Here is a 144179-nt window from a genome sequence, read left to right on the forward strand (position 1 = left end):
CAAAAGAAAGGCCTATAAATAAGCCTGTCGAAACAAAAAAGGAAAAAATGACAGTTACAGGGAGAAATTGATAAAATTAGGATGAACTACTTTACTAAAGACAAGAATAAGAATTGATTTAATTGAAACTTTCTAAATAATAACATCTTAAATAAAATAATATTTTGATATTTAACACTTATCTAGTTTACGAACCAATCTCCAGCAACTTTGCATCAACATCTTCCAACAGATTACATAATCAACTGAAAGATGCCGAAGCAATTATCCAATTAGCTGTCAGAAGACAACAAGTTTCAACAAAAGTATGAAATTCGTTAAATCAATAAAAAAAATTTTAACCGAAAATAACTTCAAACATTCTATGTCAATGTGAAATTCCTTCCCCTTTCCGCATGTTAAAAATGGTTTTCTCAATAGAAATCCATTCTTAACGTAAGAAAAAGGTGAATGTTGCATTTTGAATTCATCGTCTGACAGTCTATGTTTCAGCATCTTCTATCTGCTTACATAACCTACCAGAAGCTGCCAATGCAAAATTGCGAGAGTTTGAGTCGTAAACTTGCTATGTACATAATATTTGTCATTGATCTGGAAAGGTGTTGCCAAAAATTTCAAAAACTAGATCTATGAACCAATTGAATCTTTTTTTTTTTCTTTTTGCTAATGGTGTTATATTTTTAGAAAAAGTATGCATAAAGAGTAGTGGTTGATGGGCAGAAATCAGAGGCCCACAGTATTAATGCTGGAGTCCCTCAGGGGTCCATACTGGGCCCAACTCTCTTCCTGATCTACATCAATGATCTCCCAAAACACATACTAAAATCTTTCGTTGACATCTATGCTGATGACACGACTATCTATGGCAACACATCAAAGGCCGTAAATGATGATGTTCTCTCTGATTCTCTCTCCTCTGATCTTGAGCATGTGGTACAGTGGGGGAAGAGGTGGCTGGTTACCTTTAATGCATCTAAGACCAAGCTCCTATCTCTACATCATCAATGCTCTGATCCTCATCTGGCATCAATTGAAATGGATGGCTCTCGTCTAGGGGAGGGCCCATGTTTTGATAAGCTTCTGGGTTTGACTTTATTCCTGATCTTAAATGGAACATATACATCAACTCTGTGGCCAAGGTCACTGGGAAAATTGTGGGATCCTTCTACCGCTCCAGAAGATATCTCACTAATGATGCAATTCTCTATATATATAAAAGCTAAGTACGTCCAAGGATGGAGTACTGCAGCCACATCTGGGCAGGAGCTTCTAAAAACAGCCTATCCTGCCTTGACAGAGTACAAAATAGACTTCATAGCTTGGTGGGGGATGCCCTTTTCTCTTCCCTGCAACCTCTTTCCCACAGAAGAGACGTAGCGAGCCTGTCTTTGTTCTATCATTATTTCCATGGCAAGTGCTCGTCTGAGCTCCATTCTCTGGTCCCCCATCACCGATCTTTTTAAAAAAAACACCCAACTAGCTGAAACCACTGTCAATAATTTTCCCCACTCCTTATCTGTGTCTAAATCAAAACGTAGATTCCATGAACAAAGCTTTTTTCTTAGAAGTGCACGCCTGTGGAACTCTGTTCCGCTTGCCTGTTTCCCTCTTGACTTCAACCTGGATGTCTTCAAGTCCAACACAAACAAATTCCTGGTGAACCGCCCCCTTAAGTAATGACACTTTATCAATTCTCCAATACTATTACTACACTATCCCATTGATTACTGTACACACAATAACCCTTATCCATTGGGCCTTGATAAGTGGTGAACTCCATGTAAAAAAAAAGAAAAAAAAAAGCCCTACGTCCCATGTAAGATACTTGTTCTTCATACACAATGCATTAATCACTCGTACTGTAAAAAATAAATAATGCTTTAATCACTCATACTGTAAAAAATATACAATGTGTTAATCACTCATACTGTAAAAAATAAACAATGCGTTAATTACTCATACTGTAAAAAATATACAATGTGTTAATCATGCATACTGTAAAAAATATACCATGCATTAATCACTCATACCGTAAAAAATAAACAATGCGTTAATCACTCATACTGTAAAATATACAATGCGTAAATCACTCATAACTGTAAAAATATACAATGCATTAATCACTCATACTGTAAAAAATAGACAATGCATTAATCACTCATGCTGTAAAAAATAAACGCTGCGATAATCACTCATACTGTAAAAAGTATACAATGCATTAATCACTCGTACTGTAAAAAATAAACTATGCGTTAATCACTCATACTGTAAAAAATAGACAATGCATTAATCACTCATACTGTAAAAAATATACAATGCATTAATCACTCATACTGTAAAAAATAGACAATGCATTAATCACTCATACTGTAAAAAATAGACAATGCATTAATCACTCATACTGTAAAAAATATACAATGCATTAATCACTAAAACTGTAAAAAATAGACAATGCATTAATCACTCATACTGTAAAAAATATACAATGCATTAATCACTCATACTGTAAAAAATAGACAATGCATTAATCACTCATGCTGTAAAAAATAAACACTGCGTTAATCACTCATATTGTAAAATGTATACAATGCATTAATCACTCGTACTGTAAAAAATATACAATGCATTAATCACTCATACTGTAAGAAATAAACTATGCGTTAATCACTCATGCTGTAAAAATAAACGCTGCGTTAATCACTCATACTGTAAAATGTATACAATGCATTAATCACTCGTACTGTAAAAATATACAATGCATTAATCACTCATACTGTATGAAATAAACTATGCGTTAATCACTCATACTGTAAAAAATATACAATGCGTTAATAACTCATGCTGTAAAAAATAAACTGATATCTTTTGTTGCATCGTACATCGTAAAGTCTATCTTCATTGTTTGGCCAAGATGAAACCGTAAAAATATGAATATTGACGTCCAATTAGCCTTGTGGATAAAAAGAAAGATCTATTAAATTCCATTCTTCATGTTCCACCTGTGTCACTTGACTCTTAAATTAAATTTTTTATTTCGTTTTTATATACTGTGACTTTTATGTTCATATTCTATTTTAAGGGCCAATCTTATATTGTTTTAATTTTTTGTTTGCACCTGCACCAGTCTAATAGATAACCAGCTTCAGTGATCTATTTAAAATGCAGTGTGTCAGCGTGAGTTATTTGCTGGATAACATTAAATGCATGCATGCAGCAGCCGTGCTGTTATAAGAGCGTCAGTGACCATGGCTCTCCAAATAGTAGAGCCATATAATCTCGTGAAAACAAGTAAAGATGATAGCTTACCATTGCTTTCGGTCTTGATTCAGGTTGTATCGAGAGCTGTGAATTAAACATGTCCCTAGATACCAGCCTGGAAATTCTTACGACTCTTTGCAGTACATACAGCGCCTAGCCTTCCCAAATGGTCACCCATTTGGTACTGGCCAGGCTCATCGTTGCATAACTTCAGTGATCTGGCAAGAACCGGTGTGTCAACGTGATTGTGCTGTATAACATTAAATCACTACTCACTAAAAGGTCAATATGCCATAAAAACAGGCAAACAAACCAAATCAAACCGTTATTTGAGAAGCATCTATATATTAATAATGTAGTGCCTTTAACGTATGTACATAGGGGAAGTCGGGGTAAGTTGAGCATAGGGGTAAGTTGAGCCACCCCCTTTTAACCACAATTGACTAAGCCAATCCAAGTTTGTATGCAATCTATAAACAACTGATCACGTGACTTTAACCTCCACCATTTTGTTTTGCTGAACCAATATCGGAGGTTGATGCAGTAAAAGAAAATCATATTTCGTGCCAAAAAAGTAAAATAAAGCGTTACAGAGGTGAATGCATGTTTCTTGTGTGTAGTAATAGTTTGATTAGATATAATATGTGGTAGTTGTTTGTTCAATTACTTGCCTTCATACCTGTAAAAGATTTTTACATTCACCACACATGAGATGCATGCATTTGAACAGACAATTCAATGAGGTCAGACTGGGTTAAGTTGAGCCAATGCTAATGGGGTAAGTTGTGCCACTGGCTCAACTTGCCCCATATGTCTTTTTACACGTTTTCAAGAAACAGATGAATGTGCAACCACATCAGTAGGCCTGTTATAGAGTGAATTCAAAATGCATGTTGTATAAGTTACATGCTCTACTTGTATAAGAATTAGATCTATGGGTTACCTGGTAAATGTTTAAGATGTGTAAGCCGTGCTTGGATAGGAATTTGCATGCTGTACAGGCGCTTTGTTATTCTAATAATAATAATTATTTTTATTATTACTATTATCATTATTATTTTTAACATTATTATTATTATTATCATTGTAGAATCAAGAATGCACTTACCTCCCCTCTCCACCATTATGGACTAGCCTACAATTAGTCAGGCATGGTGGGTTATTCCATTTGGAGGCGCCTGATTGGCTAAACATGCCAGGAGAGGCAGGTGCCTCTCTACAAATGCCAGCTGTTCTGGCATTCATTATTCAATGTTCCAGACTTATGCCAGGAACTCCACTGAATCAACTTGTTCACTCTAGTAATATTCTACATCATTATCGGATTTATTGTGTTAACTTCATTTTTCTTTTTTGTGTGTTTCACAGAAAAAAAACCCACCAGACATGTGCCACTACGTGCGAAAGACAAATCGTGGGCAAACTCCTACATACGTTATGGAACGGGCTGCTGCCGCTGTTACTGGAGGTCAGAGTGTGATGATTGCTGCAAAGGACTTTAACATTGATCGAATGACACTGAAGCGGTACATGGACAAACAAGACAGTCAACCAGCAGGGACTGCTTACACACCTGTTTCCTTACGGCAATTGGTTTTTAGTCCTGAAATGGAAAGAGATTTGGCTGACCACGTGAAACAATTGTCAGACATGTTTCATGGTTTGTCATTGAGAAGATGTCGCACACTGGCATATGAGTTTGCTAAAGAAAACTGTCTCAATCTGCCACCAAGTTGGGATCGTGAGAAAAAAGCAGGACATGATTGGTGGTTAGGCTTCAAGAAGTGCCGGAACCTGGCAATTAGAGTGACAGAAGCAACATCTTTTAGGCGTGCCACAGCCTTCAACCGCCCAGTTGTTGATAAATTTTTCAACAACTTGAGTCAGATAATGGACAATTACAAGTTCTCACCAAATGACATTTACAACGCTGATGAGACTGGGTGCACCACCGTTCAAAACCCTGGAGTCGTTGTCACAGAAAAAGGAAAGAAACAAGTTGGTTCAATCACCTCCGCTGAACGCGGAGAATTGGTAACGGTGGTGTACACTGTGAGTGCAATTGGATCAGTCGTGCCTCCTATGTTCATCCAGAGTCCACTACAGAGATCACTTCATCAGAGGTGGACCAACACAGTGCATAGGGAGGGCAATACGAAGTGGCTGGATGAATGAAGAGGTGTTTGTGGAATATTTAAATCACATCATCAAGCACACCAGATGCTCACCAGGAAAGAAAATCCTCTTAATCCTAGACAACCATGACACACACATTTCTTTGAATGTTGTGAACACAGCAAGATCTCATGGCGTTGTCTTACTGACCATTCCACCACACACTTCCCATCATCTCCAGCCGCTCAACCGGTCAGTGTATGGACCCTTCAAAACAGCGTACAACATAGTCATGGATGGGTGGCTACGATACAATCCAGGGAAAACAGTAACAATATATGAAATCCCAGCTCTAGTGAACCAAGCCCAGATGATTGCCATGACACCATTGAACATTGCTGCTGGATTCCAAGCCTCGGGCATTCATCCATTTAACCGGGACATCTTTAGTGAAATTGACTTTTCCCCTTCTCTTCCAACTGACCGTGAGCAAAATGTGGCTGCAGAAAGCCTTGAGGCAAATTCTACTGTGGAAGATGTAGGACCATCAGGTGAGGTTCCTGGAGCAGTCTTGCCCGTGCACAGTGATGATGTCCGACCACAAAAAGAGCAAGAAGATGATCTTATGCAACCATCCGCATCTGGGTCTTGTGTTTCATCTAGCTCACATGATGTCATGCATCGTCCATACATTTCACCATCTGTAATTCAGCCATTTCCGAAAGCAGCACCAAGAAAGGCAAGGAGAGGTGGTCACAAAAAGGGCAGCTCAAAGATTTTGACTGACAGCCCTGAACGACAGAAGCTGATAGCCCTTTCTGAAAATAGAAAGAGGAGCCTATTAACAAAAACAAAGCAGTGTTTGTTCAATGCTGGTGGGAAAAAGTCATGTCCCCTGAGATCTAAAACCCCATGTTCAAGTGACACTGATGATTCAGATTTTGAATTTGATGATGTGTCATCAGATAGTGATGGTGATATTGATCTTGATAGCCCAATAATCGAAGGTGACCTTGTGGTTGTCAAATGTGCTGGCAAATCACGAACTGTGAACTATATTGCCCGGGTTGACACTCTCAACGGGGAGGACTTTGAGTTTGAAGGTGTTTTCCTTCAAAAAGTTGCTGAGAAGGTAGGAACGGACAAGCCTGTGTTTGTTCCAAACCCAAAGGACGAAGTGGGTTTCAATGCAGAAGATGTTGTTTACAAGCTGCCACAGCCAAATAGTGTTGGCAGTTCTGTCCGTTGTTCTAGCCAGCTCGTTTTCAGCTGTGACTTCTTCATTAACTTACTTTCAGATATATGTTTCAAATTTTGTGCTGGTTCATTCGCTGTAATTAACATTTCTACTTCATTATTATAATTTGTTTTATAACCACAGCAACAATTTTGGGCTTGTTCTTTCTTTATTTGCAACATATTTTTGCGTGGCACAACTTACCCCTGTGTGGCACAACTTACCCCAGAGGTTGGATCAACTTGCCCCATGGTCGGGGCAAGTTGAGCCATTTGATATGCATTTTTGTAAAGCACATGGTCGGTTTAGGTGTACTAGCAGAAAACTGCAACTTGTTTCAAAATATTCCCAAATAAAAGAATTTTATAATAATACACTCATTTTTGCAAAATAATTAGTCGTTTGGGTTCTGAAGAGCCAAAATGGAAAATTGGCTCAACTTACTCCGACTTCCCCTACATGTGTCACGGTTTCCAGATTATAAATTAAACAATTGGGAGATCTTATTTATTAAAAAGAGGATAGAAGATTATAACATACTATGAACATTAAATTAGCGTATTTTGACACTAATAATTGAATGTATACAATCACCTTCTATCCTTCTTTTTAATAAATAGAATCTCCTGATCACCGAGATGCAATGTAAAAAAAAATTTTTTATTAAAAATATTGTTGTTTTTGGATCATACATGCATGCAACCTTACCTTCTTGGTCTTCTGTTTAGGATCCAAGGATAGTATATGTTCTGTCTAAAGATGGTATAATGATATCATGGTGTTTCCATTCACGCTGGATGTCCATACAATGGAAATATGTTACAGATTCCTCTAAGGATATTGGAGATAAATCGTAATAACCAGATATATTCTGACACTACCTTAATCGGATTACTTGGATAAATACTTTTACAATTTTAACCAAAGGGCTACAATAATATTGCAGGGTCTTCATTCACGATGAACATACACAGAATGCTAAGCAGAAATATATTACATACTAGCAGGACTTGTTAACTGGCGTTGCCCGGTTGAAGCCTGCCCCCCTCCGTTCACAAAACAGTAAACTACGGTTGTTGTTGGTGACACTGTCAGCCATGGCCGAAATGAAATAATCTGGCTTTCACTGGCGATTAGTGATGGTTTAGGGCAATAACCTGCAGGTACTGTTTAAATCTATAAAAGCAATTAAGGGAATGCATAAATCAGTATGAATTAATAAAATTACAAAAAATGGTCCATTGTAATAATAATGGAAAGTAAAAACAGAAGTTTTAGAAGTTAGGGATTCTCACTGTATATGAACTGTTTAGAGTAATCGAAATTAGTGGTAGCAGTCCTAGCTGTTTCTGTTTGTTGTTCAAGTCTTCATCTTCTTTTCAACATGTAAAACAAAACAATTGCGACTTTTTTTCACTTCACTTCTGTTAAGAATGACGTTTGGAATAGACATCTGAAACTCCCCATCTTAAGAACAGCATTCAGAATAGATACCACCAACATGTAAAGAACGGTTTTTGGAGTAGAGAACCCACCCTTTTTAGGGGGGGGGGCGGAATAATTCCTCCAAATTTAACAGTGATAATCGTTGTCAGCATACCCACTTCCAAATGCTAAAAAATGTGGGGTGGCAGTGATGGTAAGAGAGAAGTAGATTTGTTTATCATGTGCGCATACAAACTGCGCAGCCAGTGAATTACAGTGCATAATGCAGGTCTTTATATCTCTATAAGTACCTGCCTCCACAAAATTTGGATGAGATTTTCTTAATCAGCATAGTCAAAAACCTGCTAGAGTCGTCATTCTAAAGAAAATTGTGCAGGTGGACCTTATATACAAATTTACCTCCACCCCAAAGTGAACATGCGTGCAATTCCTAAAATTAGTCTGGAAAAGAAAATTAAATAAAATACTCCACATAATTCAAAATTGGTGAAGACACAAGTATATAATAAATAAACGTTTCTGTATGCAATGAAATTTACATTAAAATTGTAGTATAGGTAATCGGTGTAAAAAATCTAATCATCAACAGGAATAGTAAATGCCAAAATACAAAAAAGAAAAAAACATGCTTTTTTTTTTCGGGGCATGTTTTTATTTGAAAGAGGTGAGGATAGTGCCGTGTTGGTATTTACATTCTCAAACCATTGCCATGTGTACATTTTTTTAGTGTTCCGGACATGCAAGCATAGATAAAGAAGACGTTCTGTATATAAAGTTTTTACTTGTGCACATTGATTCCAGTAAATAAGGTTATCATTATGAGTCGTTAATATGTTTGTATTTCCTTCTTTTTTTTAGCACTATTGTCTCATGGGGGAGAGCAACACCATTTTTGTAAACTTTTAGAAGTGTTCGTTTATTTAGGAATTAGTCTCTTTCTAGAATATGAGAATGGCAGGTCTCAGCCAATCAGAAAGGACGGAACATGGATAGGGAGCCGTTATTATTTAGGATTCAGAAATCAGAAAGAATATGTTATGTCTATGTATGTCTTAGCCAGTTATGGAGAGTGTAATCACACTATAGTTGAAAATGTAGAATTGGACCTGGTGACAACTGGTAGGGGTGAAAGCACTAAATATTGAGAGAGAAAAATAGGAACTTCTTCCTCTGTAGATATGGTGATTGTAATGGTTTTGTTCATCAGATGTAATGTAGCATTTTATTATCACAAGTGAATATGGCAGAAATGGTGGTCATCAGCTACATAAGATAGTGGTTATCAGGGTAGATGTGTTGAATTTGTATGTGACATCTGCTGTTGCAAACCTATAGTACTTTGATCCAGAGGGGAATTTCTGCAATTAAAATATTATACATGGAGATAATAGATGCCACTATGGAATTTCCACAGGTCTCGCTAGTTACTTTAATCAAGTAAGCAAAATTTTTTTTTTGGGGGGGGAGGGGGTCTATGAATTTGGTAATGGTTGTTAACAATATAGATAAGGTCCAAATTAGGTCAAATCCACCAACATCATCATCATCTTTGGTTTAACATCTATTTTACATGCTGAGATGCATTGGACAGCTTTAAGAAATTGACTTCCAAACCAACCTATTTCGATTAGATCTTTATCTATACCGTTTTTTCCTCCAGTCGATTTGTATCACTTTTTCTTGGTTGACACCTGTGTCACCTGTGAACTGAACCTGCTACCTCAACTGTTCTACCTCTACTAAGCCAAGAACTCTCATCAATTCTTTCAATGCTGCCATACCATCAAAATCATCTGCACACATCTCCCTCTACTATCTTAATTCAATCTTTTGAGGTCATCACATTGCACATCCATTGTATCATTCTCATATCCTTTTTCTCCATGCAACACATGTCTTCAACTCTCACTGGCCAGGTTTCACTTCCATACATTATACTACTGCATACACATGTATGACCGACTCTCTCCTGGATCAACAGTAGTTATGCTCTGCTGGTTAGTAATAGCAGAAGTTCTCTAAACTTACTTCATCCATTTTTAATTCTCACAATCACACTTGTGCCTGGTTCACACTGTGCTCCAGTGGTATCACCAAAGTAACAAGACTTCTCAACAACCTCAATAGGTTTGCCGTCGAGATATACTTTCTCCACATTTGTTTTATCATCCATCTTTATTATCTTACACTTATTACACACAAATCGGTTATCATATCTTTATTATAATTACTAGAAATAAAATGTGATCCATTGGGGTCGCTGATTGAGCTCGAGTTAAATTGCTTAAATCAGGGAAAAAGTGAGTTTCTTGAACCAGTTTAATATGAGAAAATAAAATCATTTGTAGACATTTATGCTGATGACACTACCATTTATGGTAGCACATCTAAGACAGTAAACGACCAAGTTCTCTCCAATTCTCTCTCCTCTGATCTTGAGCACGTAGTACAATGGGGAAAGGAGTGGCTGGTTACTTTTAATGCATCTAAAACCAAGCTTCTCTCTTTACATCATCAACATTCTGATCCACATCTGGCATGAATTGAATTGAATGGCTCTCGTCTTCAGGAGGCGTCAAGTTTTGACAAGCTTCTGGGCTTGACCATTACTCCTGATCTTAAATGGAACATGTACATCAAATCTGTTGCCAAGGCCGCTGGAAATATGGTGGGATCTTTCTATCGATCCGGTAAATATCTCACTGCTGATGCTATTCTCTATCTATATAAGAGCCAGGTACGATAGATAGAGTTCAAAATAGACTTCGTAGCTTCGTAGGAGATGTCCTTTTCTCTTCCTTGCAACCTCTATCTCACAGAAGAGATGTTGCAAGTTTGTCTCTGATGTATCGTTATTTTCATGGAAAGTGTTCGACTGAGCTTCAATCTATGGTCCCCCCTCGCCAAACTTTCACAAGAAACACTCGTCTAGCTGTAAACACTATCAATAATTCCCCCCACTCTTTATCTGTGTCTAAACCTAAACGTAGATTCCATGAACAAAGCTTCTTTCTTAGAACTGCACGCCTGTGGAATTGTCTTCCGTTTTCCTGCTTTCCGGCTGACTACAATATGGTTGTGTTCAAGTCTAACGTAAATAAGTTCTTGATGAGCCGTTCCATATAAGTTATCAAATTTACCAAATTTTCATTACTAATGATTACTATATTGTCTAATTTCTACTGTACACTCTTTAACCCTTATCCTTGAGTGGCCTCTGGGCCTTGATAATGTGGTGATGCCTATGTAAAAAAAAAAGACAAAACTCAAAATTAGCTTCTCTCTCCCCCCCCTCTCTCTCTCTATCTCTTTCTCCATCTATGAGTTAAATGAAATTACCGTCTAATGATACCCCCCCCCACTTTTTTATAATGGACCATTCCAATTTTTTTACATTTTCTTTTCTTTATTACTTTCAGCTATTAATAAACAGCAAGACAACAAATAAAAAGAGAGAAAGAGTTACAGAAGCGAATATAGACTCAAACAACATACATTGAGAGAGGGTGAAAGTGATAGAGAGAAAGCTAGGAAAGGATGAGTCACTTGGTGAGTTATTTGCAAACGTGTATATGTTTATATATTTGTATGTATAGGATATGCCCCTAAAGTAATTAACCGATCATTATGAATTTTAGAACACAGTGACTAGGTGCAAGCATAGAAAATGTGGGCTATATTTAGTTTCATTTAATTTTATAGAAATGATATAAAGAAGAGGTATAAACCGTTCATGAAAATTCATATACCTCCAATTTGTGTGAAATTCTAACACTAGATATTAGACATTAATTGATGAATGTTCTCCAAATTTCAGTTTATTTGAAATGTTTTAAGTTGGCGGGGGGGGGGAGTAATATTGAAGATTCAAATATATTACATTTGCATTAAATTTAATCCATACGCATTAGATTTCTGAATTTCAATTTCTTCTTAAGATCCCTTATGCTTAAGCCTTCAAATTTCAGACATTTTCTCGAATCAAAAATGTGATTAATTTTGATCAAAATTGAAATAATGAATCTAGAATTAGATTTAGAAGCATTGTATCTTGATTTTAAGTTTTGTAAGGTGACATGAAGTGATGTGAAGGGGTTTTCTTCTGCGAATCCATTTTACCCGTCTTGGGGCGGGTATTTGTCTAGTTTTATATAAAAACAGATAACACGCTCTGTTTCAAATGTTATGAATCAATATCAAATAAGTAAATAAAAAAATAGTTCATATGCCATAAAAAATAAAATAAAATAAAAAAAGACGTTACATTTTTCTTAGCACTAATATATGCGTTGAATATTAAATGTAGATATGGTTTGCCAAATGAAAAATGTATTACGGTTTAATGAACATGATTTGGCCTCAGGATCAACTATGATCTGATATACGGTTAATGGCGTGTAAGATGTTGTTAATCAGTGGGGTACCCAATCCATAATCGGGATTTATCAATTTATAGGACCGAAGTTGCATGTTGCTATGTTTACCGAAGTCGAGAGTCAGCAATTGTGGAAGTGTATTCGCGGGACTATTCAGAGTAAATTTAACGGGATCGCTGAGTGATAGAAAGGTTTCGCCAATCCACATTAAGAAATAAAAATAAAATCCGGAAAATAACGACACTCGACAAAGAACACGAAATCGCAGTATTAACATGAAATGAACAAAATTTATTTACGTGTTAAGAATATTAGTTTAAATTATCCCAACATAAGTGTTTTCTTGTGTGGAATGTTCGTAATGAAGGATTAGTGAAGTGAGGATTTTATGAGTATAGCACGAAGCTTGAAATTACGGATTTTTGTAAATGAGCTTAAAGTCCATGTGGTTAATTTTGAGAAGAATAGTCCATAAATTATATAAGCAGATGCGTGTGTGTGTGTGTGTGTGTGTGTGTGTGTGTGTGTGTGTGTGTGTGTGTGTGTGTGTGTGTGTGTGTGTGTGTGTGTGTACGTTCATATCATAAGAACAGTAGTTCAAAATAAATAAGATTGTTCAAAAGGAGATTTAAATCCTCGCTTGATGTATTCGTAAATTTCCATGCTAGGTATTAAAGTTTATGCCTGTCGCGCATAAAACCATGATGGTGGTTTTAACATCACCCACAGGTGGAATTTCTTCGACGTGTTGAATTGAATAAATTAAAGAGAAAACTGATTTGATTTTGGTGGGGAAACCTTTATATACAGGTTTTCTCGAAAATTCCAGTCTGTTTACGGTACTCATATGTGAGGGGGCATAACATAGTTCCTTTTGTTTTATGTGTGCAGTGCTTGCATCACAATGTCATGTTTCTACGCGTTCTTCATGCGCGTGGGTGTTTCAAAGCATTGATCGCTGCAAAATGTTCCTGTCGGGCATTTATTCCGGTCGGGCATAGCGGTTGCTACAATGGATCTGATTGGTTAATTTAATCATGTTTACATAGAAAGAATTTGAAGTTGAATAATTAGTTGTTGAGAAATCTTTAAGAGGAAAATATGTAATATAAATTCCAGATAGATTTAGGTATTTAAACAGCTTTGTTGAAGTTGAACCCCATGACACTCCTTATTAATGCTTCCCTTATTTTGTTCTTTAACTCTCACGTCCCTTGAGCGATGTTTCTAACAAAGGAAAAAGAATTGCTATTTTCTGTGTTAGGATTTATTCATATTGTTAGCTAGTTTTTGACCTTGAAGTACAGTTTTTTTTTAGCTCTTTCCATTAAATGGCTTCATACATTGTCTGGGGCGTTTCCATTAAAAAAAAATGAAAATAAAGTTGTTTTTTATTTTATTTTATTTTGTTTTGTTTTTAGTTTAAAAAACACTACCCCTGTTTTTCCATAGGTATATAAACCTACCCTGCGAAAATTATAATGAGAAATTATCATTCTCGACTCCCGCCCCGCGAGGAGGGAGAAACTACAACATGCCCCCTCCTTCATCAAGGGCAATCTTTCACTGTTATTGAGTGCAACTTTCTTCATATTGAGTTGATCTGTCTTTGAAAGAAACGTTAAGAATAAAGATGCATGTGTTAGCCATGAATGAATGAGGCTATTGATTTTGGTAAATTAAATATTCACGCCAAATGCTCTAATCTGTGAGTTAATCTATGCAAAGAAAATATGCTTAAGGTTGAATGTTGTTTTTGGCAATGGAAGAGGGGGGCAGCGGATTTTGAAAAAGTAAAAATCTAAATTAAAATAAATAACTAAAAACAGAGACATATATTAATCTTTATTTTTCTTGATTGAAAGACATCGAAATTAGAAAAGGCTATTTCTTCTTCTTCTTCTTCTTCTTCTTCTTCTTCTTCTTCTTCTACTACTACTACTACTACTACTACTACTACTCTCTTTTTCTCCTCATACTCTTCTTCTTCTTCTTCTTCTTCTTCTTTGTCTTCTGATACTCTTCTTCTTTTTCTCATCTTCTTATTTATCTTCTCTTTCACATACTCTTCTTCTTCTTTTCCTTTTCAAACTCTTTTTCTCCCCTACTTATACTCTTCTTCTTCTTCTTCTTCTTCTTCTTCTTCTTCTTCTTCTTCTTCTTTCTCCATCTGTTGAAATTAGTCCGATCAATAAACTAACACTTGTCCACTTCCTTCCTTTTTTGATGCACTTGAAGTAAAGTTCAAACAAACCTTACCAGTTGTCATCAATTTGACTATGCATAAAAGTATATTTAGCCTTCACTTCTAACCTGAAAAGATCAGACTAACAGTACGTCTACTCATACATTTATTCATATGATGTGCTACTCAAAAGTTTAGCGAATTTGAACAGCTGATACCGAAACAAATAACGCATTGTGCTGGCCCACAATGGAGTCCTTTTAAAGGGTTAAAACTCATTTATTTTCAAAGTTCCTGTTGGTCACTTATAGGCTACAAAATTACTCAACATATTTGCACCAAATTTGGCATGTAGTACCTTTCGATACATACATTCTGCTACTAGTAGTATAGCATGGAAAACCTTTGTAGTTATTATAGCAGAGTAAAGATTCTAAAATACCGTTACAACTACTACTACTACTACTACTACTACTACTACTAATAATAATAATAATAATAATAATAATAATAATAATAATAACTGGCGCCACACCAAATAAGTGAGGAGGGTCGAGGAGGATGGAAAGACCGAGGAGAGAAAGACTAGATGAATGCAGGACTAGGATCTTGGGGAGGCTTATTGCCATCCAAATGCCACTGAGAAATTAATGGTAAGCAGCTGTTTTGATAATATAAATTCATCTACAAAGGTTATCGCATAAGGTGAAGAGTACTGGAAATCTGGGAAGACTTGTTGTCACTCAGACTCCAGTGAACATCACAAATTGTTCTCAAAGAGAAATCTTTGATGATGGCCTGTGTAACTACTCATAGTGAGTAAATAATAATAAATAAAAAAAAATGAACGATATATACGAGCATGCATATGTGACACCACGTGTCTCTACTCGACAACTCATCACCCAATGTTGGATGCTATGGATTTCTCCTTTCCTATTCTCTCGCTCTGGTTGCTGGGAGGGTACACATGGGTTCACAAGTATAAAAATAAGATAAAATACAACTAGAAACGAAAACACAGACTCTGATACTTTCTGTCCGTATTTGTTGAACTCCGGGTGCGTGTTTGACAACTCCAACCCTCTTAACACCAAAGTCCACATCTTCACCTACTGTTGAGATTGTGTTCGTTAGTCGTTTGATCAATTCATTTCACCATTTGCTCTGATCCATTTCCTTGGAATCAAGCTCATGACTGATGTCAAGTGTCCAACTGCCCTCCTAACTGTCGTCAACTGGACTGTCATAAAAACATCACAAAATACTAGACACTGCAAACCGTTCCCCACCATCATAAAACCCTTTGTCAATTCTAAATCGAGTCCTTTTGTCCTCGTCTTTAATTGCAACCGCACCACCATTGACCGCCCACTCCCACTTGTTAATTCCTTTGTTCTAAAATAACTACGCCACCATAACTCTCTTTTGTCTGCATTAAGGAACAAATTCTGCTCCATTGTCTACTGATAAACCTTATTTTCTATTTATTTTATGTTTCTTTCTTCTTTTTTTTTCTAACACTTGGGGGCGAAGGGGGGGGGTACATGTCAATAGTATCACACATATTAAAATTAAACATGTGAGAATAAAAGGGTCACCAGTTAGTAAGTTCTGCCTAAAACATAACAGAATTTCGTAATAAAAAATTGAAAAAAAACGGAATTTTATAATAAAACATTTTCATACAAGAGATAAGAATAAAAAAGTTATTTTCAGTCACTTATGCAAATTCGTGTTTGGCAAAAAATAGTCAGAAGACCAAATGTTCGTAGTGTGAATAATATAATATGTGAGTATTTGGCAGCGTTGCATTTTATATATGTGTGCATTAGTTTACTTTGTTCTGTTAGTGCATGTGTATAGGTAGCAATTCGTTTTTTTTTGTCTGACTGTAGCTAATGTGTAAGAATATGTGCACAAGATGAAGAAGCGAATCCTGGAGACCTTTTTACCAGCACCCCTCCCCGCTGCAAAAGGTACGGGAGGGGGTATGGTTCTAGGGATCCTTAACCGCTCCCTCCTAACTGTTTTCTCGCTTTATAGGAGTTTCTAAGTTCGTGTCATGTCGATTTATTGTTTTTACATAGACTTGTTACTTTTTGTGGTTTAGAACGATTTTTATTGGTTGAAAATACTTTGAGTTAACATGTTCCTGTTAAAATCGACTTGCTTTCCAAGTGAGAAGGAAAGCATATTGAAATGAACCGGATAAAGAAAGTAGGTAACTTATTCGAGCCATTTGATTTTTATTGAAGCGATTCCGCTACGTGCAAGCAACCAACATTTGATTATTCTCAAAGATAAATTCTTTCTCGTCAGTTTAAACCAGACCATTTTTCTCCGCATGTAATTTTCTTTATTTTTAAAAAATTTTTCTCACCGTTTTCTTACTAGAAAAAAAAAGGGTGGGTTACATTGCTAGCTCAAATTTATCTGAAGACCGGATCAATTAAAGGCAACATTTTGCTTTTTATTGCATTTTTCTCTTCACACAAGTTTTAATGGTTGACAGCTTGATAATTTGTAATACTTTTCTCTTCGCCCCCAGCTCTTTTATTTATTTTACTTTTTCTTTTTCTTTTGTTTTGCTGTTCTTCGTAGTGCCTGCATATTTCTGATGAAATTGCTTTTATGAGAGATTCAGTAACCATTATTATTTCCCTTAAATTAGTCGCACATTGCCATAAAAAAAAACAAAAAAAAAAACTAGCATTCTTGATTATTAACTGTACAAACAAGCTTAGTGTATCTTTCGGAATTAGTGAGCTTAAAAAAAAAAAGAGGTGACTGAGTGTAGATATTCAAATGTAGGTCATTAAGTACAATAGCTCTCTTTTCTTGAGAGAGTACAAATTAAATTCATCACAGCACATTTCATGGGAGTGTTTGTAAAACAAGCACAGGGATGCATACCGTGGCAATGCAATAGGAGCTGGAACTTGACAGATAGTGGGGGCCTATTAGGTTAGACATTTCTTTTTTTTTTTTTTTTTCACCTTGTCGAAGAGGGAGAGATTGTTAGATGGTGTGCCAGCTCAAATGTGACAACAATACTCCATGCACAGGCAAATGGTGGCTTTATAAATATATTGGATACTATGGGTTGGGCCAGATTCGTCCATCCTTGTTACTACATCCTTCATGAAGGCCGACCAAACCTGATAATTTGAAAATGATTCATCGATCTCTAGCCACTCGTTTCAATAAGGAACTCTGTAGATACAGGGTCCAAGGTTGGATTCCATATTAGCTTTAATGGGTGATCAGCTAGTTTTTTTTTTTTTTGTTTTGTTTTTTTTTGTGTCCATTGCATCACTTTTTCCAACCCCACAGGGCAGCTGGAGCAATTGCTTCCTGGATGAACTTTTTTGGTTGATGAACGTCATGATTTAGCCAGAGCAGATGTCTTGCAAGGATGATTTGTCAGAGGGAGTTAATTTTGCAGCAGAAATTTACTGTATTGTTGGAGATGAAGTGCTGCTATGAGACACAGGATGCAGCGGAGGAAGTAGTGATAGAAGGTGTCCAGGAGATTTGTGCTAATGTTCATAAAAGGTACGTGTTGATTTGCTATTTCTGATACCATGTAATATATTAAGACAATGGCTGAAGTTATGAATTAAGATAACACACATGCTGTTCACTATAAGAGGGCATGTCCAAAACCTAAATTACAATACGATTTGTAAAAAATTTTCCAATTAGACAATTGTCTCAAAAGTTATAAAAAAATGCCGATGGATCAAAGCAACTAGTCTTAATGCAATCTTGATATTAATATATTTTCACACAAGGTAGATTCATGGTCCTGGATATGACCTTAAACTATATCCAGTGGTGAGGCCGAGCTTGCGAGCTTTGGGGAGTGTGGAGCCACCCTTTAATTGCCATTGCTCCCAGGTCCACTCTGACCCGGAGTGGTAGTACCTGTTAGGGTCCCAACTATGGGTTAAATAGAAACCGACTTGAAAACAACAAATATATTCTATTAAAAAATTTTTCTTCAAAATCTTTGGATTCGGCATTAAATAACCTGAAAAAGGTTGATATGTGTAGAGGACGGATATATAAATCCTAACCCCGTTACAAAAGAAAATAATGAAATGAATGGAATGAAGGAAACAAAAACTCAATTGCTGGATAAGATGAACGTGTTGCTTATTTACTGTTGAAAGAATGAATGTTTTAGGTATAACACGTGTTCATGTCCGTGCGGGTGTAACCATCGTTTGTTGTGGGACTGGTGGTGTAGAAAGAAAAGGAAATGTGTGTTCATCTCACGTTCAGGTCACTATCGTTTTTTCACGCGTGGGAAGAGAAGTGAGTAATGTAGTGGAAATGGGAATGATAGTCCAGCGTGTAGACAAAGACATGTTAGCAGTCAGCTACGCGGAGGTGTTCTCCGGCACAAGTTGTAGATAGAGGGAGAGAGAAAGAGTGAGAATGTCAATTCAGTTCATGGAGAGAGAAAGCCTATAAAGTGTACGTATGGTCTGTTAGCTTTTTGTCCCACATAGTAGCAAGTGGCGCCGACCACTCACCTCGGAAGCTGGTCCAAAAAAAAAGGAAAATGCTGCTTATTGCTCTTGCTTTTATAATTGTTTCCGGTGGTCTTTTGCGTATGTGTGGATTTCCTTTGAAAAGGAAGTGATGTTGTCCATGTGTGCATACATGTGCGTATGTTAGCATGTGTGTGTATACACGTGAATGTGAGTGTATGTACGCGAACGTGAATATATGTGCGTGTGTGGACGTGCGCGCATATGTTTGTGTGCGCATATGTATATGACAAGTAATATGGCTTGAGATGTGAACGCATGTTTTTGTGTGAGACTAGAAAAGGCTCGCGCTTATGCCGTAAAATAAAAACAACCAACCAACAAGGTAAATTCTCAGGGCTTGGTGAAGGTCAACATTGATCAGATAGACAAACAGAGTCGACATTATAGAATTGACTCATCAATGTCTGTTTCTTAGGTGAATGGGTGAGGAGACACTTATAACATCTTGAGAATCTATTCCTTTGACAATCAGTTGATTGATCTGAAAGCTATTGTAAAATTTCTCAATATTTTTATTAATAAAACTACCAAGCAATATATCGTGTGTCTGCAATTCTCACCTAAACGTAACTTTGATAAATACACATCGATTTATTTTTTGCTTACTTTAATATTACTTCATTGTTACTTTAATATCTGCCGTGTCTGCGTGGTGTTTACATTCATCTTATATAATGAGAATGTTATAAAGAAGGCAATTCATGCGTGAGTTATTTCCCTTGGGCTGTAAAAACAGAAAACGAAACATATGCACACACATTGTGAAAGAAAATAAATAAATAAATAACAGAATAAAACGTAAAAACAAGTTTTATTTGTTGTATTTGCCCAGAAAATCTCAAAAGACGCTGGGTACAGTTTCAAGTATTTACATGGAGGAAAAAAAGGCTAATCGTGAAGAAAGAGAGAGAGAGAGAGAGCCTGTTTCGTCCGTTTGAGGATAGGTGGCGTTACTGTCTGTCCACCCAGTTACGGAAGCACAAATGTATATAATGGCACCCTTGAAATAAAAATAAATGTTTTTGTTATATTTTAATTTTAAACATGTTTTTTTTTGTTTCTGTTTTTTTGCAAACATATTTAAGTTTTTTGGGGTGTTTTCAAACATATTTACGTTTTGTTTTTTGTTTTTGGCAAACATATTTAAGTTTTATTTTTCCAAACATTTACGTTTTGTTGCTTTTTATTTTCAAACATTTACGTTTTATTTTTTTTTATCTTTTTTTTTTTTTTTGCAAGCATAAACTAAACATTTTTGAAATATTTTTCTTTTTGAAAAGTTTGCTTATGCCCTTATTGTACCGCGCTATTTTTAAATAGTAGTTTCAAGTAAGATTCAAGTTTTTTTTTTTTTTTTTTTTTTTTTTACATGGGTGTCACCACTTATCAAGGCCTAGAGGCCACTCGAGGATAAGGGTTAATAGGTATACATTAGTCACTGTGATTTTAGCATAGTAAACAGTGGGAATTTTGTAACTTGGATTACTTAGGGGGACGATTCAATTAGAACTTGTTCACATTGGACTTTTTCTTTTTTTTTTTTCATAGGTATCAACACATTATCAAGGCCAAGAGGCCACTCGAGGATAAGGGTTAAAGAGTGTACAGTAGAAATTGGACAATATAATAATCATTAGTAATGAAAATTTGTTAAATTTGATAACTTATATGGAACGGCTCATCAAGAACTTATTTACGTTAGACTTGAAGACAACCATATTGTAGTCAGCCGGAAAGCAGGAAAACGGAAGACAATTCCACAGGCGTGCAGTTCTAAGAAAAAAACTTTGTTCATGGAATCTACGTTTAGGTTTAGACACAGATAAAGAGTGGGGGGAATTATTGATAGTGTTTACAGCTAGACGAGTGTTTCTTGTGAAAGTTTTGCGAGGGGGGACCATAGATTGAAGCTCAGTCGAACACTTTCCATGAAAATAACGATACATCAGAGACAAACTCGCAACATCTCTTCTGTGAGATAGAGGTTGCAAGGAAAAGAAAAGGACATCTCCTACGAGACTACGAAGTCTATTTTGAACTCTATCAAGGCAAGACAAGTCCTTTCTAGCAGCTCCTGCCCAGATGTGGCAACAGTATTCCATCCTTGGACGTACCTGGCTCTTATATAGATAGAGAATTGCATGAGCAGTGAGATATCTACTGGATCGATAGAAAGATCCCACCATTTTTCCAGCGGCCTTGGCAACAGATTTGATGTACGTGTTCCATTTAAGATCAGGAGTAATGGTCAAGCCCAGAAGCTTGTCAAAACTTGAGGCCTCCTGAAGACGAGAGCCATTCATTTCAATTGATGCCAGATGGGGATCAGAATGTTGATGATGTAAAGAGAGAAGCTTGGTTTTAGATGCATTAAAAGTAACCAGCCAATCCTTTCCCCATTGTACTACATGCTCAAGATCAGAGGAGAGAGAATTGGAGAGAACTTGGTCGTTTACTGTCTTAGATGTGCTACCATAAATGGTAGTGTCGTCAGCATAAATGTCTACAAATGATGTAAGGATGTGATTTGGAAGATCATTAATGTAGATCAGGAAAAGAGTTGGGCCCAGGATGGACCCCTGAGGGACACCGGCATTAATACTGTGGGCTTCTGATTTTTGCCCCTCAACTACTACTCTTATGAACCTATCAGAAAGAAATGATTTAATAATTGAGAAGACATTTCCAGCTATACCATAGCTAGAGATCTTATGAAGTAAACCTTTATGCCATACCCTATCAAAGGCCTTAGATATGTCAAGAGCAATTGCCCTAGAAAGGTTGCCTCCGTCGAGAGATTTGCTTATCCTATGAGATATAACTGTAAGCACATCTGCTGTAGATCTAGCAGAACGGAAACCATATTGAGTGTCACTAAGAAGGTTATTTTTGTTGAGATGGTTGATTACTTCTGTATTTAACACAGATTCCAGCAACTTACTCATGACGCACAGGAGACTTATTGGCCTGTACTGAGAGGGGGATGAGCGAACATCCTTTTTCAAATATATATATAAATACTCGCGGAAAAGGTAAAATAAGTGCTGAAAAATTAAGAAAAAAGTGGGGGGTCCATAAAAAAAGATAAAAGAAAAAACGTTGATTTTTTTTTATCATAGGAGCGTAAAAATTACTCGCGGAAAAACGGTTGTACCCATAAATATATTTAAAAGAAAAATATAGCAAAAGCATTTAGTTTATGCTTACAAAAACAAGCCTTGACTAAGGGGGGGACTAAGGGAACGACCATTGAATAATTCTGCGTGCGAGTTGCCATGGAACTCAACACCCAAGGAGTACCAAAAATAGTTTTCATTATATGAAGAAATTACTTTTTTGAAAAGTGGGTCATCACTTTTCCATGTAAATTTAATTTAAAATGAGCACCCCCTTTCTGGCCACTTGAGGGAGGGGCATTTATTTTCGTGTTTATTGGCTTAAAAGGTTTTTTGACAAGGCAGTTTGGTACGCAGCAATCGACATCTCGATTTCCATTTTTTTTTTTTTTTTTGTCTTAAAGCTTTCTTGACGAAGCCTACCTAAAATAAATTTGTCTAATTCTTAATTTCTTATGTTATTGAACAACAACAAAAAAAAAAAGTAACATTCCGGAATTTTGATAAAATTTTTCATTAAGGCCCGTCTCACGTTTTTATATAACAAAGTACTTTTTGGGTGGGCGTTGAGTTCCATGGCGACCAGCAGACTTATCCGCTCATGTAAATTAAAAATGTTTGTAAGTGAGAAATTATCAATAAACGGTTTAGCTACTTTTTTTTTATAATTCATGAAAAGAGTTAAGCCAACGTAAGTATATGATAACTTATTAATAAATGTTTAGTAACTTTTTCCTTTTATTATTCTTAAAGAGTAAAACTTTTTTTTTTTATTCCTGAAAAGAGTTAAGCCAACGTAAATAAATAAATAAATAAATAAATGTTTGTACACGTGACAAATTATGGTTTAGTTACATTTTTGTTTTATCATTTATGAAAAGAGTTAAACCAGCATAAATAATATTTGTAAATGTGCGAAAGGCAACGTAAGTTAATAAATAAAAAGAATATTACGTGCGCATGCGTTAACCTTGACTGAGGGCGGGGAACTAAGGGAATGACCATTAAATAATTCTGCGGGTCGCTATGGAACTCAACGCTCAAGAAGTACCAAAATTGTTTGCATGATATGAAGAATTTTTTTTCAAAAAGTGGCTGATCAATTTTCCATGTAAAGTTAACTTAAAATGAGCACCCTCTTTCTGGCCACCTGAGGAAGGGGCATTTATTTTCATGTTTATTGGCTTAAAGGTTTTTTGACCAGTTTGGTATGCGAGTGCATATTTAACAGTCTTCATTTATGCTTGGACATAGCGTAAACAAAGGCTACGTCTGTGAAATGGAAAATAGTCCCAGAGTTCAGGGATTATTACCATGCAAAAGAAATCAAGCAAAAAACTTTTTAGCCAAGAAACACACAGAAAAAAAAAAAAAATAGCATCCGTTTTTTTCTAATTCATTTGCTGTTTTTATTGAAAACTATTTTCCCCCGGATTTTTGATAAAATTTTCCATCTCACGTTCGTATGTAACACATTTTTTTTGTAGATTTCGGTGTGCTAAAAACGAATCTGCAAACCGTTTCCGTCGCAAAAAAATAGTTTTATGATATGAAGAAATTACTTTTTCGAAAAGTGGGCGATCACTTTTCCATGTAAATTTAACTTAAAATCAGTCACCTGAAAGAGGGGGGATTTTTTCCCATGTTTATTGGCTAAGCAGCTTTCGTTTATGCTCGCGCATAGCGTAAACAATGGAAATGAAATGGAAAATAGTCCCAGAGTTCATGAGTTATTACTATGCAAAAGAAATCAAACAAAAAACTTTTTAGCCAAGAAACACACAGAAAAATGCCCCTCTCTCAGGTGGCCAGAAAGTGGGTGCTCATTCTGTTAAATTTACATTCATGTCATGAAAACTTTTCTTTTGCGACGGAAACGAGTTGCAGATTTGTTTTAGCACACCGAAATCTACAATAAAATATTTTGTTATATACGAACGTGAAACCGGCCTTAAAGTAAAATAATACCGGATTTTTTGGGGACAGATTTGGCTTTTAGTTGTACAAATATCCTCAAACCAGGTAATCACTAAAAGGGACTCTTAAAAGTCGTCACCTGTATCGAGCAAAAGTTTAAAACCATCGATTATATGCCAGCCTACGTCACGGTAACATATATTGAGTGAGTTCCTAACAGTATTTTGTATAGTTTTTTAGTTTAAACTCATTTTCCCAAAATTTCCCCAAACTTAACGTGGTTGATACAGTCTGCCGCCATTTGTATTTTTCAAATATACTGATAAACATCGAATGTTTTTGAACCGATTAAACATTACATAAAAACACTAAAATCTTATCCAGTTAGATAGAACATTTACTTTTCTTGCCTTTGATAATATTTATTTGTTATATATTTATTTTTTGACAACTTCTTTGTATCTGTGTTTAGTAATACAAACCCTTTTCATTTAATATAACATTTAGTCGGCTCAAAAAACAGTGTTTATCGGCATATTTGAAAGCTACAAATAGTGGCGGACACTGTTGATTACGTTAAGTTTGAGAAAGTGAGTTAAAATTAAAAAAAACTATGCAAAATACTGTGAGAAACCCACCGATTATGCCAGCCTATGGCATGGTAATATATATTCGGTGGGTTTCTGACACTGTTTTGTATAGTTTTTAGTTTTCAACTTACTTTCCCAAACTTAACGTATTCAACAGAGTCCGCGACCATTTCTGTTTTTCGAGCCAATTAAACATTTTACATAACAAAAACACTAAACAATTATCCAGTTAGGTAGAAACGCAACTTACCTTACCTTTGCTTTCATTTATTTGTTTTTGGACAACTTTTTCGAATCTGTGTATAGTAACCCCACCCCTCCTATCACCCAAATATTAATTACTAACTCACATTTTTGTATACAGAAAACAACAACAACAAAAAATTTAGCGTTTCAACATTTTTGCTACGTTCGGCTTCATCCACTGATTGTTGGTCGAGCCCAAACCATGATTGACGGAAACTCCCGAGGATCCAGATCAAATTCTGCAAGAGTACCATTTTTTTTTCATTTTCGCCTTCTTTTTCACTTTTTGGAGTGGATTGCTGTACTAAGAATATAAGAAACATGCATTTTATTAAATTTTTCCATTACACCAAATTGAGCCACTGCAACGCGTGGCAGGGTACAGCTAGTATATATGTGTGTGTGTGTGTGTGTGTGTGAAAGAAGTTGTTTAAGGTTATGACAAGGCAGTCTTATGTGGGAACACTGTAAATGAAGTAGAAGAATAATGACAACTAGCGGGACCTGTGGAAATTCCACAGCAGCATTTTTCCTATGCAATATATTGTTGCTGGGCATGCTGTGAGCGTTCTATTCAGCATGAAGGAAGGCACAATCATATTCTAGTTTTTTTTATTAAAACTGTACTGCACCTTTACTAAAATAATAACTTTGATATATTTCATGGGCTGATTATTTCATTACAAACACACCGGTCAATTAACTCACATTTTATCATTTTTCATAATCATTGAATATGTTACTATGTTCGACAATAATTTTGTATAATTTCAACCCACATTATCGCCTCTCCCTTTACTAAAATAGTAAATTTGATGTATTGTATCGGCTGATTATTTTATAAAAAACACAACTATTAATTAATTCACATTTCATCATTTTTATTTTTAATAATTCTTGGATATAGTACTAATTTTGACAATAATTTTTCATCATTTAAACTCACCATATCGCACACCTTACTAAAATAATAACTTTGATATATTTTCTAGGCTGATTATTTCATTACAAACACATACATAAATCAACTCACATTTCATCATTTTTTGTAATTCTTGGATATGTTACTAATTTCGACAATATTTTTTTATAATTTAAACCAATGTTGTCGCTCAACCTTACTAAAATAATAACTTTGATACATTTGCTGGGCTGATTATTTCATTACACACACACACTAGTCAATTAACCTCCGTTTCATCATCATTTTTCATAATTCTTGGATATGTTACTAATTTCGACAATCATTTTTCATAATTTATACTCACATTATCGCCCTCTCTTAATAAAATAATAACTTTGAAATATTGTCTGGGCTTATTATTTTATTACAAACACACTAATGCATGAAATCACATTTAATCATTTTTCATAATTCTTGGATATGTTACTTATTTCGACAATCATTTTTCATAATTTTAACCCACATTTTCGCCCTTTCTCTCTTTACTAAATAATAACTTTGATATATTGTCTAGGCTGATTATTTCCTTACAAACACACCAATCAATTAACTAACATTTCATCATTTTTTCGTAATTCTTGGATATGTTACTAATTTCGACAATAATTTTTCATAATTTAAGCCCTCCTTATCTTCTTCCCCTTTACTTATATAATAACTTTGATATATTGTCTATGCTGATTATTTTATTATAAACACACCAATCAATTAAATCACATTTCGTCATTTTTCGTAATTATTGGATATCTTACTAATTTCGACAATAATTTTTTATAATTTAAACCATCCTCGTCGCCCTCTCTTACTAAAAAAATACTTTGATATATTTTCTGGGCTGATTATTTCATAAAAAAACATAACTATCAATTAACTCACACTTCATCATTTTTCTTAATTCTTTGATATGTTACACATTTCGATAATTATTTTTAATATTTTTAACCCACATTATCAACCACCCACTACAAAGATAATAACTGATATATTATCTGGGATGATTATTTCATTTTAAACACACCAAACAATTAACTCACATTTCGTCATTTTTCATAATTATTGGATATGTTACTTATGTCGACAATCATTTTTCATCATTTTAACCCACATCATCGCCCCACTTACTAAAATAATAACTTTGATATATTGTCTGGTCTAATTATTTCATTGCAAACACACTAATGCATTAAATAACATAATATCATTTTTCATAATTCTTGGATATGTTACTAATTTTGACAATTATTTTTCATAATTTAAACCATCCTTATCGCCCTCTCTTACTTACATAATTACTTTACTGGGCTGATTATTTTATTATAAACACACACTCGATTAACTCACATTTAATCTTTGTTCATAATTCTGGATATGTTACTAATTTCGACAATAATTTTTATAATTAAAAACCCACATTATGCCTCTCCCTCCTACTTATATAATATATTTGATATATTGTCTGGGCTTATTATATCATTACAAACACACGAATCAAGTAATTCACATTTCATCATTTTTCATAATTCTTGGATATGTTACTAATTTCGACAATAATTTTCATAACTTTAACCCACTATGTCGCTCCCCCTTACTTAAATAATAACTTCGATATATTGCCTGGGCTGATTATTTCATTACAAACAAATAAATAAATTCTGGGTATTCTCATAGTATATATGTTTCACCTATCTTATCCAATCCCAGGTGACATCGCATATTCTGCTAATATATATCTTCCACCTATCTCATTCGATCCCGCTTTCTGATAGTATATATTTGCACATCTCATTCACTTCCTGGACTGACTTCATGTCCGCAACCACACTGTTGCAAATATACATTAAATAAAGTAATGTTTTAATCATAAACTGTTTCAGCCATTTCCGGGACTGACTTTATATCCCCAACCCACTGATAAAAATATACATAATATAATGTAATGTCTAAATAGTAAACTGTTTCAGCCATTTCTGGAACTGACTTTATATCCCCAACCCATTGCTAAAAATATATATGTAATAATGTAATGTCTAAATAGTAAACTGTTTCAGCCATTTCTGGAACTGACTTATAATCCCTATCCCACTGTTGAAAATATACATGAAATAAAGTAATGTATAAATCGTAAACTTTTTCAGCCATTTCCGGGACCGACTTCTGATCTCCCATCCTACTGTTAAAAATATACATTAAATAAAGTAATGTCCAAGACGTAAATGGTTGCAGCCATTTCCGGAACCGACTTCATATTTCCCACCCCAATGTTAAAAATATACATTAAATAAAGCAATGTGTAATGCGTAAACTGTTTCACCCATTTTTGGGACTGATTTAATATCCCCCCACCCTCTGTTAAAAATATACATGAAATAAAGTAATGTTTAAATCGTAAACGGTTTGAGTAATTTCAGGGACTGACTTCATATCCCGTAACCCACTGCTTAAAATATACTTGAAATAAAGTAATGTTTAAATCATAAACTGTTTCAGCAGCTTTTCAAAAGTAATACATAAAAACATTAACACGGTTAGGGGTTAGGTAACCATTGCTTCAACATGAATGTCTGAGTGTACAATCAGTTTCAGCATTCCAGTGACTTAAATCCCCCCATTTTTTGGTCTTTGTTAATGGAGGAGAAATCCTTCGTTACTGATACAATTTTTATTTTTGTTATTGACCAGAGAGCCCCTTTTGTGGAGCTGGTTTCCCCCTAAATTTTTAACCAACCTCATGTTCAATTCCGCCCTTGTGGGGAGGCAAGTAAAAAAAAAAAAATCAGAACGGACATTTTCCAGGGCATTTTATAATTAATCAGGAGTAACACTTCCAGGGCATTTTGTAATTAAATCAGAAATAACTTTTTCCAGTTACTTTTTTAATATTAAAGTTACATTAAACATAGTACCTATTCACAATGCCTGCCCACGGGACAGATTTAGACACCAGGGTCATTTTTTTAACGTGGAGAAAAAATTGTCTTAATCGTAAAGGATTTCTCCTCCACTGAGAGAGGAGAAATTGAAATGTAGCACCTGAAGAACAGATACTACACTTTGATCTTAGCCAAAAGGCCAAGAAAGACAAATCATTTTTATTAGCTTTGCCTCAACAGCGACACCAATTTTTTTTTTATATTTTCTTTTCAAGGGTGACAAGATTTATTTGGAAATATTCCACTTTCCCTTTTTAGGGATGCACAGCATGATAACGGACGGAGCGATAAACGTATTTTTTTTTTTTAATATTTCAATTTCCTTTTCAAGGGTGACAAGGTTTATTTGGAATATTCCACTTTCCTTTTTTAGGGATGCACAGCATGATGACGGACGGAGCGATATAATGATATTGAAACGTGATACAAGTTGAAACTTGATACAAGTTACAGAACCATGTATTTTAATTTTTTATAAGAGGCAATAATATAAACTTATAATAGAACTAAATTGTTCTGTATACTTTCCTTTTGAGGAAAATGAAGGTTTAATTTGCTCGCACGATGACTTTGTAATAATGTGTCTATGTCTTGCTTCCTGCCCATATACAACTTTTTGAGAAAATCAATCAAATTTGACCAGCGTGTGGCTGCAAAATTGATAGCAGTAATATTTTGCATTTTTTTTTTTCTTGGAGTTGTTCACTATTTCTGGAAAAAACAACACAAAAGAAAACAAGACAATTATTTGAAGACACTTATTTGTTTTATATTTTTGTGATGAAATATGAATAAAACTGACTATTTTATGGGTAAATTGAGAAAACTAATAAAATTTAAGGGATAAATATTTATTTACCTAATAGACAAAATCGTTTGAATTCCCTCTTCTCTCACATCCAATTCATCTGAGTTTATCATCGATATTATGATATTTTCCGGATGTAGTGCAAAAGCACTATATTTTGAACTGTTTAAAACAGTAATTTGGATTTCAGTTAACTGTTTTGTTCTCTTAATCATATTAAAATATACTGTTGTTGGTTAAAAAAAAAATATTGTCACTTTTGATCTCAAACCAACTAACTGCATACACTTGGATGATAAATTTGACCAAAATGTTTAATTTATCATAGTGTTTGAGGATAGACAACTCATAAACACATTAATCTTGTGGCTTATATTAGCCATCTTCCTTGATTCAAGGGCCTAATTTTTTAAGTTAACTTCTCCACAAGAAATGCCAACAGCATACTCAAAAAGTAACTTCTGGTCTTCACACTTAAATTATTTGTTTCTTCTGCTATCAGATAATGATGATTGGGAGGGACACCAATTGTTTAGAATTCTACTTGAGGCAAATCTTGATAATTATTGATACAGAGTTTCCCCAAAGGACCAGTAAATGTTGTTAGGCTTTTTGTTGTTCCATCAATTAATTTAAAAATTGCTGTAAATGGCAGTTCTAGTGGAACCTGAAAATGGGAAAATTTGCATGTTTAATAATAGAGCCGGATTACATAATAAATACCAATATATTTTATTTTCCACAAAGACAAGGAACATAATTGCAGATGAATCTATAAAATTAATTTTACCTTCTTGTTAGGAGGACAAGTGCAGATTATGTGCCTGGTTTGACGATTTTTTTGTCTTGCACTTTACTGCAAAGTCATCACATCTCAAGACAGAAAGTTTACAGCTACAAGAAGATATATCAAATAGTCTGTCTAGCTGTTCCTTCATTCTTTTCACTTTGATTGCTGCAAGAGATTTCCTGTCAATCTGTTCGGCCCTCTTATAGCAAAATATATTGACCTTCTGTCCTATATAATGTTACCTTAACAAGGGCAATTATGGATTGACTGCTTGCCAAATACTAATTAATTCCTTGGCCATTAACTTAGAAATCTCACTATTTTTTAAGTGGGATAACTGTTTTCGAGGAAATAACTAAACTGGATGACTCATTGTGAAGTTGGGGGTGCTGTTTCATCCAAATGACAAGGTGGACCAGCAAATTTTGTGAACCACAGGTTAAAACTGAATGTTGTGCTTTTACTGACATTCTGATCTGAAAAGTAAAATAAATAAATGAAGGAAACTGTATTAGGCTATCTTCCAGTTTCATACGTAAAAAATAAGTGCTAGTTATGATAAGTAATGAAAAACTTTGTAGAGTTGAATTAGATGTATTGAGGAGAAGACAAAACCAAATCAGAGGTATAGTAGTGTTTAGTTTAGACATTTTTAGCAGATTTTAGCTCCTCCTTCGATAACATGAATTTATCCATAAAGAGATTCATTCTTACTGTGGCTGTGTCATTTTAAATGAGTGTTTATTAAATTTTTAGGTAAAAGTACAGAATAGTTACAATAAAGCCTCCTTCCCATATTAAGAATGGCTTTCTAAATAAAATTATTTTAGCACAATAACATAGATGCATAAATAACAAAAAAATCTTTAAAGGAGTTTCCTTATTTACTCGTATTAATCTTTATGGGTTATCTGATTTTAAAACTATAATTTTAGAAGAAAAACACCGCTTGAAAACAATTACTCCCTAAAAATAAAAGAAATTAAAATTTGACACAAATTTTCTGCAAATTATTTTTTATTAAGTAGAAAAACTTGAAAATTTATGTGGTTAAAATTTACGTTGTAAAGAATGTGTAAAATTTATGTGGTTAAAATTTACGTTGTAAAGAATGTGTAGAATAAAATTGTACAAACTTTTTTTTTTTAATATAAAACTGGAGTATTATCATATTTTAATAAAAATTTCAAATAGAATTTGATGTGAAATATTAGGTTGGTGCAAAAATAATGTTTTTGACGTTCATTTGAACATCAAAAAATGCCATTATTTTTGCACTAAACTAATAGAAAAACACATTAAAAAAGATAAAACAAATATGTTTAAATTCACTGCAGACACTTGAAATATAATAATATATTTTTTAAACAAGTCTTTTTCGTTTTTCCTTTCGAAATAATTAAGCCTAAATCGTAATGTTTTCAAATTAAATAATAAACAAACATTAATTTTCAATATCAATAACGAGCGTGTTTTGTGACGGTGAAATCTAAAATATTTCCACCCAAAAAAAGTTCCTGAAATGAAAAAGCAAATTTTGGTCGCTATTATTTAAAAAAACATAATTTTGCCTTTACAGTAAATATTTATTTTATTAATTCATTATTCTCACTCATTTTATTTAAAAATGTACTTTAAAACATATTTTAAATAATGATTCCATTTTCTTAACAGTACGGACTGTTTTGATGATGGGGCGTTCTTGACAATTCACTGAAAAACTTTTAATCGCTTCAATTTTTCAACTTTTAAAGTCATTTCCTCAAGCAAAGATAACGATTTTGAGGAAAATATTTTGTGTAGGTCTTTTCTATGTCAAACCCCAACTATCATCACCATTGCCTTACCGGGGTTCCAAAATCGACCTGCCCTAATGTGACAACTGCCACCAGAAAGGGCATAAAGCATCGCATTGTAGAAAAAAATCTGGTAGAAAGACATCCATTAAATAATAATTATTATTATTATATATTATAATTATTTAATTTCTGCCGTGTGTTTGCATGATGTGTTATAAGGGAGGTAACTCATGAGTGAGTTATTCCCCTTGGGCAGTAAAAACAGAAAAAGAAACATTTACACACTCATTGTGTTTAATAATTTAATGAACATTCAAAAAAATAAATAAATAAACAACACAATAAAATGTAAAAACAAGTTTTATTTGTTGTATTTGCCCAGAAAATCTCAAAAGACACTGGGTACAGTTCCAAGTATTTACATGTAAAACAGTGTAAAAAATTATATCATTTTCTAACAATAACGTTGTAGACATCAACCAAACCCTTCATCACTGTCGTTTGGAGAATCCTGAAAGAAAGGCAAAAGAGAAAATGTTTAGTTTTACAAAGACAAAAACAAAGCACAAACAAATTATAGTGTTTTATTTGTTTTACAAAATATAAACCCTTTTTAATAGCACAATAATTATTCTTAACAAATCATTGTATACAATTGTGACAGCGTTGTCAGATCGAGTTACAGCCAGGTTTGGGTGAAGGAGAACTTTTTTTTCAAATTAATCACCAATCATCATGTATCATTGAGAAATAGGAATCACCAATGTTATGATAAAAGCACAATAGCATTTATCAAGACATGTTGTATCAACAGTTTCCACAATGTCTGGTCATAAGTGATTGGGCCAGCTGCCTTGCCTAGGCCACAAAACAAATTTCAACTATTGTGATGATAATTGAATGAAAGAAAAAGAATTTCAGCAAAAATATTGATAACGTGATGCTTACTCTGGGTTCTTTTGGTTCAAGGTCCTCTCCATATTGAATAGCCATATCTACTTGTAGTAGGATATCATTTAGGCTATCATTATCTTCTTCACTGATGTCTAAAGGCATAAACGTAACCAGACCATAATCATCAACCTGTAAATCCAAATAAATATTTCATTATCTGTTTTAAACTCATCAAATTTAGGTTGAAATAAAAAAATAAATTATATAACTGACAGAATACTAGCATGATTGCTTAGCAATGTTGCAAATATTTTGGCGATGATCATTACATATTTGTTTTGCTAAGATATTTTTCTAATATACGTTAATAACATAAAAAATACATTGAATTGAGGATCATAAATCCTATGTGAGGTCTTTTGTTTTACTCCAAGAGGAAAATGATTCACCCTCTCATTCACTCCTAACTGACTATTCATCTTATTGCTTTTGTGTAGCTTGATGAATCATTGCTAACCATTTTCCTAGGTCATTTACTTCCAACAAAATTTCCTCTTTTCTTTTTTAGGAATCGTCCATAGTATCACGTTATTTTGTTATAAAAACATTGCTCATAATGCAAAATTTTATATATTATTAGTGCTAAGTATTGTAAGAAATTATTACAACCATTTTTCATTAATAATTAATGTTGTATGTTTTGCTTATAAATTGTTACTTAATATCTGCCATGTGTCTGCATGGTGTTTTATAAGGGAGGCAATTCATGAGTGACTTATTTCCCTTGGGTAGAAAAGAAACATACACATACATTGTGTTTAATAATTTAATGAACATTCATTTATATTATTTTTAATATTATTATATTATTTATATCATAAATTTATATCATTTGCTTAATATTATCAATCATTTATTGCTATTTAAAAAGTTAGGCTTAAAATTGATTATAATAAGTAACTTATATTTTTATCTCGCTTTTTACAGATCAAAATACATGTTTATTTAAAAATAAATAATTTATTTCTAACAAAAAAAATCAGAAAAAAAGTTTTAATAAATTTTAATGGACAAGACCATTAAAATATCTATAATTTTTTTTTCTACTTACCATTTGTGCCATTAAAACATTCAACTTATGGAATTTAGATCCATGTTTCAAATCAATGAATTCTTCAGCAAGTAATGTCGACATATTTGGTTCTAAATATCTAAAGAGGGAGAGAAAGTAAGCGATTTTAAAAGGAAGTCAAAATTCTTATTAAAAGAAATTAGTCAAAAAGAGAAAGTTCTTAGTTTAGCTTCCGCAGAGGGATGTTCAGGTTTTATTTAAACTTCATATACATTTTTTTTTTGTAATTTACTAATGAGTCACCACTTATTAAAGCCACTCAAGGATAAGGACTAATGAGATGGAGATTGTCGGTTAGATAATGAAGAATATTATGACATCTCTACACTCAATGTTTAATGGCTGCCACCTATAGATCTTGGTCCGCATTAAAAGACAGAATTTTATAGACGAAAAAGTGGTGCAAATCCATAACCCTTTTTCCCATGAAAAAACAAAAAATATAAAGAAAAATTGTTATGCTGTATGAGGGGTGTGCAATAAGTAATACCCCTGACCCACTTCCCATAGCAATAGAGCAACGAAACTTGGCACAGTTATTAGTCTTTCTCTACATAGGAACCACCCACAGTTATGCATTTCTCCCATTGTTTGATGCAGCTCTGGAGACCGTTTTTGTAGAACACCCCAGGTTGGTCCTCCAACTATGACGTGACTTCAGAAATCAAGGCTGCATCATCTAGGAAACGCTTTCCTTTCAAAAACAACTGGGAAGAGGTGAAAGTCAGAGGGTGCAAAGTCAGGAGAGTAGGGAGGATGGGAAAGGATTTCATAACCACACGCCTGTGTTTCTGATCTGGCGACATGCGAGTTGTGGACCGGAGCGTTGTCCTGCAGGAGGAGGGTACCTTTGCTGATCTTGCCCCGCCTTTTGATTTTGATAGCTTTCCTTAATTTCCTCAAAAGTGAAGCATAATAGGCTCCTATAATTGTGGTACCCTTTGCCAGGAAATCTGTCATCACTACTCCATCCTGGTCCCAGAAGACTGTGAGCATGACCTTGGCAGTGGAGGGCTGCACCCTTGCCTTCTTTGGAGGTGGTGAGTCCAAGTGCTTCCACTGCATTGACTGGGCTTTGGTCTCTGGATCATAGTGATGGACCCAGGTTTCATCCTGTGTAATCAGTCTTTTGAAAGTCTTTGACTCATCTTCTTGGCATATCTTCAAATTCATCCTCGAGCACTCGACGCGTTCTCGCTTCTGGAATGGTGTGAGCAACCTGGGAATCCATCTGGCAGACACCTTATGCATATGCAAATGATCATTAATGATAGTTTCCACAGACCCTGTACTAATCTTAACATTTTGGGCTATTTGGCGAATAGTAATGTGCCGATCTTCCAAAATGGCAGCCTCAACTTGATGGACAGATGCCTCATCAATGGCAGAAGAGGGGGCGACCAGGTCTGGGAGCTCTTTCCACAGACTTTGGGCCATGTTTGAATTCACGATCCCAGCGTTTTACAAAGTCATATGATGGGGCATTATCATCATAAGTTTGTTTCATTTCATCAAAAGTCTCCTGTGGTGTGCGTCCTTTCAAATACAAAAACCGGATCACTGCTCGACATTCAACAGGCTCCATTTCACACCTGACTCAGTTCAAACACCTGTAAAACAGAAACCACAATTAGTTCAGAGCTGTAATTTGCCACATAACCCATAGAGATATAACTCATTGCACATGCAAAATTTCAGCTAGATCAGACAACTGGAAGTGGGTCAGGAGCATTGCTTATTGCACACCCCTCGTACATACATGTGACAGAAAGAAAATATTGTACACCAAAAATCACATAAATTGATCAAATAGTTTTACTTAAAAAAAAATTATGGCTAAATGATGATCCACAATATACAACACCATTTTTGCAGGACAAGGGAGATAGTTCAAAATAATTCAAACGTTTGCAAGATTTTAGAAAGCCATTCTTAACACGAGATTCAAATTCACTTAAAAAATAAAAATTAAAAACTATTTGATCTATTTACATGATTTTTCATGTACAATATTTTCTTTCCGCCATGTGTACATAACTCAAAGATTTGTCTTCATTTTTGTTTTGTTATATAGTGGAATATAAAGTGTCATAAATGTAAACACTTGACTAGTTGGATATAGAATGTAATTCTAATGCATTTGCTATAAATTATTTTTTTTATTTGTTGTTTACAAGTTCTCAACTATTAACTATTCTGGACTTTTACCATATGATTATTTTGTGTTGTAAATGAATGCTGCATACACCAATCAAGCATACATCCTCAGCAATCTGTCTGATAGCAACAGAGCTATGGTCTACTTCAGTCCTGACTTTACCTTCTTTCATTAAGGAATTAGTTTATTGTTAATCACTTGAGGCAGCTATACTAGGGAATGTTAATTAAATTGCTCAAGCATTTCTTGTATGCCAAAGTGCATTTCCTTCAGCACACTGATTTTTTTTTTCTTATGTTGTGTTTAACCTACTGATAAGGAGTGAAATAAATACAAAAACATGATACGAGTTTTATTCAAAAATACCCACACATTTCTATGCAGAAAGTTGAAAGAATTATTCAAACTCTGTATTATGAAAATAAAACTGATTTTTTTTCATTGCCTTCTTAAAGTCTATCTTAACTAGTATGTAATGGAGCTCTGCTAATCCATTGGAAAAAGGAAAACACAGGGAGTTGTCCATGAACTCAAAATCAAAAAGTGCTTTATGATTGGCCCATTAGATATCATCATAGACTTGATTGATCATTTCAAGTTTAAATCCTACAAAATCTGTGTTCAATTATATACTAACACCATTGATAAAGGTATTAATCCACAATTCCTTTTCATGTTGAACAAATCATATGGGATAGAGTGAAGTTATTTTTATTTTTTAATTTCTTTAAATATTTTTAAGCTTATACAGAAGAAGAAAAGAAAATTTAGTTATAAGGTAGACAATAACTATTATATTCTTCACTTTAAAATAAGAGTTATCCTCCTTGTCGATTTTTATTATTGGGTGATTATTTAAAAACATTTCATATTAGTAATCTGGGCCAGATTAAATGCTATATAGGCAGTTTTAGAAATAGAAAGTTATGTAAGCATATTTTGTTTCCCATCAGCGATTTAGCGGGGTCAGAAAAGGTTGGGTTTGACAGGCGTCAGACGAAGTCACCTTTGACGACCTAGATAGAATGCACCGGAAATTAGGGGTGACATGGGAATTGTGGGTAGGCTCTTCCAGTTGACGACCACATGGTTTTGGGCAGCAGAGAAAGCAGATCGGAGATTTTGGGTCTCCCGACAACCAGGGTCCGAGATATTAGGCTTGCCTTGAATAAAAGATTGGAGCTTCAAATCCCATTTTGTGTTCATTAATGAATCTGTCTGCAGTAGTACCACTCCCCACAAGATGGCATACTAGCAGCGACAAGAAAGCCTCATCCGCTGGCCACGGCAAGCAGGTATGTTTACATTATTGTTGCACATATACATCTCGGAGACTTTCAAGGCAAGTAACGGTGTAAGATAAGAACACACACCCATACACACATATAACAGTGAACTGCAGGTAACATACGTAAGAGCATACACACCCACACCCGTATATGTAAGAACATTGATAAACGTAAACGAAACGTAAAAGTACTCGTAACAAGAAAACGTAAAAGTAAACGATTAGTAATAAGCGATTAAGAACCAATAGAGAGTAATAAATAAGTAATAATAAATAAGGACGCAAAAACACTTTTACATAAGTAATTTTTAGAAATTAATTGTAGTGAAATATGTTATGTTGTCAATAATATGGTACAACAATAACAAATGAAAACTGGCTAGTCAGAAGCAAAGTTTGATTTGTCAGCTATTTGGGCCTGACTTTGAAAATCCACTAAGATAACTTTATATTTTGGATTATATATTAGATTATCTTTTCTTTTAGTTAATATATTTGGTATGAAAATAGAATATTTGACAAAAAGGTAAATAATGTTATTACACTGTGAAAATTTAGAGAAAATATTTTTGATTCTAAATTTTTTCTAAAGAAAAGTTGTTTGTTATTTTAGTAATAAAAAGTATAAATTATGATTTAATGTTTATTCATTATATAGCCTTGGAAAATTATTAATAGAAATTACTTTTAAACACAAGGCTAATAATAAAAAGTTTGCAACACATTTTAAAAATAAAATACAGCAAGTATTATCTTCTTTATTTCTCTCTCTCTTTTATATATATATATATATATATATATATATATATATATATACATATATATATATGTGGGGGGGATGTCTTAGTTATGTATAAATAGAACATTTCTAATAAAAATTATGCTGATGTGTTCAGGAAGTGACTTCACAGACAGGAAGTGGAAATCGAGGATGTCGTATATAACCTAGTCTAATCTACTTAGTTTTTGACAATGTTATTTTTTTTTATTTATTTTTTTTTTTTTACAAAGGCGTCACCACATTATCAAGGCCCAGAGGCCACTCAAGGATAAGGGTTAAAGAGTGTACAGTAGAAATTGGTCAATATAGTAATCATTAGTAATGAAAATTTGGTAAATTTAATAACTTATATGGAACGGCTCATCAAGAACTTATTTACTTTAGACTTGAACACAACCATATTGTAGTCAGCTGGAAAGCAGGAAAACGGAAGACAATTCCACAGGCGTGCAGTTCTAAGAAAGAAGCTTTGTTCATGGAATCTACGTTTAGGTTTAGGCACAGATAAAGAGTGGGGGAAATTATTGATAGTGTTTACAGCTAGACGAGTGTTTCTTGTGAAAGTTTGGCGAGGGGGGACCATAGATTGAAGCTCAGTTGAACACTTTCCATGAAAATAACGATACATCAGAGACAAACTCGCAACATCTCTTCTGTGAGATAGAGGTTGCAAGGAGGAGAAAAGGACATCTCCTACGAGGCTACAAAGTCTATTTTGAACTCTATCAAGGCAGGACAAGTCCTTTCTAGCAGCTCCTGCCCAGATGTGGCAACAGTATTCCATCCTTGGACGTACCTGGCTCTTATATAGGTAGAGAATAGCATCAGCAGTGAGATATCTACTGGATCGATAGAAAGATCCCACCATTTTTCCAGCGGCCTTGGCAACAGATTTGATATACGTGTTCCATTTAAGATCAGGAGTAATGGTCAAGCCCAGAAGCTTGTCAAAACTTGAGGCCTCCTGAAGACGAGAGCCATTCATTTCAATTGATGACAAATGTGAATTAGAATGTTGATGATGTAAAGAGAGAAGCTTGGTTTTAGATGCTTTAAAAGTAACCAGCCACTCCTTTCCCCATTGTACTACGTGCTCAAGATCAGAGGAGAGAGAATTGGAGAGAACTTGGTCGTTTACTGTCTTAGATGTGCTACCATAAATGGTAGTGTCGTCAGCATAAATGTCTACAAATGATGTAAGGATATGATTTGGAAGATCATTAATGTAGATCAGGAAAAGAGTTGGGCCCAGGATGGATCCCTGAGGGACACCGGCATTAATACTGTGAGCTTCTGATTTTTGCCCCTCAACTACTACTCTTATGAACCTATCAGAAAGAAATGATTTAATAATTGAGAAGACTTTTCCAGCTATACCATAGCTAGCGATCTTATGAAGTAAACCTTTATGCCATACCCTATCAAAGGCTTTAGATATGTCAAGAGCAATTGCCCTAGAAAGATTGCCACCGTCGAGAGATTTGCTAATCCTATGCGATATAACTGTAAGGACATCTGCTGTAGATCTAGCAGAACGGAAACCATATTGAGTGTCACTAAGAAGGTTATTTTTGTTGAGATGTTTGATTACTTCTGTATTTAACACAGATTCTAGCAACTTACTCATGACGCACAGGAGACTTATTGGCCTGTACTGAGAGGGGGATGAGCGATCACCTGAATTCTTAAATACAGGGCATACTGATGAGATTTTCCAGGGAGATGGGAAACTATTCTCCTTAAGACAACGTTTAAACAGTTTTGTAAGTATGGGCGCTAATTCAGGTTGAAGTTTTTTGAGTACTATAATTGGAATACCGTCAGGGCCAGTTGCTTTACTCGAATCAAGGTTTTTGATTAGCTTCGCAACATCACATACAGATATACGTATATCACATAGCGTGTTTTCTGATACAGGAGGAAATATTGGGGGTTGGCGGTCTTGGTCGCAAAGGGTAGAATTAGCTGCAAAGTTCTTGACAAAGAGTTTGGCTTTGTCTGATGCTGACGAGATTACCTCAGGTCCATTGATAATAGTTGGGATGGAGCACACGCTTCTGTTCAGGATTCTGTTTGCTATTTGCCAAAACTGGTGGGAACCAAGCCGCTGCTCAGCTACTTTGGACTTAACAGATTGAGCATACAACACTCTTGCGTTCCTTATTACTTTCTTACAATGGTTGCTGGCAGTCCTGAAAACGGCTTTAGTTTCCATACATCTATTACGTTTGAAGCAGTGGAAAAAGTGATTTCTGTGCGCAATGGCAGCAGCACATTCTGGAGAGAACCATGGCTGGCTGTTAGGTTTTTGCTGAAACTTTTTAGAGGGTATGAAATGGTCAATACCTACAATTAACCATTCAGTTAGGTCTAATACTATAGAGGACCCATCCTTTTTAAACATGGAATGCAGAGGTAGATCAGATATAAATGTACGGAAGCTATCCCAGTCAGCCTTAGTGTATCGATATACTGTACGATGAAGAGGTACGTCTGGGGACTTATTACATTTCATTTTTATCTTGATTGATACAACAGAGTGGTCGGAAGATCCAAGAGGCGACAGAACAGAAACTGAACATAGTTCAGGGCAAGTTGTGAGAAAAAGGTCTAGTAGGCTCGCATACTGGCCGTCATTATCGGGCACACGGGTAGGTTCCTGAACAATCTGAGTGAGGTCATAGGCAATGGAGAAATCATGACAGAACCTCCCCTCATCATCGGTCTTGTTTGAGTGGGTCAACCATTCGACGTTGTGAACATTGAAGTCTCCACATATGTGAATGTTAGCTGAAGGATAAGTAGAAAGGACTTGGTCAATTTTCTCAGATATGCTTTGAAAGATAGTAACTCCGCTGTTGTGGGGGCGATAGAGAGTAAATATAAATGCAGTAGTGTGAGCTAAAGCAACCCGGAAGCACATATAGGGTAAGTTAGGATCTTCCCTGGAGATGTCCCTCCCACATGGAAAGCTATCTTTAATATAGGCACATATTCCATGCCCATGGCGATCTTGGGGGTCAGTTTTAGAAGTTAAGTTAGAGTATCCTGAAATTGCAAACTCATCTAGGGAAATAGCCTGTCCAATGCCAGTTTCACTTAAAAATAAAAGGTCTGGTTTAGTCTCCTGTAATTGGGTTTCAACCTCTGGAAGGTTAGAACGAAGACCCCTGATGTTGGAGAAGGAGACATGGTAGTAGGGGTCTACGTTGGAAGTTGGAGAACCGGGTTTAATCGTGTATTTTTTCTTGAAACTTGTCATGATGAAATTTTGGAATTTGTGGACTAGGTCGACAGATTTACTTAGAGCAGGACAGAGAGGGGAAATTAAGAGAGAAAAAGAAACGAAGAATTTTTTTTTATTTGTAGCTAATGATAAGGTAAAGCCGTAACAATTACCCACTAGTATGGCATCGAGAGGCCCCACCAGAAGCTACTGCATGGTCCAGAATCCATTCACCAAATGGCAATACAGCAGCCCCAGTACTTTGCACCTGCTGATAGGACAGCCTCCTTAGTGGTTAATCCAAGGTTCGGGTCCCTGACTATCAGACGGATAACGTCAGCCCAGACAAAACGTTTACCTCCAGCACCCTTACTAGTGACATGGCTACAAGGATAGACATAGAAACAGAAAATTTCCGCCATCTCAGCAAACTGTTCGCAAAAATACTGCCAACCTAGAAAACAGCTTTTTCTTCTCCCTTTGTCCGAAAAATCACTCATTTAAAAAATGAAGACTGAGGGACAAATAAGAAGAAGCGAGAGTAACAGGAGCTGCCGATAACGCATCCACAATGCGTTTTCTACTCTCCATTAAAAAAAAAAAAAAAAAAAAAACTATTAAGTATTGTACTTATAAAAGTCCAACAGACGTGTTTAAGGGAAAGTATGGTGATAGATTCCCCTCACACGAACTAAAAATGAGTATAATTCGTAATTTTTGCTATCAACTCGGTAGATAAATAAACATATGTACGAGGAAAAAAAAAAAAAAAAAAAAGCTAGCATTTAATAAAACAGAAATACACAAATTAAATACTGAAATAAAATGGAGTTGTTATTGAACAGACATTTTAGAATGTCTTCCATTCTTTTCCATTGCAGATGGGCAGTAGAAAGATGGTGATTATGATGCTAAAAGCAATACACGTATACTATAAAAAATAATGCATACTGTACAGAAACATAAAACCCTAAAAAAAAATATTACGCCAAAATGAATGTGTGCTGTTGACATTAACAACTTTTATCTCTGTTGTTAAGAAGAAAAAAAACTTTAAAGAAAAGAGAAGAGAAAGAATGATTCTTGCTGCAATCAACACAAATCATAACTATTGCTGCAACAACAACAACAACAAGACTATTGTTATGAGATACTGCTGGATATTTATTGGGGAAGAAATCATGAAACTATGTAAAATATGAAGAAAAGTATCAATTGCGTTTATGTATATATTTGAAGTGAATTTCAATGCCATTACATTAATTCTTCTGAAATTTGAAAAGAGAATATACAGATAAAAGTGACTAATGGTGCTTCTATGAAAAGATGTCTTGATTTTTTAACAGTCCAATTTTTCACAGTGAACGTTATAATAGCTATAAGCATTTAGAATTTGGGTGGTATATTTCCTCAAACACACCAATAACACTATGGTATGTTTTCTATTGATGGATTTTCTTTTCTAAGAGCAATCATGCATTTCAAAATCCAGATGATAAAATCTTGCCTGCTAATGTTTGCATCTTTGATTCCTTTGGAGAGCTTTCATCAGCTGACTGCCGATTTGACTCTAATGTGAAATTGTGGATCAATGTTTCATCCTATGTAACAGATTGATAACAAAACAAACCAAAAAGTAAACAATTCTTTGAATCATCAACATGTTGTTGTTTTTAATTGACTGTGAGCAAATACGGCACCCACTTTAAATACAGTTTTCTCATTGAAAAATGTTCATTCAAAATAATGAATACACTGCCTTCTAATATCTTCAAATTCTCTGCTATCTCACACAATTTAAATATTTGATGAGTCAAAATGAGTGTAAAATTTTTTAGTATTTTTCAAGACAATTTGGATGACCTGAACATTCAGTATCGTTTGTGTTTGTACGACCGCATTTAAAGTCAGCAGACCACGTCTTAGCTGTTGTTTTCGAAGGATCAAAGTTTGACAGCAACACTTCCTTGTAAAGATTAAGGTTGTCAAAATCATCTCCCCCTGACCAGGATATATATACGATAGGTGGTCACTTGTGAATTTCATATTACCTAGAAACTTTCTCCTTTAAGGAGAAAATTAGCTCAACCAGCCTTGAGTGAATTGCCGAACCAGAACAGGAGGAAATATGTATATGCATAGATGTAAACATTTAAGTGCAAATACAGAAGATTTGTATATATTATACAAGTTTACAATAGAAGTTATACAAGTTCACAATAGAAATAAAGTGTCCATGTTACCTGTCTAAATCTCTTTTGGCTTTCTTACTAAGAAGATCAACCTTTGTCATGACGTTGACATGTGCTATCTCAAGAGTGATCATTGTAGACAGGGCCGACAAAACTCCACTCACAAACTTAGAAGCCTCGATCATGAATTGTGAGTCAATTGTAAATATAGCACACAGGTTGAAGTTCCAACTACGGAGTGTATCAACAATCTGACGCATCACAGGAATATGAGTGTAAAGTTCAATTTGTCCTAAAAGTAAATAGAAAAAAGAAGTTTTTTTTTTAATGGGCATGATTGTCAACTAATCTATTACATTTCTCTAAATTTGTCTGTCCATTCTACTTTTTCTCAGAAACTACTGAGCCAATCTGGCTGAAATTTTTTATGGACATTTGTTATGATTAGGTGCAACAAACTAAGTATTATTGTACCTGTTTGATGCACAGTTAGGGATCAATAGGATTACAAATTTAACAATATTACACCATCAATTTGACATAAAGTATTCATTCTAAATCAACACTAGTTTATAATGGGCTAAAAAGTCTTCTATATTATATCTGTCTGCCTTTCTCTGTCTGTCCCACTTTTTAACCTATTTAAAACAGGCTAAAATGTGTAGTATATATATATATATATATATATATATATATATATATATATATATACACACACACACCAAATTTCATAATGTTAACCATCTTATAATTTATTCCTTATATTAAATACATTGACATTCACAATTCTTGACAGTACCTGTTTAGTAGCACAAAATCATTCATTTAATTATTATATCAATCAATGAATCTATTCTGTAATAACTCTTCAGAACAAATAGCAACTATCGATTCATTAAAAGAAAATAAAATGTATTTGAGCATGATTACAAAATCCAAAAATTGGAAGAGAATTTGCAATTACCTTTTATTTTATCTTTTATTATGCCAAAAAAAATGATAGCAACTGATTTAACATGTCAGACCTATGGGCTTCTCATACACCAAAAGGATTTTACAAAAAAACTTTCTTAAAAAAAAACAGTTTTTTTCTTAAACATTTTGAAAAAAAAAAAGGTTTTTTTAATAAACAAAAAAATGTTTTCCTACCAATTTCTGTTAAAAAAAAAAAGACGTTTAAAAAAATGTTTTTTTACTTACAAATTTTCTGGAAAAAAAAAATTGTAAAACTTAGTTTTTAATTTATTTACAAGAAAAAAATAAATATTTCTACATTAAACTTAAATGTTTTATTTGTATTTATTGTACTTCCAACTTTTTTTTTTTTTACCATTGTAATTCATATTCGATAAATGTTTGTTATCTTTTTTCATAGCATTTTAAAAATTGAGGAAGAATGCTTGGACTTTTCTGGTTATTTCTATCAGCTGCTAAGTAAGCCCGAGCCAACTTTGTGCAAATCATGGGTCATACAATGCATAAGTACCATAAAAATACAACACTTCAAATACTTCAATGAAATATTTATTTATTTATTTATATTTTTTTTAGAAAAATAAAATAAATTTTAATCTACCACTGTTTACTGCAGACTTCAAGTCGTCTATTCTTCTGCCCCCCCCCCAAATAAATACATAAATAATAGATTTTGTTAAGAGAGACTCTCACCAGGGCAATCAAACAATATATAATCATCTTCAATGTCATCCAATTGTTCATGAAGCCAGTCCATGTTTTGTGCCAAGTACCTAGTTAATAATAAAAAATAAAATCATTTACAACTTAATATTTACTAGCAAGACTAATCCTAATGCCAATAATAAAATTGATATGATTAGTAAAAGATTTAGTTAATCTCTTTACACAAAACCAACCTTATGTTTATTTAAATCAAATATGATAATCTCTTTGGAGGCTGGTTTCAATAGGACAATCAAAAAAATAAAATGTGAATTTTAGGCGCTTCTACAGAATTGGGACGGGATTAATTATGTTAAGTATTCTACCAGTGATACCGTATGATCTAATCTTCCTGAGGAGACCCTCATGCCATACTCTGTCAAAAGCCTTGGATATATCTAGAGCTACCGCTCTGCCCTCTCCCGCTTTGTCGAGTGAATGACAAAGTGTAGTTGATGAATGGAGTTTTTTGATGAAAAACAATGGTTTTAACTGATTTTTTTGTCAAATCTAGTAAGTTACAATGGTAGCTTCCAAATTATGCAGTCGAAATTACCTGAATATTACTGAATTATTAAACAAGACTTTAATCATGTTAGCAGGTGAAAAATTACTGCCATCTTGTTTAAATCAAAACGGAAAATTACCTCCCTTTTGAACTCTCCTGTGTTTTACGATCATTTTCATCAAACTCTATTTTGTATTTTCTTTAATAAATAATGTTCTACCTTATCGATTTTCGTAATTTTTGGATATAATCATCTTAAAAACATGATAAATATGTAGATATCATTATTGTATCAAATGTCTGTTTATATGTTCAGCTAATACATGAAAAATACACAAAAACATCCACAAAGTTGGTATTTTTTTGTAATTGCTACAATGCAAGACGTATAATAATAATAAAAAAAAGATTCATTAAAGGTCAAATGGTTATTTATATAATTTAATGTTATCAAGATCATGCACACATCTTTTAATGTTATCATATAAAAGGAATTAACTTTGATTTGTTTCCCTTATACCGGTTCAAGTTATATGTGTGTTCAGAGAAAGGAATGTGCTAGGTGAAGAAGAAAGAAAGGAGTGGGGAGGAATAGAGGGAAAATGGGGGGAGGGGAAAAGAGAGAAGGATAGAAGTTGTTATAGATTTGTTCTGCAATGCTGAGTAACCCTTCTAGACTGTTATATCAAGGAAAATAGTGTTTGTAATGTAATTATCTTTGTATGTCTAACTAAAAAATCAGAAACTACACAAGATACATTTGCAAACTTCAGATATTCTTATTCAGTAAAAATTATGACTATGGTAAAAAATAAAAATACTGTAACATTAATCCTGTTGGGTTCACCAAGAAGTAAATTACTGCGGATGGAGGGGGTGGGGCTTAATTGGTACTTGTTTAAAAAACAACACAAAGTCAATTAGTCAGTTTTATTTCGATTTTTCTTTCTATTATATTAAACTAGTTACCAGAGAGAGAGAGGGGGGGGATATAAATAGTAAAAGAAGAGCAGTCAGAGAAAGAGGTAAAGAAAAAGAAAGAAGTTAGAAAAAGTAGAAAGAGAGGAAGAGGTAAAAAGAGACAGGGGTGGCAATTAGAGGAAGAGTTAAAGAGAAGTTTTAAAAGAAAAATATTACACCTTTTTTGAAAGCCTTCTATTATTAATGCCCCTAGACAATGCCAGGTAGCTATGTTATTATCTAATCCAGTCCAGCACCTTACAGATGCTAAACTTCTGACTGACCAACAATATGGATTTAGACAAGCCCGTTCCACGGCAGACATCTTCACTGTAATCTCTGAACGCATATACCATTCACTGGACAAAGCGGGAGAGGGCAGAGCGGTAGCTCTAGATATATCCAAGGCTTTTGACAGGGTATGACATGAGGGTCTCCTCAGGAAGATTAGATCATACGGTATCACTGGTAGAATACTTAACATAATTAAATCCTTCTTAGATAAGAGAAAAATCCAGGTTGTCCTCGACGGTTGTACATCTAAACAATATGATATAAATGCGGGAGTGCCCCAGGGATCTATCCTTGGACCTCTGCTGTTCCTGATATTCATAAATGACCTCCCCGACAAAATTGCCTCTGAGATGGGTATATATGCTGATGACACCACACTCTATAGCAGGCACGACAGGAAAACAAATGAACATATATCTAAAGTAATGGCAGAAACACTAGAGGATGACCTCCAATCAGTAGTGGAATGGGGACAAAAATGGATGGTCACGTTCAATGCCACCAAGACAAAACTGATTTCATTCAATAATTACAAGAAACCTTCTCTACCACCTATAGCAACGGCCAACGACTCTATCTGAGAGTACGTCTCTCAAGCTCCTTGGCCTAACGTTCACAGGAAACATGAGCTGGAACAATTACATCGAGAGCATTGCCAGGGCCGCTGCGAGGAAGGTGGGCTCTCTCTACCGTGCTAGAAAACTTCTAACACCCGAAAGTATCCTATACCTCTACAAGGCCACTATTCGCCCATGTATGGAGTATTGCTGTCATATTTGGGCTGGTGCATCGGCTACTAGTCTCTCGCTCCTTGACAGGGTTCAAAACCGAGTCGCAAATCTGATAGGCCCTAAACTGTCATCTAAGCTTCAGCCTCTGTCCCATCGTCGAAACGTTGCATCCCTCTGCCTGTTCTACAAGTATTATAATGGTGAATGCTCTGATGAACTGCAAGCACTTGTGCCCCCACGACGTAAACACCCTCGACAGACCCGACAAGCTGCAAAATCCCACCCCCACACTGTAGAGATCCCTAGATGTAAAAGATCTTTCAACTCCAGTAGTTTCTTCCCCAGAACTGCTAGACTTTGGAATTCCATTCCAGGTCACTGCTTCCCCAACTGTACTGACATACATAAGTTCAAGTGCAACGTGAACCAACATCTCGCTGCCCAAATCCCTATATAGTACCCCAGTAGATGTTTCCCCTGATAGTAGCCCCCTACACCAAAGTGGCAATGTGCCTTGTTTGGGGTGAAAATGTAATTAAAAAAAAAAATAAAAATAAAAAAATAATGCACTTACAAGATATTGGTATTTGAATTGAAGTTTGCAATTAAATAGAGAAAGTAAATACTAAAACAATTGACTTCAATAGAAATACACTATTTGAAATAATAACTATGAATGGGTCTTATTTTATTACGTGATGAAAATAAAGCAAATAGAATCACTTGCACATGTTTGAAACAAAAAAAATTTTTACATTTTTTTTTTTTTTTTTTTTTTAATTTTTAAAAATCTTTTTCTTTTTGCTGGGGAAAGGCATCCTACCAGATGCTGGGCATTTAACTGTTATTCAGAGACACCAACCGAGAGATCTTTTTCGGATTCTAACCATCCCTTTAAGAGCAATTGTTGCATTTGTTTCATCAAGTTTATTCACCATGTACTTTTTAAAATTCTTTTTAATGAGCCTGATAGCTCCGATGAGTATTGTAATAATTGGAATCTTCCTAAGATTCCAATTTCTTTTCATGTCATACATAAAACCTTTGTATGTAATTATCTTCTCCCTCTCAGCTCTGTTAAAGCCAGCATCATTAGTGACACTGACTTCAATTAGGGCTGCTACTCCATCCCTCTTATTCCATATCACTACATCAGGTCTAACAGCTTTTGTACACAAGATGGTATTTACAGAGGAAGGAAGAGGAGATAGTCAAAAGAGGTTGCAAATAAAAAGGGGCAGAGGGTTATATAGATCTTAGGATAAAGTAGTTGCCAGAGAGAAACAATCATGTTACAGGTAGATCTTTTATGAACCAACCCTGGTCAACAGGGGAAGTGGAAGATGGGGTTCAATGAAAGGGCATAGAGTATGCAAAATTGAGGATGAGGAGAGGAATATATGTTGCAATATTTTTGGCATAATTTACTGGATATGGTTACATTTTTAGCCAGGGTGATAAGAAGGAACCAATCGGGTACCTTCTGGTTGCCATATAAAACATTGAATTTTTCAGTCATGGCTTTTTGTCTTGATACAAGAGGAGGACCACAGCTGACTGATTGAATTAATATTACTATTCTTTACCTGGAATTCTTTACAATTTAAAGTTTTCTAACTGGATTGATACTGTTAATTTTTGCTTGGGGCAACTACATTTAATATTTACAACTGGATAATTTTCTTTTCTCTACAATAGAGTTATTTCTTTTGTCATTTTTGGGGAATCATTTTTCTATATGATTCAAATCTTGTTTATCTAAATTGTGAGAAGGGGGAATAAAGAATTTATGAAGTTCTTATATTTAAAATGTGAGTAAGGGGCAACAGGTAAAAGGTTTAGTCTCTACTGTGTGGGGAATATGTATGCAGCTTATATTAATTTTTCCATTTATTTTTTCTCTCTGCTTATCATTATTGTATGTATTCTTGTATTCAGAAGGAGACTAATTTACAGGTTAATAGAAAGAAGAAAACTTTTCTATGTATATTTAAAAGTGACCATGTCTGTCTGTGTGCGGAACGGTCTCTAGCAAACTACTTTGTCAATTTTTGGTCTACAGACTTGAAACTTGATGTATAGTGGATTTGAGCCTGTGGGAAAAATTCAATTTGGATCTTAGATGGTAAAAATAACTTAAGGGGTAAAAATTGGAACTTGGCAGGCATAAGTCACCTAAACATATTATTTCTACGCATGCGCAAATATACATTTATACCTTTAACAATGTTATTTTTTAAGTTTTTATATGTGTATGGATTTAGATCAGAAGGTAACAAATGCTGGAAAGCTATGTGTTTTGATTTTGATTCTAGCTTGGTGGCACACAAGTCATATTTTTTAAAACTTTTGTAATCACTATTATATATTGGGTACAATATAATAATTAATAAACTATTGGCTCTATAATAATAAATATGAAATCTGCATAAATTAAAATATCATATTTAAGCATTTTTTTTTTTACAACCGTGCCACACCAGACGGCCACTATTATATATTGGGTACAATATAATAATAAATGGCGAATTGGCTCTATAATAATAAATACGGAATCTGCATGAATTAAAATATCATACTTAAGCATATTTTACGACTGGGCTATGCCGGGTGGCCTGCTAGTAGAGTATAAAACTTACAAAAACATGACATTGATAGAAATAATGAAGCTTATTTCAAGTACAAAATATTTTAAAGAAAAGCTAACAGTAGCAAGCGAGTAGGGCTAACTAGCTAAATATGTAATTTACACAGCTGGCCATGAATGCAGCTTGAGGAATTTAGAATACACAGTTTTGAAACAAATAAATACATATTAAATATTTGAAACAAATAATAGAATGTCTGGAACAAATAAGCATAAATGGCCTGATGTTGGATCTCAATGAATGACGTAATTGTCTAATATCAAAAGAGGTCAATTTTAGAGAACACAGAAAACAGGTGATTATATAGATCACAACAAATTGAGAGGAGTTAGAGTTGCAGGTAGAGTGAAGTTGACAGACGTTTCAATCATGTAATCAATCACAATCTATGAGTAAAATTTGGACCCTCAAAGAAATTACCTGATGACTTGAGGCTCAATCCAACATGCACATGTTTAAAGATTGAAATAAAAACGAAACAAAAGGAATTGTCTTCTATGCCATGTTGTTCGCATGCAATCCGATATTGGGAAGATGTTTATTACATCTCAAAGTCGAGTGCTGTGATGGAAGAAACTGGATAAACAAAAGGTACGCCTGTTTATATATCTCTTTATAGTCAAGGGACGTTTTATGGATTGGAGTTTGCAGCCTGCCTCATTTGAATAAGTTTATCACTTTAAAGACATGAACTTTTTACTGTATATGTTTAAACACATACACACACATTGATGTGGTCTACAATTATGAGGGATATACAAATTATATAAAAAAGAAAGAAAAACATAGATCATCTTTCTGTGTTTATATGAGAGATGAGTGTGCATATATCCACTACACTACTTTGAGTCTATTAAACCTAGTAATGTGAAATTCAGTAAAAATGATCCCATATACGTGCAAATTGTCTAAGGTTACATAAATTATAAATATATATATATATATACACACTTTTTTACATCTCCAACACATTTTTAAAATGATTTCTGAAGAGGACACTTCACAGAACGTCTGAAAGACGTTAAAAACGATTTCAATGATTTAAAAACATTACTACAATGATCTAAACATAATTCTCAATGAAAAACCAAGACACGGAATAATAAAATAATGTTAAAAAATACACATTGTTGGTGACCACCCCCTTATTTAAATATACATCTTTCTTTCGTTGGAATTTCTTAACCCATTTTATATATATATATATATATATATATATATATATATACACATACACACACAATTACTATATATATTGTAAATGTCGAGTTTACTAATGAACAACCGATTATGGCAAATTTTTTTTTAATTTAATGAAAATAAATCTTTTTTTTTTATTAATTTAAATAAATTTGGATGATAAAAATTTATATTTGAAACAATTACAAAACAAAACATTACAATTCATTTAGAGATTTTAGTCCATCGAATTTCTAGGGACCCACTACCCTAATCACCACCTGCAGATTCCAGAGACTCACTACATTAAAAATTATCAACATTAATGTTTTAATATTCTAAAGAAATAATTAGCAAACAATAAGCAAGTATTTTGTTTAAAATTGGTTTCGCTTTTACTTACTCCATACAAAAAATCAGTCCTCCATTCGGACCAAACTTTAATTCTGGATCTTCCATTACATCTTCAACGTTGATCAGTTCACGGATATCTGAGCAGGGGAAAAAAACGTAAATTAGAGAATAAAAACAAAACATCAAAACTGATAATCTTTTTACTACGTTCTGAAGGGCACCATCTTATGATAAGCTTGTACAAGACTAAAAGCATTAAAAAAAAAAAAAAATGCTGTTTTGCTTAATGTTGTATTAAAAACAGCATTAATGAGAATAGTAGGATTTTAATGTCTTTTGCATGTAAACTTTGCGAACTTTTCAATTCTGTTTCTGATTTCACAGTCTTTTTTAAACCTTTATGACCTGAATTATGATGTAGATGATTAAAAAAGTATTTATTGTTAATTTTAGATGGCAGCATACTGAATTTAAGTAATGGACAGTTGAAATCTGGAGGTATCAAGTATCTACCCAGATACTGAACTAATACATGCAAGGCGTGTTTGAATCGATTCCTACTTTATTTATGCCGTTATATTCATTTATTTATGACTGAACAAATTAGTTCAATAAGGTCATAAAGGGTTGATTTTATTTTGATCACTTTTCTTGTAGAATCTTTGGGGCATCATTACTACTTAACAAATTCCCCTTTCTTTGTTTAACTATAACATTATAATTTACTTACAGACCTTTATACCTGTGCAAAAATGGAATCTAAAATGTTCATTGGGGGTTTAGGTTTTTTCTGGAGAGAAATAGTTCACACATGAAAGAAACTAGTATTCTCCTAACTAATTCATTAACTATCTTATAAAGGATAAATGGGTGGATACAGCGAATTGAGATCTTGGGAGTGGGGAGGAGATTTTACTCCTGGCGATTATCAAAGTTTTTCTTTCAGTTATTACAGCATTATTTGCAATCTGTTTCGTGCCTGTTTTATTGAGAGACTTATTTGAAATATTCATTTCTTTGTCAACCTCGATATCCGTGACATCATGCATCATGTCAGCTAGCATTACTTTATTATACTCTACATTGACCAATTCGACCTCACTTCACTGTAATTTGGCCATTACACTTTAACCATGTCATTACATTTAATCCACTCAGACCCACATATTGTCTTGTACTGTCGCAGGAACAAACAGATAAGGAAGGACATAAAAACATACGACTCAGCATTTTTTTTAGGTGACTACAAAAAGCATTTATTTCAGTAACTTTTTTTTATTTTTACTTGGGAGTCACCACTTATTAAGGCCCAAAGGCCACTCAGGGATAAGGGTTAATGAATGTAAGGTGGTAGTGTAGTAATCGTTGATGATGTAAATTGGGTAGAATTTGATTATTTATGGGAATGGCTCAATAAAAACTTGTTTAGATTGGATTTGAATACTACCATGTTGTATTCAACTGGGAAGCAGGCCAGCAGAATAGTGTTCCACAGGCGGGCAGTTCTGGGAAAGTAGCTGTTCCTGAAATCTGCATTTATATTTAGGCACTTTCTATCTCTTTCTGTCATCTTTTCATGAGAACTGATTTATTTTCCAAACTTTATGTCACTTTGATTTGTACTTAGTTTGACCCTTTGCACTAGCTCATGTAATCACTATCTAACATAGGGGCATGCATTATGTAACATAAGGGAGAGAACTTGAATGCCTACTGGAGAGAACTTGAATGCCTACGGGAGAGAACTTGAATGCCTACGGGAGAGAACTTGAATGCCTATGGGAGAGAACTTGAATGCCTACTGGGGAGAACTTGAATGCCTATGGGAGAGAACTTGAATGCCTACTAGACACTGTCCTCGAGTGTCTAAGGTCTCTCTGTACAGGGGTTTGTCAGAATAATCTGGCATGAGGATACTTTTTCCATAGAAGTAAACCCTGACCAAATATTCAAAATCACATAAGATTAGCAGCCCAAATAAGATCGCCTCAGTACGGCTAACCCACATTTGCTTTTTCGAGGAATGCTCCATCTTCTCCAAGTGATATTACTTCAAGTAATAGCACGAAGCTGGATACTCCACCAGACTAGATAAATTCTTGTCCTGGAATCCAGTAAGACCAAGAGACCAACATGAAAGATATACTACAATGTATAAAAATGGTTAATTGGGGAGAGGAAAATTATGTTCTCAATTTCTTTACTAACTCAGTGCTTGAGAGATAAAGAACTTTAATGGAACATTCGAATATCTATGTATCTCATATAGAGTTCAAGTGTTAGCCCCTGGTTGTGGGCCCCTTGATTTCTGAGAATTTCGACTGAAGTAAAATAAAACAAAAAATAACGTAAGTAACATGCAAAAGGCTAGACTGGATTATGCATTTACTTAAAAGATAAAGTATTGAAATATTTCTAATATAGAGTAGCAACTTACCAACCAAAACTGAATAATCAAAATGCTCCGCGGCGGGATCAAGGTTCACAACGTGTACAGTTCGTCTAAGTTCTTCACAATATTGCTGCATATTACTACAATAGGTGGACTGCAAAAAAATGAAATTCAATAAAAACAAAATCAACAAATATCTATCAAATATACGCATAACTAGCAGAGCTACTTGGCATTGCCCAGGGAAGTAATAAATAATTTATTTTTATCAACAATTGATTTCCTACTGATGTCACATGCAAGGTAAATCTTACTGTAAATACTGAAGCAACTAATTGATGTAAAATTTTGAAAATAAATGTAGGTTAAATCTTACTTAAGAAAAGCAAATTAGTGAGTAAAGTTTTACTTAATAAAAAAAATAAAATACACAAGTTTCACTTCAAAATATAAATTAATTTGCTCTCTCTTGAATCTGTAAATAAAGGATTTGTATGCCCATAAATTAATTCCTATAACCAAAAATATTAACAAAGGATCCCCCTATCAACACTGAAAGAAATATTTTCTTTTTTTGTTAGCTTAAAATTGCTCATAAAATACTCCCAAGTACATGTATTTGGTGATTTTAATGTTCACCACAGTAATTGGCTTGCTTTTTAGAGTTACACAGACACAGCTGGTAACAGCATACATAGTTTCTCTATAGCTCATTCCCTTACACAGACAGTCTGATTCCCACCCAGAAGCTCAGCAAGCCTCACTTCTAACTGAGGTACTCAAGGATTGTGTGGCAAATGCCCATTGTCCATTGGGGAACACTGATCACCTTGTGATACTGGTAGACATTAATTTAATTCTCAACCCCAAACTAAGGAGCCATTGCTCAAAATGACAACATATTTAAAATGGCTGATAAGTAGCCATTAAAAATACCCTATGGACTAATATGTTTTCTCTTCCTGCTAAACAGTGTTCGAATGAGGCAACTGAATGGTGCAAAGCAGATATTGAAGCATATGTTCCCACATGGAAGTAACAAGCATTCTGCCAATTTGTCTGCCATAAATATAAATGAGCAAAAATTTATGAATGCTAGGAATCATTGAAAGAGTGAAATAGTCACAGCAAACATACAGAAATGACCAGGAAATGCATTGAGTCACAGAAATTAGGAAATCGCAATTTCTAATAAATTTATAATAATATAGTGAATAAGAGGCAATCAACAATTCTCTCATTATCCAACAGTCATTAGGTCTGACCTGCTTACCTGACTGTTCACCTCCCACTCCACCTTAGACCTTACGACCTAATCCCTCCCAAATTTCTTTTTGCAAACAGAAACCACACTTGTACATCTGAAAATCGCCCCTTCTCATGTCCATGATATCATAAAAAATCTAGACACTTCCAAAGCATGTGGACTTGATCTTACCCTGCTATACTAAAAAAAGAAATGTTCTGCTGAGTTAGCTAGTTTTCTCCAAACTCTTCAACAAAAGTCTTGCAGAGTCTTACTTCTGTGGTAGTTGGAAAATTGCCTCTGGTGAAAGAATTAACCTGCTCAATTATCGCTCCATCAGTCTCCTCCCTCTCTTCACTAAAATCTTTAAGTCACTAATCAATCAAGCGCTAGTTCACCACCTCGTAAATGCTAAACTTCTTTCCGACTAATAGTATGGATGTAGGAAAGCCCATTCTACTGTGGATATTGAAATGGTCATCACTAAATGCTTAAACCAGGACAAAACTCAAACAAAACCAAATTGCTTTCTCCCTTGAGGCTTGCATTTACGAACATCCGTGGGCTTAGAACTAATTTAAATGATGTCGAAGCATTTCTCCTAACAAACACCCCTGATATCTTAGCACTAAGTGAGACTAACCTACACTCCTCCATCCCCTCTAACTACTTTAACATGCCCGAATATCTCCCACTCTGCCGTAAGGACTTTGACAGACATATGCACGGGCTTGGAGTATATATTCGAAACACCCACCCCTTGACTAGAGAAACAAGACTAGAATCAGACAATCAAGCCTTTATGTGCTGTAGACTTAACATGCAACATAAAATTAGTTACTTTTATTTTCTCTACCGCTCTCCCTCCACTGTACCCTAATAAACAAAGTCTCTGACAGCATAGATACAGCATTTTCCCTCGACTAGCGCACAAGTGCATGTATTTGGTGACTTCAATGTCCACCACAACAACTGGCTTGGATTTTCTACTTACACAGACACAGTTGATAGCACAACACAAAGCTTCTCTATATCTCATTCCCTATCACAGATGGTTACGTTTCCAACCCGTTTCCTTGACCAGCAAGAACAACACGCATCACTTTTAGATCTGTTTCTGACCACAGTTCCCGATGATTGTGTTACGAATGCCCACAGCCCACTTGGGAATGCTGATCATGTAGTGATAATGGTTGAAATCACCCTAAACTCTAGAGCCAAAATGGAAGAGCCATTGCTCAAAACAATGAGATATTATAAAAAGGCTGACTAGGAAGCCATCAGGGATCTCATCAGAAATGCACCAAGGCGAAATATCTTTTCACTTCCTGCTGAACAGTGCGCAATTGAGATCAAAAGCATGTGGACCTGATCTCATCCCGGCTGTGCTATTAAAAAAGTGCTCCGCTGAAGTAGTTCCAGTTCTCTCCAAACTTTACAATAAATGCCTTAATGAATCTTGCTTTCCTGCCTGTTGGAAAACTGCTTTTGTGGTACCAGTTTTCAAGAATTCTGGTGAAAGAAGTGACCCAGTAAATTACCGCCCCATTAGCCTCCGCCCACTTTTCGCCAAAATATTTGAGTCCATAATTAACCAAGCTCTAGTCCATCACCTTACGGATGCTAAACTTCTGACCGACCAACAATATGGATTTAGGCAAGCTTGTTCCACAGCAGACATCCTAACTGTAATCTCAGAGCGCATATACCATTCACTTGACAAAGCAGTAGCTCTAGATATATCTAAGGCTTTTGACAGGGTATGGCATGAAGATCTTCTCAGGAAAATCAGATCATACGGTACCACTGGAAGAATACATAACATAATTAAATCCTTCTTAGATAAGAGAAAAATCCAGGTTGTCCTCGATGGTCTCACATCTAAACAATATGATATAAATGCGGGAGTGCCTCAGGAGTCCATCCTTGGACCTCTATTATTCCTAATGTTCATAAATTACCTCCCTGACAAAATTGTCTGTGAGATGGGTATATATGCTGATGACACCACACTCTATAACAGGCACGACAGGAAAACAAATGAACACATATCTAAAGAAATGGCAGAAACACGAGAGGATGACCTCGGATCTGTAGTGGAATAGAGACAAAAATGGATGGTCACATTCAATGCTGCCAAGACTAAACTTGTTTCCTTCAATCACTACAAGAAACCTTCTCTACCACCAATATCAATGGTCAAAGACTCTTTATCTGAAAGTACATCTTTTAAACTCCTCAGCCTAACGTTCACAGGAAACATGAGTTGGAACAATTACATTGAGAGTATTGCCAGGACCGCTGCGAAAAAGGTAGATTCTCTCTACCATGCTAGAAAGCTACTAATGCCCGAAAGTATCCTGTACCTCTATAAGGCCACCATTCGCCCATGTATGGAGTATTGGTCATATTTGGGCTGTGCATCTACTACTAGTCTCTCACTCCTAGACAAGGTTCAAAAGAGAGTCGCCAACCTAATAGGTCTTGAACTGTCATCTAAGCTTCAGCCTCAGTCCTATCGATGAAATGTAGTATCCCTCTGCCTGTTCTACAAGTACTTCAATGGTGAATGCTCCGACGAACTGCAAGCACTTGTACCTCCTCGACGTAAATACCCCCGACAAACCTGACAAGCAGCAAAATCCCGCCCCTTCACAGTTGAGATCCCTAGATGTAAGAGAGCCTTCTACTCCAGTAGTTTCTTTTCCAGAACTGCTAGACTTTGAAATTACCTACAGGGTTCCTGCTTCCCCAACTGTACTGACATGCAGAAGTTCAAGTGTAACGTGAACCGACATCTTACTGCCCAACTCCCCACATAGTACCCCTGTAACTTATGTCCCTGATAGTAGCCCCCTACATCAAAGTGGCCATGTGCCTTGTTTGGGGTGAAAATGTAATAAAAAAATTTTTTTTTTTAAATACTATGCATTGGATAAGGCAGGAGAAGCTAGGGCAGGGAAAAACAAATATATCAAGAGCTACTGCCCTAGCTTCTTTTAAGTGAGTGCTAGATGTGTAGTGTGGGCTAGTGGGTTAGCATGGGTCAGCCGCGTAGCGTAGGCTAGCTGTGTGTGTGTGTGGGGGGGTGTAGTGTGCGGGTGTCATTCGCTTAAGAAAAGAAAGAGAAAGAGTCTTAAACTTGAAACCTGACCAACACAAGACAAAAACGTGTCTTATGCAAATTGAGATGCGGTCAGGTTTGACAATATAAAAAGCCAGCATTTCCTCAGTTGGTAATGATTCTTTTTTGTCGACTCGACGTTAGTATAGTGTACTTTACAATCTGGTGTCAGTTGAAGAAAGCATGTTTGCGATAACGTCGAAAAGGGAACAGGACAAATTTTTGTTACGTGTGCTTCGATGCGATGAACTTGGCAATCTGAAAATCATTCTTCTTTTTCTTTAACTCAAACATTCAATGATTAGATTTGCCAAAATATTAAAAAAAAAAAAAAAAAAAATTAGCCTTAAAATATAATTAGGGATGTGGGGGAGGGGGACTTACACCAATTGGTAATTTCTGGTTTCATATGCAGCGGTTATGATGTTATATCCTATCGTCTTTCATCCTTCTTTCCTATTACTGTCACTTCCCTTGCCTTGTATCTACTTTATTTGTTGTACGGTCGATTGGTACGTTCACCCCTCTCGACCCTTCGCAACAATGAGGGAGTTGATATTTCATCGGTATTAATAATAATTTTAGACATGCACAGCTATTTATGATACGATTAGATCTTACCTTTTGGTACTTATACAGTTTAATCGAGACATTAAAAAATGAAAATATTTTTTAAAAATTATATTGTACGTACTCGTTATGGAATAAAGTTTTCATACAAAAAAAATCACTTTATTTGATTAAGTAGTTTTTTTTTTTTGTTTTTGTTTTTTACAGAGGAAAATCAAATTTAAATGAGATTGATCGAGTTGCGGCCATCTTGCTTATTTTGCGAACGAAAAAGACGATTAACAAAGGAAAGGACAAAATGAAAAAGGGGTTTAAAAAAGGACAAAAACTTTGTAAAATAAGTAAAAAAAAAAAATATATTTATCTAGGTATTTTTTTCTGTCCATATTTTAAAATAATCTCGTCAAATTTTGACAAACTTTAAACGGTGATTGGCGCCCCCTCCGCGTCCACGAAATGAACAAGATGGCCGCGACTCGATCGATCTCAATAAAGTTGGAGTTTCCTTTGTTGTTGTTTTTTTTTACAAAGGAAAATCAAACTTTATTGAGATCGAAAAAACTACTTGATCAAATTAAATGATCTTTTTTTTTTGTATGAAAAGTTTATTCCATAACAAATACATACAACTTTTTTCTTTTCTTTTTTTTTTTTTTCAATATTTTCATTTTTTTTAATGTCTTCATTAAACTACAAGTACCTAACTTTTATTTAGACTTTAATCGATCAACAATATCGAGATTGGACAGTGGGAGATCAGTATTTGCTTAATCAATATAGAAAATGTTGAAGTAGCAAATCTAGGATTTTAAGCTTGATTTCCCACATTTAAAACTCAATAAATTTATCCGATTTTTATTAATCCTTATATGTAATCAGTTACCCGCACACGAAGGTGAAGTTAAATACTAGGTTGTTAACGTAGAGAAAATCCAGCGATACTTGTAATTGATGGACATTCAGAGGCTTCAAGTATGTTGAGGAAAATACCCATCAGAAAAGGCCGAAGCAGTTTATGATTTTAAAGCCCTCCCCTTTTTTTTTCTTTTTTTTTTTTTGAGGGGGCTAATTTTTTTAAAACTCTAATTCCAATCTAACTGATTGGATAGTTAGTGTCGCTTGCATTGTTACATTTTAAAAAAAATCATAAATTGTTTCAGCCATTTCCGAGACTGAGTAGAAGATTCTCCGTCAAAGTACTGCAATTAACTGGGTGCCTGTTCCTTAAAATTTCCCCGCCCCCAAATGGGCACATTAGGTTTAGACAAAACTAAGAATTGACCTAATTGAGAAAGATTTATTCTCATCAGAGGCAAGATAGGTACTACACTTTAATCGTAGATCGAATAAAATAAAATACCTTCATATTTTTTTAAATGGCTGTGCATTGAACAAGTGAACAACAACCAATGTGCGTGAAAAAAAATACCATAAGATTTTTTTATATACAAAATCTGAATTACTTGATTTTTCAATTCAATATATATCAATCTTTAAAATAAAATATATTTACCTTCCCACTGCCCGCTGGTCCCATAACCAATTGGCCATAGCGAGGCATTTTCGAACACACAACCAGAAATAAATGAATAAAAGTAATTGTTTCTTTCAAAACAAAATATTTGATTGAAACATGCTATTGGTCGCTTGAGTATCTGAAAATATTTTTTTTTATAATGAATATAATGAAAATATTTGCTTTTTATATTAGTAAAAAAAATTATAATGCTTAATATAAGCTGAATAAATTAATATTTATCATAAATAAATTAATGTTAGTTTTCATTATTTAGTTACGCAGTACATTTCGTATTTAATAACTTGTTAAGCGACATTTTAGTGAGAGATGTTACCAGGGAAAGAACTCTTGATATGAGTGACAATAATTATCTACCTTATATTTTCTGTACGTCATTCTCACAGACTTATTATTAGTAAAAAAAATATTTTCTAGTACTTAATATAAGCTGAATAAATTGAAACTTGCCATAAATAAATTAATGTTATTTTTCATTATTTAGTTTATGCAATACCCTTGAAAATGCAGTGCCTGCTTAGTCATGGAACTTATAATCTACAGATAATGAGATTGTAACAGTTACATGATTTAGATCTATGTTTCTTTTCCACTTACATGCAGTCACTTAGACTCACTCACGTGGTTTGATGAAATACTATAGGCATGTTTAGACTCGCGTAGTGACATATCCGTTGATTAGAACATTTTGTGCGTGTGTTACCATTTTCTATTTCTGTCTAGAGATGTTTCATGCCTTTTACAAATATTCTGACTGCGAACGCCGGATGGACAAAATAACATATCGTTCCATCAGCCATGACTGAATAGAGGCCATAAGTGAATCGCAATTGTATTTTTTGGTCGTGCACACTGAGGATTTAACCTTAAACCTTCAGGAGAATATCATTTTACAATTGAATTTTAAGCACAAATTTTAGAAGCTTTAAACCTATTTTATCTGTAGCTGTAAATATCACTATTTATTACTACATATTATTACTATATATATATATATATATATATATATATATATATATATATATATATATATATAAATATATATATATATATATATATATATCCTTATTGCTGTATATATTATCTATTATTTATAATTAACAGTTCCCATCTCATATTAAATTCTATATTAGATCTACTTAGTAATTGATCATCACCTATCATATAATCTGCTTCTTTGAGTCGTCTTACTCTCTACAGTTCTTCTTTTTCTATAATTTTTTACTTTGTCCCATAAGGGTTAGATGGTTTCCCTTTTCCCTCCAGATATGATCAGCCATACCCGACTTTTCAATCTCTCCTCGTATTACAGCTTTTCGATATTCTTCTGACCTTACTTTTAGTGGATGACATGTCTCACCTTTGCATAGTTTTCCATATTTACATGGGATCTCATAGGCACAGTTATGATTTTTTTTTTCTGTAGGGGGAGGGGGCTTGACTCACAAAGCTGTTTCCAGAGAGTCGAATCGCTCCTAACCCAAACATATCTTGTTTTATTTGCACCTCTAATTAATACATGTACGAATCATGAACAACATGTTTTAGTATGATATCTATTTTTATGACATTATACTAAAGCTGAGTTAATCAACATTTACTTTCCTAATGTTGTTTATGTATACATGCATAGACATAAACAGAGCACAGTGGATGTAGAGTAGTAAACCTAAAATATCTTGCTATCCTCACACGTAGCAGTAGTTCTTGTGGTGTCCAACAAAAGTGTGGTAGCAACTCGGAGAACTGCATGGTTGTGCGGATGATCATTTTCTTGACAATGTGCCAGCATGTTGCTCCAGTTAATGGAGAACTATGACGAGATGGTGTTTCAGCAAAATACCCGTTTCTCCTCTTAGAGAGGCTGGTGTTAGGAAGGGCCGTAAAAATTTGCTTTAATCTCATATGTCATGTCAAATATGGACAAAACTTCCAACCCTCAGACACAAGGAATAAAGGGAATATTTTTTCATTTTATAATTTTGTTGACAAAAAAGCAGCATTTTTATTTATTTATTTATTTTTTACTGATTTTTTAAAAATTAATTATTAGCTATACAGTAGTAGAACAAAGATATTTAAAATTTTAATCACACATTAACACATTATGTGTTAAAATTAGTGATGGGACAATTGCAAATTCTTTTCAGTTTCAATACTGTGAAATTACTGATTCTGTTCTAAATTCCTGATTCAAATATAAGTATCGATTCCGCTCCTTTTAAAAGTTCTAAATATTTAATTAGAGGTTTAATGCTTTTTTGAAAATGTTCAAATGACTGTAAAACCCCTATGTAATATCCGCATGTTTTGCAAAACGTAAACATATGCTTGGAAGTGGGCGTATGTTACAAGAGTATATTTTTTCTAAATATTTTTCGCAAATATTTTTCTTGTAATTGATTAAAAATTGTAAGACAAGATTTTCTTTTCTTTTAAACAAAGCCAATTTGCCTTTGTTCGTCGTTAATGTTATTTGAAATTTTCATAAACAATTAAAAAGAATCAACGATTGGTATGCAAAAACAAGGTAGGAACAGAATAGTTAACAAAGCCCATCCCCATGTTAAGAAGAAGAAGAAGAAGAAGAAGAAGAACAACAACAACAACGTTTTCATTTTATATACTCAGATTTAAGTATTGGGACAATATTTTCTGCATTAAAACATATTTGGACTATAATTCTTACTCTAAGATGTCCACGTTAATACTTAAGGGTAAACAGGATTTTTTTATAACTCTTATCAAAAGTTAATATTCATGATGTATTGGAAAACTAAAATGACTTAACAAAATTTTTTTTTTAAATTCATTTTCTTTTCCCCACTCAAAATCCTACATGCAGAAGTGTTTTCTTTTTTGTTTTTTTTTTTAATGATAAAAAAATGAAAATCCTAACCTAGAATCCATAACTCTAATTAGATTAGCAGGAAAAAAAATGAAACCTAAAAGAGTAGAAAGTGGACGTTGTGGTCACTTTCAGAAACCTTGTTACTCTTGCTTTCCTTATTTTGTCCTTTAGTCCTCACATTTCAACAAGTGATGTTTCTGACAAAGAGAGAAGAATTGCTGTTTATTGGGTTGGAATCTCTCAAACACTTATCATTGGCTAGTTTTTGACCTTGAAGTAGAGTTTATATATTTATTATTTTTTTTTAGCTATTTACATTAGGTAGCTTCATGTTTTGTCCGGAGCAATTTCAATTAAAAAACAAATTTATTCATCTTTCCCCTTTTGTTATGAAAATAAGTTTGTGTGTTATGACTTAATCTTTTTTCCCCTCTTTCAAACTTTTGAAGCAAAATCTAACAAATTATCTCATCTGCACACAAATTTACAAAAGAGAATTAAGGAAAAAAGTTGAAATGTCTTGATTTTCCAATATCGAATTAATTGCTGACCAACTTGAATTTTTATACTGATGGTAATATTTTTTTCATTTTATGATTTTGCTGAAAAAAAAAAGCAATAGAATTTTTATTTATTTATTTATTTTTGACTGATTTTTTAAAATTAATTATGAGCTATACATAGCTGGTATTACCTGGGAGTTTTCTTTGTTTTTCTTTTTTTTTTTTTTTTTTTGTGCATTGTCCATCCCCCTCGTCCATTTTTGTTTTATATTATAAATATTTACATTTTTGAAAAGACAATTCAATAAAAAAAATATTATTTTTCAAAAATCGGTTTTGTAATAAAGTCAATTTTTAAATCCCATAAAAACTTTCACTTTTTCTGGTTTTAACTTTGACTAAACTATACATATTAACTAAGATTTTGACAGTAAAATGTAAAGTATTAGGTATCGTTTGGCCATTAAATTATTAACTGAACCAAATTGTTATAAAACCATGACTAAACTCGAGACGATATAAAAAGATCAAGCAAGTAAAATGAAAACAAAAGAGAAGGTGAAATGCTCACTGCTTGATAATAAGACCAACTAAAGGTTCAGATTCGTTTCTGCAAATCGTTTCTCATCTAAATCAGTTTATCTCACCCTAAAAGATCGACTAATTAGAAAATAGCAGCCCATTTACATTTCTGGAAAATAAACGAAAAATCCAAATCCAAATAAAAAAAACAAAACAAAACACAGTAAGCAAGCTTAGCCTGGTCCCTTTACAAAATAAGCCATCATCTGGATAGAGAGTGTGCATGTAGATGGTTACATGATATGACTCCTGGCTTCGATAAGGTTGGTTAGACAACAGTAGTATATTTGATAAGTGTACCAAAAACGATGCTGAAAATTAATTTAATAATTAACCTTGTTTCAGATGAAGAAGAGAGGGTTGCTAGAGTTCCAGAAAAAAAAGCACACACACATTTTCTCTACAATTTAATCATTAAATCAACTATATATAACCATTTCATAAGCACAAAATGGGAGTTAGTTATTCAAAAACAAAAAAAAGTTGTTTAACCCATCATGTATTAATAAAAAGGAATTGAATCCAGGTCCTTTAGTCTGACCTTCTATTTAAGCCATAACGAGAGGAAATGCGATGTCTTGTCAGGTTGTGATCTTGTCCAGTGTTCTAATCACCTATTATGCTTGTCTTACCCAACTAAACCACATAGCAATCACAACGCAAAAGAATGCATGTTAGTAGGAAAGAAAATAGATCTCAAACATGTGACTGCTATGGATTTTTGTAAATAAAAGATTGAGAAAAACAGAATTAAAGAAAAAAAAAAAATTATATTTGAAGAGGATGTTGTAGTTTGCTTAAAGCATTGTGTGCAGTGTGTGAGGAGTTATGTTTCAAGGTTATGACATTGCAGTTTTGTAGAAAAACACTATTGGATATGAGATAAGGTAAACGGAATAAGTGACAATGTTGAAAGATTTCAATAATTTATTAATTATTTATTTATTAATGTTATTTTATATTATATTGTTGTGGAAGATCTAAATCGACCGCACAACTAAAAAGACAAGGAGAGTGCCGGCAATAGAAAAGAATGATGACAAACACAGATGATTGGTTAGAGACTACAGGTATTGTGTTTTATTGTTTATCAAGAAAAGGGTAAAATGTATGACAATGCATTCAGAATTAGCTGGTGCGAAAATGGGCATCTCGCGAAGTTGAAATTCTTGGGTCCTTGAGGGAGGAACTGATAACTGGACGTCAGTGGGCACTGATATGAGTAGCTGGACCTCAGTGAGTACTGGAGCAAGTAGCTGGACATCAAAAGCCACAAGAGCTGATGGATGGAACTGGGGTTGCTGGAGAAGTGGGCTAAAGTTGTTGGAAGCTGCAGGAGTGAACTGAGGTCGCTGGAGTCGCTGCAAGAGAAAAACAAACAGACTGCTGTAATTAATTTTGGATGGGATTTCTGACAAGCAAAAATGTACATGGCGTTTATTGCAAGTATTTATTTAAATCTTCATCTAAAAGTAAAAAGTCTGTTATTTTGTTTTGTTGCAAAAAATTGAGTTTTGTGTTTTTTCTTTGTTGTTGAAGAAAAAAGTTGTTGATTTTTCTTTTTTTTGTTTGAGTAAATGCGTTGCTATTTTTTGCACATGTGATAATGATGCATTTCTAGGAGTGTCAGGTTTTGTCTGCCTGTTTGCATTTGTTTCGTTCTAATTGTAAAAAAAAAAAGGAGCAGGAACATGCAGCTGAGATAATATATATATTTATAATTTTACAACAATATGGAGTTTATTTTTAATCGATAATTGTTCTTTTAGAAAATTTTCTGTAACTCACATTTTGGTAGATATGTACAGCTTTATATTTGTGTGTGTGTGTGTGTGTGTGTGTGTGTGTGTGTGTGAGAGAGAGAGAGAGAGAGAGAGAGAGAGAATAATAGGCAGTATGCCATTGTGCATGTATGGACTTATATGGCATAATTGACGCACCGGTTCTCATCAGATCACCAAAGTTAAGCAACATTGAGCCTGGCTAGTATCAGGCGCTTTATGTGCTCTCTGCTTATCTCAGCATTGTCTCCAGTCATTCTGAACAATGTCGACCCACGAGAGGTGTGGTTGGAGATCGCAGAATTCTTGCCACAAAAATTCTACATACAGGCATCCTTACAGTGGGTATCCATTTTGTTAGTAGTGTGGAGTAGTCATTTGCTTATGCGGCCATTTTCAGCATGTAGTTATGTGTGCGTGTGAGTTCATGAAACTTTAGTTGGAGGGGTGATTGGTCTGGAAAAATGTCAGGATGAAGAAAGTCACTTTGTAGGGATGTCCATGTCTGGACGTACGTGACTGGAATTGAATATTGAATTAAAAAAAAGTGTCACCATTTTCCATATAAAACAGAAAACATCTCCACTACAATAATATCAATCAATTTTATTTAAAGGCAATACTAGAATATGAAAAGAGTTACTAGGTCGGTTGGCGTTTGTCACAAATAGAATATGGTATCCTGGAGTTTCATATTTCACCTGGCCGATTCTGGTGCAGGAGAGATGTCTCGTCATGAAGAAATTTACTTGGGAACTGATTTTTCTTTGGCAGTAAATCCTATGGGAGTAAGTTTTGACTGCACATGTCAGTGGGGTGATAATCACCTGTTTATCAATACATTAACCAAATTGCCGTTTGACATAACACAAGATATTGTGATATAAACAAAAATAGATCTCTCATGCAACTGCTACAAAACCTTGTGCAAGTGTTTGAATATTCTTTTCGCTTGTAGTTTAACATTTTTTTGGCTTTAGCCAGACTGGATCAGTACTCTTGTTAATGGATTCACAAAATCAGTAACGTTATGTGGACACTCAAGTGTTACTTTTTGTCTCCCCAACCAAAGAGAATAGAGGTGAGTGTAAAGTGTCGGCAAGACGACATATGTTTGAAAGCACACTCGTTGCCGTTATTGTCTTGTTTAAGTAGCCCGCTCTTGCCTCTCATGCAAGTGGGCGAGTCTACTTCTATAGGGATGTGCTGCCAAGACCACTCTGATTTTGTAACTGGGTGTCTTGGGTTCGATTCCACCTCTACATGCCCACCCCCTTCCAGGGCCACAAGATATTTGCATTGCGGTCCAATGTTTTGAGGCTCTGGAGTAGTCGTGCGACGTACCCCATGTCTGTAGGGATAGGTTCCTGGGTGGTCGCATCACCCTTCTGCTACAATGCACCAGTTGGTCTTCCTCAACCTCCATCATCCCAAAGAATGCTGTGTCATCCACCTCCATTTGTTCTGGCAGAGTGTCGAATGTTTCGGGCTGGTGTTGATCCATACATGTGGGGGACCATTGTCCTGGTATTTCGGGCCCTGTTAGGTTGTCTATGGTATTCAACATTCCTGGTGGCTCCTTAGGTATTGAGTGACAAGGGGTATCTACCACGGGGTTTATTCTTTGGAGGAATCTGTGATTGCGACGGGTTACCCGGTTACTCCCATCAATGTGTACATTATACTGCCAGTTACCCAGTGTTTCCACCACACTTCCTGTCTTTGCCCATCGGCGTGGGTGTGGACCAACTTGGTTTTGAACCTGCACAGTTTCCCCGATTTTCAGTTCCTAAAGTGGGTGACATTTTAGATTGTATTCCCTTTCATTCTGTGTCTTTTTCCCATCGCTGTTTCCCTATAATGACTGATTTCTCTCCAGCGTTTATGGATTCGATATCGGTCCTGGAGCACTAGGAGATGGTCCTATATCACGCAACAGTAGAGTATCATCACTGGAGACATATGTAGGTCTTGTACCACGGTGTTGCAATGAGTCAGTAGAGACCTAGCTGCCCGGTCATGGCATAGGTGTCTGCAACTATCCGTGCTATCAATAAGGATCCTTTTAGCCATTTTAATGGCCAATTCTGCTCTCCTGTTGCTTTGAGGGTAATATGCCGATGATGTTCGTTTCCTTATGCCCCGATTATCTAGGAACCGGTTATATTCACTGGAGTCAATGAATATCGCCCAGTCACCATCACTTAAGTTCGGTCCTATGGTAGGTCTGTCGGGTCTCCTTGTAAGTGGCTTGCTGGACTGTCCTCGGTCTCTCCACAGGGTGATATTCTCTTGTTGTAGCTCAAAGATCCATTGCAGTAATGTCTGCTGTGTTTGTTTGTTCACATTTCAACGTTGTTTGTAGCAGGTTTCCTATATTGGCAATGCTGTGTAAAGTGTCGGCAAGATGACATATATTTGAAAGCACTCTCGTTGCTGTGAATGTCTTGTTTAAGTAGCCCGCTCTCACCTCTCATGCAAGTTGGCGAGTCTGTAGCAGTTAACAAACTATTTACTATAAGCGGATCAATGCTCGGTGTCAAAGTAAATCGGCCACACTGACAAATTGGTTGGCAGGGCACATTGATTTGAGCTGTCCCCTTAAGGACTATTTTTAACCCTTTGGGATCTGAGCTGCGATCGCCAGAGAGACGCCAGTAAGCGACCTATACAGACCTCTCTCACTCACCCCTCCCACTGCTACTTGTTGACGACTGCAGTCTGCTGTTGATGGCACCTTCAAACAGACATTTACACCTTTCTTTCTCTCCAGTTTGAGATACAATTTCGCCTTTTTTTAAATAAACCTGTTATTATTGTTTTGTTAAAAACAATGTCGTTTTACCTTGTGTTTATTTAAGTAATTATTAGGAGAGAAATGCACAACATTTCCCTCCTATAAGTCTACTTCTATGGGGGGGGGTGACATCGTCCACTCCGGTCTTGTAACTGGGCATCTTGGGTTCGATTCTACCTCTACAGTGGGTAGCATATGTTCTCCCGATGTTTGCCAGTCTGAATTTGTCCTTTTAGGTTGTTGGCTCTTTCTTTTATTTTCATTTCAATTTTCACATTGAATCATGAGCTCTGTCATTTCAAACGAGCAGGGATCATTTTCTAGGATCATTGGCCAAAAATGTTAATTTGGCAACTGTATATGAAATTCCTGCTTGTTTTTTGAATGTGAAGAGGAAAGGCTAGTTAGACAAACGGAGAAAGAAAGAGTGTGTTTTTTAAAGGTTTTTATTTGCACACATACACATTGCATCTCTATTTCACCACAATTAAGCTGGCTTGTGAACCTTGTGCGCAAACAAAGAGGAAAAGAAACTGAAATGCATTCTGATGGATTTTTACAGAATTAAATTATTCAAAAATTCCGTTTGCTATTGTATTTTTTATTTTCATAAATATGTTGTGAATAATAAATAATAGTGTGAAATTAGCAAAGTTATGTTGAGGCGAAAAAAAACACATAAAAATGATAATTTGGCAACTGTATGTGAAATTCCTGCACATAAATGAAATTGTCTCAATTTTATTCATTCAGATTGTAAATGATAGCAACAAATACAGAGAAAACACTGTACAACGTAAACTATTCGACCTGAAGAAGGTCGTAGTACACATCGGTCGAAACTATAAACGCAATAGTCCAAAGAAAAATAATATAAACTTTTTTTTTCTTTTTTATCAATTCCAATTGCTTTTTTGCAGAGTTACCGCCCTTTGACAATTAAGTTTTGTCACGTAGACAAAATAATAACACCGTAAGAATAGAAACATTAGAAACTCATGTTCCTGCAGTAAACGGTATTCAAATATTTTACACTATATTTAAAGTTTATGAAGTTCAAATTTAGCATGAATCTAAATTATTTTGACCACTCTTTAAACTTATAAAGTTATTTTCGTAATTATGCAGAACACGGACTGTGCCGATATAATAACGTTATTATTTAGAAACCTATTCTTAGCATGATGAAGGGAGAAGCTTGAAAAGAAAACTATTTTGTACTTTCGTTTAACAATTTAATAAACAAGATAAAGTGAAGATTAAATTTTACTTGAAAATCTTATCTAAAAACAGCACAGTCCGTATTCTGGATTAAGTACCGTTATTTTATTTATTTTTTAATTTTCCAAATGATTTAGTAATTTAACAAAAATTAAAGATTAGAGAAACCACCTTTAAGTTTAAAAAGATAATTAGATCGATTTCATATTAAAAAAAAAAAAAAAACTAGTACAAAGAAACGCGACATATCAAACAAGGTAGATAAATCTTGAATCAAGGGATTTTTTTTTTTTTTTAGTACAGAATAGTTACAAAACATCCTCACTTCTCCATGGTAAGGATGGTTTTCTAAATAAGAACGTTATTATTTCAGCGCGATGCAATAAATGCATAAGTACTAATTTAGTTAAACAAAAAACAGCAAAAAACAATACTCTAATTAAATTAATTAAAAATTTGAATAATTTTCAGTTTAGTTTTCGTAAATTTATATAAAATATTTTTTAATAAAAAAGTAATTTAATTAATTTATGAACAATAGGCAAAAAATTAATCTAAAATATGCTTTCTAAAATTAGCAATCTGAGTTATGTTCCCTGTTTCTGCAATATTATTTAAAAAAAAAAAAAAAATCGAGCTGTCACCTTTCTTTGTACAAGCACCAAAAATAAATTATTGTTGGATTAATCAAATCAAAGCAATCTATTTTTCTGTTTTGATAGTTTTCTTTTAGTAATAATGAAGTTTACAGCTTGGTTGTAAAGTCACGGCAAAATTGAACACGAAATAATCAAGTACTATCTTTTTATTATTTATTTTTTCATTGTTTTTATTAAAAACATTTTTAGTATGGCTTTTTTTGTTTTTAGATCGTTTCTTGTCTAGTTAACGAATTAATTTATAACTATTTTCCTTTTAATTATAATATTCCTTTTCTCTAAAACTGTTAACTTAAAATGTTCATATCTATTTTTGTTTCAACCCAGTTCACTCCCCGAAAACCAGTTTCCCCAAATCCAAGTGTCTTGAAAAGAAATGATGGTTGACTTTCGCTGCATTTCATCCACCGTCTCTGGCAGTTACAGACGAATATGCCACCCGAAAGTGAAAAACATTTACCCCAAAAGGGTTTTCTTTTGCAGGCATTTTTCTTCGACTCTTTCTTTAAACACTACAACCACAAGAAAGGACATTATCCCAACAACGGCGACAGCAAACTTATATAATAAGAATAAAATGATTTCGCATTGTTGTTTAATGCCGAATCATTTTCAAGGAGATATACGTGTTAGTCGAAACAATTTAATACCAAACAATGTCAAATTCTTTTCTACTCATGGAAACGACAAACCAACCACAAAAAGTAAACAATTGGCAAAACCTATAAAAAATCCTTACGAAGGTTTGACCCTTGGAGAAAAAGGTGAGTTTTAAAAAGAAATCATTCATCATATATTTAAAAAAAAAAAAAAGAAAAAGTATTTTGAATATTACTTATCGGCACTTGTGCATCTTAACATCCCCCCCCCCCCGAAATTGTTTTCATTTTAGAAGAGTTCCGAGTGCTTTGCTTCTCCAGCGTCTATAATTAATAAACAAAAATCTGTATGTTTTATGGACTTGTAACAGTAAATACCGTAGTTCAGTTCCGTCCGTCTCTGTTTACATTCTTCGTCAGCTGATCGTTGTGTTTCACGATGAATGACCGGGAAAAGTCCGTTCTGACTAATATTTACCAGTTTAAAAATATTCTGTTCTTCTAAAAAACAACCAAGTTCGTTTGCATATTTTAAAACTGGTAAACATTAGTAAGAATGGATTTTTCCCGGGCATTCATCTTGAAGCACAACGCAACTGACAAAGAAAACTCGATTTTTAACCAATATCGTATAAAAAATCATGTAAATTGATCAAGTAGTCTTATTTTTAAATAAACAAATCATTTTTAAGCGAATTTAAGTTGTTAATGTCCCACATGTTAAGAATAGTTTTCTAAAATCTTGCAAGTTTGAATTATTTGGAGTTCTCTCCCTGGTTTCTTGAGACTGTTTTCAAAATGGCGTCGCGACACAGTTACTGCTCGGCTAACCATAAAATTTGATTTTCTTATTGAAAAATAAGACTACTTGATAATTCAATTTACATAATTTGTTTTGGAATACGATATTTGCGTTCCGTCATGGGTACATATACCATACAGATATTTCTTTATTTTTGTTTTTTAATATAGGGTAGAAAGAATTCTGAATAAACACCGAGTTCTGTCTACGGCAAGGAACCCCCTCCCCACTCCCTTCTCGGATGTTAAAAATGACTTTCTAAAATTGTCGGGCATGTTAAAATCCAAAGTTGACTTTCCATATGATTTCAATTGCTTTGTTGTGCTATAGTTCTCAAAACAACTTTGTTCTACTTGACTTAATATTATTAACTATTCACCATAATTCATTGTTAATGTAACCATCCCTGCAAACGCAAATCGTGCCTTTTTTAAATAACAATGCACAATAAGATTCTAATTTTATGTTATGTAGACTTGTTATTGCAGTCCGACCGTATGACCCACTTTTATTTTACTCTTTGCTTCTCAAAATTATATTTATTTTAGAGACCATCCACTCCCAAACTCCACTATCTATTAAGTGGCATAAGAGATTCAAGGAAGGCAAAGAGTCTATGAGGGATTATGAGAGGTGTGTGAGGAGTAAGGAAGTTAGAACACCACAGTTGATTGTCCAAATAAAGAATTTCATAGATAAGGACTGTCGTATGTCTATAGACACCAAAAGTGCACAGTTTGATGTCGGTGTAGGAACTGTATACCCAATTATTAGGGAAGAACTGAAGATGCAGAAGATTTGCGTGAAGTTAACTTATCGGGGGCATTTGATTTTTAGCATTCATGGGAATCACTTCACAATTCAGCTGCCACAAATTAAGACTAATTCCTATAATATTATTTATAATTAACGAAAAGAAACCATTTTTGTTGACTGAGATTTTTTCTTTTTTTCAGAAAAGAATTTAGGATGCTAAAACCAATGTAATGGAGAGAAAATGCAATGACAGTTGCAGAGGAATTTTTTATTAAAGAAAACTGCAACGACTTTTTTATATAACAATGTTTATAATATATTAATAAATAACATTACAAAAAAGAGAGAAAATGTAATATTTTTAATATTACATTTTCTTTCTTTTTTGTAATGTTACACTGTTATATAAAAAAGTCGTTAACCTTAACATTTTTTTTATTAATATGCTAGCAGGGAGGCTCGACGTTGTCCAGGATTGAATGAGGATCAACAAATGTTCCACCCTCCCATACTTTTATTGTCATTAAAATCGATGAAATTGCTCATTTTTTAAACAAATCGATTGTTTGCTTGCTCTTGTCAGGGAACCCACTCTGTAGTGTACCGGAAGGAAGCTTCACATATCTCCTCTCACCGGTTTAGTCCGCAATACATTGTAGTTTACATTGCACTGTAGAGAATCTACTCTTGATTTTATGAAATAATCTGTAAATATTGGCTTTACTTAAAGTTTAAAATGCGAAAATCAAGTATCATGGTTCAACTGTGCTCTAAACAGAAACATTTATTTTGAATGCGACCCTGTCTTATAAAAGAATCTGCCTGTGTGGTGATAAAACTTCTCAAATGCACTTATGTTAGGTTATATAAAAGTGTTAACTCTGGTTAAAATCGGATTTATTTTTTAATCATCGATTTTTGATAATTATCAGATGCATTCCAATACAAAACCTATGAAAGAACACTCCCAAACACATCAAGTATCTTTGTGTAAATTTAAAAAAAAAAATCTGCCCAGCCGTTTCTGAGTTCATAAGGAAGTACTCTCACACACACACAAAGAAAGTTCCTTTTAGTGAAGATAAAATAGATAAATACAGATTCTTTATTTTTGTTTGCAATATAGGGGAAATTCTGAACAAGCAGAGAGTTCTGCCCACAGCAAGGGAAAAGTTAACAAAGTCCCTCTCCCACTTCTCATGTTAAGAATGGCTTTCTAAAATTGCCGGGGATGTTAAAATTCACAAGTACCTTACTTTTCTATCAAATGATTCTAATTGCTTTGTTGTGCTATAGTTCCCCAAACACCTATACAACACTTTGTTACACTAAAAAAGAGGCTTATTTAGAATTTCACTTGATTAAAAAAACAAAAATACAGAAAAATCTTTGTATGTACTCATCATGGAACGAAGATGTCATATTCCAAAAATCATCTAAATTAATCAAGTAGTTTGTTTTTTTTTTATTAAGAAAACAAAATTTTACAATTTTTAGCAATTAAGTTTTTATTATTTGGATTACAAACAAAATCTCTAGTCGAATTGAATTGTCGCCCTTGAATTTGGGTAAACTTCTAAACAAATATGGCTGCTCACGGCCTCCTCCTTGCTTGTTCATAGAATTTAATTTTCTTAATTAAAAAAAAATTTGATCAATTTACATGATTTTTGAAATATGACATCTTCATTCTATGATGAGTATGTACATCATGAAGATGTTTTTGTATTTTTGTTTTTTAACTAAGTATCATTCTAAATAAGCACCAAAAAATGTCGCATAAAAAAATTCCAATTCCTCTGTAACTATCATTGCTTTTTTTTTTTTTCTTTTTCAACATTTTAATAAAAAGTACAATTCCTCTGAGTTGCGTTGGTTTTAGCATCCCAAATTATTTTTGTAAAAAAACAGCTCTCACCCCACTTTTTTTTTTTTTTTTTTTTTTATAACAATAAAACGTTTTATTCAGTTATCCATACTGTTTGGTATAGGTTGAAGAAAGTTGAACAGTGTCTGAATGAGGAATGTTGTTTGGGCTGCCAAAAATCTGTGAGCAGTTATCTTCAGGTGAAGATAGTCAATGCTTGGGTGTTCAGTGGACAGGGATAGGAGAAAAGACAGAGGTGTCTTTCCTCGTTTTCTGGAATCTCTCTAGTAATCAACCGTGATTCTCAAAGGGCTGAAATATTCCTTCTTGATTCTGATGAAATAAATGTGTTCTGCTAGCTGATTGGTTAATGTGAAACCAAATCACCCAACAGGGACATTTCTTCAAGAGAAAAAATAAATCATTATTCATGACTGCTACAAGTTTACTCTTAGGATTGAGAGGAGCTTATTAACTTGCCTCTAATTTTATTTAGTTTGCTTTTTTTTTTTCTCTTGCTGGGGGGTGGGGAGGGGTGTGCTTTTTATTGTCCCACTCCCTATATCATTCGCTACCACATCTGGAGAGTCAACGCTCAGAGCACCCTTTGTTATCGACAGAGTTTAAAATCGATATCGGAATTTAGTAAGGATGATCGCTTTTGTTCCTTTGTCACAGGAGTAACGTTGCTAGTCTCTATCGTATCAGGCGGGTTGCCCGGATCAAATTGACTCTTTCCCTCCACAGGTGTCTATCTTCCATGGCTTTATGAAGATCTTCAAGTTGTAAAGCAGTATTTTCTGCGAATAATTTTGTGTACGTCTTGACAGGTCTTCCTACTTCATTGATTCTGTGTTGAGGATCCTACAGTACCACATCACTGACGCCCTCATCTTTTCTTTCTGTAGAAATGTCCAGCATATTTTGTTCTTTCTCTTATTATTGAAAGAGATCCTGGGCAATCGACCATACAGATGGCTAATGGTTGGATGTGTTTTCCAGTTTAACACTATCCGGAGAATTCTAACGTAAGTTTCACCTAACTTGCTTTCAAGTTTTTTACTGAGAGTCCATGCTGGTGAACTATAAAGCATTTCCTGTATTGATCAACAGAATGTTTCAGTACGTTATCAATACAAATCACAAATAAGAATGTTACTTCCATAGAAGATGCTTAACTTCACTGTTTGGTTCCTCCTTGTAAAACATTCACAGCAAGAACTCTCTTTGAATTATAACAAACTAAGACTTTCCTTTCTTTCTCCATATGTACTGAGACTAAAGCTGCTTTCAGGACTGCCAGCAACCACTGTAAAAGAGTAATAAAACATGCAAGAGAGCTATATGCTCAGTCTGTTAAATCCAAAGTAGCTGAGCAGCGGCTTGGTTCCCACCAGTTCTGGCAAATAGCAAACAGGATCTTGAACAGAAGCGTGCGTTCTATCCCAACTATCATCAATGGACCTGAGGTCATCTCGTCAGCATCAGACAAGGCCAGACTATTTGCCAAGAACTTTGCAGCTAATTCTACCCTATGTGACAATGACTCAACTCTCTGTATTTCCTTCTATAACAGACAATACGCTATGCAACATACAAATATCTGTGCGTGAGGTCGCCAACCTAATCAAGAACCTTGATTCCAGTAAAGCAACTGGCCCTGACGGAATTCCAGGTATAGTGCTGAAAAAGCTCCAACCAGAACTTGCCCCCATACTTACAAAACTGTTTAAGCGTTGCCTTAAGGAGAAGTGCTTTCCAACACCCTGGAAAACCTCATCAGTATGCCCTGTATTTAAGAATTCAGATGAAAAGTCATCTCCCTCTCAGTACAGACCAATAAGTCTCCTGTGTGTCATGAGTAAGTTGTTGGAATCCATATCAAATAAAGAAGTAGTCAACCACCTCAACAGAAACAACCTTCTTAGTGACATACAATATGGTTTCCGCTCTGCAAGATCCACAGCAGATGTGCTAACAGTTATATCACATAGGATTAGTGAATCTCTTGACAAAGGTTTCCTTTCCAGGGCAATTGCTCTTGACATATCGAAGGCCTTCGATAAGGTATGACATAAGGGCCTACTTTACAAGATTTCCAGCTACGGTATAACTGGAAATGTTTTCTCAATCATTAAATCATTTCTCTCTGATAGGTTCATAAGAGTAGTGGTTGATGGGCAGAAATCAGTGGCCCACAGTATTAATGCTGGAGTCCCACAGGGGTCCATCCTGGGCCCAACTCTCTTCCTGATCTACATCAATGATCTCCCAAAACACATACTTAAATTATTCGTTGACATCTATGCTGATGACACGACCATCTATGGCAGCACATCAAAGGCCGTAAATGACAAAGTTCTCTCTAATTCTCTCTCCTCTGATCTTGAGCGCGTGGTACAATGGGGGAAGAGGTGGCTGGTCACTTTTAATGCATCCAAAACCAAGCTTCTATCTTTACATCATCAACGCTCTGATCCCCATCTGGCATCAATTGAAATGGATGGCTCTCGTCTTGGGGAGGCTCCATGTTTTGACAAGCTTCTGGGTTTGACCTTTACTCCTGATCTGAAATGAAACATGTACATCAAATCTGTTGCCAGGGACGCTGAGAAAATGGTGGGATCCTTCTACCGCTCCAGAAGATATCTCGCTACTGATGCAATTCTCTATCTGTATAAAAGGCAAGTATGTCCAAGGATGGAGTACTACTGCCACATCTGGGCAGGAGCTGCTAAAAACAGCCTATCCTGCCTTGACAGAGTACAAAATAGACTTTGTCGTTTAGTGGGGGATGCCCTTTTCTCTTCCCTGCAACCTCTCTCCCACAGAAGAGACGTTGTGAGCCTATCTTTGTTTTATCATTATTTCCATGGCAGGTGCTCGTCTGAGCTCCAATTCCTCGTCCCCCCTCGCTAATCTTTCACGAGAAACACCCGTCTGGCTGAAACTACTGTCAATAATTTTCCCCACTTTTTATCTGTACCTAAATCCAAACGTAGATTCCATGAGCAAAGCTTCTTTCTTAGAACTGCATGCCAGTGGAACTCTCTGCCGCTTGCCTATTTCCCACCTGACTACAACTTGGACGTCTTCAAGTCCAACATAAACAAACTCCTGACAAACTGCCCCCTTAAGTAAGACACTCTATCAAAACCCCCAATACTAATGATTACTACAATACTATCTCATTGATTACTGTATATGCAATAACCCTTATCCCTGAGTGGCCTTCGGGCCTTGATAAGTGGTGACCCCCATGTAAAAAAAAAAATAAATAAAATATATCGAGTATCAGGCGAAATTTCCATGAACAAAGTTTTTTTTTTGCAAAGATTTTCAGTCTGTGAAACACATTGCTGTCGGAACAACTTCCCTACAGATTCTAACATGATCATCTTCAAATCCAATGTCGTCAGATTTCTGTCATAAACTGTTTCCACAAGTAATCTAACTTGGCACATTCAATTAATCATTCTCAATCCTCTCATGAGGTGCTTCATCTTTTAGCTAGTAATCATTCTATCGTTAATCTTTGAGCGATTATTGGCCCTGTTAAGTGTTAATTCATTTGTAAAAAAAAAATAAAAATAAAAAGGAGAAACAAATCTTCTCTTTAATTTTAAATGGTTACTGCCATCGACCAAGAGTATCAGGCATGTATATGCAGTGTGATGTATGGGAGTGAAAATTGACCAGTGAGGGTTGAAGGCATGCGTTGCATGGAGAGAAATGATATAAGAATGATACGATGAAAGTGTAATGTGAGTCTGAAAGACAGGTTTAAATCTGATAACCTCAGAGGAAGATTAAGTCTAGACAGTATGGAGAAATATGTGCAGAGCAGGAGACTTTGATGGTATGGCCACATAGAAAGAATAAATAAGAGTTCTTGAGTTAATAGATGTAGAATAGTCATGGTAGCAGTTTCAGTTCAGAGGGGATAGACAAGGAAATCATGAGAGCAAATGAAATAAGAATGAACTTGAGAGGCAGAGAAATAAAGACCTGGCCAAAAGATAGGTTAGTTTGGAAGTCAATTTTTAAAAGCAATTCAACATATGCCAGCATGTAAAATGGGTATTAAAGCAAATATGGTGATCATGGAGAATTCTTAAAAGATTAACAGCAGTTAAGAGAAAAAGGTTTTTTCCTATTTTTTCTTTTAATGTATAAAGTTATCTTGTTTATAGTTTAAAAGTTGGACCTACATAGCATTTAAGCTGATAAATCAAAATTTGTTTCTGATTAGCCAATTTCCATTTTTATTGTTGCACTATATTATTCCCAATATAATTATGTACTTCACTACAGTTTATTTTAAAGATTACTTAGTTTCGACCAGATGACTAATAAAAACATTTTTAAATAATCACCTAAAAACAAGAATAAGCTTACATCAGTAAATTTTTCTTTGCACTTTTTTTCTTTAATATGGCACAGCAAATCTGGACGCTTGCTAAGAGAAGAAGTATCTGTACACTTAAATTTCCATGTTGATATACACACAGATTTTATTATAACTTTTGTCAGCCATCCCTTCTAGAATTTTAAAAAGTACTAGTGGGAGAGAGGATTGCCCGGCTTTGCCCGGGCATAAAATATGCTTAAATATGATATTTTAATTGGTTCAGATTTTGTATATATTATTATAGAGTTGTGATTTCAAAAGTTTTTAAAAAAAAAGTATTTAGGTGCCATCAAGCAGAATCGAAACTGAAACTATAAGCATTCAAAGCTAGTGACGTTACCATTGTACCAACGTGATATGCATATAAACTGATTAAAAATAAACTAAACTGAATGCATAAAATGTTTAAAGATTTTTTCAATTTTGACCCATTTTTGGCCCCTTAAAAACAATTTTAACCAGCTAAAGACCCATAAAAGAACGGCCTGTAAAAAATCCAATTGTTTGAGGCCCCTGGCACTGCTCAGTGACTTTCAGTTTCGGAGGAGATAGAGTTTATAAATATAGAGACAGACAGACAGACAGCTGTTTATATATTAGATTTATTAAAATCAGGCTTGTTTTTTTAGTTACAGAAGGCTTTCATAACATAATCTTGTGCATTTTGTAAGCTTTCTTGAACACTTGTGCAGTTTAATACTGTTATTAAACTAACAGTGATGATGGTATATACGTATATTGTCAATGTTCTATCTTAGTTGTTTTCACTTGTTCCTGTTCATACTGTTTTTCTCATTGTTCCTTCTCAGTAGTTTTTTATTTATTTATTTTTTTTTTACCTGTTTTCCTATCTATTTACAAATGCTTGTCTTAGCATCACATATTTAAATCTACATTCAATATTTTATGCATGTACTCCTGCTGTCATATTTTGTTTAGTACTATGTAATTGTGCTAGTGTTCAGGAAAGATGAAGAAAAATGCTAGATTGGACCATCCGTAAATATACAAGTCTGATTTCATAAACGTTTGTAAATTTGTGATTTGTGAGCCAGACACACACATACAATTAGAAAGAAAAGTTCATAGTTTGTACACCAAAAGATTAGTTTTGAGTTTTCTTTCAAAAAAAAAAAAAAAAAAAATCACTGCTATTTTAGATTCTGCTTAAACTGCTTAAAGAACTGTCCTAAAATGTAAACATTTTGCGGTGCTTAGAAATAATAATTAGTGTCTGTGAGCATTTTAATAATCTATTCATTTTATTTTAGAAATGGTATCAATTTTTAAAATATTTTACATATTGAGGAATAAAAATTGCAATTTTCAAATGTAAAGCTTATCATTTATTTGCAAATCAAAATTATTTTCATTTCTTTATAGTTAAAGAAGCAAGCAAGGATATAACTTATACAGGAGTGATTGTTGTTGGAATAGGAATTACAGGTAAGAGTATACAAATTACCTTTTGTATTCAAAGTAGTGTTGCTTTTTTTTTTTTTTTTTTTTTTTTTACTAGTCAAATTTGTGGAAATTTTTTTTCAATTTAAAACAATAATTATGTTTATAATGACATTCATGACTCGTCCACCAGGGTATAACCATTGCAATCAAAATATGTATGGAAAAATCTAATAGGTGGCTTGCTCTAGTGGAGTAACCACAGATAAAAAATAAGATTAATCATAATTTGCTCTAATGAATGTGTAAACATGCGTTGTGCTGCATGTTTTGCTGATGCGCAGTTGTTGGATGTTTGGCGAAGAGGAGAGGGGGGCACTTTTACACTACGAACAAGGCATATTGCCACTTGAAGCATAAGCAGTTATTATTTGAGATCGTGCCAAACAGACGACTGTGGGGAGTTGAGTAACGAGGTGTCTGTTCCCAGTACATTTAAATTCCTGCAGGTTAGTACAGTAAGGAAAGCAAGAAACAGGAAGGCAATTCCAAAGTCTAGCAATTCAAGGGGAGAAACGATTGAAGTAGAAGGCTTTCCTGCATCTAGAGAGCTTTACAGTGAAGGGGTGGTATTTTGCTGCTTGTTCGGTTAGTTAGGAGTATGTACGTTGAGGGGGACACGTGTTATATGTTCATCAGAGCACATTCCATTAATTGTAAAAAGTCACAGATGTAACATTGCAGTGATGAGATGGAGTTTGGAGGTCAACTGATAGTGCAGGCTATATTAGATTTGAGACTTTTTTTTATTTTATTTTGGACCCCATTTATGAGTGAGAAACTAGTGGTAAATGCAGCAGCCCAGATGTGACAATACTCTATGCATGAGCGTTTTTGATCTTGTAGAAGTATAGGGTACTCTTACATGTGAGTAATTTTCTAGCATGGTAGAGAGAACCCACCTTCTTTGCAACAGCCTTGGCAATGTCCTCAATGTATTTGTTTCAATTCATATTGCCTGTGAATGTTAAGTTGAGGAGTTTTTGGGATGAGCTCTCAGATAGGGTGTTATTGTCATGGCAATTGATGATTGAGAAGGTTTTTGTAGTTGTTAAAGGAAAGAATTAAAAATATCTCTTACCAGAGTCGGACCACCCAAGAGATATTCTCTTAGTTTGAAAAAGTAACGCAAGAGTCCTGCTGGGTTCGGCTTTGTGAGAGAAATAATGTCTGGAGACCAGTTGGATGTTATCTTCAATGAATGTCTACTTGCGGCAGCAGAACATGACTGCCAACAAAAGGCAAGAGTCAGTCACGCATGATAGACCCTGAAGGAGTAAGAGTGAGAATTGAGCATTTGAAGTGACCAATTGATTTTTGGGAGACCTAAGAGATAGTTCAGTCGCCATTGCCTCTCCGGGCTTGTTGGTCCCTTTGAGGCTCAGCCAAGGAATTGTAATAGGTGCGTCAGTCTAATCAAGCAAAGATCTGCAAGTCTGCCATTCAACATAATAAACATTATTATTGTTTATAGATTAGACTTGTTCTGTTTCAAATGGAAAGTTCTTTGTTTCAGCATTAAATAGATCGACGGACAGCCTGTTCCAGTGTATAGCATAAAATTATATGCATAAATTATTGAAACTCTTTTGGATGAATGTAGTAAATATTACAGCTGGAGTTGTTTCCCTTAATTGAATTTGTGTTTTCTGTCTCATTTGGAGTGGTCTTTTAGTTAGGAGCAATACTACACTCCAGCTTTTTTTTGTTTTCGATCAGTGAAGAACTCTTTCTAGACTGAGACAATTTTTATTTTTGCCCCTATCCCAAGTACCCCTTTTTGGAGAGCTGGATTTTCTCCACAATAGAAACTGACCTTATATCTAACTCTGCCCTCATAAAGTGGCAAATAATACTTATGGATGTAGGAAAATATGCATAAAGACAGATCAAAGATGCAACCTTTTATAAAGGTAAATGTAGAACTCAACATAGAGAAACAAAGTAATTTTGGAAATCCAAAAATTATTAAATTTGTTAATTTAATAACCTCCAAGCAAAATTGTGATGGGTATATGCCCCTGCTGTTCATAATATATTAAGATTAAAACTATTTAATTAATAGATCTTCCTACTATGTTGACATCTTTGGTAAAAGTGAGCACAACTTTTTAATATTGAGTAACTTTGGTGTAAAAAAATTTTGTCAGTCATTCAGGAAAACAGCAATAAATGATTACAACAAATAATTTTTAATATTCATTTTTTTTTTTTTGTACAATTCTTTGTATGTGTATAGCAGAAAGCATTATCTCATTTATATATACTATTAAAACGTTTTTAGAGCTTCTGTTTGTATGCAAAAAGAAATGATGTGATTGGTTGACCAAAAAAAAAAAGGATTAGGCAGATTACACATTACTAAAAAAGTAGTTTTTACAATGTCAATAGCCAAGTTTGAATCTTGTGTAAGTCTGAAGGATTTTCTTTTTTTTTAAACTGAATATGTTTTTTTTTCTTTTTTTTTAATTTTAAAGAATTTAAAGAAAAACATAAAAAACAGTTGCATATTATTTTTTTCTTTTGATAATCCCAAAAAGTCAATGTTAGGGTGTATTCAGCATTAGTTCAAAGCAAATTATTTTGCTTAAAAATATAATTTCTAATGTGTTTTGCCAATAAAAACATATGTAAAAACATACATCGTAGTTACTTACTCTCTCATGCAAATATGAAGTAGCATTTTTCCCACAAAATTTCACAAATATTTTTCTTCATACTAGCTATAAAGTGGTAGAAAGATAAAGATGGCAATCTACATGCCCAATTACTGTACTAATATACAATTCAAGAAGCGAATTGATTAAATGTCATTGTATTGGATAATTATTTAATTTTTAAAACATTTAATAAATTTAAAATTTATATTTTGGAATGTGTGCGTCTCTTCATTTGTTGTTATCCTCCTGAGTCTTTTGTTGTGATGCATGTCTCTCACAACTGGCAGAATAACTGTCATCTCCGTTCAGTTGATTTTCATAATTTATCGTGTGTTTTTACAATTATGTTATTGTTGCTTTCCAATTGTTTGCATTATTCAAATTTTGTTATTGCTTTCCAACCATTTCCATAACTTATTTATGAAAAGAGCCAAGCCATCCTAGCTTTGTTAAAATAGTGGAAAACAGGACTTCTTCTCTGTTCATTAGACAATCGATTATTGTGCATCCTGTGTCAAATACTTCATGCTTGCAAGTGTTGTTTAGTTTCCTTCTAATATATATATTGTTCAATTAGACGATGTACTGTTAATGTGTAGAGTTGCTCTCTTAGCAGCTGTCATTACAATGTGTGCAGATTATAACCTCAAATAGTTGTTTATGGAGTTGATATATCTGTCTCTTGCTTTTCTTTGTTGCTTGCAGCACTGTAATAGTTGGTTGCTATGCTGTTCGATTTTTTTCATAATGAATAACCACCTTGAACATGTTGACTTAATTTCTGATTTAAATTACTAGTGGAAATTTCCTTTTTCTATGTAACTAGCGGGGGGTACCCGGCGATGCCCAGGTGTCTTGAGGTAAATCAAAACTGGGGGGGGGGGGTTTAAATAATTAAAAAAAAAATGTTTTGGTAGGTGAGTGTATGAGGATCGAACCCGTACCCTTGAGTTGGAAATTAATGTGTGAAAAAAAAAAACTGGGCGACGTTAACCATTAGGTCACTGCGACATACAACATACACAGGTTTGAATTTATTTATTTAACTATAAAAACAGGCGTGCGCAATAAAAGTTAACTCTGCTGCTTCCATTTGACCTAATTAAGAAGGTCAAATAGAAGTCAGGCAGCGTTTGGGTTTGTTTACCCAAATTTGACTGTTTTTCCCCCAACAGATGTTGGGGAGGGGGAAAGCAGCTCCCAATTGTCCAGATTGAATAGCAACTGTCTGATATACAAGATTGATCAAAGCTGATTGCTTCTAGACATTTCCCGGTGCGATTGCCAGGAACGCTGTTAGCTTTGAATTAGTTTCGCTTTTTATACGAAAAGGCCTAATAAACATGTGAGAAGCCAAAATAGCAATAATTTTGTAAAAGTCGACGTAAATAAATCTATAAGCTACATGCATTCCCAAATCCTAGTTATTATTATCTAGGACCTATATAAACATTTGTAAGCGATAGTAACGAACCCGGGACCGTGTGCAAGAAAAGCCTTTGCGAGACATACACAAAATGGTCACACACATTTTGCCTTTTATATATATAGACTAGCGAGGGGTACCCAGCGTTGCCCGGGTGTTTGTAGGTGTGTGAAAAAAACCCAAAATGTGAAAAAAAAACAGGTGCCCGTGAAAAAAAAAAACCGAAGCCTTGACGACGCGCAATTGGAAAATAGTAAAGTGTGAAAAAAAAAAACAGGTGCGCGTTTTTGATTGACGTGACGGCAATAGCTATTCAGCAGTTAGCATTTTGTGCGAGACAGTTTTTAATGAGGTCAATAAATCGGTTTGTTTGTTTTTAAAAACCCGCTCCCTCGTCTCGAAATGAAAACTACCGTCTGATATGACAAAGTCGACATTGACCAAACGTTACTTAGCTCTCTAGAGACCACTGGCTCTGGGCCTGTGATTAGAGTCGAGTTTTGCTTTTTGTTTATACCGAAAACCGAATGTAACGCGTGCCAATGCGGGAAATGTGGAATAATTAACGTTTGAAAGTCAATAAAATTAAATAGACAGGCGAGCTCCATGGTTAACTGTGAGATATTACAATTTATAGATGATATAAAAAGTTTTAAGAAGTTGTGAAGCGAGCGAGCGCTTCTCTGAAAGAAGCCTTTTGTGGACATCGAGAAAAGCGTACATACATACATACATACATACATTTTCGCTTTTATATTTATAGATTAAATTTTGATAATGAAAATTTCTTTTCTACTTACTAACACATACAATATTACTTAAGAATCAAGTTGAATGTTTGAGCTACTAACTCTACAACCTTGGTTAAATCAAATCAAATTTATTTGGCAAAAAATAGCAAAGTGTAACAAACAGACACATGGAAGGTATTTACATCAATGAATGATTATTTGAGGCCACTTTAAACCTGGATATGATGGTAGACATCATCACAATCACAAAGCAGAGTCGTGGACAGAGAATGCTGCCTTTCTTTTATTGAGTTGAAAATGATGGTAGCGCATTTTTACACATGCCTGCAGAGACCATGATGGCACTGGGGTGAAAAACTTCTTGAAAGGTAGAATTACGTTCTCGTTGGTTAGCATCAGTTTACATAATGTCATACATAGTTAATTACATAGATCATTGCATTAACATATAGATACTATAATGAAACACAGATGTCAGTTTTTTCTCTGAAATTAAGATAGATTAGAGTAAGATTTATTATAGAAACATCCCAAACTATTGGTTGATTGATTATAGTGAACTTCATGCCTTTAGAATATAAAATTCCCATACTATCCTTGGAACTATAAACTTCATATTCTGATAAAATTCCAAGTCCTGCATTAGTCATTTGCACAATTTGGTTTGTTACACATGCCAGTGTACTTGGAGAAGGACAAAAAAAAAAAAACACAATTTACAAAAAATTATCAATTGTGTTGTATTAATGTTTTGCAACATTATTTTTTATAATTTTTTTTTTTTTTTTTTAATTTTTTTTTATTAATTTTTATACTTTTCATTGGTTTTAGGAATTATGTTTTATGCCATTGGCCGTGAATTACTTTCCAAAGAAAGTCCAAATGCGATATTTGGAAAAGCTTTTAAGAAATGTAAACATGATGAAGAGGTGAGAAATCCTGAAAGATTTTATCTTTTTTCTGTTTGTTGCAAGAAACATTAAAGTTTTTCTTTTTCTTTCTAATATTTTTTTTATCTCAATTTCAAACTGTTTTCTTAATTACTCAATAAAACTATTATTACCAAAGTAAAAAATAAAATAAAATAAAAAATTTTCTTTCCTTAATCTATATACTTATAAAGTTAGCTTTTTGTCTCACTCTGGCATTGATATTAAAACCCTACTTTTTCTATTTAAAAATTATTTAAATGAATTTTTTAATATACTCAGCCATAAATATGTAAGCAACTACATAAAGATTAACTAATTTGCATATTCCTTTGAAGGGTCAAAATTGAAAACAAAACAGTTGACTCTTAGCAGGGTTAGTTAAATAAAACATTACTCCTGCTGTTACTTTTGCACATGCACAAAATTATAATCAAAAAAGAAAAAAAAAGTTTTGGTAGGAAGGTAGGCTCGAAGACAAATATTAAAAAAAAAAGTTTTTTGTAGGTGTGTGTGTTGGGGGAGGAGGGGGGGGGTAGATCCAAATCCCATGTTAAACTTTTTTAAAAAAAATCAGACCCCCCCCCCCCCGCCAGCAAACATGATATAAAAAGAAGAAAAAGTAAAATAAAAAAAAGTTTAGGTAGGTAGGTAGGATCAGACCCGGAACGTTGAGGCGAAAAACTTGATAAGTTACCACTCGCCCACGAAAGGAAAGTAACTGAAACAAATTTCAATTTAACGTTTAAATGCACAAGTGGCAGTTGCATGGCGAATATAATTAGGTCAAAGGAAATTAAATTCCGCACTTAATTTTAACTGCGGGATAGTTGTTTTGGGTTTGTTTTTTACCCAACTTTGTCTAGTTTTGTTTCCCCAACGTGTTGGGGAAAACCAGCTTAGGGGAGTGTCCGAATGAGTGCAATTGTCTGATATGACGGTTTTCACCGACAATGACCAAACGTCCATTGCTTTCTGGACGCTCCTGGCCCCGTAGGCCAAGAACCACACCTTAGTTGCACGTCAGTTTCACTTTTATATGAAAAGGCTGAATCAACATGAGAGGAGGCCAAAATAGCAAGAATTGTGTAAAAATCAAGGTAAATAAATCTAGATGCGATGCATGTTCGCAAGTCCTAGATATTATTATCTAGGGCGTATATAAACAGTTCTAAGCGATAGTAATCCGAGAAGCCCGGCAAAAAAAGCCTTTGCTGGACATACAAAACTGTGCATGGTGCATTTGCCTTTTCTATATATAGATTATATTGGACCCAATATATAGTAATGATTTAAAAAGCTAAGAAAAAAATTACTTGTGCACCACCACCAAGAATCAGAATCAAGACGTTTAGCTTACAATTTGTTTGCTGCAAGGTTAAAAATTAAAATATGAACCAATAACTACTACGTTACACATGCATATTCGTAATGCCGTCATTGGACCTTCACCTGGCAAATTTCATTTTTTTTCATTTTCACATTTTGTACCGATTTTCCCCGGCTAAAACCCAAATATAAAGTTTCGCATGGGTTCGAATACTCTATAAGTTTTGTGTCTGTAGACAAAAAACTGATGGAGGAGTTTGGTAGGCAAAATGTTTTAAACAAATATATATACAAAGAGGTCTGTGTTTACTATAACCTTTTTATGTGAATATTACGCAAGTATAAAATCATGTAGAATATCTGTGTGAATATAATTACAAGTAATCTATATAATTATAAAACTCAAATGACCTTGTAACGAGTGATGTAACCCACTTTCCGGTTTACGACATCCGGTTGCGCATGCGCACCTAAACATTAATCCATAACAACGTAAACAAATAAACACAAATCGCTTCTTTTTTTTTTTTGCAGATTTTGACCTGCGCACTGAAATATTAACGTGATTATTTCGAAATTATTATTTAACATGGGAAGAGTGGGGGTGTTTTGCAACTATACTTTATTACAACTATACTGTCGCTATTTTCTTACAACTAAACAACTTTAACCAGTTGACAAACATAAGAACAATTGTAGTAAAGCTAAGACTACTACTACTATTCTCTATCCGTCCCTTTTCCTTCCTTCCCTTTTTTATTTTTTGTTTACATTTCTAGATACAAAATAGTTGTGTGAGAACGGTGAATTTGTTGACACATTTACTAATCTGTTTCAATATTAGTTTTATTTTATTTTATTTATTTAGGTTTTATTTTTTGCTTCAGGTTTTATTTTTTTTTTTTTAGATTTTAAGTTTCTATAACTTGGTTGAAGGATTCCAATATGGGTTTTTCATTCTTATATTTCTCATCGGTAGGTTCATGTGCGTTTTTGCTGCTAAATGACTTTCGTCAGCGTTCGATTCGTAGGAAAATCATGTTTAATTTTCGATTTTTGAACGATTATTTGGAAAAATAGGTAACTTTACACAAATAGGGAGGATTCTTTTTTTCATGTTTGAGTGATCCGTCCGTGATTTTTCATTTTAATATACTTTCATAGAAATTTTTCTGTTATGTCAAAAAAAACTATTTTCTTTACGTCACAAGTGTCACACTCATGAATGAATTCCATAGCTAATATAACATACTGACCCAACGGGTCACGGGTAGTCTAGTCGTTAACTAAAGATGATCATCCCATGAGAAAACTGAAGCAATTAATAGGGAATTAATTAAAATGAATGTTTAAAAGAATATGAAAATTAGCTACATCTTCTGCTAAGTGAATGCAATTCCATGGCTCATATATAACAAAGTTGTATTTTCTTTTTAAATAAATAGAAAAAGGGTTTTTAATATGAATACACAAAAAAAAAAATATAGGAGTCTAGATATAACTGATTTTTAATGGGAAGTTATCTTAATTTGTATGTTATACATAATCAGATCGCTTGACTTTGAATATTGAAAAGATATGAAATAACCGTTTTATTTTTATTTTTTCCCCTAATTAAGAAATGTGACTATGTTCATACATAGTAAATTTTATCAGCGTTGGAATGTTCAAATAACATTTTTGTTGTTTTTCTCCCAAAATGTGAAATGAATATTGTTTCTTTGTCTGTAAAGATTAATTGCTACTCAGAGGGCGAGTAGTTTTTTTTTCCAAGTTATAAAAGCAACAACAACATTTTCTATAAATATAAGTAGTCTCTCTCATATATTTGTTTCATCACCAAATAAAGTTATTTCCAGTTAAATCATCACATTTCCATAAGTTTTATATATATATATATATATATATATATATATATATTATATCAAAATATCAGTTTATTAAGAAAAATATGTTCAGGTTTTCTTTTTATTAAAAAATATTTTCATTTGCTATCTTAATATTTGTTTTTGGTGTGTTCACTTGATATTTGCAAATGATTCAATCTGATGTGTGCAAATGAAACCTGGCCAGTGAGAAAGACATGCATTGCATGGACAGAAATAATATAAGAGTGATACGATGGATGTAAAATGTGAATTTTAAAGACAAATCTGATGGCCTTGGAGAAAGATGCTCATGTTCTATTAGCAATGACCGAGTAAAAGTCCAAAATAATTTACAATCGTCTCTTGAGTATCACTCGCCCTGAAGATTGAACCTTCAACCCCTAAAAAAGTGTCACTTATAACTGAATTTTACCAAATGCTTGCAGACAATTCTAGCATGGATTTTGAGAGGCTTAAACTTATTCTTGGTTTTAAATGTACTTATCATTATACATCACTACTTATTACTGCAGATTATTAATATATATAATTTTTTTTATTATCATAACTTTATAAATTTATAATTAATAGTTCCCATATTGTATTAAATTTTATACTAAGGTTTGTTTAGTAGTTAATCATCACCCAGCATATGCGCTGCTTCTTTGATTCATCTTAGTTTCCACTGTTTTTCTGTCTATATTTTTTACTTTGTCCCATATAGGTAGATGATTTCCTTCTTTCCTCCATATGTGATCAACCACAGTGACTCCTGGCATAGTGGATAAAGTACTTGGTAAAATTCACTTGTAAGTTACACTCTTCTGGAGGTTAAAGGTTCAATCTTCAATGCAGACAATAATCAAAATGCATTTGCAAATTACTTGGGAGTTTTCCCCAGTAATGGCTAATGGAATGAGAGCAGGTTACTCTCATAGAATAAATAAAAAGTTCCATACAAATTTCGAGTTCAACAAGATGAAGAAGGCCAGAGGTTACATCAGCCGAAACATTGTGGAAATGACACTGAAGATTAGAACTGTAATCCAAATATGAATTATCAATCGTGATCTAAAAAAAGTTCAGAAACATAAGAGATAGATTAATTTAGAAATCAGTTTCTCAGAGCTAGCATGTAAAACATTTTAAATCAAATATGATTTAAACGTATTTAGACCTGCATTAATAAAACTTCTGCCATTGATGAGGCATCTGTCCATCAAGTTGAGGCTGCCATTTTGGAAGATCGGCACATTACTATTTGCCAAATAGCCCAAGATGTCAAGATTAGTACAGGGTCTGTGGAAACTATCATTCATGACCATTTGCATATGCATAAGGTATTTACCAGATGGATTCCCAGGTTGCTTACACCATTCCAGAAGCGAGAACGCGTCAAGTGCTCGAGGATGAATTTGGAGATGTGCCAAGAAGATGAGTCAAAGTTTTTCAAAAGACTGATTACACAGGATGAAACTTAAGTACATGAAAAGACTAAAATTAAAACCTATTTAATCACAGAATGCAAACTGGTACAACTGATAATAATGAAATTGAATTAATGTATTTTTATTTTCATCTTCTTTGTACGAGGGGCGTGCAATAAGTAATGCCCCTGACCCACTTCCAGTTGTCTGATATAGGTGAAATTTTGCATGTGCAACGATTTATATTTCTACGGGTTATGTGGCAAATTACAGCCCTGAACTAATTGTGGTTTCTATTTTACAGATGTTTGAACTGAGTCAGGTGTGAAATGGAGCCTGTTGAATGTCGAGCAGTGATCCGGTTTTTGTATTTGAAAGGATGCACACCACAGGAGACTTTTGATGAAATGAAAGAAACTTATGGTGATAATGCCCCATCATATGACCTTGTAAAACGCTGGCATCGTGAATTCAAACATGGCCGGAAGTCTGTGGAAACAGCTCCCAGACCTGGTCGTCCCCCTTCTGCCATTGATGAGGCATCTGTCTGTCAAGTTGAGGCTGCCATTTTGGAAGATCGGCACATTACTATTCGCCAAATAGCCCAAGATGTCAAGATTAGTACAGGGTCTGTGGAAACTATCATTCATGACCATTTGCATATGCATAAGGTATCTACCAGATGGATTCCCAGGTTGCTCACACTATTCCAGAAGCGAGAACGCGTTGAGTGCTCGAGGATGAATTTGGAGATGTGCCAAGAAGACGAGTACAAGTTTTTCAAAAGACTGATTACACAGGATGAAACCTGGGTCCATCACTATGATCCAGAGACCAAAGCCCAGTCAATGCAGTGAAAGCACTTGGACTCACCACCTCCGCTGGCAAGGTCATGCTCACAGTTTTCTGGGACTAGGACGGATTAGTGATGACAGACTTTCTGGCAAAAGGTACCACAATTACAGGAGCCTATTATGTTTCACTTTTGAGGAAATTAAAGGAAGCTATCAAAATCAAGAGGCGGGGCAAGATCAGCAAAGGTACTCTCCTCCTGCAGGACAACACTCCGGTCCATAACTCGCATGTCGCCAGACCAGAAGCACGGGCGTGTGGTTATGAAATCCTTCCCCATCCTCCTTACTCTCCTGACCTTGCACCCTCTGACTTTCACCTCTTCCCAGCCATGAAGTTGTTTTTGAAAGGAAAGCATTTCCCAGATGATGCAGCTTTGATTTCTGAAGTCACGTCGTGGTTGGAGGACCAATCTGGGGTGTTCTACAAAAACGGTCTCCAGAGCTGCATCAAACGATGGGAGAAATGCATAACTCTGGGTGGTTTCTATGTAGAGAAAGACTAATAACTGTGCCAAGTTTTGTTGCTCTACTGCTATGGGAAGTGGGTCAGGGGCATTACTTATTGCACGCCCCTCGTATATTATCAGATTTTATTTTTAGCAAAAAGTGAGTTTATTAAGTATCTTCCATTTGGTTTAAACTTTAAACCCAAAGCCGTTTTTTTTTTTTTTTCTAGGTACAGGAAGTTTTAGGAGCACCCATTAAAGCTTATGGAGAAGAATCAGGAAGACGAAGAAGACGGCATGTCAAGTAAGTAATTGATTTGATTTATAACCTAATGTGACTTCCAGCCATGGACTCTCATTGCATACAACTTTGTTCCTCAGATCAAAAGTAGTAGATATGTAGAGGATGACCTTTATTTGTGGTGGTCGTCAGTTTGCAATCCATTTTGACAATATGTTGACATGAAGATATCCTTGTTATTCCACATACAGCATCTAGTATTCCTAGATGGTCACTCATCTGATACTGACCAGGTTCAATGTTGCTTAACTTTGGTGATATAACAAGAACCAGTGTATGAATGTTAGTAGTAAATAAGTATGAGAGAAATATTGTCATAAACAATTTTCTAATTTTATATAGTTATAGAAAAAAAAAAAATTCAATTAAATTTGCGTTCACTGCACAAAGTTGTAGGGATTTTTATCCTCGATCCCCAAAATCAACAGAAATTAGAGTATTCCTATAATGACCTGATTCCTGTTGATTTTGCATTGGGATGTTCTATCCAGTTCTAGGCCTTGTATTCTCTCTTTGGGCAGGGTTTAGTTTATTTCTAATCACCTAGGCGCCCTTATCGGAGAATGCCGACAGAGCTGCTCAGGTACTTTTTGCAGGTCAGAGTAGACACTGTTGTAATAAAAGGATTTTCATTTCATACAAAATCACAACTCAAGGTTAAAGCAAATAATGTTTTATTTGGGAGATTTTAAAATGATACTTGGTATCTCTACTGCATGAGAGACTTGCAATCAGAACAAACGTCTCTTTCAATCGAACATAAACTGAAACCAACCCTCTCTGCTCAATTTGTTGAAATATTTATTACTAATATTTAATTAAGGGCATCACAAGAAGACCATTTGAGAATTATCGGCTCTAACTGACCAAGGTATCTGGAGTTGACATCAATTCTGTAAAATTTCAAGTGATCTGCTTATATAGTATGAACTTTTGTTTTCAAAAGGACATTTTTTTAATTAAATATCATGCAACTCACAAAACCTGCAACGTCGTGCATGTTTACACAACTCTCTACAATCTGTGTATTTGGGTTTTGTGGAAATTTAGTACCATTATCCGAGATTGCAGAAACTGATTAAATAGTAAAGTAATTTTATGTAATTTGTCTAATCAATCTTACAACTCATGAACAGTATTTGGAATGAAAAATTTTGCTGGGATTTAGTCTTGTGTTTTGAGTTACAATTATGCTGTGTATTTGTTCTTACCGTGGCCGTATCGTTGTCTTATACGTATTAGCAGTTGTGATATTCCCCAGACTTCTAAATGCTAAGGTTCACATGTACATTCACAATGGTGGACCTGTGACCTTTCCAAACAGTTACATAGGCTTTGAACTGTTTGATATCCTTTCCTGTCGCAACCTCTTTTCTCGTTAACTTCAGGCTATTTGGAGGGAAGTATTATGGGCAGACGCTTTTCAAACTGATATGAGAATAGGTATCTCACGTACACAAATGTATCTCAATCACGCACTTATTTGCCCTTGTCTCAACTTTAGATTTATCCGACAGGTGGCATTTCTATTTCCTGTATCTAGCTATTTCTCTCTCTTTTTTTTGTCTGACTGTCGATGGACACAAGTTTTCATACGTCTCAACAGGCGCATTTTCGTTAAAAGGTAAGACGATATAATGTATATACCCACACGTGCATACATAATGAACATACGATATATACATTAACAAACTCTTGTAGACATGCATACACTATGAACATATATGTGCAATGAACATTTTAACTTGAGGCATGCTTACGCGGTACACCCACCCACACGCATGTACATAACACACTGTTATTTTCTTCCCTTCTCTGTTAAATAAATATTCCTTGTAGATATGTAACTCGGCTTTAACATTTGTCTTTTAAATGTACCTTGGTATTCTTGGTTGTATTAATTTGAGGTTGGAGTTTGGAACATGTTTTATATCCTCTACAGATCAGTAACCCTGCTCTCTATAAGGTTCTATTCATCAGTTATAGTTAGTTCATCTTAATCTCCCAAAGTTTTTCTAACCTGGTCCAAGCCATGATCTGTGTCGCACTGGACTCTTAACTCTGTCATTGACGGTTGTAAAAACGCTCTTAATCAGTGTTGTAAAAATGTTGCAAAACAGTAACCTCTGCAAACTATTCTTCAGTCATAAAATCCACCATCAATCCTATCCTAAAGTGATTGCAAACCAAATCTAAATATATTTAGTCATTGCTCCACTTTAAGTAGAACTCTACCATAGTTCTCTTTTGTCTGCATTAAAGAACAAATTCTGATACATTGTCTACTGATAAACCCTATTTCCTATTTTTGTTATCTGATAAACCTATTTCCTTTTTTCTTTTATTTTCCAACACTTGATCTGTGGTATTGAATAACTGGTCTAAGTAGATAGTATGAAAAGAATTTAGATGGAAATAAAATACAAGTTGAAAATGAGTGTATCATCTAGATTATACAAGGTTGCCATAAATTATTAAAATTAGAATATTATATAACAAGTATATGGCAGCCAATGAGCATCAAACTTATACTAATAATGTATAACTATTGATTACTGTAACAATAAAACTCATTGGAGAATTAAAAAGGATTATGAACAACTACAGAAATTGATTGAGATTGTCGGATTGACTTCCTCATCTTGGTTGTTATTGTCACAATGTTTCGGCCGTTTTGCCCTCCGGCCTTCGTCAGGTGAACCGTTTGTTAGGAGTCTCGAACCCAACCCTTTATTATTATTACGGGGGTACCATGTTCGGACTCCAGCTAGGCTTTGGGATATAGTTGCTGATTCTCTGTTTTCAATGTTACTTTTTCACTGCCTTCGTTCAGGATTGAACTCAGCACCTTTGGGTAACTGTAAACTTTGATACAACGTCTAGGACCACTCGGCCATATGTCACTAGGACAATTCTTAGTTGGTTTTTGTTAATGTTAAACCCATGTTGTTATTCAAGGTTTTCTCTCTCTATCAGAGGTGTCCAAATTGCATTCAGCTCTATGCTTGGTTTGCTCAGTAGGTTGTTATGTCCGAGCATGTGAGCTGTTTCTTTAAGTTTTCTCACTTTCCAGTGGGTCTCTCTGTTTATTATTTTTACTTCATCCCATAGGGGGCGATGGTCCCCCTCTCCATCCAGACATGGTTGGCTATACCCGATTTTTCCGTCTCCCCTTTAGTTACCGCTTTTCGGTGTTCTTCCACCCTTACTTTAAGCGGCATGTTTCACCCTTGTAAACCTTTCTGCAACTGCATGGGATGGAGTATATGCAGTTTTTGGTCATTCAAAAGCGAGTCAACACTCAGACGACACCTGGTACGAGAGAAGCCCCGCATGGATGAGAACATGACGTTGTATCAAAGTTTACAGTTACCCAAAGGTGCTGAGTTCAATCCTGAACGAAGGCAGTGAAAAAGTAACATTGAAAATAGAGAATCAGCAACTATGTCCCAAAGCCTAGCTGGAGTCCGAACATGGTACCCCCGTAATAATAATAAAGGGTTGGGTTCGAGACTCCTAACAAACGGTTCACCTGACGAAGGCCGGAGGGCAAAACGGCCGAAACGTTGTGACAATAACAACCAAGATGAGGAAGTCAGTCCGACAATCTCAATCAATGAAAACACCTCATCTCAAAAATACAGACAATTACAACTACAGAAATATTCAGCAGCCGTTTGGATGAAATTCCTAGGGACTTTCATTTTTCATGAGAAAAAACAGAGCCCAACATGACCACCTGTAAACTAGATTCCCTGGAGAACATGACCTAAAATTCTAGTGAAAACAATTTAAACTTAAAAAATCCTGTTCTTGTTGCTAACGTTTTCACTCTTAAATTTCAGTCATGTCGAATATGATGTTGGTGGTGTGAAACACATGCGAATGAAATTTTACATCGAAGGACAACACAGAAAAGCAACTGTAAATTTAGAAATGAAACAGGTAAAGATTTTCAAATCTCATTGAAATGCATTGTTCTTAATCCAGTAGAACCTTGAATACGGCATTAAAAATTAATAACAAAATACAGAACAATATATAATACACATATATATAATCAAATAACATTATAAATAACACTGTATCCCGGGGTTCTACTGTAAAATATAATCTTTAAATATGAGGGTTGTTCCAAAAGTAAAGCCTAACTTTTTTAACTTACAAAGATGGAAGTGGTTCCGGGTTTGTATTACTGTACACAGATTCGAAAAAGTTGTCAAGAAACAAACATATAACAAATAAATGTTATCAAAGGCAAGATAAGTTACTTTTCTACCAAACTGGATATATTTTTTGTGTTTTTATTCAATGTAACATGTTTATTCAGCTCGAAAACCATACAGTGTTTAGTGATGTATTGGAACATTCAAGATGGCGTCTGATTCTCTCTTTAACACGGTAAGTTTGGGAAAAGGTGTTATAAATAAAAAAATGGATAAAATACTGTTAAAAACTCGCTCAATATATGTTACCGTGACATAGGTTGACATATATTCGGTGGGTTTTTAATAGTATTTTGTATATTTTTTTTATTTATAACACCTTTTCCCAAACTTACGGTGTTAAAGAGGGTGTAAGACGCCATCTTGAATTTTCGAATACATCGGTAAACACTGTATGTTTTTCGAGCTGAATAAATATGTTACATTGAATAAAAACACAAAAAATATATCCACTTTGATAACATTTATTTGTTATATTTGTTTTTTGACAACTTTTTCGAATCTAAGAACAGTAATACAAACGTGTTTTTCACCACCATTCTCCATCCACTTTTACCAAGAATTCAATAATGCATGTTTCTGATACACGTCCATGGCAGGTTGATTTGTTTGAGTCTCACACTGACAATTAGCAATCTTTGGTAATGCCCCTCATATGAATTGAAATGAACCTAGTCTTCCAAACATCATTTAAAACGGTACATGTGTGTATATAAATAAGTTAAATACCGCCATCTTTTGTTTTACAGTTTTATATTAGGTTATTTTTTTTTCTCTTTCAGAATGAAAGTGGAAAATATGAATACCGTTATCTGTTTGTACAAATGGACAGTTATCCACATCAAGTAATTGTGCTGGAAGATAATCGATGATTTAGAAAAAAAATAAATAAATGAATTAAAATTTATAATCTAATTTTTTTTTCCCCCCAATTTATTGAACTTAAGACTTTTTTTTTTTTTTTAAAACAATAAATTAAAAAGAAAAGTTATCCTATCATGCGGAACTACTTCAATTTTGTATACAGTTATGTCACCATTATTTGGTCAATTGATTAAATTAAACACAGATTTATTGAAAAAATGCTTTTGTCTTGATTTACTCAATTATCAGATTTGATTTTCAAAAAAAAAAAAAAGTCAATTTTAATTTATAACTTTAAAAGAAAAAAAAGTGTTTACTCAGGTTTGTTAAAAAGACATCAGTAACACAATTTCATTTTTTTTTAATCTTTACTTGGCATATTGAAAGTTAAAGCTCAATAAAATAACTATAATTTTCTGATTTGTTTGGAGATTTACAGAAAATAATAAATATGAAAATATAAAATGGTTACATGATTTGCAGTTAAGAGTGTCAATGTTTGTAGAGAGTGTTAACATTCAGCCTTGTGCCTTTCTTTCCAACTGCTTACAATATGGAAAAAAAAAATAACAAAGAAGCAGGAAAATTTACTTTCTTTAATTTATTCAGGCCATTATTCATTAGGAGACTGTACCACAATTAGCATGTAATCTTTATCTGCAAAAGAAAATAAGTTAATTTGAAAATATACATTTATAAAACTTCAAACTAAAGAGTATTACAATATTCATAAATTTATAGTTTTAACATTTTAAAATAAAATAACAAAATTCTGCATATATTCCTGGTAAAGGTTCATTAACAAATTTTTTTTCTAATTAAATGCATTGGAATCTTGTCACGATCAAATACCACAGTTGCTATTCAAAGGTATGACAACAAAATTATTAGTTTGAGCCAATTGCATGTAGAAGAGACCAATACTAATAGTATAGGTTATTAAAGTAATAAGTGGTTGGGAGTTTGATCATCTTTATATTCAGCTGATCAGTAACTGTCCAAGTATCATATCCTCCATTTTATTCTGGCATTGGCACAACTTGTTCTGTTCTGGAAGAAAAACTCAAAGATGGGATTCACAGGCTGTCCAGTCTTACTGCAACAGAATTATATCAGCCTAACATTAAACGGTCTGTCTTCCTTTTTAAGTAAAGCCAAAATAGCTTGTTACAAAGAAACACTCAAGCTTTTATCATACTTTCAGTGACTATACTCAATTAACCAGGAACTACTATTTACATAGCATATTCTCTAGAAAAGAACATGTGAGATTTCCTTTGTCACTAATAAGAAATATGCAACACTGAGCAGCTTATTTTTGTGCAATAAATTTTATACACACATTATATATATGCTAACTGCCGTATATCAAATTATTTATGAAGTGGATCCATATGAAATCCCCACCCATCCACCTACATCTGTAACATCTAAATCTCCAAGATATTAAAAACCTTAAAATTAAAAAAAAAAAAAAAAAAGTTTTTCAATTTGATTGTGCAGTGTCACTGATCAGATTAATATTGAATGGTATTTAATGAGGAGATTGATACTGATGTTGGATAATGATTTGACCCATAGTATTGAATTGAAAAGTCAGAGTTAATCTTTCATAATTAAAAATGTGCAAATTTCAAAATGATACACAACACTTTAAACTTGATCACATGACACCTTTCTTGCTTTTTTTTTTTTTTTTTTTTTTTAATTTGAATTTCCTCATTTCTGACTAGTATTTTGCAATTCGAGTTATAAGATTAATGTCTATTCAGAAATAAGTTAATATTTAAATAAACCGATTATTTTCAAATTAAAATTGCCATATTTAATTTAAAATATTGAAGATTAGCAAAATATTTAAATTGGACAGTATTATGTCATTAACATTCATGCTAAACCAAATCATTTGTGTCAAATCTATATTTTTATTTTTCAATAAGCTAACATTGAAACTTCTGTGCTTAATTCGGGGCGGGGAGGGAGTAGCATACTATCTGTTTTATTATCATGATGCCATCCTGTCAGATTACCTCTCCTTTTTGTGTGGTGGAAGGAGTAGTGTAGTATCTAATCACCTGATACCATACCCACAGGTGAACAAAACGAAACATACTTTTGCTAATGTAAACAATTTAAGAAAATAATTGACCAGAAAGATTAGGATTTTTGGTGAAAAAGACTTAAACACATGAAATGTAGAAAATGTATATGCAAACCTGGTGCAACCATAATCTCATGTTTCTTTGATCTGATCCTCAGGAATGTCAAATCATTGGAGGGATCAATATCTCTTACTGTGCTCCTTGCTTTAGCAGTCAATTCTAGGATCAATCCAGCATATTGTACTGTGGTAGAATTGTCCATTGTGGTCCGAATTGGAATGCCTTTAACAAGAAAGTTAAAACATGAACATCTCTGATCAAACTTTTGCTTTTAAAGTAAGTAAAAACAAAAAATTTAGACATTTTATAAATTAAATTATATAAACATTAAGAAGAGTAAGCTTCCTAATACATATAAATTGAATACATTACAATATTTATTAATCCATCAAAAATTATAATAAAGAAAAATCTTTAAACTATGGATTTTCAGACTTTTTTCATTAGAGGATTAACATTAGTGAAATATATATCACCAATTAGCATAAATTTGAAAATATAAATAAAAAACATTTTTTTAAATATTTTTGTGAACTAAAAGGTATATTCAGTAGAGTAAAAAAAAAAAAAAAAAAAAAAAATGTGAAAGCAAATAGTAATCAAAAAGTTCATCCATTCATTATTAATAAAATTGTACCCAGTAAGATACACAAGGAAGAATCTGAGTGTGAACAGATTGTTGAAATCCAAAAAGTCAATTAAATTTGAACATATCAATGAAGTGGTACTCTTTTATATAATCAAATCAATGTAATTCAATATCAAACTTGTATTCTAGAATTTAATCCAACTATGCTCACAATACTATATATAATAATTAAATACAAAAAACAAATGCTGTCATCTTTTGATCTTATAGGACGCTCTTTTCTCATCGTTATTGACTGACCTGGAGAAATTGAAACATAATTAAATTTATGTAGACATTTGATTTTTTTTTATATTACTGTTTTATAATATTTTAGAATTTTGTGAATCCAAATCTCATGTAGTAATACAAAAGGCATATTATTATATATATATATTATTTATGTAAAAATTAAATTTTACTTACCTTCCTGGTTAATAACAATAATCCCCAGGACACCTTTATGGCTTTGGATCCGTTTCAATGTTTCTTCTACTTCAGACTGAAACAAAAAAGAAATCTCAGATTTGTATAAAAAACTTAAAATTGGAATTAAAAGCAATATTAAAAATATTTTGCATAAAAAGTCAATTATATTTTAGTAAGTTTAATTAAAATTTAAAATAGGTTTTAGATCTTTTAGATTTGAACTTTTGCCTTTTTATTTCTGATTAGTAGAACAAAATCTGGTATTAAATTAGAGAGAGGGAATTTTAAAATAGTTGGTAAAACATAAAAGCAGTCGATATATGGCCGTATGAGACATTTTTTTCCCCCTCTTTCCATCTGTAAAAGGAAACGCACAGTATATAAAGTTATGACAACCAAACAGCCTGTGATTGTTGTGAAGTTGAATTGATATATTCTATATCATTCATATAGCGTAGGGATAAAATTAAATTTAAGATGGCGACTCATACATGGTTCACACATGAAAATCCAGACTAAAGCCACTAAGGCAATTGTGAAATAAAATTACCCAACAATAGTAATAGAGTAGAAGTTCATTTAAAATGTTCAACTTTAAAAAGTACAAGAAAATTAATTAAAAATCAACATTTTATTTTTATTCAGGAATATTCATTAAAATTAATTTTTTTATAGATGCATACATTTCTTTCTTCAAACTACAGAAGGCCAGAAGTGTTTCCTAGAGAAGAAAGTGAGGAAAGGTACCTCAAAATCAACTCGGGCACTTTTTGAAAAGTAAGAGATTGATTAGCCAATTAAATGGCAAAAAGATGGTTTCTATATACTGGAACTGTTTGGATAATATTTAAACAAAAACACAAGAAAAGACAGCTGGAATCTGGTTTTCTTAGAGATCTCGATACATGCGAGAAGGACCTTAAAAAGGTTGCTTTGACCCATGGTTGAGTGCAAGAAATTCATGCCACATGTATCGAAAAACTAGATTATTAATCATAGTGACAACTAATACACAACTTCTCTGGTGACACACAGATCAAAGACAACAAAAATATTATCACCTTTGATCAAAGGGTAGAATACCAGCAGCTGTAATTTGGTTAAAAATTCATAACCAGAAAGACAAAAGCATCTAAACACAGTGACCTGAACAATATAAAAATTATATATGACAAAAGATTTAATACTTTTCACAAAAGAGTAAATATCACATTCTTTATCAGTCGTAAATTCAGCTAATGATTTTATCCCTGACAAAGGAGTCAAAGTCAAGTGAAGATAAGTGAGAGCAAAGAGACCTAAACGAATACAGAAATGATATTGCCTTTACTGCTAATACACAAAAAAGGGAGATTTATTTCCTTCCATAAAAAGTTAGAGATCACATTTTTTATTAACTGTAAAGTCAGCGAGTGATTTTTTCACTGATAAAGAACAAGACAAAATCACAATATTTCTGTCATTATTATTTTTCCCTCATGCAAAGAGATCACCATTTTCTTTGAAATTGATACATTACACAGGATTTCATCAAGATCAACAACTAAGAAATTTGTTAACTGTTTCAGTGAGGTCTTATGTTAGACTGATATAACTAAAACAAGTTTTTAAAAAATTAAGAATTTTCTTGCTCGTATAAAATCCATGTTTTCATCTCCCTTTAAAAATAAATTCAAATGTTGCAATTTTAATCTTCAAGGATTGCTTGATAGCTAATCAAGCTAAATCTAGCCTATTCCATCAAGATATGTAATTGTATTTGTTGTATTAACAAATGCTTGATTAAGCTTGCTTCTTGATTTTTCTATACATGTTCAAATATTGATAGCTGTTATTGATAAAAAGTTTACAAGGAATACCGACTTATTTCTCTTAGATCAGTTAATATAAATCCCTATTTATGCCTCCCCATGAGGGCAGAGTTAGACACATCTTGGTAATATAAGGCATTTAACATGATTATGACATCGATCTTAGAAGTCAATCCATTTAAACGCAACAAGCCAGGTTAAAAGACAGAAGAATGTGACGGTGGTAACAATGACATGATTAAAACTAACAAAGTTTATTAAATTTGTTAGCATTTCAATTAAACTATAATAAATTTAATAACCTCGGTGATTAAATAAAGGGCTCAGTTTGAAATACTATATAAGTTCTCAAATTCAACAAAGATTCTCAAATTCAGAAAGAAGCACCTTAAGACGGTTGGAGATTACATTGGCCAAAATGTGAAACTAACAACCAAGATGAAAATGGTGATCTGGATAATCCAAATCATGCAAATAATTATGAACCCTCATTATACATTTAAATTTAAGTTTGGTTGTTTTACAGCATGTTTTGAGGTTATTTAATGTTGAATCCAGTCATTGTGATAAAATTCTTATGCTTAAAGTTCTTATTTAAGGAAATCTGTTTTCATTTTTGCAGAACATTGAGTGTTACAAATAGAAAGGAAAAAAGAAAAAAAAAAAGCATCATTGTTTGGTGCATTTTACGAAGTATTACAATTTTTATCAGATGCATTTTTGGATGTAGAATTTCTTTTAAATATAAAAAAATTGTAGAGATTTTCTTTTTCTTTATATGGAAGACATTTTGAATTATGGTTTTGTTTTCAGTTTTAACAATATTTATATCATGTTATATCAGTTTTCTCAAAATAATATAAAATTAGAAAAAATAAAATTTTTCAAAAATCAAAAAGTTAAAAAAGAAATTGTTTTAGCATAAAACTTCTACAGAAGAGAAGTTAATGGAATGACCATCATCAAGTCATGATTATGAAAAGTATCAAGCTTTATGACAGTGAAGCAAATCAACATGTCGGAGATTGAACGCGTTTCAACAAAATCAATGGATAATAGATTGTTGGATGTTATTGAGAAGAAAGATCGTTGTTTTAAAATGTAAATACTTCAAAGATGTGAGCATTTATTATTACAAGTATCGATCAAGAGTTGATTTTATTACCTTAATATGGAGGTAAAAAGCGATTTTATTTACTATAGTGACATTTCCAAATTCAAAAGTAATTTTGAAAACTTTAATTTGCCAAAGAAAAAGTAATTTCTGGCTTGAATTCAAGATTAATGGCAAAAGTCAAGTACTTTTGAAAACCGCAAACCAAAACAATAATATTAAATATTTTGATTTACTGTATGCAATTTTGTAATATATTGAGGTGGCTATATTAACTAATTTTGAATAATGGTTATTTTTTTTTGTTTTGTTTTGGCTACACCTAGAAGTGCAAAAGGCACTGTCTAGCAAAACTAGATGAACAAGGGAATGAGAAAATACAGCAAATGGCAACTAGATGAGAAATTACAAAGAAAGAAGGCATTTGTAAAATGATGATATAGTTGGTGGCTAGGATTGAAGTAGAACAGGCACAGATTAATATGGGCTTGTAGATCATTTACTCTCCTCCCCATGACAGTATGAGACCCCAAATAAAATACCATCAGTTAAACTACTTAGAAGAATGAAATTGGTTTCATTCATTTAACTCAGCTAGGAAAAGTTTTAAGAAGTTTAATTTCGGCTCTTCCAATAGTTTAACCCCATCTCGTCCATTACCGATTACCACTAGACAGCCATCAAAAGTTAAGCAAGAAGAAATTCAGGTATGATCACACACCCATACAACACTTTTACTTAATTATATCAACAGATAAATGACAAAGTCAGCAATTTTCCAAATGGCTAAATTATATACACTGCAATACACAAAGTTGAAAAAATAAAAAGTAATGAACAAATCTAATACATGAAGTCAATCCATTTTTGTCGCCGATAGCTTTCTTCCTACAAAAATCAATATTTGATTTTGGTCAGTTTTTCTTGTAGATCACTGCAGCATGTTATTAACAATATAAATTTGATTTAATTCTTTCCAAAAATACTCTAAGGTCAAAATTATTTTCATATTGGTAAAGGAGAAAATTGTTATCACCTATGCTGAGAAGGAAAACGAATCTAGTGAGGTCTATTATGGTCACTCTTCACACCGACATGACTTACATTTTAACAAATGATAAGAAAAAATAAACCGGGGTGGAAGACATGGTAACAGTAACAAAGCACACTCCATTGACAAAACAAAAAAGATAAAACCTGAAGGTAACACAACTGTATGCTTTAAGTGTGGCTGCAAGTTTCATTAGCTTTACAACTGTCCTTACATCAGTGACGTCAGAAATCAACACAAGGACGGCAAACACGAGTTATCTTGCTCTGGCCAACATTGTGCTTATGAGTCAGCAAAAACATAATGCAAACGGCAACACACTCGGTTCAGCTGTTCTAGATAATGATGCGTTTGTGGGGGGAAAAAATGGTATGAATGTTTCCTCAAAACATTAACCGGTGCACAGAAAAAAAAAACTGTGAGAGACAAAGTGAGAACTTTAAAATTTGGTGATGGAAACAAGTTGAACTCCCTCTACAACATCACGTTAGCATGTGTTATTACAGATATCAGTCAGCACTGACGTTGTGGATTCTGACATTCCACTTCTAAGTAAAGATGCAATGAAAAGAGCTGGGACGTGTCTCAATTTTGAACACGGCAGAGTGACCATGTTTAAAAGGAAAATTCCATTGTTATGCACATCGTCTGGTTATTATCACGTCCCTATTGCAAAACTTCTAGCACATACTTTTTACCAAAGAAATTTCTTCTAAGTATAGGTCAGAATGAGTTAAAATTGCCACTAAATTACATAGACAATTTAGTCATCCTATTAGTAAGAAATTGTTTGATTTAGTTAGAAATGCAGGAATTTATAAAAATTCTACAAGCACTTCCAAATTCCTGTGAAGTATGTATCTGATATAAAAAGAATGAAGTTAGATTCCTGTCAGCATCATATTTTAATGAAACTGTTGCAATGAATATTAAAGAAATCCATAGTAACAAAGTACTGCACCTGATTGATGATGCAACCAGATATAGTGTTGGCATCAGGATCCCTAGTAAAAGAGTTCTGACATCATCAGTGTCATATTTAAGCATTAGATAGTGTATTTTGGGACTGCAGGATCTATCCTAACTGATAATGGCAGAGAATTCAACAACCAATTATTTTGGGACATGGCACAGAATTTGAATATTGCTGTATGGACTACTGCTGCTGAAAGTCCATAGAGTAACGGCTTAAATGCACGCCATAACGGTATACTAGGAGAAATGGTAAAAAAGACCCTAGAGGACACAAACTGTAGTTTTGAAACAGCACTAGCATGGGCCATAAGTGCCAAAAATACGCTTCACAGTACCTATGGATTCAGTCATAATCAACCTGTTTTTCAGTAGGAATCCCAATTTGTTTTGAATGACTGACTTCCTGCATTAGAAGGTGTTTCTACTAATGAGATTGTTGCTAGTAATTTCAATGCCATACATGCAGCTAGAAATCAATTCATAATGTGCGAAAAATTATGACGTGCACTTTGTCATCAAGTTAGAACTGGGATAACTCAATAATATAAAAATACGGATGTGTTTTACAAGAGAAATCTGTGAGGTGGCTTGATCCAGGAACTGTTATAGGTTGGGAGCACAAGCAGGTATTTGTCAAACATGAAGGCACATATGTAAGAGTACACCCATGTCGTTTGATGTCTCATCCAGAAGCTTATCAGTTCTTCTGCAAATGAGTCAATAACTGAATTCCCCATTTCACAAAATGAACCTGAAGGATCTTCAAACATATCAATGTCTGAGGAGAATGATACTGATGAAGAATCAGGAACCTTCAACGATCAAGTTGCACAACATCAAACTGTGAATGAGAGACATGTATTACCAAAACAAAATCCCGTCAAAAGAACAATAACGCTTTCAAACCAGGACAATTTATTCAATGCAAACTTGCCAATGATGAGGATTCAGAACGGTAAACATTGAATGTCATAAGTAGGGCAGGCAAAGCTACAGATAAAAACAAACATTTAATGAATGTGGCTATGGAACAAAGTGAACCATTTTGGTTGGACTTTGATAATGGAGTATTGGAATGAAAAGAAAATGAAGTCAGATCAATAAATAAGGATGGAGCCTCCTATGGTGATCAGCAACACATAATGATTTCCTCTTCTAATCATGACTTGGAAGTAGCAAGAAAAAACGAACTCCAAAGCTGGATTAAAAAATAAAGTTTATACTCAAGTGCCTGACCAAAGTCAACTCAAGATATCCACAAGACGGGTTTATACAAATAAAAACCTTAATGGTAAACAAGTTTATAAAGCTAGACTCGTGGCAAGAGGCTTTCTGAAAAGGGATTCCAACAATATAGGGAGCGATTTTCCAACATGCTCTAAAGAAAGTCTACATATAGCCTTGACCATACTGGCATCTAACTATTGAATGTGTACGTACATGGACATAAAAACAGCATTTTTACAGAGTAAAGAGTTAGACCTCCTAAGTGTGTATATGGTTTGACGGATGCATCAAGATCCTAGTAACTGACATCCAAAGAGGAATTGTTGAAGTTAGGAGCAGTGGTTTCTAAATATTATCAAGCTATATTTACATGGAACTTTGGAAAGAAATTCTATGGTATTATCGCTACTCATATTGATGATTTTTGCTTTGCAGGTTCAGAAACCTTTGAGTTATGGACAGAATTTGTCACTTGTTCAAGGTCAAATCTGAAGAAGTTGCAGAGTTCAAGTATATAGAATTAAGCATAAAAAAACAGGAATGATGTAAACTTTGAACAGAACGAATATGTCAAGAAGTTGAAATGCATCTCACTAGAAGCAGGCAGGAATTTGAAAGATGCAATATCTTCAACACAAATTAATGAAACCAGGCAATTAATCGGCCAACTTAATTGGTTAGCTACCCAAACCAGGCCTGATCTGAGATATCACGTCAGTGAGTCAAGTTCAATGCTAAAACAGGAAAATATAGAATACTTAAAACAAGCTAATAGGGTGATAAAAAAAATATTCCTGACTTGAGGAATCTTGAACATCTAAAAATTATTGCATATAGCGACGCCTTCTTTGATAATTTAACAGATGGAGGTCCACAACGAGGCTCTATATTCTTCTTGATTGGAAGCAATGGCAAATATATGCTCATTGCTTGGCAGTCCAAGTGTATTAGAAGAGTTGTCAAAAGTATTTTAACTGCTGAAACTTTAGCCACAGTTGACATAGCAGAAGCCTGCATTTATTATTGAAAGCTGTTGTTAGAAATTTTACAATTGAAAGATAATATTGATAACATCAAGATCTTCTGCAAAACATAATTCCTGTCTCTATGATTTTGTACATTCCTCAACCCAAATTTTAGAGAAGAGACTCCGCATATAGATGGCCATTTTGAGAGAAATGATTGACAGAAAAGATAATTCCAGAATCCAGAGATCTCTTGGATACCAACTGATATGCAAATTGCTGACTTCTTGACAAAGGAAGGAGTGCCAGCATTCAAGATTCTTGAGGGCATCCGAACCAAAGGAATCATCTGTATTATGTAAATACCCTCCTCATTCTTTTGCAGATTATATGAAGCTTAACTGAAAAGATGAGAAAAGAGGAAGAGCTGTTAATCCATGCAAGTAATCTCCCCTGAAGTTTCCCCCAGCCAGAGAAGCAGCTTCCAGCTGGAAGTTGTACAGCCATCATTACTGTAAATAGATGTAGCTAGAAGGAGTGCGAATAAAAGATATTCTCTCCATATCCATTGTCAAAGTTTGTCATTTCACATGTTTATATTCTTCTTTAACAGTCCATGATTTTTTCAATTAACAGTCCCCATTCAACTATGTGCATGTCTATTTTATCCACATGTTGAGAATAGAGCATAACATCATCAGCAAATATACTCATCTCAGACAATTTCATCAAAGAGGTCGTTTATGAAGATAAGGAACAATAAAAGACCAAGGATCTATCCCTGAGGTACACCCATATTAATGTCATGCTGTTTGGATGCACAACCATTGAGATAGGAAAGATCCAATTTAAATATTGATCTAGTAATACCATACACATTAATTTCCATGATAAAGTCTACATACCAGATCTTTGGATATATAGTACTATCACCCTAGCCTCACCTGCTTTGTCCAGTGTATGGTATATGCATTCAGAGATGACAGAATATCTACAGTAAAATGTGCTTTAATAAATTCATATTAAAAGTCAAAAACAAATTTAGCCTTAACAAGCTGGTGGACTATCACTGGATTGATTAAGGATCCAAAGATTTTAGCGAAAAGCAGAAGTAGACTGGTGTAATTTTCCAGTCATCAGGGAAGCAAGATTCAGCAAGGCATTTGTTGCAGACAACAACTCAGGAGCGCATCTTTTTATTAATATAACAGAGATAAAATTAGGTCTACATGTTTTATAAGTGTCAAAGTTTCTTATATTTTGTAAGTGTCAAAGTTTCTTATATTTTGTAAGTGTCAAAGTTTCTTATATTTTGTAAGTGTCAAAGTTTCTTATATTTTGTAAGTGTCAAAGTTTCTTATGATATCACAGATATGGTAAAAGGTGATGATCAGGTCATCAAGTTTAGTTAGCAATGGAAAACTTGGGTGGGAGTGGTTTGTCGAGTTCAAAGTGAACCACTGAACATATACTATAAAGACAATCAACCTAAAATTTCAACTCCATTTATTGTTCTAGAATCATGTTAATGAAAGGACGGCTCATATCTCAAGCAATTGATATGTCTGAAATATAGGATATGTGATTAACAATATCGAACCATCATTAGCTAAGCTGAAATGAATGCTGTAGCTAGAATGGTGGTGTGGACAACGTGTCTGCAGAGATTGCATTTTTTTCTCATCAGGATCTTATTTTATTCTTCAAGCATCAGCTTAAGGTTAAAATTAGATGCAATAGAAAAAGATTACATTCCATTTAATTCTGTAAATGATGGCTACAAGTTTAAAAAATATTGAGTGGGTTTCTAACAGTATTTTGTTTTATTTTTAATTAAGTATCGAGACCAAATATTTAGGTGTGAAATGGTGGCCATTTTACATTCTAACGTAACACGAGACACTATTTGTTTTTTGAACTGAATAAACGTTTTAAAGTGAGTAAAAAACACTAAAAGAAAACTTTCCAGGTAGGTAGAAGAGCAACATATCCTGCCTTTAACAACATTGTGTTTTTTTTAACCATTTTTTCGTACCTATGTGTAATGTAAAATATCCTCCTATTTTTTTTTTTTTATAAATATTCCCACACCAAAGTGTTAAATGATTTTCCACCGCATTAAAAAATGTATTTGAAGATTTAAGTAAATGAAAAATACTTTTAAAATATTTGTTTTAAATGTTATTTTAGTAATCTCCATTAACAATCATTTCGTAATGATCTCGGATTTCTTTTTAAATCCATTACGTTTTGTAGCAGCTGATTGGCCCGTTTCTCTTGGGTTTTGACCTATCATTTATTTTCAGATAATTAAAAATTAAATCGTAGGCACTCAACTTCACAAATTCATAAAAATAAAAATATAACTAAAATGGTGTTTAATTCAAACATCTTTCGGCAGACCGGTACTAGAGTGCCCACCCCTTAAAAATGCATGTTTTTCACCTTTCTTTCTGAAACTTTTTTCCAACAATTATCATAGATTATTGACGTAAATATCATATGAGCATAAAAAAATTTTGAAAAAAAAAAAAAATTAATGACTTTTAAGAACGGGTTCACTTTCTCATTATAACATTCTAATCAGATGACACGTCAATAAAGAAATGGACAAAGTCAAGTAGCAATGCTAATGTGATACTTAAGTCTGTAATCTATAGGCACCTCCAAAAGTCACCACAGAATTACTCCCTCCGCATATGTAAAACGATGTAACTTTATTATAAATTAATATTATCAATGTGACTTTTATACCATTTAAAAGAAGGGCAAAATAAACTAGTAATAATTTATAACAAATTTTTCCATTGTACGAAAATAAAATTGAGAGACGAAAATCATGTTTACATAATTGGTGCTTTAAAATAACGTTCCCATGTAGTAAGCATTCCGAACATGAAAACATACCCATGTTTAATAAATCTAGCAAAAATCAACTAATGGTCAGATTTTCGTGAATTTTAGATACTTATTGATTTTAGAAGGAAATTACATATAAAATGCAGTTTCCATAAAATATACGAGGGGAAATATTTTTTTTAGTTCGTGCCCTTCACCCCATACTTATTTTTTCCTAATTTAAACAAAATATATTTAAATCTATCAAAATTTCTATTTATTATGAAACATAAGAGTTCAAATAAGAAAAACATTTTTTTTTCAAAATTTAAATACACGTATTGAACAAAAACTTACTTTGAATTTGCAATTAAAAAAATGATATAAATTTAATATTTTTTTTCTAAAAAGTAGCGTTTTTTCTAATTAATATAATCAGTTGAATTGCCAAGAAAAAGAAACTTCCTAAAAATTAATTAATTTTTAAAAGATTAAAACGATTAAAATTCCATTATTTAAAAATGTTCAGTTACCTAGATTGTGTTTAAAATTTTTTTTAAATATTAAGTTTTAATATAAACATGGCTCTTGTCAGCTATCACCAGATTAAAATGGATTTGAAAATATTATTCCACAAATATTAAGCATTTTGTAGCCCCCCCCCTCATATTTTGTTTGTCTCTCAAAAAGACACCTTGGGTTGAAATAAAAATTAAAATTGCCTTAGTCTAGAAAGATATTTTTTTTACTGACCAACAAGACAGAAACTATGGTAGTATCACTCTTTTGATCTGATATAGTTAGTTATTCGCATGAAAATTAAATATTTACCTATGTTTCTACCTTTCTTAGAATTGCACGCCTGTGGAACTTGCCTGTTTCCCTCCCGACTTCAACCTGGATGTCTTCAAGTTCAACACAAACAAATTCCTGATTAACCGCCCCCTCCTAAGTAATGACACCTTATCAATTCTTCAATACTATTGCTACACTATCCCATTGAGTACTGTACACACAATAACCCTTATAACGAGTGGCCATTGGGCCTTGATAAGTGGATGAACTCAATGTAAAAATAAAAAATTAAAATGTTTTATTTACCTGAAATAAAATTACTTTTTAAGAAATAAAACGATTTAGAAACTAAGCTAGAATGTCTGTGTGTGCAACTTCAGGTGTATCAGAATTTTTGTAGGAATTTTTGACACCCCTAACACGAAACTGCGAATAAAATATAAAAAACTCGTAATTTCTCTTTTAAAAGTGGGTTGTTTATTTTCTTTATGGATTATACTTCCAAAATAAACTATTAAAGTTGTATAAAAAGTAATAGAAACATTTTTTTTTTATTAAAAAAAAAAAAAAACAGTAATGAAATTAATTGAATTTTACGAGTTCAGCATTTTCCAATTTTTAAACTTTAAAAATCTATCAAAATTTTTCCATTGATTCTATTTTTACAATATTTTCAGAGTCAATGTGAAATTTTATGCTCTTTCCAATAAACCGGATATAATATTTTAGACAAACGTTTTTTTTTTTAATTCACGCCCCCCCCTATTTTGAAATGTCTATTATAAAGTAAATAATTTATGTGCCAAAGTTTTATATATCACAAATTGAAGAGAAAAGATCAATAAATAATATATTCTAATTTAAAAAAAAAAAAAAAACGAGCAGTATTTTGGAAATTTACCTGTAAAGTCCGAAGTTTAAAACCTTTTTTTTTTTTTTTTTAAACCACGTTGTTTGTATTTTTTTTTTTAATGAACCCTTGGTCCTTGCTCCTTTAATTGAAAAAAAAATTAGGGTTTGAATTACATTTTTCGAGTAGTTATAAGCTTGGAAAGACAGGGGGTCGAATTATTCAATATTTTTCACGAAGTTTCTGACACACCTAGTGCAACTTCTACAGAATTTGAATCGAGCATTTTCTTTTCTTTTTTTTTAACGTTAGTTTTAGGCTTGATTCGGTAAAATCTGTTTGGTTCGATTCAAAGCACACATTTTGGGGGTTTTAAAGGAATAATGAAATTAATCAACTTAGTTGGCACAACTACAATACTACATATACCTTTTCGTCAACAAGTGATTATTATAAGTAGTAGTATTACTGTATTATAATCATATAGATTTTGCTAATTTAGTTAAAAAAAAAAAAAAGACAAAATAGTTAATCATTTAAATTAGTATTATTAAAATAGCCATCTTATTTGAGTTAGTTATTTCATTTTGGATCACTTTTTTCTCCTCTTTTACAAAAGGATGTCTTTTATTGTAGTCGTTTTTTAAATTACAACAATTAAAAATACATAAAAGATACATTTTAAAAAGTATATAATTTCAATTGATTCTAAATATTTCATTTTCTTTTTCGCTAATTATAATTTAAATTCCTTCTACACAAACACCTTTATAGTAGAACCGAAAAACAGATATAAGACGTAAACAAAACAGGATTGTTTTACGACTAAAACACATTATGCGTTAAATTAAAAATAAATGTAATGCGGAATATTTTTTTATAATAAATAAAATGACAAAAGTAAATTAAACAGATTTTATATATGAATAATATTTCTTATATACAGATTATAATTAATTTATTTAATTCAAAATTGTTTGAATGGAAATAGACATTTATCTAGCGGGGTTCGGGGTTGGCATATTTTAGATTCTTTTTAGTTTGTGGGATGGGAAAACTAATCATTTAAAGACTGGAAAAAAACAATTTAAATAAATAAAAACAAACAATACAGGAATGTTACTTATAAAACTTTTACAAGAACAATCGCAAAAGAAAAAAAAATAAGATAATTTTACCATTTTGATATATTAAGTCGATGAAGGGTGACTTCAGCTGGTTGCTACGAAACTAACGCATGCGCAGTCGATAAAAGTGAATGACGTAAACAGGGTTGCCAATTTAGCGGGTTTCCCGCTAGATCTAGAGAGTTCGTTTGGAATCTAGCGGGTAAATTTTGGATCTAGCGGCTAGCGGTTTTTTCCTCTAAAGTCTGGAGATTTCGTTTTGAAGAAACTGAAACCGAAAAAAAAATAAATAAATAAAAATAAAAAAAAATAAACGCAAACAACAAGAGAAGTCTAAAAAAAGTTCAGTGTGGTGTTTAATATTCAACTGTAAATTTTGCCAAATAGGTGTGAAAGTGAACACTTTAAAATAGATAAGGGTTCAGGAGGAGTGACATACTGTGACAGTCAATGATAACAATCTGGAAATAGGATCCCTAACTTGCGGTCTTGTGGCCCTGTTTGCTTCATTTTTTATCGCCAAGATAGGTTAATTCAGGCTTATATAATTGCTTAACTAGCATTTTTTATTCTTTATTTTTAGCAAAATTATTTTTTTTAAATAGGATTTTAAAAGTAAATTGGGTTTGTTTTACTATACACATAGATTGAAAAAGTTGTTGAAAACAAACAAATAAATGTTATCAAAGGCAAGATAAGTTACTCTTCTACCTATATGGACAAGTTGAAACTGAAAATAATTCTGACAACTTATCAGAATATCTTAAATTTTAATGGTAAAAAGTAATTTATTAATGCTGTAACTAACTTGTGTTAATCATTTGGAAAAAAAAAGAAAACAAATGATTTAAATAAATCATTCATGAATTATATTGCTTGTTTTTTAACATTCGAATTATTAAATATAAATAATAATGTGACAAATAATTTAAATAACGTTAATTAAGGGTAGGTATATTGAAGCGGTTTCGGTTTACTGCCCAATATTACCAACTAATTTTGTCTCTTTTTTCATTAATTAATTAATTAATTACTCGACTTATTATTTTGTTGTCTGATTTTTGCAATTTCTTAAAACTTTATTTTTCAAATGTTAATTTGTTTTCTGGGAGTTTGTGGATGGATGTGATCCTTGTGCATTATAATTGGATACAAAAATTCATTTTAAGTAAAAAGATCACTATTGTCTAATTGTCTGTCGAAATTAGTAAAAATAAATTCAACAAGTCTGAAAAATAATCAAGTAGAACATTACAATTACAAGTATCTGTCGAAAAATGCAGTTTTATGTTTCTTTTATTGCAGTCAATACCGACTGATTTTTTTTTGTTTTAGTAAAAAAAAAAAAAAAATGCTCAAAATAGAAAATCTAAAACTTTTAGATCTTCTTTTTAAGAATTTCTTTTTTTTTTTTTTTTTGTCATTTTTGGAATTTTTACTAATTTCGATTCAACATGATATGTAATTAGGTAATAATGTTTTTGTTTTATTTTTTAGTTTTATTCAAGTATAATCACACGCATCGTTGATTTTTGTTGTTATTTTTATTATGCAAATATTTATTTGAATTGTATTTTGCGACAATTTCTTCCGTGATATTGTGATCTAAAATTTGTAATTTAATATTTTATAAATTATATAATTTTTTATCGCAAAATCTATATATCTATAAAAGTGAACGTGTCTGTCTGTCTGTCTGTGTGTCTGTCTGTCTGTGTACATTTCCCTACGCAATAACTCTGTCAATTTTTAGTCTATAGACTCGAAATTTGAAATACCGGGTACTGAGATTTGGGAAAATCGATGTGACGGGTGTCAGCCAGAAATTTGGCTGTTAAGGGGTCAAATTTCAACGATTTGACCTTTAAGAACTCTACCAAACTCCTCCGACAATTTTGGGTCTAGACACTTGAAATTTTAGATATAGGTTCCTTGAACCTGGATCTAACTTAATAAAGTGATTTGAGCCCGAAACTATAAATTTTAAGGGGTCATAATAGGGGTCAAAGTTTTAAAAATTAACCATTTTTTTGGGTTTTTTTTTTTGCTTTTTTTTGCACAGCATACACCTCCAAACACCCGAGCAACGCCGGGCACCCCTGCTAGTGATAAATAAAACACAAATTCATATCTGCACATATTTCCATAATTAATATTTTATCCTGTTACTGCTGCGAAAAAAGTCATTGATAAAATCTGACAATCATTTTGGGAGCTAATTAAAAATTGATTTTTTTTTTTTTATCTAAACTGTAAATTAGAATTTACAATTTATTATTCAACAAGGAATATAATTTGAAACTTATAATTTATTGAGTGTGCGTGTGTGTGTGTGTGTGTGTATGTTAGGAAGTTTCCGTTCTGTCTCCACGTGGATCTTCCGACCACTCTGTCGTATCAATTAAGATAAAAATGAAATGTAAAAAGTCTTCAGACGTACCTCTCCATCGTACAGTATATTGATACTCTATGCCAGACTGGGATAGCTTCCGTACATTTATATAAGATCTACCTCTGCGTTCCATGTTTAAAAAGGATGTGTCCTCTATAGTATCAGCCCTGATAGAATGGTTAATTGGTATTGACCGTTTCATACCCTCGAAAAAGTTCCACCAAAAATCTAACAGCCAGCTGTCTTTTTCTCCAGAATGTGCTGCTGTCATTGCGCACAGAAACCACCTTTTCCATTGCTTCAAACATAATAGATGTGCTGAGACTAAAGCTGCTTTCTGGACTGCCAGCAACCATTGTAAAAAGTAATAAAGTACGCAAAGTGTTGTATGCTCAGTCCGTCAAGTCCAAAGTAGTTGAGCAGTGGCTTGGTTCCCACTAGTTTTGGCAAATAGCAAACAGAATCCTGAGCAGAAACGTGTGCTCTATCCCAACTATCATCAATGGACCTGAGGTAATCTCGTCAGCATCATACAAAGCCAAACTCTTTGCCAAGAACTTTGTAGCTAATTCTACTCTTTACGACAATGGCCGCCAACCCCTAATATTTCCTCCTGTATCAGAAAATATGCTATGTGATATAAAATATAAATATATAAATGTGATGTTGTCAAGCTAATCAAAAACCTTGATTCCAGTAAAGCAACCGGCCCTGACGGTATTCCAATTATAGTATTCAAAAAACTTCAACCAGAACTAGCACCCATACATACAAAACTGTTTAAATGTTGTCTTAAGGAGAATTGCTTCCTATTACCCTAGAAATCTCATCAGTTTGCCCTGTATTTAAGAATTCAGGTGATCGGTCATCTCCCTCTTAGTACAGGCCAATAAATCTCCTGTACGTCATGAGTAAGTTGCTAGAATCTGTGTTAAATAGAGAAGTAATCAACCATCTCAGCAAAAGTAACCTTCTTAGTGACACTCAATATGGTTTCCGTTCTGCTTGATCTACAGCAAATGTACTTACAGTTATATCTCATAGGATTAGTAAATCTCTCGACGGAGACAACCTTTCTAGGGCAATTGCTCCTGACATATCAAAAACCTTTGATAGGGTATGGCATAAAGGTTTACTTCACAAGATCTCCAGCTATGGTATAGCTAGAAATGTCTTCTCAATTATCAAATCATTTCTCTCTGATAGGTTCATAAGAGGAGTAGTTGATGGGCAGAAATCAGAAGCTCACAGCATTAATGCTGGAGTCCCTCAGGGTTCCATCCTGGGTCCAACTCTCTTCCTGATTTACATTAATGATTTTCCAGATCACATCCTTATATCATTCGTAGACATTTATGCTGATGACACTACCATCTATGGTAGCACATCTAAGACCATAAACGACCAAGTTCTCTCCGATTCTCTCTCTTCTGATCTTGAGCATGTGGTACAATGGGGAAAGGAGTGGCTGGTTACTTTTAATGCGTCTAAAACCAAGCTTCTATCTTTACATCATCAATGCTCTGATCCCCATCTGGTATCAATTGAAATGAATGTGTCTCGTCTTGGGGAGGCCTCATGTTTTGACAAGCTTCTGGGTTTGACCTTTACTCCTGATCTGAAATAGAACACATACATCAAATTTGTTGCCAAGGCCGCTGGAAAAATGGTGGGATCCTTCTATCGATCCAGTAGATATCTCACTGCTGATGCAATTCTCTATCTATATAAGAGCCAACTTTGTCCAAGGATGGAGTACTGTTGCCACATCTGGGCAGGAGCTGCTAGAAAGGACTTATCCTGCCTTGATAGAGTTCAAAATAGACTTTGTAGCTTCATTGGAGACATCTTTTTTCTTCCCAGCAACCTCTTTCTCACAGAAGAGATGTAGCAAGTTTGTCTTTGCTTTATCGTTATTTTCATGGCAAGTGCTCAACTGAACTTCAATCTATGCCCCCACCCTCGTCAAACTTTCACAAGAAACACTCGTTTAGATGAAAACACTATCAATAATTCCCCCCACTCTTTATTTGTGTCTAAACCTAAACGTAGATTCCATGAAGAAATCTTCTTTCTTAGAACTGCACGCCTGTGAAACTGTCTTCTGTTTTCCTGCTTTCCAGCTGACTACAATATGGTTGTCTTCAAGTCCAATGTAAACAAGTTCTTGATAAGCCGTTCACCTTAAGTTAACAAATTTACTGAATTTCCATTACTGACAATTACTATATTGTCTAATTGACTACTGTACACTCTTTAACCCTTATCCTCGAGCGGCCCCTGGATCTTGATAAATGGTGATGCCTATGAAAAAAACAAAAAAATGTATGGTACTTATGCAGAATACTGATTGCACTGAAATAATAACGTTATTATTTATTTTTTAGAAACCTATTCTTAACGTGGGAGGATGGGCTTTTTTGTTAACTATTCATAACTTTTACCTAACAATTTAATAAACAAAAGATACCGTAAAAATTGAATTTAACTTTAAATTCATGTCTAAAAAAGCACGCTCCGTACTCTGCATAACGACTAAATTTATATATAAGGTACAAAGTTAAAATCTAGTGTTTCTTTTTTTGTTTTGTTTTGTTTTTTGGGGGATTTTTTTTTTGTTTGTTTTTTTTTTTGTTGTTAATCTAGCGGGTTTTTAAAATCTCGGTTACGAAAAGTAAAAAATCTAGCGATTTTCTGGAGATTTTATGTCCCCCCCCCCTCCCCACAATCTAGCGAGTTTTGAAAATCTCAGTTGGCAACACTGGACATAAATAAGTCTCAAACTCTCAATTCGTTTGCAAGAATTTTTTATTTAATATTTTATAAGAAATTAATTTTTAACCGGACGTTTTTCCAAGTTAAAGCATAAATACAATTTAATAAGTGAATGTTTTTGAAAAAAAAAAGAAAAAAAAAGAAGAATATACGTATACTTGTCTCTTCAATGTTAGTGTTTCGTTAGCTATATGCTTCAATAAAACAGCTTTATTCAGGTTGGGTCATGTTCATGTTCTGCACGTGACCAAACCCAAACTGTCCTAACAACTTTATTGTTCAAATGCAAAGCTTGCTTGACAACTGCGAACAAAAATGTAATCATTTTTATGCTCACATAAGAGAAATCTTTTCACGATATTTAAGTTATTTTATTTATTTATTTTTTACATAGGGAATCACCATTTATCAAGACCCGGAGGCCACTCGAGGATAAGGGTTAATGGGTATACATTAGTCAATGGGATTATAGTGTAGTAAACATAAGTAAATTACATAAATTTGGTAAATTGGATTACTAAGGGGGACGGTTTATCAAGAACTTGTTTACATTGGGTTGAAGACAATCAAATTGCAGTCAGCTACAAAGCAAGCAAATGGAAGAGAGTTCCACAGGTGTGCAGTTTAAAGAAAGAAGCTTTGTTCATGGAATCTACGTTTAGGTTTAGGCACAGATGAAGAGCGGGGGAAATTATTGATAGTGGTTTTGGCTAGACGAGTGTTTTTCGTGAAAGTTTGACGAGGGAGGGGCATAGATTGAAGCTCAGACGGGCACTTGCCATGAAAATAACGATAAAGCAGAGACAGGCTTGAAACATCTCTTCTACGAGAAAGAGGTTGCAGAGAAGAGAAAAGAGCACCCCCCCCACTAACCTACAAAGTCTATTTTGAACTCTGTAAGGCAGGATAAGCTGCCTGCTTCTAGCAGCGCTTGCCCAGATGTGGCAACAGTTCTCCATCATTGGCTGTACTTGGCTTTTATATAGATAGAGAATTGCATCAGGAGTGAGATATCTACTGGAGTGGTAAAAGGATCCTACCAGTTTTCCATAAATGTCAATAAATGATCTTAGGATGCTATTTAGAAGATCGTTGATGTAGATCAAGAAGAGAGTTGGGCCCAGGATGGACCCCTGAGGGACTCCAGCCTAAATACTATGAGCTTCTGATTTTTGCCCATCAACCACTACTCTTATGAACCTATCCAACAGAAATGATTTAATAATTGAGAAAACATTTCCAGCTATACCATAGTTGGAGATTTTATGAAGTAAACCTTTTTGCCATACCCTATCAAAGGCCTTTGATATGTCAAGAGCAATTGCCCAAGAAAGGAAGCTTCCATCAGGAGATTCGCTAATTCTATAAGCTATAACCTTTAGCACATCTGCTGTAGATCAAGCAAAACAGAAACCATATTGCATGTAACTAAGAAGATTATTTTTGCTGAGGTGGTTGACTACTTCTCTATTCAACACAGATTCCAGCAACTTACTCATGATGCACAGGAGACTAATTGGTCTGTACTGAGAGGATGATGACCGATCACCAGAATTCTTAAATACAGGCATACTGATGAGGTTGTAGCAGTCACAGAGAACTATTTTCTCTGGTGAATCAATGCCCCGCTCTGAGTTCTCCGGCCACAGGCTAACAGGGTGCATTGATTCATCTGCTCCCTAAATGTCTTGAGGGAACGTCGGCCAGTCAGAACCGGACTGCCAGCCTAGCAACATCTATCCTCTTTCGTCCCTTGTCCACAGGGCATCTCGCTATAGCATTGACGGTCTCGATTTGAGACAACTGCTATCCAGCCGGGGACGGCACAGTACTGACTGACCTTCGACGACCTTAAAAGAACTTTGTTCCCTTTTAGCAGCCTGACCTGCCAGTTCCTGCTACAAATAAAATACTCTTCATTGTTATTGTTTGAAAAGGAGTTTGTGTTTCTTTTGTGCCTTGTTCTTTGCTATAATTTATTAGGAAGGTAAAACAATTACTTCTCCTAAAAGCTTTTCCAGGGTGTTTGGAAGCAATTCTCCTTAAGACAATGATTAAACAGCTTTGTAAGTATGTGAGCTAGTTCTGGTTGAAACTTTTTCAGCACTATAATTGGAATGCCGTCAGGGCCAGTTGCAGAAGGTTTAACAACCAGTTATAAAAACCAGTTGACCATACAACTAAAATATGAAGACACAGAGGCAAAACGAAAAGAAACAGCAAAGCAAAAAGGAAGAATGATGTAAAGGCTGAAGACAGTTCAAAGACAACGAATCGCCTTTTATGTACAAAAGAAATAAGTAAGAATGGTAACCTGCTGAGGGCTACGAGTGGTGCTGGAAGCTAGAAGAATATGGCAGAACTGGAAGGGTGTGGAAGGTTGCAGGAGGATGTGGCTGATGCTGGAAGGCTGTAGGAATCTACGGCAGGCACTGGAAGGGTGCAGGAGGATGCGGCAGGCACTGGAAAGCTGCAGGATGGAGCTGGAAACACTAAGGGTTGGAAGATTGCAGGCAGCACCTAGGGCTGGAAGACTGTAGGAGTGAGCTGGAGGCCGCTGGTTGAAGAGGGGAGATCTCAGGAAGCAAATAGGCAGTAGTAGTTGCATGATAGTAGTTTTTTGATCGTACAAGAATAGTTTGAGAATCGCATATTAAAGTGGAAAAAGGTAGCCCTGGAAAGGGCCAGCCCTGACAAGGGATGTTTGAACTACTGCTGCTAGACTCGACTTGACTGGAAACGTCAAAGTCGCATCTCAGGGAGACTTCCTGCTCCCGTCTGCTTGCTGTATTTATTTGCTTCCCCACGAAAGCAAATTAAACACAGGGTCGTTTTTAATGTGAGGTTAAACCAGCTCCCCTAAAACAAGGGTAAAAAGGGGGAACTCTGGTAGTATTTATGAGAAGGTATTGTTACAACATGCGCCAGTCTTAGAGAGAAAACAAATGAATACAATTAATTCTCCATTGAATCGAATACAACCAAAAGAATTCCACATGTAAATTGATTGTGTTTATGTTCGATTCAGCTTGGAATCAAAGTCTCTGCTATTTATTTTCATGGAGAAAGAGTTGAAATTAGATTTACTTCACTTCAGTTCAACTCGAGAAAACGGTTATTTGCCACCAGGCGATGTATATAAGATTGTTCATAAATGAAAAAATGGCCGACGTAGCAAAATATAAACCACGATGTAAGTGCACCATGACAGCTTTACTGGAATTGAGGTTTTTGATTAGCTTGGCAACATCACGCATATATATTTGTATGTCGCATCGCGTATTTTCTGATACAGGCGGAAATAAGGAGAGTTGACGGCCTTGGTCACATATGGTAGAATTAGCTGCAAAGTTCTTGGCAAAGAGTCTGGCTTTGTCTGATGCTGACGAGATTACCTCAAGTCCATTGATGATGGTTGGGATAGAGCACACTCTTCTGTTTATATTTATTTTATATTTGTAAAAATCTCTATCACAACTATTATATAAAAGGAACTTTGTGTGAGAGAGAGAGTTCATTCATTATGGACCCAAAAACAGCTATAAATTTGTATGTGGCATCTGTTGTTGCAAACCTACGATACTTTGGTCCATAGATTCCGCCAAATGATTGTGAAGAACAGAGCGCATGATCTCGTGACGTCAGACTTGTGTTAACTATACAAAGTATGGAAAAGTAGAAGCGACTTAATGATTTTTTAAAAACCTTTGTTTATCTTCTTCAAACTGCAATTAATAATTAATCTTTGTTATAATTTTGTTAGGTTTTAAGATTTACACAGTTTAACGATTATTAATATTATTATAAACATTTGTATATTAAATATGAAATATGGTTTTACTAAACTGTTCATTCGGTTAATGACAGATTGCAATACTTCTATTTAGTAAAAAGATACAAACTAGATATGGTAGTAGTCTAAAAATATTTATTATTTCTGCAATAATATTTTTCAATCGGTTCTATTCTGGCAATAAAATAGCTGGTAAAAGTCATGTTTATATTATAACTTAACATTTAAAAAAAATTTAAACACAATTAATTAAAAATCTATGTTGTAACGGAACATTTTTAAATAATGAAATTTTAATCGTTTTAATATTTTAAAAATTAATTAATTTTTACAAAGTTTCTTTTTCTTGGGAATTCAACTGATAACAATATATATTAATTAGAAAAAACGCTATTTTAAAGAAAAATATGATAATATTAAATTTATATCAATATTTTGATTACAATTTCAAGATAAGTTTTTGTTCAATATGTGTATTTAAACTTTTAAAAAGTAAATATTTTTTTACCTATTTGAACTCTTATGTTTCATAATAAGTAGAAATTTCGATCGATTTAAATATAAAATATATTTAAATCTATCGAAATTTCTACTTATTCGAATTTCGAAAAAATAAATATGGAAAGGGGGAAACATGCACTAAAAAAATATATATTTTATGGAAACTGCATTTTATATGTAATTTCATTCTAAAATGGATAAGTATCGAAAATGTCATGAAAATCTGACCATTAGTTGTTTTTTGCTAGATTTATTAAACATGGGTATGTTTTCACATTCGTAATGCATACCTTATGGGAACATTATTTTAAAGCGTCAATTATGTAAACAAGATTTTTGTCTCGCAATTTCATTATTTTCATATGATAAAATTTTAAAAAAATTATTACTAGTTTATTTTGACTTTCTTTTAAATGGTACAAAAGTTATATTGATAATATTAACTTAGAATAAAGTTACATCGTGTTACATATAGGGGGGTTAATTCTGTGGGGAATTTTTGCAATCAAAATCTTATATAGGAGATGAATAAAAATATTCATATAAGCACTCGGATAATTTTATCCATAATTTTTTGACAGATGACAAAGTTTACAGTTCACCAAGTGAATTTTAAGGTGGAATGCAGAGAGTCTTTTCAGTAGATAGTTTGAGTCATATATATGGAGATACTTGTGAAATTGAAACATGTCTTCAGTGAGTCACTGCTCAACAATCTCAACTCACTTGAGACTGATAAGACCATTTCATTTATAGCAAGTAACCATATTCTTCCATCTTTTAGAGAGTAAGTATGAGGGCAATTTCCATTGCAACTCTGTTTCTGGTTTGTTAGAATCATTGTGGCTTGTTTTGAGAAGGAAGTTTTTCAGCAAGCTCATGACTAGATTGATGATCTTGACTGATAAAGCTACCCGTCAAGGGTCACAATCAGGTCAAGAAAGATTATGCCATGACGTTTCTGAATTTTTGAGATGACGATTGGTTATTCATATTATTTGGATTTATTGGACTACTGTTCTCATCTTGAGTGTCATTTTCACGTTTTAGTCAATGTAACCTCCGACCTTCTCCAGGTGTATCTTGTCGAACTCAGAAATGTTTCTGTCAAAGTTAGTTAACTGTAGGTATAAACCGCTTCATACCCTCCAAAAAATTCCAGTAAAAACCTAACAGCCAGCTGTGGTTCTCTCCCAAATGTGCTTCTGCCATTGCACATAGAAATCACTATTTCCATTGCTTTTAATGTAATAGATGTACTGAGACTAAAACCGCTTTCAGAACTACCAGCAACTACTGTAAAATGGTAATAAAGAGTGTGAGAGACTTGTATGCTCAGTCCATCAAGTCCAAAGTAGCTGAGCAGCGGCTTAGTTCCATCTAGTTTTGACAAATAACAAACTGAGTCCTGAATAGAAGTGTGTGCTCTATCCCAACCATCATCAATGGACGTGAGGTAATCTTGTCAGCATTGGAAAAAACCAAACTTTTGCCCAGAACTTTGCAGCTAATTCTATCCTACGCAATCAGCCCCCCCCCCCCTCCATATTCCCTCCTGTGATTGAAAACACGCTATGCGACATACAAATATCTGTGCGTTGGCAAGTAAATCAAAACTTTGATTCCGGTAAAGCAACTAGCCCTGATGCCATTCCTATTATAGTGCTGAAAAAGTTTCAACCAGAACTAACATACTTACAAAGCTGTTTAAGCATTGCCTTAAGGAGAATTGGTTCCCAACACTCTGGAAAACCTCATCAGTATGTCACATATTTAAAAATTCAGGTAATCGGTCATCTCCCTCTCAATCAGTCTCCTGTGCATCATGAGTAAGTTGCTGAAATCTGTGCTAAATACAGAAGTAGTCAACCACTGGCTTTCTTTCCAGCGCAATTGTCCTAAAGGTCTACTCTGCAAGATCTCCAGCTATGATAAAGCTGGAAATGTCTTTTCAATTATTAAATCATTTCACTCTGATAGGTTCATAAGAGTATAAGAGTAGTGATTGATGGCAATACTTCAAAGGCTGTAAATGACCAAGTTCTCTCTGATTCTCTCTCCTCTGATGGTGCAATGGGGAAGATGATAGTTGGTTAACTTTAATGCATTTAAAACCAAGTTTCTATCTTTACATCATCAATGCTCTGATTCCTGTCTGGCATCAATTGAAATGAATGGTTCTCGTCTTGAGAAGGCTCCATGCTTTGACAAGCTTCTTGGTCTAACCTTTACTCCTGATCTGAAATGGAACATGTACATCAAATCCGTTGCCAAGGCTGCTGGAAAATGGTGGGATCGTTCTACTGCTCCAGTAGATATCTCCCTGTTGATGCAATTGTCTACTTATATAAGAGCCAGGTACATCCAAGGATGGAGTACTGTTGCCACATCTGGGCAGGAACTGCTAGAAGCCCTTATCCTACCTTGACAGAATTCAAAATAGACTTCATAATCTAGTGGGGGATGCCCTTTTCTCTTTCCTGCAACCTCTTCCTCACAGAAGAGATGGTGCAAGCCTGTCTCTGCTTTATCGTTATTTTCATGGCAAGTGCTCATCTGAGCTCCAATCTATGGTCCTCCCTTGCCTGTCTTTCATAAAAAGCACTTGTCTAGCTGAAACCACTATCAATAATTTCCCTCACTCTTTATCTGTACCTAAGCCTAAATGTAGATTCCATGAACAAAGTTTCTTTCTTAGAACTGCACGCCTGTAGAACTCTGTTCCATTTTCCTGCTTTCCAACTGACTACAATATGGTCGTATTCAAGTCCAGCATGAACAAATTCTTGATGAACCATCTCTTTAATTAATCCAATTTATCAAATTTCCACTACTAATGATTACTATGATATTGTCCCATCGACTACCGTAAACGCATTAATCCTTATCCTTGAATGGTCCTCAGGCCTTGATAAGTGGTTACTTATATGTAAATAAAAAACAAAAAAAACTCTGGAATTTGGACAGAATTTCAAACGGAACCCTTTATTTACTTCAAGACCCATGGCACAGTGGTTAGAGTACTTGGAAAAAAGTAAAAGTGATATTCTCCTGAAGATTGAATGTTCAATTCTCAGTGTGAGTGACTGAAAAATACAATTGCGAATTATTTAGGACCTCTATCTATGCTGATGGAACAATATCATGGTACCTCCATAAAGTAAATAAAGGTTCCGTTCAATATTCTGTTCAAATTCCCAAGTTTAACAGAAACATTCCCAAGTTCGACAAGGTACACCTGAAGAATGTTGGAGGTTAAATCAATCGAAACATTGTGAAAATGACACTCAAGATGAGAATAGTAGTCTGATGAAATTAATACAAAGATTAGTTTATACATTTTTTCAATGCTTTAAGTTAGAAGCATGAACTTATCCATTGACCAAGCTTGTTCATCTACGAATGTCTTCTCGACTGCCAGCATTATTCTTAATAAATTTTGAAGAAATTATTGGTCATGCAAAGGAGTGATATCAGGTGATAATTTTTATGTTTGCTTTCTTACCAAGTTTATAGATGCTGATCATAGATATCTAGCACTGTAGCATGTATGATACTAAAAATCAGCAGCAGCAACAACTCACAGTATGCAATTTTGAATTTGAGCTTAATTTCTAAGTTCGACACTGATTCATACAAACTTTTTACTTCCTTTCTGGCTTTCCCAATCAAAGGACATCTCTCAGGCAAACTGAGTATGATAAAAGGGAGTGCTAGCTAAACTCTTCCTTTTTCTTCTTTTCAGCCAGGTGGTCTGATAGTGAGCTGACTCATTCCACAGTGTTTCTTTCAACCCCCAATCTTCTCTCTTGCAACCCAAGCTAATGTCTAACTAGGCCATCTGGCCCTAAAGTTCAAGAAGAAGTCACAGGAATCCATTATGCCTACTACCGGACACATGTGGACTTATTATAACACACAAACTCATACACACACACATACATGTGGATTTATTGTAACACACAAACACACATACTCATTGCAACCTTGATTGAAGTGAGTGTTCCTAATGATGGCGGTCTTAACAGAGCTGAAAGAAAGAAACAGACCAAATACCAAGGTCTCATGTATGATATGAAAAGAAACTGGAACCTAAAGGGGATATCGATCATACCAGTTATCATAGGTGCCACAGGACTTATGAAGAAGAATCTGAAGTCCTACCTAACTAATATTCCTGGTGAACCAAGTGCAAAAGAGATTCAGACAATTGCACTTAAGGGAACAGCGAGGATACTAAAAAGAGCTCTCGGTTGGTTTCAATAAAAAAGCGGGGCAATGTTGACAGCTGGTTTGGCTGCCCCATACCCAGCATTACAATCTTCAAAGGAAGAAAAATAAAAAAAAAATTAAAAAAATAAAAATACATACACCTACATAACTACTTACACACACCCTGACTAGTACATTACAAACAACCTCATGTATGATCTATTTTCCTTTCCCTACAAACAGGCATTCAACAAGAACTTGTGATGAACTCCATTATGTTGAAAGTCAAGATATTTAACTTGATATCTCTGTACATATGGTTGTGTCCCTTGTTTTGTAGATTCTCAGTTCTAAAATAAACAAGATGTTCAGCTGAACATGTATTGGATCAGTACAGTAGTATGTTACCAGCAAACTCACACATCAGATCTGGAGATGTCCTTGACCTTATTAGTTTGAAAATACTAGGATTTCCTTTATAGTAAAGTCGTCATTCAGGACTTCCCTTTTAGGAAATATTCTCTTGAGTCACAAGAAAGCAACTTTCTTCTGAATTTGGTACGATATGAATTTTCTATTCATTACTGTTACTGTTATGTTACTAGATATTCGGTACTAATAGGAGTAGCCTCCCTTGGAATGTAACATTTTTTATAAGTAAGTCAGCAAATCTTGATTTAAACTTGTACACATCGTTTTGCTTCGTTTACTAACAAAATATATCTCATTCATTCAGAACTGTATTTAATCAGATTTCTAATAATTAAAAACTGAAGATAAATTTAAATCTGAGTTATTTCCCTTATATTATGTTTAGACAATCTGATTAACACACATGCACAGGAGAGTCTGAATGCCTGTTAAACACTGTCCTCAAGTGTCTTCAGTCTCTGTACAAGTGTTTGTCAGGATAAAATGACACGAGCATGTTTCACCCTCCAAATAAATCCTGACCAAATATTCAAAATAATATATAATTCAATGCCAAACTAAGATCTCCTCAGAATGACTATACACAATCAAAAATTCTGTGGATTTATAAAAACAAAATCGAACATACCTTTTTTATCTTGTTCTCATACCTTTTGGCCATGTCCTTGAGTTGCTTATGACCCGCCATTCAGCGCAGCTGGAAACAAAAACTTTCTCAACACATAGTAATAGACGCAAATTTCTATTCTTTTCTGGACAATTGGGTTTTATTCAGCTACAATGATTTTAATATGGTCAAAGGCGAGTTGTCGTTTCTTGCTACCTTAGAAAGGAAACGGACTCTATTTTGCTATGATCTTAGCTGCCATTAGCTTCTTTTCGTCATCCTCATGAGAACTCTCCCCGATCTATTTTCTTTGGGATCCAAAGTCAGACATTTTTCTCTCTCTCTCACTAACACTCAGAATCAGATTCTCCTGATCTCGTTTCAATCTTCTCTCAAAATCGTGTTCCATAAATCATTCTGTGATGTGGCAATCTGACGACATCACGCCATGTCAACAATTGTTCTGCCTGTCCGACTTGTCTCTCTAATATTGTTATGGCATTTTTAATAAACAAACAACCTCTCTGTGCTAATAGCTTCTAATCTAAAAAACAATGAGCTCCACTTCTCAATTTTATATCTCGCACTGGCCACAACTGCCAGTCTGTCTACATCGGACACATTATACAATAGTAATATCGTTGGATAATGAAACATAGTTTCAGTTACTGACACACACACAATATGCATTATAATCTAGAAATGTAAAAGTAAGTAATGTATCATTCATCCAGAGCTTCATTTAATTAGATTTTTGCTTCCTTTATATTATTTTTAAACAATCTGACACACATGCACAGGAGAGTTTGAATGTCTACTAAACACTATCCTAAAGTGTCTCTGTACGAGTGTTTGTTAGGATAAAATGGCATGAGGATGCTTCACCCTATAAGTAAATCCTAACCAAATATTCAAACAGACTGAGGACAGACTTCTCTTTGGGCTATTGCACTGCCCGGAAAAAAACAATTTTCATTATTTCAGCTGTTTTGAAGGCTTTCCAATCGGATTATATGCACCATCATGCTGGACTTATTTTGGACTCCATTCTCTCTAAAGAATTATTTTGCATTTCAGATCAACTTAAGAGGATTTTCATGCAAGCTGAAATATTATGAGTGGTTTGTTTTTATATATATTTTTTTTACATATCCAACATTTTTTCTCTTTTTTTTTTATTTGGCAATTTATAACTACAATAAATTGCGGTTTCACTTAATGCCTTAACTAGCAAATTCTAGCATTGCTACAAATATAATTTGCTGATTTCTTTATATTCTCTGATGAGAAGAATAACAAGAATAGCATTCTTTGAAACTTCACAGAATAAGGACTTTGTAAATTGTTTTTTGGAGTATTCAGTCGAACAATAAATTTTAATTGTAAAGTTTAACTTACAATTTCAATTTTCTTTCTCTTATATATATATATATATATATATATATATATATATATATATATCATTCGAACACTACCGTGTTTGAATATATGGTTAAGTGGCAGTTTTAGTGATTTAGAACTGCTTCAAAGCTTCATCGCTCACTCATTTTTTGGCCAACTTTCAAACAATTATTACAGCTATATTGTGATAAAAATTTTCAATTTTCGTTCGGTAAAACAAAAATGATGAATTTTCTGGTGTTCAAAATCGTAAAAATCTGTAAGGAAGTGAGCAACGCTTTTTATGAGAGGTTTTATAGCAACCACATTGCTTCAGCGACTACTGTTGCTACTAATTCGAAAAGAGAAGTAACAAGTGAAACAGAGAGAATGAAAGCATGAACGGAGATAATTGAGTGCTGTACATCGTTATTACATATGTGTTTATGGGGGGCAAAAAAATAAGACTGAAATTAAACAAAGAACAAATGAATTTATTCGAAGGCTGGAAAAAGTCATGGATTACAATAGAAAAATACGAGCATGAAAAGTAATATGGTTAAGTTTTAACATAGAAAAATAAAGGACTAGTTGTTAAAACTGGAAAAGAAAAGGACAAGATATTCTAGTAAAAAATATAATAAATTTATAATTTAAAATATTGCAGCATAAAGAATTTTTTAATAATCAATTTATAACATAATCAATTCTTAATGCTGCAATATTTTAAGTTATAAATTGATTATATTTTTTACTAGAATATCTTGACTTTTTCTTTTCCAGTTTTAATGAATAGTTCTTTACTTTTTCGTGTTTAAGCTTAACCATATTACTTTTCATGCTCAAATTTTTCTATTGTAATATATATATATATATATATATATATATATATAAAGGCGGCGAACAGAAATTCCTGGGAAATACTTTTCTCAAGAAAAGTAATAGTATACGGACAAACTTCACACCTCTGAGAAGGATATAAAAAAAAAAAAAATTCGTCATGGAAACATTTTTTTCGTCACTGTATAAAAAAAAAAAAACTTTTCTCAAGGAAAGTGTAAGATGATACCGAGGGACTTCACAAAGGCATGTTTAAAAAAAAAAAAAAAAAAACGAAAAAAGAAGACATTATTTCCTGCACCAGACTCTTTTGACCCGCATGGTTGATATCCTAGGAAAAAAAACACGAGAGACACAGATAGCAGTTCGTCGTAAATGACTTGAAAACCCAAAAAAAAGAAAAAGTGACTAAAAGTTTTTTTTTCCCCTCTTCTTGGGGAAAACGACGCCAGAATGCGCACACATGCAAACAGGAGACAAGTAATTCAAGGGACAGTTAATTGTGTGAAACAAAAGAGAGAACTTTTACTAAAAAAAAAAACTTGCTTTCACATATCGGCCAAAAAATAAGTACCCGTTTAAAGAATTCATTTACCTCCAGGTTATAGGTTTCACACACAGGCACACAAAAAAGACTCACTCATGAGGCAAAAAAATTTGGCAAGCTGGAGCCGCAGTTGCACAGGCACTGACTCCAGGCTAACTCCTTACATTTACGCCACTACTATCGCCACTCAAACAAGCCGAAACTGTGCTTTTATCACAGTCATTTTGGTATGGAGGTGCGGAAATGCAAAAACCCCTGTTCATACATGAACCAGGGAAACTAAGTTCTGGGGAGCTGAGTACGGCAGGCTCTCCACGGGATATTTTCAACAACCGTACCTATTTCATTACAGACTCCCTATCCCAAGCTCATTGTTTGGTTGATACCGGAGCGGCCTGCAGTATTTGGCCATTGAAACTTCTCACAGAGAAGCCTCCAGTGTCGTTCATCACACTGCAGGCGGTAAATCACTCCCCCATCCCCATGTATGGTCAAATTTCTCGTTCTCTGGACTTGGAATTACGGAGAGACTTTATGTGGGTCTTCACTATAGCAGATTTACCCTACACCATACTAGGCGCGGACTTCCCGAGGTAAATGTTCCACATGAGAACAGTTATGTGACCACTACACGTAGTGGCCGATGGGTACATTGGGCAAAGAAACTATGTAAAACTGTATATTTCTGTTAAAAAAGAAACTTTTCTTTCTCCCCTTTCTACAAAAAGAACGTTTTATATAAAAAATAAAAAACACAAATATTCCCCAACTTTTTACAGAAAACTAAGAACATTTTTTTTTCGTAAAAACAAAAAATAACTGAAATAAATCGACATTTTTATTTCATTTATTTTTTTTTTTTTTTGCTATTTGTTCTGCTACCTTTTTCTCTATCGGCTTTCAGCCTAAACAGGGGGTCATGTAGCAGAAACAAATAGAACTCTTTTTCTTGTGCATCAGTGCCTCCCCTGACTGTGCGATATGGAACATACTGATCAATCAGAGGCATAGCACAGGGACCCTCCTTACCTACTAAGGAACTCTAACTGCTTCCATTCCGGACGAGAAAAACTCACCCTTTTCCAGCCAGACATCAAAGAGAGCGGACATGTTTCCTCACTCTGCCTCTCTGCCTACATCGGTAGTGACGATTCCCACTTGGGAATAACTACCGGGCAAAGGCAGACAAGTTTTATCCGAGTTATATCTTTTTGGCAACTTACCCTGACTCGCTTCAATAAACCTTTTCCTTGTTAAGTTTTACGAAGTTCTTTATTCGTTTATTCAGTAGCTTATTTGACTACATGAACTCAGAAATGTGATCATACATCTGACAGTCTAGCCTTTTTTATTGTTTTTTTTTCCTAATGTGTCACCACTTATTAAGACTCTGGAGGTGACTTAGGAATTAGGGTTAAATTGTTGGTTGGAGGATGAGCATCACCATGCAAGGATCGGAAACAACCAGAGAAATGGGCATAAGATTTCTTGAATGGAATTGTTCATCCAAGAAGGCAATTCAACAGGTATTTGTTTATGTTAGACTTGAAGACAGTCATGTTGTAGTCGGTTTGAAAACAGCTTTGTAGTCTACAATACTTACCAAAGAAAGCAGTGTTTATCTATATCAAATATCCTTTTCATAGTATCTATACTATTATTATATATTTACAATATAATTGGTATACATTTTATTTATATTTATGGGGGTCTTTTGGAAGTCACCACTTGTAAAATCTCCACTTTTATTGGGATGTTCATAATGGGAGAAAGATGAGAGACATGTTAAACGAAAAACAACACAAAACAAATAAAGGGATAAGAGGCATACATTCGCACAAGAGATATTTTATACGTGTTTAGGAATAGAGGATTAAAGCAATAGAAGGAACAGAATGTTTGTGAATATTAAGAGTTCTTGTAGAGCAAAGGAGAGTCTTTAATTGAGATATAGAAGAGTTCTGATGTCAGCAGTTTTAGTATCATGCATCACATGTGTCTGAAATATTGTATCAAAACTTCTTTGCTCAATTATATGAATTATATTTTCTTAATAAAAAGTTATTCAAGATAGTGTTCATTGCTTTTTATATTATTAGAAAGAAATTGAAAGAATGTTTCAATGTTGTGTGTGTAGGCGTTCGTTAAGTTGCGATGGATTTTAGTCATCTTTTTAGTACCAACAGTCCTCCAATGGGGCACTGTCTGTTCTGAATTCAAGTACGGAAGAGAGGGAAAAGAGAGAGCAAAATGTTTGAGTTCAACCTTTTTATTTACTTCATCATGTGCTCAACTCGCCTGAGACATGACGTATGATTGGGCAAGCTGGGAGGTAATCTGCATGCCAGCCCCAATCAGCTTCAAGCTTGTAAATGAAAGCTATTTAACTATTAAACCTGCAAAACATCACTGATTTAGTCACCACATATTCAACAGATTCCAATATGAATCTTTTACAACTTACCATGAACCCCTAAAGTACAATTTTGTCACATACATTGTGATTGTACATTTGACAGCCTGACATTATAATACATACTAAACAAAGAAAACAATGTTTATTTATATTGTATGTTCTTTATATACTAATATTATATTTTTACAAAATAATTGGTATACATATCATTTATATTCAACAGATTTCCATATGGACCCTTTACTACTAAGCATTACCCTCAAAATACAGATTTTTAGGGAGCTCCCTTAAAATTTCTGTGGACATTCGAGATTTATGTAGATCCCAGTTGGAAATCTCAAGTATAATGAGAATTTGTGGATGAGGGGCTGAGGCGGGATAAGTTTGTTAGCATAGTCATGAATGGGCAGAAATCAGAAGCTCATAGTATCGATGCTGGCATACCTTAGGGTTCCATCCTGGGCCCAACTCTCTTCCTGGTCTTCATCAATGATCTCCCAAATCACATTCTTATGTCATTCTTAAACATTTATGCTAACGACACTACAATCTATGGTAACATTTCAAAGACCATCAATAACTGAGATCTTTCTGATTCTCTCTTTTCTGATATTGAGCACATGGAGCAATGGAGAAAGTGGTGGCTGGTTAATTTTAATTCAGCTAAAATCAAGCTTTCCTCTTTTTATTATAATTTTTCTGACTACCAACCCATCTTCGCCAAACATTCATAAAAAACACTCAACTAGCAAAACCACTATCAACAGTTTCTCCCTATTCTCTATCGGTTCTTAAATCTAAACACAGATTCCATAAATACAGCTTCTTTTTTAGAACTGCCTGCTTGTGGAACACTGTTCCATTGGTTTGCTTCCTAGTAGACTACAGTATGGTAGCCTTCAAGTTGAATGTAAACAAGTTCTTGTTGAACCGTCCCCTTAAATAATCAAACTATACCCAACTTACACCATTAATGATTATTAACTACCACCTTATATTCATTAACCCTAATCCCCGAGTGGCCTTCAGGTCTTGATAAGTGGTGACTCCCTTGTAAAAAAAAAAAGAAAAAAGAAGATGAGTTTGAGATCTATGAGACTTATAAAATTGATATGAATGTCCTTCTTATAAGGGACATAACTCTGGTTTATTTATTAAAGCATAACAGTGAATACAGTGGCACTGATAGTTAGCATCTATACTATTTTGTAGCATATCTCTCTGTTCGTGGATGCAACGGAAAACAAAGCCCTGTATCAAGATCAAACATTTTATTTTATTCATAATTGGAAAATTGAAAATTATAGAAATTAAAAAATAAAAATGGCAATATGAGGTTCAGAGCTGAAACCAGAAGTAAACAGGCAGTCTCATTCATTCCTGGGCAAAACCAATTGTGTCTGCTGCACTTTTATTTATATATATATATATATATATATATATATATATATATATATATATATATATATATATATATATATATATATATATATTGCAATCATGAAGGGAAGACTTTTATTATTCATGATTAAAAGTAAAATATGTAAAACACGTTTTAAAAAAAATGTGTGGGAAGAATAGGAAAGAAAAATAAAAGAGGGAGTCAGCTGACAGGTTTCGCCCTCGCTTTTTCAAAGCTGTATTGAGGGATTTAAAAAGGAAAAATCAAAAATATGTACATTATTAAAATAAAGTTACATTGCGTTCTATTCATAAGTGAAAAAAATAAATGAATAACAGGGAAGCGATTAAAGTAAAGCAACATTATGATATTTTCGAAGATCCTAGAGGTTAATCACACTCTAAGAGACCTATGTTCAACTGAACACGGAGAGTGAATAGTCTCCAAGATCTATAGATGGAATGTTGAATGACTCAGAATTGAAAATGAGTTCGTACTGAAGTTTGCTGCACATGATGAGTTTTTAATGAGATGGTCAGTTATTGAAGACTCGTATGTATTGGCAAGTACGTGTTGCTCAGTATGCCCCATTTCTGATTTTGCTACGTATGTGCTCTTGGACTCTTTCATCCAGTCTCAACATTGTTGAACCCGGATAGCTTGCAATGTAACTACACTTAAAATTGTAAATTACATTATTATTATTATCATAGGGGTAAAAAAAAAAAAAAAATAATAATAATAATAATAATAATAATATAATAATAATAATAATAATAATAATAATAATAATAATGTATTTTTGTATTTGTTATTGCAAAAAAAAAATCCAAGTGAAAAGAATGTAAACTTTACAAATAATAAGCAACCACCTCTGTTATCATTATACAAACATTATTTATCTTAAAAAAAAATCTTCTACTAAGGACTGACGGATTTTTATAATCTAGCTATAAAGTTTCGGAGAATTTGAGAACTTTGACATGAATGGGTATTTCAGCTAATAATCTTTATAAAGTAAAAAATTTTTTATCTGCTCATTAATTAGATTTGAGTTAGTGATACTAGAAACTTTAAAGTTGGTAGAAATTATATGCAGATTAACTTAAGGAGGGGAGCATATGTATGCAGCAATATTTGTATGTGGATGTGTTAAAAAAAATAGTGGTAAAAACTGTATTTTTCGCATCAGTTAAAATTAAGCAGAATAATGGAAAATTTCATTTGAAGTTAATTAATTAGAGCTATGTATCAGGAAGAGCTATGTTTTAGGATTAGCGTTTGGATGATTAATCAGAATTGGGAATCAGAAAAATCACAACATTTTGGTGTATTAAAATCAGTATCAGCATCGAAAAGATTTGAGTTTTTAACTTCTAACTCCAAAAACGATTCTTAGAATGCTTTTTTTTTTTATTTAAAACTGATTTTTTTTATTTATTTCTATTAATGATAAATATTTATTGTTTTTTACCTACCAGTAAAATTAAAATCTATATATCATATTAATGACTTTAAGGAAAACTAGAACTGAAAAACGGCATGGTAAAAATGGCACAGGTAAAATGGCACAAATGGCTATAGGAAAAAATGGCACAAATGAAAGATATACATGAAAATCTTACAATGAAGATAAGATGTAACAGACAGGAAGTCTGAAATGTGACGTGCAAAGATGAGAGAAAGTTCTTTCATTTTGGCCAGTGAACTTAGAAGAGTCAGTCATCTTTTTCAAAACTACGAGTTTGTTCACCCTTTTCAGGGAGCAGGCGATGAAAATATGTAATTTTACAATGTTGTGAAAAAAAAAAGTTAAAACATTAAAGCACCTATTAAACAAGAATATTGTTGGCGTTTTCTTTTTTTTTTATTTGTTACTCATTGCTAGGGAAGAGATGAAGACGGTTGCTGCTATTACCACAAACAAAGAAGAAAGCAAACAACTCTGTTTCTGCTATTAAAACACTCAGCAATGACAGACATCACTTTCTACTGAGCAACGACTTATGTATTAACCAGAGAACAGCTATTTCTGTTGATGAAGAGGACGACAGGCAATTAGTAGGGATGAAATAACTTCATAAGGTAATGTTATATTTATCATTTGCTGTTGGAGCATAAAGAGCCAATTAATGTTCTGGCACAAGAAGTGCTGAGGTCCTCTGTTCACACAGCTCTCAGCCAAACTATAGAAAGATTTTTCTGAATGTCAAATATCACACTTATATTGTCTCCAAACCAACTAAAGGATATGCTATTATGGTTGTCAGTTTCTGGGAAACATTAGCCTTGTTTGAAAATAACTGAGTTGTGGCGTGCAAACAGCTCAACAAGTTAAAACTTGTCACTGATGTAGGTTGTTGAAAGGTTAAACCCTCAGTATGTGTGGATGTAGGGTAGTACTGGATATTGCTTGACTGACAGGCAATATTTTATTCTATCTTAGCAAAAAAAAAAAGGCAATTTGCAATTGGCTTCAGCATGGAGATATGTGTATGAGACTGCTAATACCCCAAAATGCAACAGCAGTGTATGGTAGATGAAATAATGGCACTTAAAAGAAGTTTTTAAAAATTAAGAAAAAGTAAAATGTAGAGGTATAATGGATAAATACAAACTGAAGCAAGTTAAGATATAACGGTGGAATAAACTATGCAGATTCACCTTTATTGATATAATATACATGTGTTTTTTGTTTTTTTAATATATATTTTACATGTATTTACATTATATATGTATTTTTTGTATATATATATATTTAATATGTATTGTATTCTTACTTGCATCAGCATGGTCAGATGGAAGATCCATATTATAATATTTCGGGAAATCTCCCATCTACAATTATGTGTTTGACTTTCAAGTGTGCATAATATGTATTCTTAAAAGTCAAACACATGTCTGATGAAGGGTAGATTTCCCTAAATATTACAATACAAATCTTCCGTCTGACCATGAACAAGTAAGAATACAATACATATAAAAATATATATATATATATATATATATATTTTATTATTATTTTTTTTTTATTACATTTTCACCCCAAACAAGGCAAATTGCCACTTTGGTGTAGGGGGCTACTATCAGGGGCAACAACTACTGGGGTACTATGTAGGGATTTGGGCAGCAAGGTGTCGGTTCACGTTACACTTGAACTTCTGCACGTCAGTACTGTTGGGGAAGCAGGGACCTGGAATGGAATTCCAGAGTCTAGCGGTTCTGGGGAAGAAACTATTGGAGTAAAAAGATCTTTTACATCTAGGAATCTCTACAATGTGGGGGTGGGATTTAGCAGCCTGTCGGGTTTGTCGAGGGTGCACACGTCGTGGGGGCACAAGTGATTGCAGTTCGTCAGAGCATTCACGACTAAAATACTTGTAGAAAAGGCAGAGGGATGCAACATTTCGTCGATGGGACAGAGGCTGAAGCTTTGATGCCAGTTCAGGGCCTATCAGGTTTGCGACTCTCTTTTGAACCTTGTCAAGGAGCGAGAGACTAGTAGCAGATGCACCAGCCCAGATGTGGCAGCAATACTCCATACATGGGCGAATGGTGGCCTTATAGAGGTACAGGATACTTTCGGGTGTTAGTAGTTTTCTAGCACGGTAGAGAGAGCCCACCTTTCTTGCAGCGGCCCTGGCAATGCCTTCAATGTAATTGTTCCAACTCATGTTTCCTGTGAACGTTAAATTGGACCAATAAAGGTTAATCTGTATAGCTTATTCCCCTGTTATATATTAACTATTTGCTTCAGTTTGTGTCTATTTGTTAATTCCTGCTTATAAATTTAAATTTTCTTTATATATACACTAGACAATGTTTCAAGCAAACTACACGAACCTCTTAAAAAGCAAAATGTTTTATTTTTATGAAGCCATTCCATTTCAGTTGCAGATCACATGATCACTGGTCCCAAAATTGTTTTTATTACTGCAGAAAATTAATGCTTACAGATGTTTACCTCCCACCCCCATCATTTGGATTGATGATGCTAGAATAAGAAATCTTGTGAATTTTAATTACAATGCGAGTTTAAAACTATGGACAAAACTGATTAGAATGAATGCAACTTTTGTGGTCCTACACTTGAGCCAAGACTGTGTCTATGCACAATGGTGCCTCAGACAAAGATTCCACACATGGATGCTTCTCAGGCGATGATCATCCCACAATCTCAGATTTTAATCTTTTCATGCATGATTTTTTACGAAACCTGATCTAACTTATTCTTGAACTACATGTCTTCAAGTTGAGCTGTAATAACTAATAATCAAGGCAAAACATATTCCTTAATGTCTCTGACTCTCACAAAAAAACTAATATAATTAATCAAATCAAAATTTGTAATTTATGACAAATTTTCTATTTGTTGTGCATGTAAGAGTTAATAAGATTAAAACCATAGTCTAATTACATCGAATTTAATAAATTCTCAAAATTTTAGAAAATTTTAAGATACTCTTTATAAAATTGAAACTTTCTAACCCCATAACTTCAGTTATGTTTTTTATTTGTTTTTTATCTTGAGTCATTCATCAATTAATGGTGAAACATTCAAAAGTTCCTGCTCCATGATGCTCACTAACTCATTGTGGCCAAAAACTCCAAATTGTAAAGGTTAGTATCCTTCTCAAGAAGAGTGACACTTTATAAACATGCAAACGATATAAATTATGTAATCTCTATATTTCACATGGTTTTCAGCATAGCAATTTCTAATTTCTACCTTAAGTATTTTGAAATTTGATCTCTTGCAACTTTCAAAGGATTTCAAGAAGTACACCCTTCTCCCATTTTTTACTTTTTTTTTTTTTTTACAAAGGAGTCACCACTTATCGAGGATAAGAGTTAATGAGTGTACAGTGGTCAAGGGGAACATGTCAGTCATCGCTAGTAGTGGAAATTTGGTAAATTGGATTACTTAAGAGAACATCTCATCAAGAATTTGTTCATGTTGGACTTGAAGACGACCATATTGTAGTCAGTTGGAAAGCAGGAAAATGGAACAGAGTTCCATGGGTGTGCAGTTCTAAGAAAGAAGCTTTGTTCATGGAATCCACGTTTAGGTTTAGGTATAGATAAAGAGTGGGGGAATTTGTTGATAGTGGTTTCAGCTAGATGAGGGTTTTTCGTGGAAGTCAGGCCAGGGAGTACCATCGATTGGAGCTCAGACGAGCACTTACCATGAAAATAATGATAAAGCAGAGACAGGCTCACAACGTCTCTTCTGTGTGAAAGAGGTTCCAGGGAAGAGAAAAGGGCATCTCCAACTAGGTTATGAAGTCTATTTTGAACTCTGTCAAGGCAGTTTAAGCTGCTTCTAGCAGCTCCTGCACAGATGTGGCAACGGTACTCCATCTTTAGACGAATTTGACTCTTATACATGTAGAGAATTGCATCAGCAATGATATATCTACTGGAACGGTAGAATGATCCCACCATTTTCCCAGCAGCCCTGGCAACAAATTTGATGTATGTGTTCCACCTCGGATTGGGAGTAAAGGTCAAGCCCAGAAGTTTGTCAAAGCATGGAGCCTTCTCAAGACGAGAGCCATTCATTTCAATTGATGCCAGACAGGGATCAGAGCATTGACGATGGAAAGATAGAAGTTTGGTCTTAGATGCATTAAAAATTAACCAGCCACCTTTCCCCATTGCACCACAGCTGATTTTAATGAAATTTATATCAATTTTATATCATATGAACCCATTATAATTATTCTTAGTGGGAATTCAACTTCACAAAATTAAAATTCTTATAAGCCCATGTTTAAAAACATTATTTTCATAATTCATATTTTCCTCATATGAATTGTATCTGATATCCAAATCAAAAATAAGCTATTCTATTTACCTCCTTTCCAGGAGGATAGGCACAAGGTCAAGTGTAGGTTTTTGATGAAAGTGTTTCTGTGGAATAAACTAGATTCGAACTTGGCGCATCCAGGTTTTCAATCCGTGTCATTAACCACATAGCTGTAAATTATATTTTTGTTAACATTTTGCACTAAAAATGTAATGTTTCTCAAGTTTTAATTTGCAAGACATTGCTGACACCCTTATGAATCATGGAAGCCGCAATAAATATTATGAGTTTCTTAATTGTTCTTACACATAGACAAAAGAGATAAGCAAAAAAGAAATAACAAAACTTTATGTATGAAAAATACAACAGAATTCATTTGTAACACACTAAAATATGCACACATGTCAAATGATATATGAAAAGATTGACTTACCAATATGTATCCATGTACATTGAACATAATTGGTATGAATGTAGCAGCAACTAACCACATGTTGCTTTAGAGCTACATAGACAAGACTGGTCTGGTGATGAGGAACCAACTGACCACATGTCACAGAACTGTTTTGGATGAAATAAAAACAGTAGTTAAATGAATGTTTTCACTTTGGTCATTTAACCAAAATGCAGAAAAGTGAGAGGGATCTAGCAAATATGTTGCAACATCAATGGCTAGACCAAAAAGGAAGAAAAGTAGAAGAGGACTTATGAGTTATGCCTTTTATGTGGGTGGTTATATATATAATTCAAGCAGTGGTTGACCATTCTGTTGTCTGTGATCTTGGACTCTATGCATTAAAAAGAAAAAAAAAAAAGAAAAAAAAACCCTAACAGTTACTCAATTGAATGAAAACCCCTGTTTGAAAAATGGATTTCAACCATTGTTGAACACAGATGTGATTTGAGAGGCTTTACGGATAACAGTGTTAAGTTATTCTGTAAAAAGATATGTGATATAATTTATATTCTCCAGTAGTAGTAGTAGTAGCAAGAGGAGGAGGAGGAAGAAGATCTAGTTTGGTTTGCTTTTGAAAATTTAAGTGAAAAGTATCATTATGGCAAGATCAATCTCATGCAGAGAAGGAGGGGATAGAGGTAACAGAGCAGTAGCCCCGATGATTCAAATTGGTTGGGTGATCGGAGCATCCAATTCATATTCAGTATCTCTATTTCTCATAATATTTCTCATAATATTTCTCAGTATTAAGGCTTATACTCGAGTCTTTGGGACATATAATAAAGGAGTTGGCTTTGGGCATCACCAGATCTTTGTATACAACAAGCTAAGATCAAAACAGCTTCCTGGGGCTTTTAGAAATAGTGCTTTTTTTGTTTTGTTTTGTCTTATGACATATCAACTACTGTAATACTTAATCCAGTCATTTTGGTAAAAGTTTTTTATACTTTATACTTTTAACTAAATTATTCATGATGTAACTGTATGCATATACCACCGGAACCAGAGTAGATAAGTCCATAGTCCATGTCTATCCTCATCTTTGAAGGTAATTAATACTGCTGATTACTATCTTAATAAAATATCTAACGTTGCTGGAATTTTCAAAGTTAGATTCAAATAGCAATCTATCTGGCATATTCAAAATTTGATTCAGACTAGCCTGTTTTTTTTTTTTTTGTTTTTTTTTGTACTATATTATTGTACGAATATATTTTATTTCGCATTGGGGGTTTTCTGTAAATAATTACTTCAACTAAAAAACCATTTAGAGTGGATACATTTTCGTTTATTCGTCAAATAGTCTTCATCATTAAAGGAAGTGAACATATAATGAATTATTTCCCTTTACTTCTACATAACTAAATAACTAAAACTCTTTATATTTTTAAACATTAAAGGGAACTTTTCACATTAATAACACATTATTATTATTATTATTATTATTATTATTATTATTATTATTATTATTATTCACTCACTAGGAGTAGCAACACAGTCCATCATCAAAGATTTCTCTTTGAGAACAATTTGTGGCATTCTCTGGAGTCTGAGTGACAACAAGTCTCCTCAGATTTCCAGTACTCTCCACCTCTTTCAATACCCATTTCAGATGAATTTGCATTATTGTAACAGCCGCTTACCATTGATTTCTCATTGGCAGCGACCATTGGTCTTCACTGGAATTTGAGTGGCAAAAAGCCTCCCCAAGGTCCAAGTCCTCTTTGTACTGTGATGTAACCCATAAATTGGATTATGTAATTAATTAAAAATTGAAATATTTAATTTCGGGCCAACGAGAAATGTATTATTTTTTGTTATTTTATTTTATCACCGAGGCAAATGAACGTAGTTTCCAAGAAAGAGAGAAAAAGAGAGTATAAAAGAAAGAAGAAGAGACAGTATAGAAAAAAAGAGAGAGATCTTATAGGAGAAAGAGAGAGAGTATAAAAAGAGAGAGAAGGGAGGTGAGCAAACAGCTAGTGGAAAATCAGCTAGCAGATGACCGACCGGTCATTTACTCAGAAACAAGTTGA

The 144179-nt window shown here is 34.0% G+C and overlaps 3 protein-coding genes, 1 long non-coding RNA gene and 1 pseudogene across 4 annotated transcripts; 1 reads left to right on the plus strand and 4 right to left on the minus strand.

Moving 5' to 3' along the window:
- Positions 1 to 28924: 28924 nt before the first annotated feature.
- On the minus strand, positions 28925 to 29097 carry LOC145284074 (U2 spliceosomal RNA; annotated as a pseudogene).
- Positions 29098 to 32684: 3587 nt separating this feature from the next.
- On the minus strand, positions 32685 to 61370 carry LOC145256524 (GPN-loop GTPase 3-like). The gene is made up of 8 exons (XM_080115581.1): positions 61213 to 61370; positions 54805 to 54913; positions 52417 to 52504; positions 45682 to 45761; positions 44065 to 44305; positions 34348 to 34447; positions 33291 to 33425; positions 32685 to 32853 (listed from the first exon to the last, which is right to left on the minus strand). Exons 1-8 carry the CDS (start codon positions 61258 to 61260, stop codon positions 32818 to 32820), a joined length of 837 nt encoding a protein of 278 aa, XP_079971707.1. The 5' UTR covers positions 61261 to 61370; the 3' UTR covers positions 32685 to 32817.
- A 4855-nt stretch (positions 61371 to 66225) lies between these two features.
- On the minus strand, positions 66226 to 72494 carry LOC145257687 (uncharacterized). The gene is made up of 2 exons (XR_013864022.1): positions 72370 to 72494; positions 66226 to 66533 (listed from the first exon to the last, which is right to left on the minus strand). It is a non-coding gene; the product is annotated as an uncharacterized LOC145257687 (long non-coding RNA).
- LOC145257370 (mitochondrial import inner membrane translocase subunit Tim21-like) lies at positions 70658 to 98829 on the plus strand. Its single transcript, XM_080115660.1, has 7 exons — positions 70658 to 70766; positions 71958 to 72394; positions 81449 to 81511; positions 87196 to 87293; positions 93448 to 93521; positions 97364 to 97463; positions 98527 to 98829. Exons 2-7 carry the CDS (start codon positions 72007 to 72009, stop codon positions 98614 to 98616), a joined length of 813 nt encoding a protein of 270 aa, XP_079971786.1. The 5' UTR covers positions 70658 to 70766; positions 71958 to 72006; the 3' UTR covers positions 98617 to 98829.
- A 361-nt stretch (positions 98830 to 99190) lies between these two features.
- LOC145257530 (dynein light chain roadblock-type 2) lies at positions 99191 to 114770 on the minus strand. Its single transcript, XM_080115670.1, has 4 exons — positions 114632 to 114770; positions 101825 to 101900; positions 100825 to 100992; positions 99191 to 99265 (listed from the first exon to the last, which is right to left on the minus strand). The coding sequence occupies exons 1-4, from the start codon at positions 114632 to 114634 to the stop codon at positions 99222 to 99224; spliced, it is 291 nt and encodes a 96-aa protein (XP_079971796.1). The 5' UTR covers positions 114635 to 114770; the 3' UTR covers positions 99191 to 99221.
- Positions 114771 to 144179: the final 29409 nt, after the last annotated feature.

Source organism: Euprymna scolopes, chromosome 1 (assembly GCF_053919585.1).
Source record: "Euprymna scolopes isolate OS-2025 chromosome 1, ASM5391958v1, whole genome shotgun sequence".
NCBI classification, from domain to species: domain Eukaryota; kingdom Metazoa; phylum Mollusca; class Cephalopoda; order Sepiida; family Sepiolidae; genus Euprymna; species Euprymna scolopes.

Bases quoted from the DNA above. Each gene is read 5' to 3' on its own strand.
- LOC145256524 (XM_080115581.1), bottom strand. From the start codon at position 61,260: ATGCCTCGCTATGGCCAATTGGTTATGGGACCAGCGGGCAGTGGGAAG. The intron at 45,762-52,416 runs GTAAGTAAAAGC...ATTATTAACTAG, and splicing joins GGACTGATTTTTTGTATGGA to GTACTTGGCACAAAACATGG. The intron at 33,426-34,347 runs GTAAGTAGAAAA...TTGGATTTACAG, and splicing joins ATGTTTTAATGGCACAAATG to GTTGATGATTATGGTCTGGT.
- LOC145257370 (XM_080115660.1), top strand. From the start codon at position 72,007: ATGATGGTTGACTTTCGCTGCATTTCATCCACCGTCTCTGGCAGTTAC. The intron at 93,522-97,363 runs GTAAGTAATTGA...CTTAAATTTCAG, and splicing joins CGAAGAAGACGGCATGTCAA to TCATGTCGAATATGATGTTG. The intron at 97,464-98,526 runs GTAAAGATTTTC...TTTCTCTTTCAG, and splicing joins TAAATTTAGAAATGAAACAG to AATGAAAGTGGAAAATATGA.
- LOC145257530 (XM_080115670.1), bottom strand. The intron at 100,993-101,824 runs GTAAGTAAAATT...TTCTTGTTAAAG, and splicing joins TATTGTTATTAACCAGGAAG to GCATTCCAATTCGGACCACA. The intron at 99,266-100,824 runs GTTTGCATATAC...TTTCTTTTGCAG, and splicing joins TGAGATTATGGTTGCACCAG to ATAAAGATTACATGCTAATT.